A 144,179-nucleotide genomic window follows, 5' to 3' on the forward strand; every position below is an offset into this window, starting at 1 on the left:
GTAGTTGATTGTCAACTCTTACCTAATTATGTGATTGGAGGATGTATTTCTGATGCAGTGAGGAGTCGATAAATTCAGTTAAATCCAGGGTGTGTTGCCGAGAGCCCCTCCCTGCAGGGCTACATTCTGTCACGCACGCAACAAGTGATGCTGTAATCAATAGCGCTCCTCGTGGTTCGGAATGTTAAACAGCGATGCTACTGTTCCCAATCCTAGCCCACTTCAGTTCCTATACTACAGCAGTGGAAGTTCTCGAGAAGAGTCATAATTCTGATCCACGTTCATGCGAACAAACGGCAGTCGCCATCTGTTTATGAACTCTTTCTACTGGAACTACACATCTGAAATGTCTAACGTTGTTCAAATCACTTTACAAACAGGCGGATTTATTTGCTAAGCGAGCTGCTCGTGATGGAAAATCCCTACTTAAACTTGCAGTTCCTCTACCCGATTTTTACCCTGTTATTAAACATTCCGCTTATCGTCAGTAGCAAGAAGATTGGACTCGATCAGCTTCTTATAAAAGTCGCTATTATTACAATATTCAGCCTTGTATTCCTCCCTATCCTTGGTATTTGAAGTGTAACTATTCTCGCCGTCACATTACCAACATTATTCGTCTTCGCTTTAATCATGCCCTTACTCCTCTGTATAAACATCGTTTTAACCTCTCCCCCCACTCCTCCTGTCTATGTGGTACTCCGTATGCTGATGTAAATCATTTATTATTCCAATGCCCTGTGTATGATTCTTTTCGTCCGGCTTTTATTTCTCGTCTTATCAGTCTTCAGAAAGCTTTCCCCACCAATGTCTCCTGTTTGCTTACCGATATGTCTCCTGCTATAATACATGCTATCAATCAATATTTGGATGACTCTCATATTCATTTGTAAATTACTGTCTTTTTATTGTTTGCTCGGTTACATACTCCTGCTTCCACTGTTTTTTACTTCCATGCACTTCCTTTGTTACGTTACGCGCTATTTAAGATGTGTACATAGACATGATGCTCAACTTTGTTCTTGTGACCTTTTTAGTGAGACTCATTGCGTGTGATCTGAGTAGTGTGAATAATTGCGTGTGATTTCGCATATTAAGTGTAATATCACGATAATAAGTGTAGTGGCTGGGTGAAATAATAGAGCCCATAACCTCTCCAACAACAACAACAACACTTTACAAACTGTAACGCAATAAAATAAATTACTAAATAGTCACTGGGCTACCTCGCAAATAGCCTTAATTGCATTACAATTTCAGACCGGATACATACAGAAATCAAAGACCACACAAGTACATACACATTAAGAATAGATAGATAATTCATCTTATCTGTAATGCATCCCGTCCGGAGTCATTAATCAAAACAAATGTAAAAGATGCTGGGCTCCAGAGAGCGGATTGAATTTTCAACCGAAACGCGAAAGTTAAATTAACGAGGTACTGCGCTAATCTACTTGAATTAAACCAGATATTCAAAATTAATCAAAATATATTTATAATAATAATAATAATAATTTGAATACAATAAGTAGGTGGAACATTAAACAAGGTAGGTTAATAAGATAGGTTTTACAATCTTGAATTTGTAGGTTATTAAATAGTAATTAATGTAACAGTTAGTAAGAGTAGGAAAATACATTTACCGGAAGGAAATTAAAATTCGTCCAGCTTGATCCCTGAGTAATTTCACAGTAACATCAAGCAACATCAAAATCACTTCAGGGTAAGGTATACATACTGGAATTTGAAGAGCAAATATATGTTAAATAAATCAAGAAGAAGAATAAATAATTTACTGACAAACAAGACACAATTCACAACACTGCGAGGTGAGGAAAATATCTGCGATCAAGGTGAGAAATACGTAATTAACCCAACCATAACACTGCACGCATTACTACACCAAGGCATGCCCTTAATATAAATCAGCTGATGAGAAACATAAACAAACATGAGGTAATACGTAAGTAACCGAAAGTAGCTTTCAAATTACTCGTTGAACATTACGATTCAGTTTAGTATACAACCAGCAATAACATTCAATATTCCTAGAGTCAGTTAAACTGAAAATGCACTAGAGAACATAATTTACTTCGGGTTCGGGGATAAGCCATACTTCAAATCAATATAATATACATCACTTAAAGTAGAAAATAACTAGGCATATGTTATAAGGAAAAAGGGTACACTCATGCTCAATATAACACTAATCATGTAATTACAAGAATAAAGGTCAGCAGGAAGAATAAAAGACAAATAAATAATAAATTGGAACGACGTAAATAGTGTCAACACATCGTTAGGTGACATCATGTGGTGATCTTGCTCACTATACATATGGATTAAAATCCATTCAAACTCCCCTAAAGTAAAAGGTAATCGAGAATCACTAGGGCAACACAACTGAATCGTGGGACATAGTAAATCAATTAGAATAAACGTGAAGATGATTTGATTGCAGGCTTCGCCATTCCTCGCAACCCGGCATTACCGTTGTTCACCAAGTTTTAGGAGATCGGGCACATCACAAAATGTTTATCCTCAAGGAAATTTAAAGTGCTGTCGTTAATGATATGAAAGGAAATTATCACTTTCAGAGTATGTAGTAGGCCTCGAAAATATCCAGTGATTACTGTAGATAAACATGTATTACCTCCAGAATGCATTGCGGACTAGACGTAAAAAAATAAACACCAAAATAGTTAAGAAAATCTCAAATACAAGGATAATGCAAATGTCCTATTTTCCAGGGTCAAAAGTAATTGCCCATTTCATCTTTCCCTTCGTTAATAAAACTTTCCTTTCGATAAGATCACAAGCCATCTTGCCGCAAGAACAAGCTAGTATCAAGCGTTGCTTACGCTATTGTACGAGGCTGGGAAATACAAGGCCTCGCTGGTCGTGAAACTGGTTCCCGCTCAGACTTGCAAAACGCATCGTTTTGCCGCTAGGTGCGCGCTTCTTGGACATAAAATTGCGCGGACGAGGTTCTCATTCAAACATTCACGAGCGTGTCAAGACGTGGTTTTGTATTTTATGAGCTTTCTGTGCTAGTGCAGTTGATTATAACTGAGTTATTGAAATTATTGACCTTATTTACGTGATGTGAACATCGGATAAACTTAAAAAACATGGTGTACTGTAGTGTTCCTTATTGCAAATCAAAGACGAGGAACTTAAAAACTAAATGGTGTTTGTCAATTTCTTGTCAGAGAAATAGACTGTTATCTATGTGGAAACCTAGTGTACATTCCATTGTTTGCAGTAGGCATTTTAAGGACTTAGATTACAGTGTGAGCACAGCACTAAAAATCCTACTTCCGAACGTCATTCCATCCGTATTTCAAGACTTTCCCGGACACAAACAAACACAATTATATACGGGAAGACCACTTAAGAGGAAGGCTTTAGAATTGGGAAATGAAGCTAAACCCTACAAGAAAATTGAACTTCATGTGGAGCCAAGCACATCTACAGCCAGTGAAGAGAATGACCCTCCACCTGTACATATCAGTGAACCATTATATAAAACCACAGCCACACAGCGTTCTATTGAACATAAAAAATACTGCACTAAATCAGGCTTGAAACTAAAAATAATAGCCAGGAAATGTAGGAAACAAAGAGCACTAATAGCAAAGCAGAAACATATTATTAGAATTTTAAAAGAAAGAGTGCAACAACTTAAAAATGAAAAAATAAACATGGACTTCACAGTCAACTAAATAAAATTAGAGGATTACCTGAACAAGCTGATTTGAAAGCAAATTTCCTGATTGAGCAGATTCCGGCTTTTTGTAAACAAAAGTGTAAATTCAGAGAGAACACTATAAAGGTCTGCATTTTACTATCCAACAGGTCATCAACAGGCTACAAGATCCCTTAATATTTTGCACCTACCACACCAAAATGTTTTTAAAATTTACATTGGCCATTTCAGAGGAGAGACAGGAATTACTTCATTGGTACGAGCTCGTCTGGTTGCAGAAGAGAAATCGTTACAGCATGATAATGAAAAGGTAGGTTCTCTCATCGTAGATGAGATGGCAATAAAATCAAAGCTGGTCTACGACAGGAATTTGGATATGCTTCTTGGAATGACTGATGTAGAGAGAGATGCTGTCGGTATTGAAGATAAGCTTGCTAATAAATTGCTCTGCATTCTGTTCAAAGGTCCTTCCACACATTACAGGATTCCTGTATTATAATATTTTACACACAGCCTGACAGGACATCAACTAGCCAAATTAACACGCGAGGCCTTACAGGTTGTTGAAGACTGTGGATTCCAAGTCGTCCGAATTGTGACAGACAATTGTCAAGTGAATGATGCCATGTTTTATTTCTTGTGTGGAAAGGAGGCAGGTCTTGTACATCAAATTCAGCACCCATTAGATCCCAACAGGCCTATATTTTTGAGTTTTGACACTAGCCATATTTTAAAAAATTTAAGATCACAACACCTGAGCAGGAATTTTAAAGTGAATGGTAATATGATAACAGCAGAACATGTCAACAAGCTGTACCACCTTCAAGAACGATTGGTAGTGAAACCTGTGCGGAAATTAACTAGGAAAGTAGTATACCCTACAAATCTGGAAAAGATTAATGTTGCAAGGGCTAAAGTAATATTCTCGACAGACACTATTGCTGGCCAAAGGAGTTTGGAGAAAGTAAGCCCAGAAGAAACTGGTGACAGGAACAGCTTTAATGAAACCATAAATTTTCTTGAAATGTTTCAAACATGGCATGATATATATGAGATCTGCAACACTACTATTGCCGTTACTTCCAGAAATTCTAATACATTTATTCTTATTTTCAGTAGTCTTGATGATGACAGACTCTCCTGGTTGACCAATGACTTTATTTCATACGTTGAAGCAATTCAAGCAAATTCAGACAAATCCAACAGATTCACAAGCGAAACATTTCAAGCTTTAGTGCTCACAACTCTATCAACAGCTGCATGCATCAAGTATCTGTCATCCATAAACCTCCATTATGTCTTAACCAGAAACTTCACAAGTGATGGCACTGAACTGTTTTTTAGTCATTTAAGGCAAAAGGGAGGGTTCAATGACATGTTGGACACAAGATCATGTCTTTACGCAATGGAAGCAACCCTACAGACTGGCATCATTGCAGCTTCTAATCATAGCAATGTGGAACTTAGGAATGGTAGCAAATCTGATTTTCCTCCTTTAATAAACAAGGAAAAAGAGTTAGAATTGCAAGTGAATGGAGGTATTGAAATTCCAAACATTCCCCCTCATGTTCTGCAAATTCTGGAAATAAACAGTTCAAGGTAGGCCTACTGAACTTCTGTTTACATAAGCCAGTAGAATACGAAAATATAGGGTCATAAAATTTCATGTCATTAATTTAACAAACATTTTTAAAGGTGCTTACAAATGATTTTGTTACCGTGTTTTGGTGGTAGGTAGAGGTGTAAGAAGGTGCGGGCGTGAATGGGTCTCAAACTACGGAATCAAAGTTAATGTAAAAGTTAACAAGGTTATATTTCCTTTTCAATATTAAGTAATAACAAAGAACAGGTACTTAGTAGCCGAAACACAATTTGAAATGTACAATTACAGGGATTACAGAGTTTGGGCTTCGAGCCCTGAGTTCACAATTTTTGAGCAACTAGCCCAACTTTCCGATATACAAATTTTAACAAAGGGGCAGAAGACCCCAATCAAACCCTGGAGCCCTTGCTCCAAATTACACAGTAAAGCCTCCTCGAGGCATACAACACTCCGTTTCCAAAAGAGCTACGCGCTCCTTAATTTAAGCCTCTCCTAGGCCACACCAAACTCCACCTTCAAGTTGTCCTCAACGGACATAAACACAGGGGTAAAATACCCAATCTACTGAGGTCTATTAAATGAAAAGCAGGTTAATTAAATGACCTCTAAAACAATTTGAGAGGAGGCGAACTTGCACTCCTAATACACTTGGTTTTTTAAGACCTACTTTGGCTCTTAGGCCACTGATGCAAGGGCTAATCCCATACTACAGAGGTGACGTAATAGCAATTTATATTACATCACGGAAGAATTGGTTGAGAGAATAAGTTCACCTCAAGACGATGTGAGTGGGAGCTCGAGAGGGTTAAGCACTCTCTATCCCGATATGTCGTTTTAAAATAGAATAGATACCAGTTGTTTTTACATTTTAGGAAAAGGTTACATGGTTGAACGCTTAGAACCCGCCCCGAAAGTTAAACTGCTGAGCAAGAAAAGAAAGAATTTATTAATCGGCCATTACCTTATTGTTGACCGCCGCCGAGGAAAGAGGCGCTTCCCGCCTCCTGCTATGTACTTAATACACTGAAAGATGGAACAGAAGTTGCCCGGAGACCCTAAAATCAGCAGTTTATATACTCTCGCGGAAGTTTCTAGGCGTTAGGGGAATGAAAACACCCGCCCACAATGTTTTTATTGGATAGGACCCCGCAACAGATACAAGTTGGGGGAAGAAACACCAGATTGGTCAGAAATTACTAAAAGAAATTCGGGATTGGATAAATCTAAAACAAGGGGAAAAAGAGGGGTATACAGCCAACTTAAACAATAACAGAAAGAAATTTAACAAGAAACAAACTTTTGAAATAAAAATTTCTCCAACAAAATAGTTCTTTGACTCCGCACTAGGGTGCGCTATTGTTGATCTTCAGTAGTGTCCTCTAGAAGAGAAAGTTCACACTTCTTACTTCAAGCGAAAAAAAACACATCAAAAGTGACACAGTTCAAAAACTCAAAATTTTCCACGTGGTGACATCTTCTGAGAAAGTAGAGAATTAATAGAGTAGATAAAGTTCAGACTTCCTCCAGCAGAGGAGTTTCAACTGGCGCACATTTTAAATTAGCGGCGTGGAGGTGTACCGCCCGGTACAGACCTCCCCCCCCCCCAAAAGTTCCTCCAGGGATGACGCATGAAGTCAGTTTGAAACAAAGTCCAAGTAATGATGTTGATATGAAGATAGATAGCCGAAGCGTTTACAAGATTTCTTAATTCAGTTTCAAAATGTTGTTGTTGCAGGTGAATGAAAGTCTTTATGTTTGTAAAATTTGAATTTCTGAAAATAAACTTTTAATACTTAAAGGAGAAGAAAAATTTTGCAATGTCCACCAAAAATTGTTGTTGAATTCCCAAGTGTAGTTATTGCTTATGGTGACTGTCCATGTAGTTGATGTAGATTGAGTCGGATGGCCGGACCGGCCGTTGCAGCTTGCGTCCAAAAGGAGGCCGCTCGGACCCCTCAAGTACCCTGAGATACCGCTCGCCCGCACAATGAGGGGAGCAGAGGTGTTGAAGCACGCCGCGCCCGCGGTGAACATATACAGGCTGCGGGCAAGTAGCAGGTCGTGCGCCGCACGTCAGCCTTGGCCGGGAGGAGAGCTCCGGCTCGCCGTGCACATGTCGTCCTCGCTGGAGAGGAGGGGGCCCATCCCCCTCCCCAGTCGCTGCACGGCGCTGCGCGGCTGCGGGGGCGCTGAAACATTAAAGCTAGGCGGCAGAATTGTGTTGGACTATCATCTTCTTTGAGGGTACAGGCTTGTGGAGAGGTTGAGGGGCCAGCGGCGTGTAGATATCCATGGCATTTACTATTATGAAGCCACAGTGTAAGGTGGAGCAGGAGACGGGAGCGTGGTAATGGCCGTGGCAAGAACAGGATGGCAGTTTAACGGATCGGGGTGGGTTTTACAAAAGGCTTACATCTAAAACCAAAATATTATACAAAGGGCAGAATGCCTTAAAGGTGAAACTCAAAAAAAAATATAACCTTCATATCCTTTCAAAATAATATGAAGCAAGTTAACACAGAAATTACACCGGTTTCACCTGGGACAGGTGAACTCTAAATATCCTCTCGGTGGCTGGATTACTTAGCAATAAGGTAACCGGCGTAAGAAAATCGAGAATGATACAAGGCCCATGAAATCTGGGGGCAAGCTTGCCCGCGGGAACAAAATTTTTGACCATAACCTGGTCACCTACCTTCAAAGTGGTGGGTCTCCGTCCACGATCATACCTTTCCCTAACCTTTTCATGAGATACTTTAAGATTAGCTTTAGCCTTCTTCCAAAGATCTTTAATGTTGTCCGGATCTATTGTCTCGGGCAGAATGTCATTCAGAGACCAGAGGTTAGAGAGCGGCGTGTTGGGAACGAACTTAAACATCAAAGAAGCTGGAGTAAATTTGTGTGATTCATGAACCGCCGAATTCAAAGCAAAAGCTAACCAATGCAGGGACGTGTCCCACCTAGAATGATCTTCATGATGATAGGCAATAAGTGCGGACCTGAGATTACGGTTAACCCGTTCAGCCAGAGATGGTTGAGGGTAATAAGCGGAAGTAGTTACATGAGAGATGGACAAGTCAAAACAGAATTTACGAAATAAATTAGATGTAAAAGCCTTAGCATTATCAGATACAATGTATTGGCACGGACCAAAAGAAGCAAAAATAGAATTTAGGCAAGTAATAGTTGACTGAGCGGTAGCCAGCTTAGTCGGAAATAACCAGGAAAATCTTGTAAAACCATCTACACACACAAAGATGAACTTGTTGGCATTACCCTTTGACTGGGGGAAGGGTCCCACATAATCAATATACAGGCGTTCCATGGGGCGCGACGCTTGATGAGAAGACAAAAGGCCTACTTTAGTGGACATGGTGGGTTTACTGATCAAACAAGATTTACAAGCTTTTACAAGTTCCCGAATTTCACCGTCCATACCTTTCCATATGAACATTTCACGAATCTTTTCACGAGTTTTAAAGATTCCAAGATGCCCCCCCAATGGGGTCTCATGATAGTATTTGAAGATCATAGGTACAAGAACCGCTGGAACAACAACTTTCATCAACTTATCATGCCTCGAAGGGCAACATAGAACACCATTCCTCAGAACATAAGGGACAGCATGTTCCCCAGAAGAAAGGGTTTCCATTATCGGAGCCAGCGTCGGATCTTCACGTTGGTATTTCTCAATATCCCTAAAAAGCATGGGAGCATCAGTTAAGATGGCATTAACACCAGATAGTATGGACTCGGAAGGTGATGAACTGTCGACCGGTTCGTGGGTCTCTACGTCGTTATGAAACATACGGCTGAGTCCATCAGCAACAACATTTTCGGTACCTCTGATATGTCTAACATCAAACTGGAAGGCGGAAATACGAATAGCCCAGCGGGCTATACGACCAGTACGACGCGGCCTACCTAAGACCCAGCTTAAGGCTTGATTATCTGTCTCCAGGTCGAATTTAACGTGTTCCAGATAGAGACGGAACTTTTCTAAGGCAAATAAGACTGCCAAACCTTCGAGCTCATAGATGGAATACTTGGCTTCTTGAGCCGACAATGTCCTAGACGCATAGGCGATGGGTCGCCTCCCTAGTTCAGTCTCTTGAAGAAGGACTGCAGCTACTGCTGACGACGACGCGTCGGTTTGGACGATGAATTTCTTCGAGAAATCAGGCATAGCAAGTACAGGGGCATTACAAAGAGCTAATTTAAGGTCTTCAAAAGCGGCTTGTTGAGAAGGTCCCCACTCGAATTTGATGCCTTTCCTACGAAGAAGGTTTAAGGGCGCCGCTCTATTAGCAAAGTTAGGAATGAACTTTCTGAAGAAATTCACCATACCAATGAACCTGGCGATACCTTTAATGTCCTTGGGAGGTTTAAAATCACGGATGGCCTGTGTTCTAGAATGATCAACTGCTACACCATCGGGTGACACAATATGCCCTAGGAAAGACATAGACGGCTTAGCGAAGGCAACCTTGGACAACTTAACAGTTAACCCAGCCTTACGAAGGCGATCGAGAACTTCTCGCAGATGATCTAGGTGTTCTTCAAAAGTCTCTGAAAATACTACGACATCATCTAAGTAGTGATATAAGTACTCGAATTTGATGTCGGAGAAGACCCTATCTAGTAGCCTAGTGAGCACAGCTGCCCCCGTGGGGAGCCCGAAAGGCACGCGGTTGTATTCGTATAAATTCAAGTCCGTGGCAAACGCTGTAAGGTGTTTAGACTCTTCGGCAAGGGGAATTTGATTATAGGCCTGATTTAAGTCCAAGATGGTGAAGAACTTGGCCTTACGAAACCATGAAAAACAAGAATGAAGGTCGGGAAGGGGCACAGATTGTAACACCACCTTCCGATTGAGAGCCCTGTAATCAATGACAGGCCTGAAACCTCCTTGGGGTTTCGGTACTAGAAAAATAGGCGAAGAATACGCTGACTTAGAGGGCCTAATAATACCGTCCTTCAACATCTGATCGATGATTTCCTTCAGAGCCTTCATTTTAGGTGGAGATAGCCTATACGGTGGAAAACGGACAGGAATCGAATCCGTAACCTCAATTTTGTATTCAATAAGGTCAGTAACACCAAGGGTATCAGAGAATACCTCGGGAAACGACTGACACAGTTTGCGAATACTATCAGCCTGCTTCTCAGGTAGATGTCTAAGGTCTAACAACATCTCATCCTGGATAGGCGACATAGAAGAACATGACACAGAATTACACTTTAATAGTGGGATTTTACAACTAGAAGCAAATTTGAATGTGCACGACCTAGACTGCAGATCGAGCACAAGACCAGTGTGAGAAATAAAATCAGCTCCCAATATAATGGGGCAAGACAATTGCTTGGCCACAAACAATTTAACTTTCCATGTAAACTTAAAAACACGAATTTTGACCAGTAAGGAACCTAGAATTTCTAATGGAGATGAATTAGCCGAAACGTATTGAACAGGAGAAGAGACATAGTCAGGAAGTTTACAAACCGTTTTCAATTTAGAATACCATTCAGCCGCAATAACCGAACAAACACTACCTGAATCTAAGAGAGCTGTTATAGGCTCGTTATTTACCTCAATCTTAAGAAAAGGAACAGGTGCGGGGGTATCCGCCGCAATCCTAAGACATTCTTTAGGGCATTCAAAAGATGAACTTGAAGGCTGATCGTTCTCTGCATTTACAATCTGTTTACTAGGGGCTGAGTCTCGGGAAGATGGATTAGTCGACTCAGCCGAAGCCACTAGTCACTTTTTATTATTGGCATAGGTGGAATTTGCACCAGAAGTTGAGCAGGAGGGGGTGCTATTTGAGTTTGGGCAATTTTTGGCGATATGTGAGAAGGCCCCACACTTAAAACAGCCTTGTGATGAACCAGCTCCATTATTTGCCCTACTAGACTTGATCAGAGGACACTTATTGCGCAGATGGTCAGGCGACCCGCAAGCATAACATTTACGAGGGGTAACTGATCGGCGAGGTGGAGGCCGAGTATTACTAAAAGAAGGCGGGGGTTCTTTTGCTACACGCAAAGAATCGGCGTATCTAACTCCTTCCGCTGAGACGGCCAACGCTTCAAGTTCAGAGAAAGTTTGCGGGCACGCCGCAAAACACAAGTATGACCTATAAGATGGTGAAATGCCTTCCACAATAGCTTGTACAATTTGATCCTCAGGGAAGTGAAGAGCAAACACCCTAGTATAAAACTTAATATCTTGGATGAAGTCTGCCAGGTTTTCATCCAAGCGCTGTACCCGATAATAGTATTTCTGAATAAGAGATGACCTCGCGCGGGCAGGAATAAAATTTGCAAGCAGATGTGCATGGAAATCTTCGATAGATGACTGTTCAGCTATGGCTCTTACTATTTTATCTGAGAGAACACCAATAGCATAAGGATAGATTATTTGTAAAATTTGACAAGGGGAAAGCGAAAATACGAGGGCATGATCCTGAAATTCAACTAAAAACTTTAAGAAAGAAATAACTTCACTGGTGGTGTTGACCGAAAACTTAGAGATACCTCTTAGCAACATTGCCAATGGATGAGGCAAGCTGCTAAACCCGGGTGACATAGTAGGTAAAGGTTTCAATGGCAAGGAAGTCAATTCAGAACGGATGTTACTCAATGATGCACGACGTTCAGATTCGTTGTCCAATGGGGCAGGGATAGTTTGAGCAGCAACGGTTATCCTATTAACTTCTCCCTTGGGAGGCGCTTCCTCACTACCTGGATTCACTATGGTGGGTTGATCAGATTTGGGAGGAACTTCCCCAGTTAACAATTGAGTGACCTTATTAGATAATTCGGAAATATTTTCCAGGAGCGTACTAGCTTCCTTCCTCTGAACATCATTCAGTTTTAGAGACAACAGATCGTTAACCCTATTCGAAAAATGATATAGCCTGCCTTGCACACGCTTAATTTGATTAGTAGACGGATCATTTTCATCAAAAAAACTAACTACGGAAGCTAGCCCAGTAATATTCTCCGTGATCGTGGAAAGAGAGTCGTCAATTTCTTTCTCTCCCAAATTGGGGATGGAAATGGGCAAATCCAGGGACTCTCTAAGCTTGTTAGTGTCTATTGCAACCGTGCCTCCAGATTGAACGTTTCTGATAGTTAACTCATATATCAACTCCTCTTTGCGCAAATAGTTAAGGAGGAGAACATCGCGAGGGCCGGGCATGATAGCAGAACAATTTTGGAAAACTCAAAATGCCAGCAACTGAGAAAATGGTTAGAGTTCGGATCAAAACAATGTCTCGCCGTCAAAAGGGGCTAAATTGAGACCCATTCAACCACGCTCTGCTACCACTTGTTACCGTGTTTTGGTGGTAGGTAGAGGTGTAAGAAGGTGCGGGCGTGAATGGGTCTCAAACTACGGAATCAAAGTTAATGTAAAAGTTAACAAGGTTATATTTCCTTTTCAATATTAAGTAATAACAAAGAACAGGTACTTAGTAGCCGAAACACAATTTGAAATGTACAATTACAGGGATTACAGAGTTTGGGCTTCGAGCCCTGAGTTCACAATTTTTGAGCAACTAGCCCAACTTTCCGATATACAAATTTTAACAAAGGGGCAGAAGACCCCAATCAAACCCTGGAGCCCTTGCTCCAAATTACACAGTAAAGCCTCCTCGAGGCATACAACACTCCGTTTCCAAAAGAGCTACGCGCTCCTTAATTTAAGCCTCTCCTAGGCCACACCAAACTCCACCTTCAAGTTGTCCTCAACGGACATAAACACAGGGGTAAAATACCCAATCTACTGAGGTCTATTAAATGAAAAGCAGGTTAATTAAATGACCTCTAAAACAATTTGAGAGGAGGCGAACTTGCACTCCTAATACACTTGGTTTTTTAAGACCTACTTTGGCTCTTAGGCCACTGATGCAAGGGCTAATCCCATACTACAGAGGTGACGTAATAGCAATTTACATTACATCACGGAAGAATTGGTTGAGAGAATAAGTTCACCTCAAGACGATGTGAGTGGGAGCTCGAGAGGGTTAAGCACTCTCTATCCCGATATGTCGTTTTAAAATAGAATAGATACCAGTTGTTTTTACATTTTAGGAAAAGGTTACATGGTTGAACGCTTAGAACCCGCCCCGAAAGTTAAACTGCTGAGCAAGAAAAGAAAGAATTTATTAATCGGCCATTACCTTATTGTTGACCGCCGCCGAGGAAAGAGGCGCTTCCCGCCTCCTGCTATGTACTTAATACACTGAAAGATGGAACAGAAGTTGCCCGTAGACCCTAAAATCAGCAGTTTATATACTCTCGCGGAAGTTTCTAGGCGTTAGGGGAATGAAAACACCCGCCCACAATGTTTTTATTGGATAGGACCCCGCAACAGATACAAGTTGGGGGAAGAAACACCAGATTGGTCAGAAATTACTAAAAGAAATTCGGGATTGGATAAATCTAAAACAAGGGGAAAAAGAGGGGTATACAGCCAACTTAAACAATAACAGAAAGAAATTTAACAAGAAACAAACTTTTGAAATAAAAATTTCTCCAACAAAATAGTTCTTTGACTCCGCACTAGGGTGCGCTATTGTTGATCTTCAGTAGTGTCCTCTAGAAGAGAAAGTTCACACTTCTTACTTCAAGCGAAAAAAAAACACATCAAAAGTGACACAGTTCAAAAACTCAAAATTTTCCACGTGGTGACATCTTCTGAGAAAGTAGAGAATTAATAGAGTAGATAAAGTTCAGACTTCCTCCAGCAGAGGAGTTTCAACTGGCGCACATTTTAAATTAGCGGCGTGGAGGTGTACCGCCCGGTACAGATTTGATACTTAACTCAGCAGTGATAATTACTCTTTTCTGTTTTCATAATCTGTAGTTACTCTGTCATGAATTTCACTAGCAATGATAGCTGGATATTTGATACATGTAGGAAAAGAAGAAGCTAGCTGCAACTTATAATCCTGCAGTATGCTTAATCCGTTTTCAAGACAGGGGAGGGTTAAGGTACCCTAACGCTTTCTTCAGGGCTTTGATACTAATATGTTACGATTTTGTTATTGAAGCAGTACACTGTCTTTCAAGAAAACACTATCTACCGATCTGTACCCACTACCTGAAAGACGGGTTTTTAAGGGAACTCATGTGCCGGACGCGCAGTAACAAAACAGTGCCACTATTGTTGCTGCAGAAATTACTCAAGCCTTTGTTGGACAATATCGAAAGGAATATTTCATCAAAGTGCCAAAATACTCCAAATCTGGACTAATAATAATAATAATAATAATAATCGTATGGCCTCAGCTACCGTGTGCAGACATTTCAATTTGACGCCATCTGGCTGTCTGCTCGTCAATTTCGACGTTCCGTTTTACTCTAGGCCACCACTAGATGGCAGACCGAGTAAACCGAAACTCTCTTGGGCGTCTATGGCTGAGATTTTTAATGAATTTTGTCGGGTAAACACCAAATGTGTCACCAGAGATCTTTTACATGCCGACATCGTACGACATGGAGTGTCGAATGGACTTTTTTCCGCCCTTCAAAAATCCGACTACCTCTGCCGGGTTTGAACCCGCTATCTTGGGGTCCGGAGGCCGACACTCTACCGCTGATCCACAGAGGCAGCTAATCTGGACTGAAAACCTTTGAACAGAAAAGTTTTAAAGTTAAGTTAGGCTAGGCAGTGATGTACGATTCAAATGGTGACTCTGAACTGAAAAGACCCATTACAAATACTACATTTTAAGTTATAGCTTTTACGTGAGTAAAACTGACTATATATTTCCCAAACTCTTTAAAACACCTTTGTAAATATGTATAAATTCGTGTTGACTGTGGGTCCATACTACGACGACTCATAACCTCAAGATACGGATGTAAATAAGTTTCCAACAGGACACGTTAATATCATATTGACGGGATTATTTGCACTACAACAGAAATGGATCACGAGCAACATTCAAAACACTTGGTTTCTCCGTAAGTATCATAATTGCTATATATTAGCGAATTTCCACAAGCACATGTCACAAAATCCATGCTGAGCATAGGAAGACATTCAAAACTTGTGTTTAAGAACGGCGATCCTAGCGGGAGAACTGGAAACTAAATTCTGTGCCCCCACTTCTCATGGCTCATTTCCTAGCCTTGTATAATAGCGGAAGCAACGGTATCAAGTGACGGTTGACTAATTATTACATTCATCACAACAATGTGTCACGTGAATCTCAGCCAGCCACGATACTTCCATGACTGATGCCAGAGTGTGCCACAGTATAGAAAGAAATACACTTTCTCATGCAAGAGTGTGCAAGAGCGACCAGTGAGGGTTTGTAAGAACCATAGATTTAGTAAATGATACTTCAGAAACCACCTGGTAAGTCATCAGACACTTGAGCTATTCCATTTCTCACGTGTGTTATTTTCATAAATTGAAATTAAATCGCGTGTGGCTTTTAGTGCCGGGAGTGTCCGAGGACATGTTCGGCTCACCAGGAGTATGTCTTTTGATTTGACTCTCGTAAGCGACCTGTGCGTCGTTATGAGATTGAAATGATGATGAAGACGACACATAAACCCAGCCCCCGTGCCAGTCAAATTAACTCATGATAGATAAAATTCCCGACCCTGCCGGGAATCGAACCCGGAACCCCTGTGATCACAGGCCAGCACGCTAACCATTTAGCCATCGAGCCGGACATTTTCATAGGTTACTGTGCGGTGATGCGTAGGGCTGGTCAGAGTTTCAAGCCCATGTGAAATTGGCTGGTAGGAAATTCTATGTTCGAAAACTCTGTTGGTCGCATAATTTCCAATCAACCTCACCTTTCACGCTCGATCTCCAATATAGCATTTGATTTAGCTCGCACCAATCGAAATGCAATATTTTTTATATTCATGATTGTCTTGAAAATTGTAGGAATATTTATAGTGGTCCGGTTTTACTTCGGCACAGCTTCCTTCTTAGCAACCTTTTAGTTCTGAAGGCTGTCTGACTATTGGTATTCGAACGTTGATAGGACCCGTGTTTACACCACCTGGAGACGCGTCCTCTAGGATTTACAGGTTTTCCCTACGATGTTACTTGACTGTTGAAACTGCTATTATATCCACGAGCTCTCCAGTTTTACAGGGATACAAACTATATCTTCAGTTCTTTAGACGGAACAAGATCTTGTTAACTTTCATGGTCATCCAGTGACGATGTTGCTTGGATACCATGGGCCTTACCCTGATATTATCTCCCCAGATCTATTTTTTAAAAAAACAAGCAACTTTGCTCCTATGGACACTTAATGGCCCGAGATGAATCCATCTATCTTAAGACACGCAGGAATCAAGCAGATGAAGAAGGAATAGCGACTTGGATGTACTGTACTGAATCCGCCTTACGGAAAGGAGTGCCGAAAGATACGGTAGGGGAAAGAAAAGAAAATGGTCAGTACGGCTCGTGTAGGTTTTCCCTGCGTTCGCGAGATGATGAATTCGAACCTCGTCATCGGTTCCCCTGAAGATGGTTTTCAGCGGTTTTTCTTTTTCACACCGGGCAACCGAATATGGAAATCTTTATAGTGGCTTACTTTGCCTTCCGCAACAACTGTCTTTGCTGGCTTCTGAACTACTTTGACGTTAAAATACCAGCAATAAATAAATAAATAAATAAATAAATAAATAAATAAATAAATAAATAAATAAATAAATAAATAAATAAATAACGTACTTACAAAACAACTAAGTAACTAACTAACTAACTAACGAACTAAATTGTACCCGGTCTCAGGACTGAAGTGTCCGAGAAGACGCATAGTCAGGGCCACGAAAACTCTCACCCGTTACTTTTGGATTTCCAGATCTGGTAATGGTGATTACTGATTTAAGAGGAAGAAAAACTGGGCAATCATACTCTCTTCAGACTAATCAGACGGAAAATGGACACTTCGAAGAGTGAAGGAAAAGGAAAGGGCCACGAAAATGAAGGACTTTTTTTAACAATTAGCTTTACGTCGCACCAACACAGGTAAATCCTTTGGGGGATGATGGGGTAGGAAAGGGCTAGGCGTGGGAAGAAAGCGTCCGCGGCTTCAATTAAGGTACATCCCCAGCATTTGCTTGGTGTTAAAATGGAAAATCACGGACAACCAACTTCAGGGGACCCGACAGTGGGGTTCGAACCCACTCTCTCCCGAATGTAAGATCACAGCCGCTCGGCAACTTAAAAGACTCCCTAGGCCTCAAAAACCTAGTATCGCCAGGGTCAAAAAAGAACAAGAATTCACCAAGGGAGTCGGATAGGATATATGAAAGTGAGGAGCCTGACACATGTACGTAGAAGTAGTGCTAGCAGACTCAGCTATGGAACCTATGGTCACCAACCAACGCTCCCAATTTGAGAGCCATTGGAGCACGTTTTAGTCCTCTCTTACAACGGGCAGGGGATACCGTTGATTCTATAGTCTCCATCGTCACAAGGCATTCTAGACCGGGTCCGCTATCTCACAGTCAGACAGCTTCTCTATTACTCTCACATGGAGCTCGAACAAAATCCTGAGATTTCGATAAAGGAAATTCCCTGTCTTGGCTGGCAGTCGAAACTGGGGCATTAGGGGCAGGCTCGCTAAACGTAGATCGCGGGACTGACACATTAGGCATGGCGACCACCACAAATTTGGGAGTATCTAATTCAAGGGCGCAGATAGGGCCAGGGAAGGGGAATGTAAGAGGTTTAACTACTTAACCTGAGTATTTCCTGAAGGTTGCTTCTGTTGGCATTGCCCTGTGGGTAGGATTGGTAGCATAATATTCACGATAACACCTTCCTGCCGAAAAAGCCAAATAAAGGGGCCTCAGGGACTCTTAATTTTGTAGTGCGGGTTGGCAACCACGGGGCCCTTAGCTGAGTCTAGGCATTGATTCCCCTTTCTTTTGCCAGACTCCTTGCTTTCATCTATACTATCCGACCAACGTTGGTCAACTCGTGTTCTAGTATTGGAGCATTCGAGGCCTAGGGAGTCTCTCATAATTTCGTGCCCTCCGTGGCTTTTGTCTTCGATTGCCGATACCTTCATTTTTCTTCTGACCAGTGTTAATCGAGTAAGGTTGCCAACTTCTTGTTAAGAAGAATAATAATGCTGTTTTTTCATTCCACTAACTACTCTTGACGGTTTTCGAAGACGCCGTGGTGCCGGAATTTTGTCCCCCAAGAGTTCCTTTAAGTGCAAGTAAATCTACCAACATGTAGCTGGCGTATTTGAGCACCTTCAAATACCACCAGACTGAGCCAGAATCGAACCTGCGAGGTGGGGTAAGAAGGCCAGCGTCTCAACCGTCTAAGCCACTCAGCCCGGCTCTAAAGTTGGGAGGGTGGGTTGGTGACCATTGGGCCCTCAGCTGAGTCCTGTCATTGCTTCCACTTACTTGTGCCAGGCTCCTTACTTTCATCTATCCTATCCGCCCTCCCTTATTTAAATTGTTGTTCTTTTCCGACCCGGACGGTATTAGGTTGGGAGGCGATTAATGTTCACGCCGTTCGTGGCCCTTGAGTTTGTTTGGCCAACACCTCCATTTTTCGAATGGTCGACCCCTTCAATTCTTTCTCTCTGATTAGTGTTAACAATCACCACCATCACTCTCTGTTAGCACTTTGAGCTTCTAGGAAACTGTTTCCTCTACTGCTAATTCACTGTACTCTCTCGGTATATGATTGATCATCCTAGGTGGACACTCGTGAAGCATGCCATGTAAGTAGTTATAACTTACGAACAGTGGACCGTAATTTCCCCGGAGTCTCGACCTTGCCTTGGACGTGTGAACTCTGGGTTCAGAACTCTGTTAAGTCAATTATCTGAGCGTCGGCAGACTATATACATTATTCTGCACATCGCGGACTCTCGTTAACAGGGAAGAAAACAAGTTCATATCTTATAATTAATAATAATAAGGAGAAGAAGAAGAAGAAGAGGAATAATAATAATAATAAGAATTTCACAGGCATCTTTATTTTAAATACCTTCTGGATTAGACAGAAATGGCTTTTAGACTGAGGTCACTACAATAAACGAGTCATGTCACGTAATGCTAAGCTGAAACATCACAAAACAGTTCTCTATGCATCAGGAACCTTAAGTTCAGGAGGTCATTCTAAAATTGCAAATACTGGAAAACAAGAACGTAAAATTATTAGGAAACTTTTCGACCCCATGCAAGAAAATGTATTTGGATCAAAAGGCAAACTGCAGACCTCTATAATCACACAAGATAGTTTCATCAATACTGTACAGAGGAGATGTTTGCAATTTTTGTACACATTTTTACGATGGATAACAAGAGACTCACAAAAATAGTATTTAATGCAATATAATTCCCAAAAACAGGAGACAAAATTGGCTCAACGAAAAAGGAGGGACCTGAATGCATTGAACTAGAGGGAAGATATCATGATAAATCGCGAAGTCTTCAGGACCTCAGTAAATATACACACATTTGTGGAGAAAAGCAGCAGCAGGACTGGTACAAAGTGGTTAGAAGCACGAAAGAGGCAACACAGTGAATCCTTGAAGGGATTTTGAAAGAATAGGAAGGCGAAGTTCATCAAACCAATGAACAAGTTACGACGCGCTCTACGAATGGGAATAACGAAATACTACTAATACTACTACCATGACGAATACAAGAACAAGTGTGAGGACCACCGCCGTCTCAATCTCTATATGTAGGATTGAGAAGGCGGTGGTGAGGACTCCTCTAGTTGAAGCGCGCCCCGCAAGGCAGCACTAGAGTGGGCAAACTCCTCAGTACCAATCAGCTGGTCTTAGGAATGATGCCAGAGGAAACACATTACTTCGTAACTGATAAGTACATACACTGTCTTTTAAAAAACAACGAGATTACAATTAAAATACCACAGTAGGGTACAACGGAAAATTCCGCACATGGGAATAAGATCTACGGCCTTCATCACTTGTTGAGAAAAGCACAGATTACTGTAGTGTACATGTACAGATAAATAGCACATAACTCCAAGCATATTAAAACAAACACACATGAACTATTTACTTACCAACTCAATTTGTCGGTTACTGGACATTCGAAAGCTTGCGTGAAGATTGGGTGGATGTTCGAAATTGATGTACCTCATTCCGTTAGAAGATTTCACCTGGCATTTCTTAAGCATGGTGTCGATTATCATCTTTTCCTTCTTGCTAATGTGTTTGTTATCTCTATAATTAAATGCCTGTATATTTCTAACCTGCTTCTCCAGCAAATTAATTCTCCATTTAGCTGAGTTGAGACTGGATCAAGCGCGAATTATATTTCGATTAGCACTTTTAGGCGCCTTTTGAACGGCAATATTGTATTTTCGGCATCAGAAAGTACACTAGAATGACCCAAATCTTGATCAACATTAGACCGACCTTTTAATTCCCCATTCGCTGATGCACTCTCGTCTAAAAACTTCCTTCTTCTTTTCCTGACGGTGTCTAGGTACTTTTTCCTGTTTAGAGTTTTACGGGACTTAATCTCACTTGAAAGGTATTTCGCCAAATTAGGGAAACTGTGAGGCACTGCTCCTGGACGTAATTTCCATTTCACACGTGAGGTATTCACTTTTTCATCATTCACTTTTAACCGTACAATAGGGATACAGATTTCATTCAGCATTTATTATTATTATTATAATTATAATTATTTGACCCGATTCATTAGATTTTATATTCTGATATGCATCATTTAGACGGTAATATAATTAGGTATCACGCACATTATGTCATTTAATCATAGGATAAGGGAATTTTGTTTTTAATTATTCTGTACATAAATGAGATTTGTTGATTTCAAATGATCATGCTGTGACTTGTAACTGTGGGCAGGTGAGTTGGCATGATATTTTGCAACCAAGGCTATGTTCAAAACCGAGGCTGTATTAGGCAAGTACATTTTCCGCTAATACATCTATGTAGTCATAGGTTGTACGCGTGGGGAATCTAATAAGCCACACGACTACTTTTGTATAGTGCGTGGGCATGCGATTTTGATAGTGTGTCTGTATTCGCCAGGTACCGTGTGTCGATGTTGAAGGGATGGCCAGATAGTAGGGGGATGAGTGGTTATTTCGAGCTTATATAAGTCGGTGTAAGTTTAATTGTGCGTGCTAATAGGTGTTCGAAGAGTTCTAAGAATCGTCGAAGAATTGTAAGAGTGGTGGTCTGATCAGTGTAGAGACTTTTACTGGGCTGATAGTGAAGCAGCAGCATCTAATTGAGAGGTAGTACTTCACATTGTAAGTTTATTTTAGTAGATTCACCAGAGATTTAGCGCCATGGTCTGCAGAGGTATAGAATATATATATATATATTGTCCCCTTTTCCGGAGTCGCTCAGTCGGCGGAGCGAGAGTCCCATTGGATGGAACGTTTGCAGGGCTGTAGGTGATTGGATAGGCGACATAGCATAATGAAAATCATAACCAAAATAACAACAAACATTTATTAAAAGAACAGTCTGGACATAATAAAATAGTATGACAAATATGAGTGCACATGGACTCACTAAATATAAAGTTATTTACATAGTGTGCTTTGGTTTTACTTTAAATTTACAATCAAAATATTTCTTGAATTCCTTATCCACAAGTACTTCTTCCGGTCTCAACGTTGACTTAACGTGACTGTAACATCAAACAAATCAAAATAATATTAGTGAAAATATTAGTTATAATTGAACATCACTGTATTATCCATTTACATTTTAAACTGATCAAATTATTTGTTAATTCCTTTAAAATTAGGCTTGCCTTCTCTATTTCATTTTTACGAAGTAATAATTAACGATAATTCAAATATTTCCTTTTACAAATAAATTCCGTTCAAATTCTTTTACAACTTCTCAAATTCTTTTACAATTACTCATTCAAATTCATTCACAATTATTTGTTCAAATTCATTCACAATTATTTGTTCAAATTATTTTAAATTCTTTGACTGATTCCCTTCCTGCTCACATTCTATTTGATTGTATTCCTACATCTAATTACGAATAATCATTAATTTACTAAGTAAGTTATTAACTGAGAAACAGAACATAATCACAGGCAAATATTCAAAACCAAACGTATTAAAAATTCTCATAATAGGAGTATGTGATATATCCACCAAAAGAAATCCTAAAAATCGGAAATACACTGGTACAAACTATCAGGTAGTCATACCATCTCCTCAATCATTTACTCAAACAGATTTATCACCATATTATTATTATTATTATTATTACTATTATTATTATTATTATTATTATTATTATTATTTCTATGACTATTACTTCCAAATGCACTATCTCGAAGAAATGCCCAGTGACTGACAACTATGTAAGATCCATTAAAGGTCAGATTTATAGTTAAGATATCTCAATCTCTATCAATACCTTAGTTTGATCATTGCTTTAAGATCGAATGTTGAATTTTTATTTTTATCATCTTGATTTTAATAAGAAATTTCATTATCATTATTATTATTATTATTATTATTATTATTATTATTATTATTATTATTATTATTATGGCCTCCATATACCAGTAATCCATCTTCGAAGATCACTAACTCACATACCATCAATTAATTCATAAATCAACGAATCAATGAATCAATAAATCAAGAAATCAATGATCCAGAAACAAATATACCAGTGCTCTACTCTACCAGCACCAAAATTTTGAATTAACTACTCCTCTAACTAATATCAAAATTTATTTTACGCAGGAATACAATCCAACTAGTAATCTACAGAAAGAAAGGATAATGTTTAAAGAATACTCTTGGTTTCCATGTAGGTCCCTGCATCAGGAACATAGATGTAGCTGCAGGTTCTCTCTGAATTATGTAGTGCACACACACACACACACACACACTAATGTCTTCTTCACTCGCCAACATGCGAATGAAAAATATGACGTAACCTTCAGATTCTTATTGGCTAACAGCAGTACTTTACCATGATTCGTCCTTCCATATTAGGTGAAAGTGATTCTAGAATTCTAGAATTCTCTCCCCCTCTTCTCCTGCTCTTACTGCATTACGTGTTCTCCGCTGTGACGTAGTCTATGTCCTTGACCGCCTTCAGTTTCGCTCGCTCGCAACGGAACTGCCTGTCAACCGGCTGATGCCCGTCCGTGCGTATTCATGTATAATTATACGTGAAATAAATCAAACCTTTATTCATGCTTACAAAATACCATTTGGACGGGTACAATATATATATATCTATATATCTCGAATTTAACCGATATCTGCTGTTAACAGTCATCATGGATCTTCGAATTCTTTATTGAATTCTACTATACAACTCGCGAAATTTGTTCGAGAATTGAATCTAACGAAGATACATCTAACATCGCATAGAACTGTTGTATTTATTTCAACAGTCTCTATATTAGTAATCAGGACGTGCGAAACTAGACAGTATGCCTGAATGTTACAGGTTCTTTCAGAAAATTTTTCCAATTTATAACAATAAATATTGAGTGGACGTAACCGCATTAGAGCTTACTACTCGGACAGAGAATGTACAGTAGGTCAACTCCAGGTTACATAAGAGCAGACGGATTACGACTTTTACCCGACGTCTTTTCCAGGAATTTCAAGTTCAACAGTGATGTGTGCAGACATCAGGTAATTACAGCATCAGACATGTTATGCATAAATATCATGAAGAAGAATTTAATCAGCGGCGATCTCAAAATTAATTCATACTGAGTGCCGACAGATTTTTAAATTTAAATGAAGTTTTATGTAACAACAAATCTCACAGGGTATTTTAGTGTTAAATTAAAGTACGGCAATGTAAATTCATTGTGATGTAAATTATAGTTACGAATTCACTTTCCTTTCAATAATAATAAGTGATTATACTGTAGTTCCAAGTACAATTCTCAATTTTGGAAATGCGACCATAATTTACAATAATATTGTCCTGATCCATATTTCTGTATATTGCCAGATGTGTGAGTTTATCACCTCACGCATTGAGAATAATCGAGATAAGAGGCATGCTCTCCGAATTTTGTTGCTTATTACAGCAACTGGCGCTCTTTAAAGTATATTGTGTGAAGGAAATTAAGAGTAATAGTAGTGGTGGGAGTAGTCACACACTACATAATTATCTGATTTTACTACCAAATCATCAGCGAAATGAACATGACAAATTCTGTGTTTTAACTCAGTATTCTTACTGACTTACAGCTAGGCACAAAACAGTGCGGCATGCTGAATTATTAAATTAATGAAGCCACATAAGATACGTGCTTGAAGTACACAACACAAAATGAACTGAGTAGGAACTGAAAGCAAAGAAAATTAAACTTATTCACTGAAATATCTCTCACAGTAGTGACTCCCGCATTTTTCTATACCCGGCTTGCTGAAACTACTAGAGCACGTCTTGGATATAATCGCTAGCAGTGCTTGCAGTGGCGGGACCACAAACTACCATGCATTATGGCTGAGTACTCACACTCAGTCTTAAAGCAGCGTTTACACTAAGCGCAATTTCATCGCGAAATAATTTCGCGAGAGAATTGAGCCTAGTGTAGACGGTGCCCCGCCCCTGAGTAATTGCGGAGTGAGGGCCCTCGCTGCGAGCCGGAGTTCAGTCGGTTTTTGTCCGCTCATCAAACGGTTTCGCTCAGTGTAAACGTGGTCCCCATAGTTGCGCGAGGGATGAATCAAGAACATTGCTTGCAGCTCATCGAGCTCTACAAAAATCGAGATTTTTTGTGAAATCCGAAAAACAAAATCTATTTCAATCGCAATAAAAGAGAAGATGCTGGAAGGAAATTAGTTCTCAATTAAACTTTCCTATTTCTAGAGTGAAAGGAAAGATGAAAGCTCTACTGGGATCATATCGAAACGAAAGATCGAAAGAAAATAAGAGCAGAGTCACTGGATCAGATAAGCTATTACTATTGGTTTATAATTCAAAATTGTCATTTCATTACTTTTTGAGCCTACCGGTACCTATATTGAAGCATTCTTGGGTCATTGTGAGGAATTTACACTGACCGGCACGAAAAACGCAACACTTCCATTTCTTACAAAGACTGAAATTTATTTTAACTTTACGACACTTTTATGACACTAATCTACTACGGTATATGATGATGGAATATTATAGTACGGTCCCACGTAGATGTCGAACAATGAAACAACAATGAAAAAAGACGATTATAAACAAATTAACTCAAAGGTAATGCACAGCTGCAGCGGCTGGAGGGACAAAACAATTTTCCCTGTTGGCCGCAAAACCAGAACTAAAGCTTTCAGGCTTGTCGAAGGCGGCTCGCCCCACTCACGCTATTTTTCGCTCTGAATTGCGCTCTGTTTTGGGTAGTGCGAAATTTCACTCGAAGCGAGTAAGTTTCGCCCGAGTGACTTTCGCAAGGGAGTTTCGCTAGTGTAAACGCAGCTTAATTTAAGCCCCTTCATGCAAAGAACAAAACTTGGTAAGCCCTTCGGGCCCGAAAACCATGTTTTAAGGCCCTAAAACCAACCGTTATGGAGATATTGGCACCACACTACCCCTGCTCTAGGAATCGGACAAAGAAATGAACTGCCGTAACCATGGCATCGTCAGCTCCAGTATTCTTACAGCAACGAGATTATCTACAATATATCACCAAAACCTAACATGTTACAGACATGAAAATTAGTATTTGGAATCTCCTTTAAAAATAAAAGAACACACATTTTTGTTTTCAGGGGATACATATGAGGAAACATATATCAAAGAAAATGAAGATGTACAGACTTTAAAACTGGTACTTGGAATCTCTTTTAAAAATAAATGAACACACTTTTTTGGAAAATCCACTTAAGGGGGTGAAATTATAAAAAAGCGGGTGAATTTTTAAAATGAGTATCTTCTTCTACCTGTGGGGTCGCGGATGCGAACTGTGTAGCACATGTGGACTTTACCCTGTTTTACGGCTGGATGCCCTTTCTGACGCCAACCACGTATGTAGGGATGTAATTACTATTGCGTGTTCCTGTTGTGGTTGGTAATGTGGTGTCTTGAGTGAATATGAAGAGGAGAGTGTTGGGACAAACACACACAACCTGTCCCCGAGCCGGATGAATTAATCACACGCGATTAAAATCCCCGAACCAGCCCGGAATCGAACCCGGAACCCTGTGAATCGAAGGCCTCAACGCTGACCACTCAGCCAAGGAGTTGGTCAGTTTTTAAAATGAGTATATCTCATAAACGTAACAGGTATATGTAATCCCCTTTAAAAATAAAGAAACACGTACTTTTTGTTTTCGGAATATCAACTTAAGCTGGAGATCAAAAATGTGAAGAAGGAAATGAATTCTCTCTATGAGGATAATATTATATCTCAAAAACTAAGATGTTACAGACGTGAAAATCGGTATTTGGAATCTCCTTTAGAAATAACGAAATCCTTTTTTTTCTTCGACTTAAAAGAGGACTGTTCCTCACATGTAGAGTTCCATGTCACATGTTCCAGATTTAGCTCTGCCAGCTTGGTCATCTTATCCCCAAAAGGCAATGTCACAAACGTGGTTTACAAAGAGGTTCTGGGGTAAATGAAATGCAATTTTACGGTGAGTTTTTATACTTTAGGGAATTTCAGATAATGTCTTAGTGCAGTACCGAGGAACAATTAATTTTTATCAACTTAGCAGATCCTCGCGAGCGAAGCCGTAGGTAACAGCTAGTCTGTTATAAATAGGGCCCGGATTTTTATGCAGTAACCGCTTAGATTGCAAACTAATTTGGTTAGTAGGAAGTGTCGGCCACCCGCTCTTCCATAATGTAGCAAGAGTAACATAAATTATAGGGGTTTTGATGGGCCGTACCCCTACTGCTTATGCAAACCCCGTAGCGTAGTCGTTGTGAAGGTAGACTATACTTGTTACTCGTTTCAGGAAGTTTGCATTCTAACCTATTACTGCATAAACATCCGGGCCCTAGTTATAAAACAGGCTACACCGAATCTCGTCCATGTGATTAAACATCAGTGTTTAGAGTCAACAGAGATTTTGCACTCGTGTTCTTTAATGGAAAAAACCTATTATCCTTTAGTGTCTGAACGTGTCTTTACTAAAGTTACCTTCATTGTGTGAAGTGTTGCTACGCCATATGTCAGTATTATGTTAGCATTACCAGGGCCGTTCATTGGGTTAACATAGTCATTTCGGGTGTAGTTAGGCTGAGTGGCTCAGACGGTTAAGGCGTTGGCCTTCTATTCCCCAAGTTGGCAGGTCCGATCCTGTCTCAGTCCGGTGGTATTTTTAAGTTGCTCAAATACATCAGCCTCGCGTCGGTAGAGTTACTGGCACGTAAAAGAACTACTGTAGGACTAAATTCCGGCACTTTGGCATCTCCGAAAACCGTAAACAAGTAGTTAGTGGGACGTAAAGCCAATAACATTATTATTTCGCGTGTACTTCCCTTTCATTGGGTGCTGAATATAAGAAGTTGTCCACGACTTCGAAAATATGGCAACAAAGTATGTTTCATAGTTCTCATGAGAGCGAATAAATTGAGGAATCTCGCACCTTAATTTATTTCGAAACATTCAAAGTGATGTTATAAATATCATTTTAACAGTTGTATCATGTATTTCAACTATCCAGCGAAGTGAAATATAAGATGATTGTTGTTTAAAGGGGCCTAACATCTAGGTCACCGGCCCTAGACATATAAGAGAAAACGTTATTTGACAAAGTGAGATTTCTAAATAATCAGCGTGTTGTTCTCTTTTTTAGTAGAACAGATGTCATTTTAGTTCATTATATGTGGTGCGTACTTGTTGGTCAATCGTTTTCGTACGTGAATAAGTGATTCCCTTCGATGTTACATTTATAATGTTAAATTACCGCCATTGTACGTGATATTTTCGCGTTAGCCAATCCCAGCAATCCGGCTACTTCGGCCGTTATTTTTTTAAATATTACGGTCTGAGGATTAGAGTCGTTCTTGGACCAACTACAATACCTCAGACCTTAACCGACCTATCGAAAGTATCCATAATGGAGACAATTGGAGTCTGTTTGTTTTGATTAGTGGAATTCGTGTTGTTACCAAATATGTACGGAAAGTTCAATATTATTAATCAAAATTATACTTAATTATAACCTTATAAAGGCTATAGAACCTCTTAGAGTGCCGTAAGAAGCTGTTTGTTCTTAAAAGCGTATTTATTCGAACAATTCCGCTGGTGATAAGGTTATTGTCCTAATTTTCTTCTCAGAACCGTTTTCATTTATATTTTCAGTCATTTGTGCGTGTGTTTATATTTTAATCATATTGGTTGTAAGTGATGTGTACCCGGATGTAAGTCCAATTATAGGGGAAGAGCAAAAGCTTCAGTGTTCAGATTTCAAAAGTCGAAGTATGAAGGTAAATTGGTTAGGTGTATTCATAGAAAGAACATTGAACCAAGTGATACTAGTGTGGTGTGGATTAATGATTTTCATATCAAATTTATTGTTAGGGTAGATGTTATATGCATAGATGATGTTGATCGAGTTAGGGTGACACGCAAACTATCCCAGCATTTTCTCCAGTCAGCCAACGTATCTAATTACAAAATTAACTCACTCCCGGAAAGATCCGAAAAATCGTGACTCAAAGTTATGACCGAGATAAGAAGATAATATTAATAATAATGCAAAATAATTATTTGCAGTATTTTACAACAGAGGTGGGTACGTAAACAAAACCAAACACCATTCCTTGTGAGTTGAAATGAGGATTTTTTTTTTTAACATACAAGAGATTGGTTTGCCAACAATTCCCGTGAGCTTTAAGGTGACTAGTGCTTTAGATGTTCAAGAGTATTATATAAATGTCACTGTCAGGTAGAGTTTGGATAGTTGAAATTGTGTTCGAGAAATGAAGCCTATTTGTTTACATGATTTACATAATGGGCTGTGGTTAATGTCGATGTTGAATGGTATTTCATGTAAGGTTAATAACGATATTCGTTGACATCTATTTATCTTATTTGCTGTACGGAATTACTTATGTGAAATATTTTTATAGTGTACGTATGTGTCTGTTTCAACCTGGCGTTGATATAATAATTCTCTCTTCGTTACTTTTCCACTGAAATTACAGTAAAATTTACAGTAGAATTAGGCGATTACGTTGCGTTTGGAGCATAATTATTCATATTTTCAATTAATAAGTTGCATTTCATGACGTTCGACTTGTGATGTTTAGTTTAGGTGACTCGGAATAAGCACGTTTAATCTTTCCCTTAACCTGTCATGTCGCCCATCGATGTCCGCCATATTTTTTCTGGTTTACGGTCATGTAGTTGGTCTTGTAACATCCTTCCCCAAGACCTTGTCCAAGACCATCTTGAATGTATCAGACCTTAATGCAGCTATCGATATTAGCTAAAATGGCGCCGCGTTCGGTTTGTTCAAATGTAAACATGAGCATGTGCTAAGCATCAGTTTAGTTTCTTCTCTTGGTTTGGTTTGACTAGGAAACCTTAGTGTAGCGATGTTTTTATTGAAATTTGGTTTTAAAACTGATATAATATATATTAGGACCTTGTCGTTCGTGTTGTGTGCCTAGATGTAAATCATATTAAAGCAGATGCACTCACATCCAAATCAAATGTACTCATCGTGATGATTTCGTAGTTACAAGTAATTAATTAGGGTGCATTAAAACATTGCAGGGTAAATTTTTCATTAGAGAGGATATCTTCAGTGTACTGACGGTTCCGGTTATACTGCCAACTGGATGGAAATAAAATCTGAATTGAATCGATAATATGATCGATCGATGTGAATTTTTCTAAACATTTATTATCTTACGCCAACAACTCTGTCACACATACATGATTTAACATTATATAAAATTTCTCGATGCGAATCTTGTTCCTTGCATGAATTATATAGTTTGGCTTTGCTGTGTAAACAACAACAGTAATAGTTCGTAAAGTGTGCGTCAGATGTCGCACAGCGATGCATAGTTTGTGTTTCAAAGGTTGCCAATATAGATGTCGAAGATAACCGAGGTCTACCGATTCAGCACTAGAGAGCTCAGGGCTCAAGAAAAGGTTCGCGTATAGTACTAAATCTTTTGAGGTTATAAGAAGTGATAAAGCTATTTATTTTATTTGTGAATGAATATTATATTGTTTTTGTTAACTAAGAGGAAACGGTATTAACTGGTATATTATCCCTTATAGTAAGTATTTATTGACCAACGAGTTGGGTGTTAATGAGTTTTATACGAACATTCATGTGCCACCAGAGAAATTCAAATCGATTCTGCTCGTTAGAGACAAAGATTATCTGAAGTGTAACAGACGAAGTACAACAGTTAGGTGAATCGTTTTCAGAAACACTGTTATGACAGAATTGAAATTCGTGACTGGGTTACGTTTCTTATAAATGTCTTTACCGAGGTGGACTATTATATTTAAAAACGTATGGTGATTGAAAGATCATTCAAATAATTGTATTTATAAAACAGGCATTGATTTATAGGAATGAGAATTACGGACTGGAATGATTTACCAATGGTGCCTTTGAAATCATTTACGAAAAGACCAGCTAAACCACTGATAGGTTATGTGGTCACTGGACGGCAGCACTAAATGGAGATCATTGGTGATTGATTGAGAACTGCCGCTCTTTGAAACGCATCAGATATTTCTGAGGATTGTTATTTTAGAATGCAATACTATTTTACCCATTTCCCGGACTATACTAGTTCATAGAAAGTACTTGTGTTTTAAATTTTCCACATGTTGCTTATCTAAATATATGTCTACATAGCATTAGTTTAATTACCCCAAACATTCTTGACTGAAAACAGTAAACTGCTTTAGGAATGTCGTGTGATATGAAGTACAGATGAAGGAAAGTATTGCGTGTGGCAGAAAATAGAGTAAATGTCGGTTTTTATTTCTTCAATGTCTTATCCACAAAATAAGGATAGCATTGACCTTCCCTGCTAAGTTTCATTGGCTGAATGGTCAGCGTTGAGGCCTTCGGTTCAGAGGGTCCCGGCCGCGTCGGGGATTTTCATCGCCTCTGATTAATTCTTCTGGCCCGGGAACTGGGTGTTTGTGTTTGTCCCAACACTTTCTTCTTCATATTCAGACAACACACTACACTACCACCACCACCACAGGAACACACTATAGTTATTTACATCCCTCCGTATAGGGTTGGCGTCAGGAAGGGCACCGTAAAACTGGGCCAAATCCATATTTGCGACACAGTTCACAGCCACAACCCCACAAGTGTTGGAAAAGCGGTATGAAACGAGGAAGATTGACCTTCCCTGCTAAAATACAGTAGTTTCAACCTGATACGCCGTATATAACCTTATAATCGACGCTTCCCATGTAATGCGTGAACTTGAGAGAATTCCAGTGATACAATTAGTGTTCGATATCGTGCGCGTATCAATGACATTAATGCACAAATAATTATGTTTCTTACATATAAACTTCTGCATTACATGTGTCTAGTGTCGACATTCGGTTTAGAATGCTCTATATTTTCAGGTGGATCTCCTTATTTTGTTATTTTTACTTAACATGGCATATTGAAATGTGTATCTTATTATTGACAACTTAGTCATTCAATACGATAATCATAAGGTTATGTTTATGGATCACAAGCTTGTTTACATTCAACTCAACTGATGCGTCGGCCATGTTGATTTTGTATTAAGATCTGATACTATTGTAGATGGTCTTGCCTTGTCTGAACGATCCACGACGACATAGCTTTAACACGCGCAATATAATTTTGACGCCCCCTGGCATCGGAGAGCTGACAAAGAGATAAAGACTCTTTACTGGTATTAATATTAATATTAAATGACATCCTCAAGAGTACCTGCACCCGCATCTGCATTTTTCCAAAACAATGAAGTAATTACCTTCGTAATGGCCACAGAGAAATGCTACATAGAGAGGAGATTGACGTATATTGATTCCATCAGCGTCATCTACACACAGGAAACTGGCCACTATTGCATTCACGATACTTCGGCACTTGTTTTAATGTATGGAGTAAACCCACTCATATCCGTCATTTTCTAGATCCGAACAAGAAAGGTCGGATAAATCCGAGGAACGAAAATAAAAAGCATTATTGTACCATGAAAGGAATGTAGGCCTAATAGTTATTCACGCAACCGCCACGGAATGTACTAGTTTAGCTTACGAGTTCACCGGAATTTCAAAACGAGTGACTTTAGTGGCTCTTGAGTTCAATATTTTTAAACATATTATGGCGAATTTACTTATTTTAAATTAAATACTTTTAATACATACTTTTCACACGTCGGCAGGCAGAGCATGCATGATCGAGGCGGCCGTGGCCAGGGCAAGTGATACAACAGAAGACCCATGTGAACAAATGATAAAAATAGACCGAAGGTAAAGAAATCAACGCTCGAGAGGAAATTTGAACCAGTTATGGAGAAGCTATTAGTAAGCGATCATTAAACAATTCAGAGACGCTTTTTAATTAAGAGTGCAGGGAAGTGTCTATGGAAGGCTAATGTGTCATTAATTTTAGACTCTCACGTAATCGGCTTCTTTCGGAAAATGACACTTTACCGCACTAAAATTACCTTCAGGGAAACACACATCTCACGAGAGATCCTCAAGCCTACTGCGGGTGACACACGCACAGGCTTTTCTTCTCCAAATTGGACTATACTTACGTCCACGCATCCCTTCGTCCTTTTTTGCGGCCGGGTGGCCATCATCTATAGTTGCTACCCAGCCGACCCCCATAAACAAAGGTTGACGCCTCGTTGGCTGTCACCATGTACACCTGCGCCATCCTAGACATTGCTCCAGCCATCTCCGAATATGATATCTACACCGCCATCCGCTCCGCTGGCTTCCGCATACATGACGCCTACCGGCTATTGGACGGCACCAGTTCATTGCCATCTCCACTGATTCTTCTCTACATACCAACGTTGGACGACCAGCAGCGCCTCATCGACGCCGGCGTATCCGTGCATAACCGCTTCTACCCCGTGGAATCTATTCCTCCATCTATACTTGCCCAACTCATCGCCGACCCTACCACCCTTCCCGTTGTCCACATGCAGCAACCCACATAGACTTCCTCTTCCCTTTCCCCTACAACAACTATCACCAGCACGACTTCTGCCACGACGCATTTGTCCTCCTCTCATATAGCGGCTACATTTGTCACGACTAGCCACCCACCGCCCATTATGACCTCCTGCCTTCCACTTTCTACATTTTCTACAACGGTAAACCCCCTCCCTCCTCATAACAACACCTTGGCATCCTCCGACTCAACGCCGCCATCGCCTCCATCATCGCTTCAAGACAACGTCGCAGCAGCACCACCGTCATCAACGCCCACGCAGCAATCCACATCTCATCATAGTCTCCCCAGCTGTATGATCCATGGACTCGACCCTTCCATCTTCAGCCAGGATATCCTACAAGAACTTCACGCCGCCGGAATCCCCGCCTGTCGTGCGTTCCGCATTCAGACCAGTTCAGGACCAACATATATGGTACGTCTGCTCCTCCCGACTATCGCTGACGTCCAGCGCCTCACTGCCACCGGAGCCCCCATCTATGGTCATCGATATAGAGTGGAGCCTTCTCGTTCACCACCAGCACGCTCTCAAACCAGTCTTGATTGTACAGCCGGCCAAGCAAGTTGTCTGGCCGGCCCCCTGCTAACTTGACGAGGACGGTAGTGTGAGTGTTTGTTCATTTGAAGTTGCATTTATTGAACAAGTACAGTTAGGAAAAATGGTATCCAAAATTACACGGCAAAACACCCTGAAAGTTGTATTCGGCAAGGAGCAACAAAGACCAACAGCCCACGAAATTCATCAGTGGATAGAAGACGTTCTAAAGGTATGTGATGATGAACTACAAACAATTCAACTAGTAGGAAAACAGAATGCAGCCTATCTCAAATTTAATAATGACAGAAGCTACCAGAAGTACTTACATTCCTTTAGAGGTACAAATTCTCTTACATTAATGAATGGCGATTCAGTGACAATTACAATCATGCCCGGTGAAATAGAACTTATCACTGTACGCTTAATGAATATACCGCCGGAAGTACCGAACGAGCGGGTACAGTACGTATTGCAGAATTATGGCAAGGTACAACAGATAGAAAACGAGAAGTGGTCAAACAGATACCGCTATCAAGTCGATACAGGAATAAGGGTAGTTCAGATGTCAATTGACAAGCCTATTCCATCAACCCTCAATCTAGCCGGTTATGAGGCATATGTAACCTATCCCGGACAGGAGCAACATTGTTTTTCATGTGAAAGTTGTTCTCATATTCGGACTAATTGTCCCACTAGATTTACTAACAGCAAACCATCGACGGCATCTAGATCACGCTTCACATTGAGCGATCTATTCAAACCTCCCTCATTTGACAGCGCACGGTCAGATAGAGAACCCGCTCTCACGGATGTAAACAAAACCAACGTCCGTGCAGAGCAGGGTAGCTAACGATGCAGTGGAAAGTAGCAAAGATAGCAACATCAACCCTACAACACCTGGCTCAAGTCATGACAATAAGTTAGAACATATGGACATAGTAAACACGCTAGTGTTAACAGCCGATTCACAGGATATAGCTACGCACCTGCAGGGGACAAATTTCCATTAGCTTCAAATGACAGTACAGACTCAGATACCGTATCAGTAGAAGAAACATTAGATATCAGGGACATACACGTATCAGATCAAGGAACCATAGAAGAAAATAACGCGAACACAAACACACTGAGACAGGACGACCAACAACCTGATACAATGGCCATCACTCTTCAACCTTTGACAAGGTCTGAAGCTGAGAGCCAGCCCCTCCGGAAAGTACATTTTCTTCGTCTGATATGGATAGGTCTGTGATCACTGAACAGCATCCTCCTACACTCGGATCGTGGAACAGTCAGATGGACCTAGAGGAGGAAGTATTGCGGAGTGAGGACCCAATAGCAGAAATATCGCTTGACGTAACAAAATGTAACCCCAGTCAGCAGAAAGTAAGCAAGTTAGCTAGTAAACAACGAAACCATCCGTATAAGACAGGAACGAGTAAGCAAGGATTACCTCCCCCGACTACGAAGAAATAGTTTGACAGAATATAGATATGTGGACAGCATTCTATTTTTCTCTCTGTTGTAGTGTCATGACCCTCACACTAACAGTGGGGACAGTCAACTTCAACAAGAATTCATCACCAACTAAAATGCATGCTCTACTGAAATTTCTACAGTGTCATAATATAGATCTTGTAATGCTACAGGAGGTCTCCATCAATGATTTTTCTTCGGTATTAAACTATAATGCCCATGTAAACACTGGTAGTGATAACCTAGGTACTGCTATCCTTACTAAGTCAGGTATTGAACTGCAATCCATAGAGAAGCTTCCCTCTGGTCGTGGAATGAGTGGCAGATTTCAAGATTACCTGTTTTACAATGTTTATGCACCATCTGGGAGTAATAAACGCCAGGAAAGGAACGAATTCTTCCAATCGGACTTAACATATTTACTTCGCTCCTTGCCTACGCATTATGTGATGGGGGGTGATTTTAACTGTGTACTGCGTGCAGTAGATTGTACAGGTCCCTTTAAGCCGAGCAGCAGCTTACAGACTTTAGTTACAAATTTCCAAATGTGTGATCCTTGGGTGCTAAAACACAATACCCCAGGATTTACTTTCTTTTCTTCAAATTCAGCAGCAAGACTGGATCGATTTTATGTTCCTCAAAATTTAGCTAATGACATAAGTCGTGTAGAAGTCGTACCAGTCACATTTTCTGATCATGAAGCTATTATCCTACGTATAAGATTAAATATAAATTTTATACCTAGAGGACGCTCTTACTGGAAGATGAATGTAACCTGTCTTCAAAATGCTAGTATCCTTGAAGAGCTGAAATTGCTTTGGTCAGAATGGAGTAAAAGAAAGATTAGATATCAAGATTGTGCTGATTGGTGGGATCGGTATGTAAAGCCGCAAATAAGGTATTTCTTTAAGTGAAAATCTTACGAACTTTATCAAGACGAAGAACGTCTAATAAACCTTTATTTTAGGTGTATTTATGACTTAGAAGAAAACTACCAGCCATCACCAGAGAGAAGAAGTAAAATCAGCCGCTATAAAGCAAAAATACTTGCTATACAGAGTGTTAGGTGTATACGTGCAGATATTTCTTGTAGCAATAGAGAACGATGTGACGAACCACTATATATCAAACTTTTAGTAATCCGCGGAAGTTATTTCCGAGAGCAAAGTGATATGATGTTTTTAGAATAGGTAGTATGCCTCGTTCTGCGAATGAATAGCTTTCCGTTGATAACAGGCAAGTCACCCGCCATCCGTACCAAACTGGTTTATGTTTATGTTTCAGAGCAGATATACTACTGTAACAGCTGAACGCTACCTTTGCAATGCCACGAGATGTTACGTAATATACTTGCCAAACTGGTTTTATGTTTACGAGCAACTGAACTACGATAACAGCTGAAGGCTGCTACCGGTGTTCACCATGTTACGTTACATTCTCGCCAGACTGGTTTTGTTGTTAGTATTTAGTTTCCGTCAGACAACCCTAGTTATCGGTTTCGGACCCTGGAGCTGTATCGAATTGTCAGCGTTAATACTGGTTCATTTGCTGTTACGTCATTTAGGGGATTGGGATATCTGTGGTCGTCAGCCCCATGGTCTAGTGAGTATGGAAATGACCTGAAAACCTTAGTCTTTACGCCAAGGAAAGCAAGCATGGGATTGAATTGAATTAGGCAAGCACAGCCAACGTTTTACTTCAAACGAATAATGGACATGTTATACAAATAAATAAATTAAACGTACCTACATTTCGTGCCTCCTGCCGGGCTGTGTGGCTCAGAAGGTTGAGGTGCTGGTCCTTTGACTCCAACCTCGCAGGTTCGAACTTGGTCCAGTCCGGTAGTTTTTGAATGTGCTCAAATACGTCACACTCGTGCCGGTAGATTTAGTGGCACGTAAATAGAACCCCTGCGGGACTAAATTCCGGCACCTCATCCTCTCCGAAAACCGCAAACGTAACGCAAATACCATTATTATTATTATTATTATTATTATTATTATTATTATTATTGACTACTCGCCAATAATGTCTACCTAGAAAATACTTCTCATCGTTTATAACTATGGATCTAGACATTTGTATAATGTCCTAATTATGATGATTTTTAAAATTGGCTTTAAGTCGCACCTACACAGATATGTCTTATGGCGACGATGGGACAGAAAAGGTGTAGAAGTGAGAAGGAAGCGTTCGTGACCTAAATGAGGTTCAACTCCAGCATTTTCCTGATGTGAAAATGGGAAACCACGGAGAACCATCTTCAGGGCTGTCGACAGTGGAGTTCCTACCCAGTATCTCCCCACTGAAAGTTCACAATTTCGCGCCCCTAACCGCACGACCAACGTATTCCAAGCTCTAATGCCGGGTTGAGTACCTCGGACGATAGAGCGCTGGTATTCTGATCCCATCTTGGCAGGTTCGATGGAGGCTCAATTCGGGGGTATTTGAAGGTGCTGAAATACGCCAGTTTCGTGTCTGTAGATTTACTTGCATTAACACGTTGAGTGCCGAGCCAATTGTAGCACACTATTCCACTGGTGCCAGGCATGTTTTTGAATTGCATTCCGCTGGTGCCAAAGCAATTGTACGCGTTGTAGTCTGTTTATATAATCTTGGGATGTATTTATATGATGTACTAAGTTAATTTTATCTCACCGTACCATGGTCATGTGTGACGCCATATGGTGTCACATCAATTTTTAGGAAAGATAAAATATAGCGTGACGCCATATGGCGTCACAGAATTTTTGGTCATGGAATGTGCAATACGAATTTCAAATACGGGATATTTATTTGCTAATTCAAATTAACTCAATATTTATTAAAACCTAGTAAAATGCAAAACAAGTACTTATATTACATTACATATTGTTGTGAACAGTTTTCTGATAACTCTAAACAATGAAAATATGCGTCTCGGCACGCCCGAGTTCTTGTTACTCGTTGTAATTTTTCAAACCTTACTGGCATCGTTGTTCTAACATCGTCCATTGTACACTTGTTTCATGTGCTATTTTCATATTTACGTTTTGCACATCTGATCGGGAAGTTAAGGGGAACGCGCTAACTATACGCTACCTGGCTGCTAGCGCAGCTTGATGCAGCCCGGTTGGTTCATGTCCGCTGCTACGTTCCTCCCTACCTCTCCGCCATACCCCGATACTCCCGCGGCACTTCTAATTTTATGACTTTATTTGTTCAATTTTGTCGTTTAAACTTGCACTGGGTACATGCAGTTTTCACCTTAGCATTCTACTGCCTCCCACGAACATTCTTACCAAATTTCAACCGAATCCGAGTGTAACACATGTATGTGTTCCCTCGTAAGATTATTACCAATATCTTCCATTTTTTATATTTTTGCACAATCTATATAAAGTGAGTGATAATACGTACGTAAACGAGGAATAAACAATGCCTGGCGCGCTTTCACCTGTGACAATGACCACTGGCCAGTCAGTGGCTTCGGAAGAATACTGTGGCGCCACATGGTAGCATAGAGTAAAAATACATAGGTGGAATAGAACCTGAAGTTCGCCCTTTCACGTAGCACCAATTTTACGCGCATTGATGTCACAGGTGATTATCTATGGTGGATCGTCTGAAACTCAACTGTGCCGCCATATGGCGTCACGCCAACTCTGATTTCAAGAACGGTGTGCCGCCATATGGCGTCACGCCATCTCAAATTTGAAGACCACCGTGACGCCATATGGCGGCACGTGGCACCCAACGTGTTAAAAAAGTCCTGCGGTACAACATTCCAGCACCTCGGCGTCTCCAAAACCCGCCAAAGTAGTTATTGGGACGTAATAAATTACATTATTATTTCGTGCTTGCAAACGAAAAGCATATGTGTAATGGTAAAATAAAGCAAAATAAAAGTGGCCAGTCTGAGTTGCTCAGACGTTTAAAGCACTGATTTCTTGTTTCCAACTTAGCAGGCTCGATCTTGGGTCCGTCCGGTGGCATTCGAAGGTGCTCGTCAGCCTCGTGTCGGTAGATTTACTGGCATGTAAAAATAACTCCTGCGGGACTAAATTACAGCGCCTCCAGAAACAGTATGAGTAGTTAGTGGGACGTAAAGCAAATAACATTACCGGTATTATTATTATTATTGTTATTATTATTATTATTATTATTATTATTATTATTATTATTATTCACCTGTTCATACTTTCGTCTTATTCCTCTTTTTACTCTCCTTTTAAGTCGTATACTTGTTATTCATATTTGATGTTTTGTTATTAATATTATTGTTATTTTTATATAATTATTATTTTTATTATTTAGTTTATTTCGTTTATTTATAACATCTCTTTAGCGTCATGTGACACAATACTTTTTCCGTCTTTAATTCACCTTTTGTGTCGTGTCCCGGTGTACTTCTGTCCTGTGCTTCAAGACAGTGCTGCAAGATCTGTGTTTGTTTCCCCAGCCCGGGTGTGTTTCGTTTCTCATGTGACAGAGTTACATCTTACGTTCTGTTACATGTTTAAGTTTGGCCTTGTGGTACATCGCCTTTAATCTGCTCTGCAGCCTTTAAAAGTGTAGCATGGTCAATGACCTCAGAGCTTGTTTTGTTCACATATCTGGACTAAGAACTCGTCTCACTCGGCACAGCAAGTTCAAGGCCAACCACTTCTATCTGTTTGTTTGTTTATTTATTTACCCAGGTATGTATGTCAACATTGTACTATGTCAACATCGTACCATGAAAACGTACTCAATAAACGGGGTGTTTGGGGGGTCTCTGTCCTGGGTGGTGTGTTCTGCGGACCTCCTCTGGGGTCCGTGTTGTTGCTGCGGTTATCTCTCTGCGCATTCAGGTATTTACTAACATGTTCAATTCAATTTATTGTATGTACAAGACATACGTCCAACTTGAATTATTTCATCCTCACAACTCTACTTCCTTACTCCATGGCCCAAGAGCTACACGTATAGCTGACGGCCCACCCACCCCTCTACGAGTGTGGGAATGAAATAACTAATTTGATTGAATTGTTTTCATATTTCAGTAGTGATGAATATAAAACAAGCATTTTTTGAATTTTTATACGTGTTAATGATGATGATTGCTGTTTTAAGGTCATCGGCCCTTAGAAACGCAAAGTGTCTTCTGTTTTAACTCGTAGTGAATAAGAAACAAAATATAAATTTCTCGAACACACGTAAAGAATCAAAAAACCGAGCTCGATAGCTGCAGTCACTTAAGTGCGGCCAGTATCCAGTATTCGGGAGATAGTAGGTTCGAACCCCAATGACGGCAGCCCTGAATATGGTTTTCCGTGGATTCCCATTTTCACATCAGGCAAATGGTGGGGCTGTACCTTAATTAAGGCATGGCCGCTTCCTTCCCACACCTAGCCCTTTCCTGTCCCATCGTCGCCATAAGACGTATCTGTGTCGGTGCGACGTAAAGCAAGTAGCAAAAAAAAAACACATGCAGTGTAGTATTGAGCAACTGCCGAAATGCGTTTAAGGTCAATGTCTAGCGTTTTAACAAGCACGTCTTCCGCACTCACGCACTGAAACTCTCGATTTATAATTTTTGTTACCGGTACATCAATTTCCCTGCTCGGATTTATGAGAATATCGACCTATCGAGACTCAAAATACTAAGGCGATACTGTACTGTACTCCCAAGCCATTACGTTGCAGAAATGGCGTAACATCTGACATACCAAAGTAAACCTCGTAGCAATTGTTCAAAGTGATCACCCTGGGCTTCCCTGCAGGCTTCACTTCTCCGAATCCAGTTGCGACGCATTCGAGCCAAGACACCAGGGTTGTGTACGACTCGTTGGCTGAACGGTCAGCGTACTGGCCTTCCGTTCAGAGGGTCCCGGGTTCGATTCCCGGTCGGGTCGGGGATTTTAACCTTAACTGGTTAATTCCAATGGCACGGGGCTGAGTGTATGTGTTGTCTTCATCATCATTTCATCCTCATCACGACGCGCAGGTCGCCTACGAGAGTCAAATGGAAAGACCTGCACCTGGCGAGCCGAACTCGTCCTGGAATATCCCGGCACTAAAAGCCATACGACATTTCATTTCATTTCATTTCATTCCACCAGGGTTGTTCAGAATATCCTCTGCTGCTTGAACAATACGTTCACGGAAGTCGTCCGAAGTGGTTACTTCAGTTCGGTATACTTTGTGTTTCATGTTCCCCCAGACATTAAAGTCCATTGGAATAACGTCTGGAGATCTGGCTGGCCAATTGATAGTTCCACATCGTCCTGTCCACCGTTGAGGAAATGTCTGCACCATCGTGTAAAATCCACGTGGTTCTGCGTAGTCGAAGCGACACGTCCTCTGAAAGCTCAAGTAACGTACTGTATCTACAGGAGCAAGGTAACATTAATAAAAAGATGATTAGTCCACGTAACCGACTTCCTACTACACCCATCCAGGTATTAATTCATAACCGGTGCTGGAAATTGCCTTCTCCTACTGAATGGGGACGTTCCACAGCCCATGAGTGGGATATAGTGGGTTCGAACTCCTCTGTCGGCAACCCTAAAGACGGTTTTCCGTGGTTTGCCATGTTCATACCAGGCAAATGCTGGTGCTGTTCCTTAATTAAGGCCACGGTTGCTTCTTCACGATCCTAGCCCTTTCCTGTCCCGTCGTCGCCGTAATATCTATCTGTGTCGTGGCGACGTACATCAACTCGTAAGAAAATGGTAATCAGCTGTCAAAGACACTGCACCCGTTGAATATGGTCAGGATGCACTCGTTCTTCATGCAGTGCCCTACGTATGGTCCAAGTTGGTACACCAACGGCACGTGTTATACTACGCGTACGGCGCCCGGGATCATCGTTTACTATTGTTAGGATGCCCGGCTCCATGGCAAAACGGTTAGTGTGCTGGCCTTTGGTTACAGGGGTCCCGGGTTCGATTCCCGGCAGGGTCGGTATTTGAACCATCATGGTTATTTTCCCTGGCATGGGGCTGGGTGTATGTGTTGTCTTCATCCTCATTTGATTATCATCAAGATGTGCAGGTCACCTACGGGAGTCAAACCAAAAGACATGCACCTAGCGAGCCGAACCCGTCCTGGGATCTCCCGGCACTAATATCCATACGCCATTTCATTTCCATTGTCAGGATGTCTTCTTCCGCGTCTAGAATTACACGTGGCCGTTTAGGCCATCGCTTCTGAAAGCGTGATGTAAAACAACCTGCATCGCGAATACGCTGCAGTACAGCAAGTATCGTTGCTGGATTCGGCACCCGTCTGTTGGAAAGCCTTTTCCGATTTTCCGATAGATTCATTGAGGGCGACCCGTGTTCTGTTCTGCCACACGATACACTAGCAGCATATCATGGTATTCGTGGTATTCATACACTGGCATTATTCAAATACTACTACTACGAAGTAACTCGCGTACTAGTACGGACGATAATTCGCCTCTCTGACAGCTGTTATTCAGGTCAAGGTCAGACAGACAGCTCATACCTCTAGTCCGGTGGTTTCATGTAGGGGCGGGAACCCGTCCCACCACACCCCCGTCGCTAGAAACAGCAGACGACCGACCGGCCCGTGACAGGTCTAGTGAATTTGTCAAACTGCTTACGTGAAATATTCTCCCACAGTGTGATTTCAATACCATGGATTCTTGGGAGACCAACTCGCCGTATGCAGAAACACCCCGTGTTGACGTGTACGTAAATAAAGTTTCTTACGTCAACGAAAAATGCGTGGGATAGGATTTCCAAGTGAGTAGTATCAGAACTGAATTGTCAAAGCATATCGAACGTTTTGCTTCATATCAATAAGGGACATGTTATAAAAATAAATAAATTAAACGTGCTTCCAAACGAAAAGAACTTGTTTAATGGTAAATTAAAGCATTCTGCTTTTGCAGTGCCTATTAAACGTATCCAAATAAACGTTGCCAGGTTGAGTGGCTCAGACGGTTCAAGCTCTGGTTTCATGAACTTAGCAGGCTCGATCCTGGCTCAGTCCGCTGGTATTTGAAGGTGCTCAAATACGTCCGCTTCTGATCGGTACGTTAAAGAATACCCGTGGGCAAAATTCCGAAACCGCTCGTCTCCATTGGCACGTAAACATTTATTATTATTATTATTATTATTATTATTATTATTATTATTATTATTATTATTAATAATACTGAGCGAGTTGGCCGTGTGATTAGGAGCGCGCGACTGTCAGCTTGCATTCGTCGTAAAGCCACCTACCAATATTATAATAAAAACTGTGTTAGTCCATTATTACTAACTATTACGAAAATAAAAGTTAAACGCCCCACTCAAACTTCGTAGCTGGTAATCTGTCAGAAAACACTAAAGAAAATAGTGAACTTTTAACAAGTCCGAATTATTATTAATCTTATAATTGCGGACATGTCTCCGGAATTACCGAAACATGTACTTACAAATTGTTTTACGTCGCACCGACACAAGTAGGTCTTACGGCGACGATGGGAGAGAAAAGGGATACAAGTGGGTAGGAAGCGTTCGAGGCCTTAATAAAGGTACAGTCCCAGTATTTCCCTGATGTGAAAATGGGAAATTACGGAAAACCATCTTCCCGGCTGCCGACAGCGGAGTTCGAATCCACTATCACCAAAATGCAAGCTCACAGCTGCGCGCCCCTAACCACACGACCAACTTATTCCAACCTCTAATGCCGGACTGAGTAGCTTGGACGATAGAGCGCTGGTCTTCTGATCCCACCTTGGCAGGTTCGATGGCGGCTCAGTTCGGTGGTTTTTGAAGGTGCTCAAATAAGTCAGTCTCGTGTCTGTAGATTTACTTGCATTAAAAACACTGCGGTAAAAAATTCTGGCATTTCAGCGTCTCCGAAAACCGTGAAAATTAGTTAGTGGAACGTAAAGACATCATTATTATTAATAGTAGTAGTAGTAGTAATATTATTATGATTACGGAAGTTCTAATTAAGCGGGTCCATTACAGTCATCACATTACCTATCGGCACTTACTGTCCAGTAATAAGCCTCCTGTCCGCCTCCGTGGTATAGTGGTTAGTGTGATTAGCTGCCACCCCCCGAAGGCCCGGGTTCGATTTCGAGCTCTGACACGAAATTTGAAAAGGGGTACGAAAGTTGGAACGGGGCCCATTATGCCTCGGGAGGTCAAATTAGTAGAGGTGGTTCGATTCCCACCTCAGCCATCCTGAAAGTGGTTTCCCGTAGTTTTCCCCTTCTCCAGGCAAATGCTGCGATGGTACCTAGCTTAAGGCCACGGCCGCTTCCTTCCCTCTTCCTTTTCTATCCCTTCCCATCCCCCCGCAAGGCCCCTGTTCATCCTAGCAGGTGGGGCCGCTTGGGCGATGTACTGGTCATTCTCCCCAGTTGTATCCCAGACCCAATGTCTCACGCTCGAGGACACTGCCCTTGAGGCGGTAGAGGTGGGATCCCTTGCTGAGTCCCAGCGAAAACCAACCCTGGAGAGTAAAAATATTAGGAAAAGGAAGAATAAGCCTTATATTACAAATGCCCGGCGGCAATTCCACAGTACCGGTAGCTCTTTTTCCTTCGAGCAATGTTCACGATGGATGAAACTACGGTTTTTGAAATTTGTCTCATTAATAACAATTTCACTGAATACTTATAGCCTTTTCTTTCAGTGTCCACCGTCCTTTCATTGTCCTGAAAAGTTTATGAATAAGCATGGACAACTCGCATTGTCTATTGTCAGAAGTTCATCGTAGACTGTCGCAATAACAGCACAGAAATGTTGCGCCCATTTTTCATTACTTATTAACTATTTCCTTTAATTTTGTCAGCTTGGATCACTGAGTAATGCCAATGACGTCTTATAAATCACACACAACTACACAACACTTGATTCGCATGCATGTGCTGGTACGGATCTTCGACGTCACTGCAAGAATTCCGTGTACTTTTCAAACAGACTACCCTAGACCGGTTTTCGAGTACGGCAAGTGGCCAGGCACGTGAGTCAACCTCTCCTACTTGCCAAGCCTTTAGGGGAAGTGCACAACAACATGTGTTGGCCTGCGATAAGAAACAGGTTCAACAAGCACAATACTCTGCTACTGTACTTCCACTACGCGTGGACAGAATGACGTAACCGGCGCATCCTGCTACGGCCGTTCAAAACACATTAGGTCCTGAAATATTTGGCTCTGTTTTGGGCAAACTAATAGGTCAAGGTAAAAAGTACATGGCATATATTGTGAGATGTATTTTTCTTTGCCGACTAGCTTAATATCTGCACGTATACCCCTAACATCCTGTATATCACAAACGATTGCAGGGACTCAAAATACGCAGTCGGGTCAACGAACCAATCGAAAATGAACGGATCAATCTTTATCATTTAATGAAGGACTTCAAGCGCCGCAGATCATCTCTCATATTGAAAGTTCAAGACCCAGAAGGGCAAGAGTACACAACACAAACGACTATAAGTAAGCCTTTCGATTCCTTTTATCGACAACTGTATGATGCCGAGCCCACCCACGACAATGAAATTATTTTTTTTGCTGACTGTAAGCCTCCACCGGTCAGAGAAGAGGAAAACGCAAGCCTTGAAAGACCCACAATCAAAGAAGAGGTTTTAAAAGCGATACGACAAGGGAAGAGCTCAAGAACACCTGGGATTGATGGAATACCTCAGGAATTTTACTCTACCTGCTGGCCGATAATTGGAGAAGACCTCACCTGCGTCCTGAACACTGTGTTACAGAGAAACAACTCTGTGAATCACATCGTCGAGGGATTATTGTACTGATAAAGAAGTTCTCTACAGCTATCACTGTCAATGACTATCGCCCAATCACCCTCCTAACTTACGACTACAAAATATTAGCCAGAATTCTCGTCAACAGATTACGACCATTATTATCCTCTATCATTCACCCTACACAACACCGTGGAGTGCCTGGACGAACAATTTTTGATGTTACCTGTTCGCTGCGTGATTACGTGGCGTCCACGGAACGCACTCGTTCACAGAGCTTACTAGTGTCCTTAGACTACCAGCGTGCGTTTGACAATGTGAATCATCAGTATCTGCTTAACTGTTTAAAATGGCATGGTCTTAGTCCCACATTTATCTCTTACATTCAGTGTCTATACACAAACGTATCTACGATTTTGCAAATTAATGGCTTTCACACTAAAACCATTCCCATTAAGATGTCAGTAAAACAAGGATGTCCGGCTTCGATGGTGCTGTTTACCTTGGCCATAAATCCTCTCATTTGCAAGCTGCATAAAGAAATAGGAGGAATAACACAAGGAAGTGCAAAGCTAGCGGTAGCTGCTTACGCGGATGACGTCAGTGTAATATTATCATCGGATAACGATATACTCCACATGCGAAATGCTCTCGCACAGTTCAGTGCAGTATCTGGGTTGTCTATTAACTATCGTAAATAGAAAGTGATTCCTTTAGGAGACTGGGCATCATTACCTCAACTCCCACCACTACAAACGGTAGAATTACACAAGATACTTGGAATATATTACACTCGAAAGACCAGGGACATGAATCAACAAAACTGGGGACCTGTTGTCAACAAGATAAAAGTATATGCAAAAGAACTCTACTGCCGAGACCTCTCCCTAATCCAGAGGATCTGGACTGTCCACACATACCTTCTATCACAATGCTGGTATCTTGCACAAGTATTACCACTGCCTGCAACGTTTGCTAGACAGATAATATGTGCTAGTTCCTGGTACATATGGCGTGGCAATATCTTCCGAGTACCGATAACTACATTGTGTCTTCCACCAACAGCTGGTGGACTTGGGTTGGTAAATGTCATCATTAAATGTCAAGCCCTCTTCTTGAGTCGTGGAAGAAAAATAGAAATGAACCAACGGAGCTTCTCATCTGCTTGGCTGAAACACTGGTCTACTGTGACGGACTTGCGCAATCCACCTGATCTTCGGATTGTCCCATCTGCCCTGAAGTATCTCCGCATTTATTTGCAAGAATGGTGCTATTTGACGGAAGCCAAGTTCGTACCAGAAGTACAATTAACACGTCGGGTTTACGCTGATTTATTTCGTCTAACACCTACACCACTCATGCGTTTATTTCAACAAGTGCCTTCAAACACCGACTTTAAACAGCTTTGGGAAAACATTAGTGCCCCTCATCTCCCTGCTAAAGTGCGATCTACATGGTATATGGTAGTCCATGACAATGTACCAACAAAAGAACGACTATATCGAATACGAATGACTGATTCGGACTCCTGCTCATATTGTGCTCAACGTGACTCAATACTTCACAGACTGACCACTTATCTGAGGGTCAGACCGGTATATATGCAAGCTAAAGCGTTTCTTCACCAACTGAACTTCACAATCAATAGAGAGGACCAATTCATAAGACCAGATCACCTCCTTACCCCAAGGACAAAGCACAATTCTTCACTATGGATAATTGGACACACTATCCATTTTATAATGACTACTGATGGACAGCTGGACAAGGAACTTTACGGTGCATACCTGAAGAGATCAAGATGGAAGTTTGTTGCTCACCGAGTCAACGACGTGTGCGGACATTATCTAAGTGCTTTGTGATAAGTAGTACTTTGTTTTTCGTGTCTTTGTTTGGTTTTGTTACAGGTTTTACGAAAGTGCCACAGGAATTTCGGATACATTACAGACTCTAAAACCTCAACAGAGAGAAATTTGAACACAGTTCAGTAATGTCTTTGTCTAGAATACTCTGTGAAACTAGTTTGTATCACTTCTTAGGTGTGTCTAACATGTAACATGTAAACAGCATTAAAAAAAAAGACAATCCAGTCCGTACCGAAATTACAATATTTCTTTGAAGATGTAACATTAAAAAATCTGTAATTTAGTCCACCCCCTCCAACTAATTTCTTCTTTTCGCCACCACCGTCCCCCGCTGACCTTTTCCGACTTTTACTCACTTCTCTTGTAACCTTCTCATCGGTGTTTCATCTACTTGCTCTTCAACTCCCTCATCACCCCCTTGCTTAAAACTTCTCTTCCTTCAGTTCCGTCATGTCTCTCTTAAAACCGTCCACATGCAGCTCCCTATTCCACAATTCTACTTCCCATCTATCTAACTTTTCCTCTTCGAACACATACCCTATCATTTCTCACTTCGTTTACCCACCTTCCCTTTTCCACACATCTCCTTGACCCGCCCGCATCTCTTGGCCAGAGCGAGGGCGTAACCCTCTAGGTGGCCCGCCCCATCCCTTCAGGGTGGGGAATGAAAACGAGAGTAGTAGTAGAATTACCTTCGGTCGGTAGTTGCAGAGTGGCTCGGCCCACAAGTGGCCTCTGCTTGTCCGTGGTCCAACAACTCTGCAGTCTGACCGCCCAACCGAGCAGAGGAGGGGTGGCTATGGCTCTACCGTGACTCTACGCCTCTGCATTCGGGAGACGGGACAGGGCTGGACGTCACGGCTAACCCCAACCGCGGGCTGTCCTGAGAATGAAATTACGTGGTTTTCTATTCTCCTGCACTAAGGCAAATGCCGGGAGAGTTCCTGGTATAGGCCACGGCCACCAACCCCCTCGCTTACTCCGAGCATCTCCTTCACCGTAACAAATCTCCCGGCCTGAGAGACAGCGTTAATGTCTAAGAGGCCCGCCTCCCCCTTCAGGGGAGAAATGAAAATATCTTTAGTAGAATTACCTCCCGCACTGTTTTATTAGATATCGTCTCTGATTCGTTGAACTCCACTTCACAGTAAACATTGCCTTCGTAATTTACAGACCGTACTGTAGATCAACTGAGGCGAGCAAAGCGAATGTTACAAATTATAATTGTGAATGTAATTCATAAGGATTGGGGGCATTCTTTTGATAATCGTGACTGTTTAGAGACAGAACTTCATATATAAGTATAATGCATGTTTGTTCTTTAAATGTATTACATTACATAAACAGCTGTTATTAAGATAATGAGACCTAATAGTTTAGGTTTGCATCCGGGAGATAGTAGGTTCGAATCCCACTATCGGCAGCCCTGCGTGGTTTCCCATTTTGACACCAGGCAAATGCAGGGCTGTACCTTAATTAAGGCCACGGCCGCTTCCTTCCAACTCCTAAGCCTTTCCTATCCCATCGTCGCCATAAGACCTATCTGTGTCGGTGCGACGTAAAGCCCCTAGCAAAAAAAAAAAATAGGTTAGGTTAGGTATGGTATATCTTCACGTGGTGAGTGATATAAATTCAAGCGACGTAATACTTCTCGTGGATATTATTCATTTAATTGTTATCGTATAACACGTTTTTGTGGAATTATAATCTTTTGCGAATTTAAATACAGTGTGTGAAAGTTCACATTTACCACAACGCTAAGAACTTGTGGGTACGACGGCGAAAATACAACTGTACAAGTAAATTAATATTTTCATTTTCTTCGTAAGGGCAAATTACGTTTATGAAAAATGAAATTGCCAATCGGAAAAATGCATGTTACAAAGAATAAAGAAGAATGTTTCACTCATTTTCCAGAGCTGATGATGAATTCTGCTTTTGACTTTATTGTTACACAAATGTTTAGCAGGGCAGTGTTCTGGAGTGTGAGACATTGGGTCGGGGGATACAACTGGGGAGAATGACCAGTACCTCGCCCAGGCGGCCTCACTTGCTTATGCTGAACAGGGGCCTTGGTGGGGGATGGGAATATGGGAAAGGATAGGCAAGGAAGAGAGAAGGAAGCGGCCGTGGCCTTAAGTTAGGTACCATCCCGGCATTTACCTGGAGAAGAAGTGGGAAACCATGGAAAACCACTTCCAAGATGGCTGAGGTGGAAATCGAACCCACCTGTACTCAGTTGACCTCCCGAAACTGAGTGGACCCCGTTCCAGCCCTCGTACCACTTTTGAAATTTCGTGGCAGAGCCGGGAATCGAACCCGGGCCTCCGGGGGTGGCAGCAAATCACACTAACCACTACACCACAGAGGCGGACCCAATTGAATCTACATATGGTTATTAATTGGTTTAGTAATGTTGAGTGCGCGTTGTCTTTTCTCCCCCAAATGAATGCGAGTAAAAACAATTCCTCGGCAATTTCCGTGAATGTGGGAAGTAACTAACAGTCCTTGCTGTCTGGCCGCGCAGTGTAGGGGCAACGCGTCCGCGTGTCATTTGGCGGCCCCGGGTTCGATTCCCGGCTGGGTCAGAGTTTTTATTTGTAAATGATTAATATCCCTGGCCTGGGGACTGAGTGTTTGTGTCGTCCTTAACGTTCCTTTCCTCACATTCAACACTCTACACTTCCTCCATTCCGATTACGCGCAGGTTCATATCACATGGTGCAAGTAGGGGCAAAAGATCTCTATAGGTCGACGCCCCGAAAAAATACAATAAAAAAAGAAAAAAGACAGATCTTGCTGGCCAGTGCATTAATATTTGGGAAAACGCGGGCTATTCCTAAACAATAAAAGATACAAATGTTTGTGTGGGTGGAAGTGTCTCAAGAAAGTCTTCGCATGATAGTGTCAGAAGTATGAAGGAAAAGAACAAAAAATGAGCAGTACTGCATTTATGGCCATCTAGAGGCATGGAAGTAAATTCTATTAATGTACGTTTGTTGCCTCGATATTTGTATTAATCATCATCATCATCATCATCATCATCATCTGTTTACCCTCCATGTTCGGTTTTTCCCTCGGACTGAGCGAGGGATCCCACCTCTACCGCCTCAAGGGCAGTGTCCTGGAGCTTCAGACTCTTGGTCGGGGGATACAACTGGGGAGTATGACCAGTACCTCGCCCAGGCGGCCTCACCTGCTATGCTGAACAGGGGCCTTGTGGAGGGATGGGAAGATTGGAAGGGATAGGCAAGGAAGAGGGAAGGAAGCGGCCGTGGCCTTAAGTTAGGTACCATCCCGGCATTCGCCTGGAGGAGAAATGGGAAACCACGGAAAACCACTTCCAGGCTGGATGAGGTGGGAATCGAACCCACCTCTACTCAGTTGACCTGCCGAGGCTGAGTGGACCCCGTTATTTGTATTAATACATAATAATAATTTGTTGGGTACATTGACGCGTAAAACACTCAAATTTTGGCCGCGTAGTTCGCGCTTCAAACCTACTTCTCCTAAAATTACATAGACCTGACTTGCGAGTTATGATGCGATTACAGGTTTTAGTGATCTCATCTGCAATATTAATACAACATATGTGAATATTTCACAGTGCAACAGGCTTCGGCAGCCGGCACAGTTTCTATCCTCGCCGCTAGATGCGGGCTTCATTCATTCTATTCCTGACTAGGTCACTGATTGGAAGGTTTTTTGTGAATGTTTCATAATTACAAGGTACAGACGTACCATGTCGTTACATTGCACGGGTCGGACGTCATCGTCGTCGGAGCTACAGTACGGCCTGTACATCACGAAGGCAGTGCAGTAATGTAACATGGATAGTCAGAGAGATCATGAACCAAACATTGTTGAATTTTTCCTGTGGTTCCATTCACTTGTATATCAAGGAATGTCGCCGCTGCATTACGAACTCAAGTAATCTGCCGCCAATTTTTTTAGTTTTCTGGGGGGAGGGGCCCAAAGCTCGCTCCCCACGCGTGGCAATCGACACTAATCTACATTGCCTCCGACATGCTGTTAATTTCTAAGGAGAAAAATAATAGCAGGGAGGAGTGAGAAAGGTACTACAGGTGTACCTGCCTGTTTGCACGTCAGACGCGTTACCAGATAAGGTTTGTGTTGGTTAGGTGGTGTTGAAGCGTGGTATTAAGGGTCAGGGAAAAACCACATAGGCGGAAAGAGAAAGAACCTACATGTAAAACCTGAAAAATTTTGATAGCGTATGTAAGAATGTGGTTTCTGGATAGGTCCAGCTGGTAGTGGTAGTTGAGAATAGGTGTCATGCACAAGTCATCAGTCATATTCTCCTCAGTCACGTTATCAGGGGATCAGTCCGTCTGGGCACTGCCATGACTAGCGCGGGCCTTGCAGGTTGCGGAGGGATCAGTCCATCTGGGCACTGCCATGACTTGCGCGGGCCTTGCAGGTTGCGGTGGGATCAGTCCATCTGGGCACTGCCATGACTAGCGCGGGCCTTGCGGGTTGCGGAGGGATCAGTCCGTCTGGGCACTGCCATGACTAGCGCGGGCCTTGCAGGTTGCGGAGCGATCAGTCCATCTGGGCACTGCCATGACTAGCGCGGGCCTTGCAGGTTGCGGAGGGATCAGTCCGTCTGGGCACTGCTATGACTAGCGCGGGCCTTGCAGGTTGCGGAGCGATCAGTCCATCTGAGCACTGCCATGACTAGCGCGGGCCTTGCAGGTTGCGGAGGGATCAGTCCATCTGGGCACTGCCATGACTAGCGCGGGCCTTGCAGGTTGCGGAGGGATCAGTCCGTCTGGGCACTGCCATGACTAGCGCGGGCCTTGCAGGTTGCGGAGGGATCAGTCCATCTGGGCACTGCCATGACTAGCGCGGGCCTTGCAGGTTGCGGAGGGATCAGTCCATCTGGGCACCGCCATGACTAGCGCGGGCCTTGCAGGTTGCGGAGGGATCAGTCCGTCTGGGCACTGCCATGACTAGCGCGGGCCTTGCAGGTTGCGGAGGGATCAGTCCATCTGGGCACTGCCATAACTAGCGCGGGCCTTGCAGGTTGCGGAGGGATCAGTCTGTCTGGGCACTGCCATGACCAGCGCGGGCCTTGCAGGTTGCGGAGGTATCAGTCCATCTGGGCACTGCCATGACTAGCGCGGGCCTTGCAGGTTGCGGAGGGATCAGTCCATCTGGGCACTGCTATGACTAGCGCGGGCCTTGCAGGTGGCGGAGGGATCAGTCCATCTGGGCACTGCCATGACTAGCGCGGGCCTTGCAGGTTGCGGAGGGATCAGTCCGTCTGGGCACTGCCATGACTAGCGCGGGCCTTGCAGGTTGCGGAGGGATCAGTCCGTCTGGGCACTGCCATGACTAGCGCGGGCCTTGCAGGTTGCGGAGGGATCAGTCCATCTGGGCACTGCCATAACTAGCGCGGGCCTTGCAGGTTGCGGAGCCAGGCGTCAATAGCCACTAGCGCCTGCAGCACCCCTCCGCCAACTTGGGGTCCCTGGTACCCAGTCTGCCGCCATCACCATGTTGACTAATGTATAGGCTAATCTGAGTTAATCCATTTCCGACTGTTGTATGTATGTTCAACCATTGTCCCGCTTCTCTACGGGGTCGGGTATGGAGTGAGACGAATCTTCGTGGCGAGATTTTACGGCCGGATAGAGGAGTTAATGTGATGAAATGAATAACGTGATTGATGATAGCAGGAAGGGAGCGGGTGAAACCCGGTTCTGGCACATAGCCTACTCTTATTGAATAGCGCCAAGGCTTAACGCCGCCCCATCCGACGGACGAATCACCATCAACAGCGTCATATGCCCTCACTCCATATGAGCACTGCGGAGAGATTTGGTATTGAATCCAGATTTTTGGCATGCAACTCAATAATTAGAATGTCCGACTCGTTGGCTGAATAGTCACCGTACTGGCCTTCGGTTCGGAGGGTCCCGGGATCGATTCCAGGCTGGGCCGGGGATTTTAACCTTCATTGGTTAATTCCAATGGCACGGGGGCTGGGTGTTTGTGCTGTCCCCAACATCCCTGCAACTCACACACCACACATAACACTATCCTCCACCACAATAACACGCAGTTACTTACACACGGCAGATGCCGCCCACCCTCATCGGAGGGCTGCACTCGGCTAGAAATAACCACACGAAATTAAAAAATTAAAAAATAATTAGAATGTGTATACCACCCCCTCTCCCACCCTGCCGGCACACATTCATATGGTGAAAAAGATTTTGACCAACGGAGCTCGAACCGGCTAGAGCAGGGACAGATACAACGCAACCGTTTTATCGCAACGGTTTCGGGAGCACAACCATTGTTGAATGAATCCGTTGCAAGAAAGAAACCGTTGGCAGTTGCAGTGCCGCTATGATGTTACGTTCTTCACCAGCACAGTTTCGCAACCGGTACGTATACAAAACCGTCGTTTGCAATCGGTGCATTTCTCCGATGTAACTCACAGGTCAGGTAGGCCGTTCTGGAGAGATGCGCTGCTATTAATTTTGAGTCTGATGTCACCGAGAGCGAGAATACAGGGCTACGCCAAATTCAATGACTTCAGCGTTGTAAGGTACACTTAGCTGAGTATTTTTCGAGTTATTCTTCTTAGTTTTTCTTGATTACACTCCAACTAATCCGAAAACATGCGACTTCAGATACTTCTCTGTAATGACAAAAACACTCTCACAATGGTTCGGACGATGGAACGCTGGCCTCATGAGCCCAACTTGGCAGGTTGGACGCTGGCTCAGTTCGATGGTATTTGAAGATGCTCATATACGTCATCCTCGTGCCGGTATATTTATTGGCACGTGAAAGAGTTCCTGTGGGACAAAATTCCGGCACCTCTGCGTCTCTGAAAACACGTTATCTGATCAATTCCAAATTTTAACAAAATGTACAATGGAATGTTTTGTATACGGTATTGTTTATAAATTTCAGAATGTTATATTTCCAAGGAAAAAAGGGTGTTATAGATTTTGTAAGGCTGTTTTTCTTGGCTCAGGCTGGCTGGAAAATTGTGTTCTTGGTCGCGCTGTAATCTGCATGTGTCCAATAGTTATGCTGTATGACTGTGAAATACGTAAGTGTATTCACTTATTTTGTATAAGTTTGTATTGGACTGATCACCAGCTGGCAAGTACAGGGCAAGTCATGATACGTCGCCGCGGTTGATGCAATACATCATTTCTATCGATATCGGCAGGAGTACGTTGTTCATCAACCGTTTTATAAAACAGTTTCCTGTGCCACTGCCTTCGTGATGTACAGGCCGTACTGTAGCTCTGATGACGTCACGCTTTTGGTGGGACTTGAACGCGATACGCATCCTCTCCGCTTGAATAATACACTCGTTTAAATTACTAAGAAACTGTTAACACCTTATAAACCAAAAACTAGTCATAAACATTTGTTAATTCTGACATACAATGCATATCCTTCCCTCTATACCGTTCGTTTCCATAAGCACAGGCTAAAACGTTGAGACATATTCTTGTGATTTCTATCGATTTTCTATACAACTTGAACATTCACATCATACTCATCGATATAAAATATGCAACTACAAATGTAAATTATTTCTCTATCATCAATTTAGTTCCTACAAGAAAGATTACGAGTAAGCTAACTTCCAGCAATAACAAAACATAAAAAGGCTCTGTCACGAAATTAAGTTATTGTTTAAAAAGTAGATGTTTAACAGCAAAAAAGGCCTATACAATTATTTTCATATCCAGTTTTCATATAATAACCCTATACTATTGCCTATGATATGAAGTTTGATAGGAAACATCTCAGCAGTCCTATTCTACATTCTACATCTGACTTCAACTTTCACATACACCGGATTCAGATAAGCCGTAAGTCTGATTACATACAAGTATACCTAATGTTACCTATGTTTATGACATAAAAAGTAATTTTAACTCACCATCTGAAGGAGACACACTTTTCCCCCCTCACAAGTGTGTTGTGATTAAGTATTAAATTCTCCCTAGGAATAGCCTTCTTCCATAAACTAACTCTTTCTTCATTGGAAGAAAACAGAAATACTGGTGCGTTCCTCTCCTCGTTTTTAATTGACTTTGTAGCCAGGCATACAGCAACTCAAAGGTCTAATGATTTCTCTCACTGACAAACTTTAATTATATACACATCGTGGTTAATAATAAAACACTGCATTTTACACTATACGAATATAATATTACACAATTTTTTAAAACACTTCAGAGCGATATTCTTAACCTATAGGAAGCTATAGCTTCACATGAATATACGCGCACATTAAATTTTCTTCACTAACGGAGGACTTTTCACTTAATAATGCAGTCGATTACGACTTATCTGAATAAACACGCGGGACGCGGCCAACGATAAAAAGTTTCAATAAAACAGTGAAGAATTCATGTTTATGATGTTTAACTGTTCACTACTTCAAATAGTATCGATAATAATACTAAGAACTTCATGTACGCAACCCATATTTATTTCTTATCAACATAGAACAAAGCAAGGAAACGGATCCGCATGCGGCAAACATAGAAGATTTGAGTGAAGACGTGTCAAAAATATGCATAGTTCAAAATGAAAATCCTCAGCCTCTTTTCAGTAATTTGTTCGGGTCAGAAATGGAATGAATGGAGCCCCCATCTAGCGGCGAGGATAGGAACTGTGCCGGCTGCCGAAACCTGTTGCACTTTGAAATATTCACAAATGTTGTATTAATATTACAGATGAGATAACTAAAACCTGTAATCACATTATAACATTATTATTATTATTATTATTATTATTATTATTATTATTATTATTATTATTATTATTATTATTATTATTATTATTACCGAGTTTTAGTGGTAGGTAGAGGTGAAAGAAGGTGCGGGCGTGAACGGGTCTCAAACTACGGAATCAAAGTTAATGTAAAATTTAACAAGGTTATATTTTCTTTTTAAAATGACGAAATAACAAGCATTGCAGGTACAGAGTAGCAAGTCAACAAAATGTATGTACAATATTTACTAGATTTGGGCTCAGCGCCCTTGCTTCACAATTCGTGGGCAATCAGCCCAACCTTACTTCAAAATAAGTTTTACCAGAGGGGCAGAAAACCCCATTCATGTTCAGGAACATTTGCTCCAAATTACACTGAAAAGCCTCCACGAGGCATACAACACTCAATTTTCGAAAAAAAAAAAAAAAAAAAAAGAGCCACTCGCTCTCAACTCTAAGCCTCTCAAAGGCCACACCAAACTCCACCTTCAAGTTGTCCTCACTGGACATAGACACAGGGGTAAAATACCCAACCTACTGAGGTCTATTAAATGAAAAGGGGTAATTACATGACCTCCAAAATAACAATTTGAGAGGAGGCGATCTGCACTCCTAATACACTTTGTTTCAAAACCTAATTTGGCTCTAGGCCACTGATGCAAGGGCTAATCCCATACTACGGAGGTGACTTTAGAAAAGAAACAAATTTACATAATGTTAAGGAAGAATAGGTTGAGAAAATAAGTTCACCTCAAAACAATATGAGTGGGAGCTCGAAAGGGTTAAGCACTCTCTATCCCAATACGTAGTTTAAAAGATAGAATAGATACCAGTTTCTTTACATTTTTTAAGGAAGGTTACATAATGGAAAAACTTCGGACCCGCCCCGAGAGTTAAACTGCTGAGCAAGCAAGAAAAGAAGTAATTAATCGGCCATTACCTGGTTGTTGACTGTCGCCGAAGAAAGAGGCGCTTCCCGCCCCCTGCTATGTACTTTACACACTGAAAGATGGAACAGAAGTGGCCCGGAGACCCTAAAATCAGCAGTTTATATCCTCTCGCGGAAGGTTCGAGGCGTTAGGGGAATGAAAGCACCCTTCCACAAACTCTTTATTGGGTAGGATACAGCAACATATTCAAGTTGGGGGAAGATACCTCGGATTGGTCAGAAATTAATAAAAGAAATTCGGGATTGGTTAAGTACAAAACAAGGGGAAGGAGAGGGGTATACAGCCAACTTAAACAGTAACAGAAAGAAATTTAACAAGAAACAAACTTTTGAAATAAAAATTTCTCCAAAAAAAACAGTTCTTTCACTCCGCACTAGGGTGCACTATAGTTGATCTTCAGTAGTGTCCTCTAGAAGAGAAAGTTCACACTTCTTACTACAAGCAAAACAAAATACGTCGAAAATGACACAGTTCAAAAACTCTAAAATTTCCAGGTAGTGACATCTTCTGAGAAACTTGAAAATTAATACCGTCAATAAAGTTCAGACTTCCTCCAGCAGAGGAGTTTCAACTGGCGCAACTTTTAAATTAGCGGCGTGGAGGTGTACCGCCCGGTACAGACCTCCCCCCCCCCCAAAAGTTCCTCCAGGGGTGACACATGAAATTTGTTAGAAAACAAGGTCCAAGTTTTGATGTAGATATGGAGATTAATTGCCGAAAAATTTATAAGATTCTCTTAATGTGGTTTGATTCAGTTTCAAAATTTTGTTGTTGCAGGTGAAGTAAAGTCTTTATGGTTGTAGAAGTGGAATTCAGAAGATAAACATTTAATACTTGAAAGTGAAGAAAAATTTTGCAAGGTCCACCAAATATTGCTGTTGAATTCCCAAGTGTAGTCATTGCTTATAGTAACTGTTCATGTAGTTGATGTTGATTAAGTTGGATGGCCAGACCGGCCGTTGCAGCTTGCGTCCAAAGGAGGCCGCTCGGACCTCTCAAGTACCCTGAGATACCGCTCGTCCGCACTATGAGGGGAGCAGTGGTGTAGAAGCACGCCGCGCCCGCGGTGAACATATACAGGCTGCGGGCAAGTAGCAGGTCGTGCGCCGCACATCAGCCTTGGCCGGGAGGAGAGCTCCGGCTCGCCGTGCACATGTCGTCCTCGCTGGGGTCGAGGGGGCCCTTCCTCTAGCCCAGTCGCGGCACGGCGCCACGCGGCTGCGGGGGCACTGAAACATTAAAACTAGGCGGCAGAATTGTTGGACCATCATCGTTTTTTTGAGGGCACAGGCTTGGTGGAGAGGTTGAGGGGCCAGCGGCGTGCAGATATCCATGGCATTTAATATAAGCAAGCCACAGTGTGTATAGCAGGAGACGGGAGCGTGGTAATGGCCGTGGTAAGGACAGAATGGCAGCTTAACGGTGCGGGAAGGGTTTACAAAAATACTTACATATGAAACTAAATTTTATATAAGGGGAAGAAAGCCTTAAAAGTGAAACTCAAAAAAATATAACCTTCATATTCCTTTCAAATTATATGAAGCAAGTTGACACAAAATTTACACTGGTTTCACCTGTGACAGGTGAACCCTAAATATCCTCTCGGTGGCTGGATTACTTAATAACAACGTAACCGGCGTAAGAAAATCGAGAATTACACAAGGCCCATGAAATCTGGGGGCAAGCTTGCCCGCGGGAACAAAGTTCTTGACCATAACTTGGTCACCTACCTTCAAAGGGGTGGGTCTCCGTCCACGATCATACCTTTCCCTAACCTTTTCATGAGACACCTTAAGATTGGCTTTAGCCTTCTTCCAAAGATCTTTAATGTGGTCCGGATCTATTGTCTCGGGTAGAATGTCACTCAGAGACCAGAGGTTAGAGAGCGGCGTGTTGGGAACAAACTTGAACATCAAAGAGGCTGGAGTAAATTTATGTGATTCATGAACCGCCGAATTCAAAGCAAAAGCTAACCAATGCAGGGACGTATCCCACCTGGAATGATCTTCATGATGATAGGCAATAAGAGCGGACCTGAGATTACGGTTAACCCGTTCAGCCAGAGATGGTTGAGGGTAATAAGCAGAAGTAGTTACATGGGAGATGGACAAGTCGAAACAGAATTTACGAAAAAGATTAGATGTGAACGCCTTAGCATTATCAGACACAATATATTGGCACGGACCAAAAGAGGCAAAAATAGAATTTAAGCAAGTAATGGTAGACTGAGCGGTAGCCAGCTTAGTCGGAAATAACCAGGAAAATCTAGTAAAGCCATCTACGCATACAAAGATAAACTTGTTAGCACTTCCCTTAGACTGGGGGAAGGGTCCTACATAATCAATATACAGGCGTTCCATGGGGCGCGACGCTTGATGAGAAGACAAAAGGCCTACCTTGGTGGACATGGTTGGTTTACTAAGCAAACAGGGTTTGCAAGCCTTCACTAGTTCACGGATTTCACCGTCCATACCTTTCCAGATGAACATTTCACGAATCTTCTCACGAGTTTTAAAGATTCCAAGATGCCCTCCTAATGGGGTCTCATGATAATACTTGAAGATCATAGGTACAAGAACAGCTGGAACGACAACTTTCATCATCTTATCATGCCTCGAGGGGCAACATAGAACACCATTCCTCAGAACATAAGGGACGACATGTTCCCCAGAAGAAAGGGTTTCCATTATCGGAGCCAGCGTCGGATCTTCACGTTGGTATTTCTCGATATCCCTAAAGAGCATGGGAACATCTGTTAAGATGGCATTAACATCAGATAGTATGGACTAGGAAGGTGATGAACTATCTACCGGTTCATGGGTCTCGACGTCGTTGGAAAACATACGGCTGAGTCCATCAGCAACAACATTTTCGGTACCTCTGATATGCCGGACATCGAATTGGAAGGCAGAAATACGGATGGCCCAACGGGCTATACGACCAGTACGACGCGGCCTACCTAAGACCCAGCTTAAGGCTTGATTATCTGTCTCCAGGTCGAATTTGACATGTTCCAGATAGAGACGGAACTTTTCTAAGGCGAATAAGACTGCCAAACCTTCGAGCTCATAGATGGAATACTTGGCTTCTTGAGCCGATAGAGTCCTAGATGCATAGGCGATGGGTCGCCTCCCTAGTTCAGTCTCTTGAAGAAGGACTGCCGCTACTGCTGACGACGACGCGTCGGTTTGGACGATGAATTTCTTCGAGAAATCAGGCATAGCAAGTACAGGGGCATTACAGAGAGCTAATTTAAGATCTTCAAAAGCGGCTTGTTGAGAAGGTCCCCACTCGAATTTGATGCCTTTCCTACGAAGAAGGTTTAAAGGTGCCGCTCTATTAGCGAAGTTAGGAATAAACTTCCTGAAGAAATTCACCATACCTATGAACCTGGCGATACCTTTAATGTCCTTGGGAGGTTTAAAATCACGGATGGCCTGTGTTCTAGAATGATCGACAGCTACACCATCAGGTGACACAATATGCCCTAGGAATGACATAGAGGGCTTAGCAAAGGCAAGCTTGGACAACTTGACAGTTAACCCAGCCTTACGAAGGCGATCGAGAACTTCTCGCAGATGATCTAGATGTTCTTCAAAAGTCTCTGAAAATACGACGACATCATCCAAGTAGTGATATAAGTACTCAAATTTGATGTCGGAGAAGACCCTATCTAGTAGCCTAGTGAGTACAGCTGCTCCCGTGGGGAGCCCGAAAGGCACGCGGTTGTATTCGTATAAGTTCCAGTCCGTGGCAAACGCTGTGAGGTGTTTAGACTCTTCGGCAAGGGGAATTTGATTATAGGCCTGATTCAGGTCCAAGATAGTAAAGAACTTGGCCTTACGGAACCATGAAAAACAAGAATGAAGGTCGGGAAGGGGCACAGATTGTAACACCACCTTCCGATTGAGAGCCCTATAATCAATGACAGGCCTGAAGCCTCCTTGGGGTTTCGGGACTAGAAAAATAGGCGAAGAATACGCCGACTTAGAGGGCCTAATAATACCATCCTTCAACATTTGATCGATGATTTCTTTCAATGCCTTCATTTTAGGTGGAGATAGCCTATATGGTGGAAAACGGACAGGAATCGAATCCGTGACCTCAATTTTGTATTCAATAAGGTCAGTAACACCAAGAGTATCAGAGAACACCTCTGGAAATGACTGACATAATTTACGAATACTATCAGCCTGCTCCTCAGGTAGATGTCTAAGGTCTAACAACATCTCATCCTGGGTAGGCGAAATAGATGAACATGATACAGAATTACACTTTAACAAGGGAATTTTACAATAGGACGCAAACTTGAATGTGCACGACCTACTCTGGAGATCGAGCACAAGACCAGTGTGAGAAATGAAGTCCGCTCCCAGTATGATGGGGCAAGACAAGTGCTTAGCCACAAACAGTTTGATTTTCCATGTAAATTTAAAAATACGAATTTTGGCATTTACAGAACCTAGAATTTCTAATGGGGATGAATTAGCCGAAACATATTGAACAGGAGATGAATCATAGTCAGGTAATTTACAAACAGACTTAAATTTTGAATACCATAGGTCCGAAATAATTGAACAAACACTACCTGTATCTAATAGAGCTGTTATAGGCTCGTTATTTAACTCAATCTTAAGAAAAGGAACAGGTGCGGGGGTATCCGCCGCAATCCTAAGACATTCTTTAGGGCATTCAAAAGATGAATTTGAAGACTGATCGTTCCCTGAATTCACGACCTTTTTGTCAGGGGCTGAGCCTTGGGAAGCAGAATTAGTCGACTCAGCCGAAGCCGCTAGTCACATTTTATTATTGGCATTGGTGGAATTTGCACCAGAAGTTGAGCAGGAGGGGGTGCTATTTGAGTTTGGGCAATTCTTGGCGATATGTGAGAAAGCCCCACATTTAAAACAGCCTTGTGATGAACCAGCCCCATTCCTTGTCCCACTCGACTTGATCAGTGGACACTTATTGCGAAGATGGTCAGGCGACCCGCAAGCATAACATTTACGGGAATTGACTGGTCGGCGAGGTGGTGGCCGAGGATTACTAAAAGAAGGAAGGGGGTTCTTTCGCGACACGCAAAGAATCGGCGTATCTAACTCCTTCCGCTGAGACGGCCAATGCTTCAAGTTCAGAGAAAGTTTGCGGGCACGCCGCGAAACACAAATATGACCTATAGGGTGGTGAGATACCTTCCACAATGGCTTGTACAATCTGATCCTCAGGGAAGTGAAGAGCAAACACCCTAGTATAAAACTTAATGTCCTGTATGAAATCAGCCAAGTTTTCATCCAAGCGTTGTACACGGTAATAGTACTTCTGAATCAGAGATGACCTCGCGCGGGCGGGAATAAAATTTGCCAGCAAGTGTGCATGAAAATCTTCAATAGATAACTGTTCAGCTATGGCTCTTACTATTTTGTCAGAGAGAATACCAATTGCATAAGGATAGATAATTTGCAAAATTTGACATGGAGAAAGAGAAAACACAAGGGCATGATCCTGAAATTCAACTAGAAATCTTAAAAATGAAATTACGTCACTGGTGGTATTAACGGAAAACTTAGAGATACCTCTGAGCAACATTGCCAATGGATGAGGCAAGCTGCTAAACCCTGGTGACATAGTAGGTAAAGGTTTCAATGGCAAGGAAGTTAATTCAGAACGTACATTATTTAATGAGTTACGGCGTTCAGACTCGTCCAATGGGGCAGAGGTTGTTTGAGCAGCAATGGTTTTCCTATTTGCTTCTCCCTTAGGAGGCTCTTCCTCACTACCTACATTCACGGTGGTGGGTAGATCGCTTTTGGGAGGAACCTCCCCCGTTAACAATTGAGTGACCTTGCTAGACAATTCCGAAATATTTTCAAGCAGCGTACTAGCTTCCTTCTTCTGAACGTCATTCAGCTTTAGAGACAACAGATCGTTAACTCTATTTGAGAAATGATATAGCCTGGCTTGCACACGCTTAATTTGATTAGGAGAAGGATCATTTTCATCAAAAAAACTAACTACAGAGGCTAGCCCAGTAATATTCTCGACGATCGTGGAAAGAGAGTCGTCAATTTCTTTCTCTCCCAAGGTGGGGATGGAAATAGGCAACTCAAGGGATTCTCTAAGCTTGTTTGTGTCTATCGCAACCGTGCCTCCAGATTGCACATTTCTAATAGTCAATTCATAGATTAACTCCTCCTTGCGCAAATAGTTAAGATGGAGAACATCGCGAGGGCCGGGCATGATGACAGAACAATTTTGAAAAAAAATCAAAAAATTCCAGCAACTGAGAAAATTGTTAGAGTTCGGAACAAAACAATGTTTAGCCGTCAAAAGGGGCTAAATTGAGACCCATTCAACCACGCTCTGCTACCACTTGTTACCGAGTTTTAGTGGTAGGTAGAGGTGAAAGAAGGTGCGGGCGTGAACGGGTCTCAAACTACGGAATCAAAGTTAATGTAAAATTTAACAAGGTTATATTTTTTTTTTAAATGACGAAATAACAAGCATTGCAGGTACAGAGTAGCAGGTCAACAAAATGTATGTACAATATTTACTAGATTTGGGCTCAGCGCCCTTGCTTCACAATTCGTGGGCAATCAGCCCAACCTTACTTCAAAATAAGTTTTACCAGAGGGGCAGAAAACCCCATTCATGTTCAGGAACATTTGCTCCAAATTACACTGAAAAGCCTCCACGAGGCATACAACACTCAATTTTCGAAAAAAAAAAAAAAGAGCCACTCGCTCTCAACTCTAAGCCTCTCAAAGGCCACACCAAACTCCACCTTCAAGTTGTCCTCACTGGACATAGACACAGGGGTAAAATACCCAACCTACTGAGGTCTATTAAATGAAAAGGGGTAATTACATGACCTCCAAAATAACAATTTGAGAGGAGGCGATCTGCACTCCTAATACACTTTGTTTCAAAACCTAATTTGGCTCTAGGCCACTGATGCAAGGGCTAATCCCATACTACGGAGGTGACTTTAGAAAAGAAACAAATTTACATAATGTTAAGGAAGAATAGGTTGAGAAATAAGTTCACCTCAAAACAATATGAGTGGGAGCTCGAGAGGGTTAAGCACTCTCTATCCCAATACGTAGTTTAAAAGATAGAATAGATACCAGTTTCTTTACATTTTTTAAGGAAGGTTACATAATGGAAAAACTTCGGACCCGCCCCGAGAGTTAAACTGCTGAGCAAGCAAGAAAAGAAGTAATTAATCGGCCATTACCTGGTTGTTGACTGTCGCCGAAGAAAGAGGCGCTTCCCGCCCCCTGCTATGTACTTTACACACTGAAAGATGGAACAGAAGTGGCCCGGAGACCCTAAAATCAGCAGTTTATATCCTCTCGCGGAAGGTTCGAGGCGTTAGGGGAATGAAAGCACCCTCCCACAAACTCTTTATTGGGTAGGATACAGCAACATATTCAAGTTGGGGGAAGATACCTCGGATTGGTCAGAAATTAATAAAAGAAATTCGGGATTGGTTAAGTACAAAACAAGGGGAAGGAGAGGGGTATACAGCCAACTTAAACAGTAACAGAAAGAAATTTAACAAGAAACAAACTTTTGAAATAAAAATTTCTCCAAAAAAAAAAAACAGTTCTTTCACTCCGCACTAGGGTGCACTATAGTTGATCTTCAGTAGTGTCCTCTAGAAGAGAAAGTTCACACTTCTTACTACAAGCAAAACAAAATACGTCGAAAATGACACAGTTCAAAAACTCTAAAATTTCCAGGTAGTGACATCTTCTGAGAAACTTGAAAATTAATACCGTCAATAAAGTTCAGACTTCCTCCAGCAGAGGAGTTTCAACTGGCGCAACTTTTAAATTAGCGGCGTAGAGGTGTACCGCCCGGTACAATTATTATTATTATTATTATTATTATTATTATTATTATTATTATTATTATTATTATTATTATTATAATGACTGAGAGATGAAATAAAATTACATAAGAGAGTGTTGATGGAATGAACGATGACAAGGAAAACCGGGGTACGCGGAGGGAAACCTCTTTCGCCTCCGCTTTGCCCAGCACAAATCTCATCTGGAGTGACTGGGATTTGAAGTACGGAACCCAGCCCTGAGAGGCCAGCGTGCTGCCACGTGAGCCACGGAGGCACCATTTATAATTAAATTCATTTAATTAAGAATAAGTAAATTTACCACAGTATGATATAAAATATTGCACACTGGAGCCACTAAAGGGATAAATTTACGTCACACATTTCGAAGTTCCGTAAACATCTCACTAGTAACGTAAAAGATGACTTTTGTGGGAGTTGCGTAAATAACTATTTCCGTACAGTTTTGAGTGCGGAAAGTAGTCACATTCCTCATAGTATGAAATTAAGTACTTTTACAATGACTAAAAATCAAATTTCACATAATGCTGACAACAGTAGTGGTACATACATAGGCCTAAAGAAATCTTCCGTATGTTTAACGAAATGAACACGTAAAAGTGTTCAGTTCCGTATCACTTTTAATAAAATACTATAGACTAACGCAGGGCCTCTCAAACACCCAAAATCTCACGCGTGCAAACAGCGGCGCATAGTTCCTGTGCACAGTGCATCGGTTCCACTCGGCTCGGCTCGGACCAACGCTTCGTCTCTTGGCTACTCGGCTAAGCTCGGCTCAACTCAGCTCGGATTTGGAGTGCTACGGAGCAAGTGAGGAAGAGGGAGGTAGGGGAAGAGAGCGAGGCAGGCGTGGGGAAAGGGAGAGACAGCTCTATTGCTCCAAATCGAGGAGTGGGGGTCTGCACTCTGGTCAACCAAGCGAAGTCGTATTTTGCACCCTGCACAGTGCATGCACCAGGCGCATGCACCCTGAGAGACCCTGGGCTAACGTACAGCGTATGTCCAACCCCTTACACCTGTTCCCTCATAGGGGTCGGGAATGAGGTGAGATTAATTTATATGGCATTATTTACGGCTGGGTGCCCTTCCTGGCTCCATATTCAGTTGAGGAGCTAATGAAGACGGTGAACGAAATTGGGAAGGAGGTGGAAGATACAAGCCTATGGCAATAACAACTGTCACGAAATTTGCCAGAAGTAAAAATGGGAAACGACAGAAAACTATTCTGAGGACAGCCGACGGTGGGGTTCGAACCCACACTTCTTTCGAAAGCAGAGCTTGGATCCATAGCCGTAGTGCGTACACTCCACTCGTTTATAGGAAAACGTATAATGCGGTATAAAAATTACTTCACAGAAATAAATTCAATTGAAACAGTCCATAATGTCGTTTATCTTTGAATTTGATAAAGCATCTCTCTATTTCTTTACGTAGGTGTTGATGCCACATAATGTTATAATGCATTTCAATAGACGGGCGGTCAGGTATGAGATTATTTACTGTACTCATACATTCATCGACATAGAGATTCCCATACTAAGAAGAAACATTGGATTTTAATAAAGTTTCATTCCACTGATTGTACGAACAAAGTGATTACAATATCATTGCAAGAGAACAACGCTTCGCCCACCTACGGCAAAAAATAAGATCACATTTAGCAACTCGCTGGACTGCATTGATACTATCGGCACGCAATCAAGCAGACACCGTCAAATTTGTCCACATTTATTAAAAATAAAGGCTGGAACATTTGAGAGATTGTCCCGGGGGGGTTTTCGTGACAAAGTCACATGACGTATGGCTGTCTTTAAGTGAAATGAAGGACATGTTAAATAAATTGTCGATAATAAATATAGTGAGAGATGTTGGCGTGATGTTCCTTGCGAACGTAAAGTCCCAACTACACTGGTGGCCATGATTCTGAAAAATTTTGCCATTTTCTTTCATTAATCAATCCATTTTTAACCAATTTGAGTTTCTGGATTTTTAAATATAACTGCGAAATTCTTCAGTCTTACGAAAATAATTCAGTATAACATAAATTTAAGAAATACCTGAAAAAGAAAACATTTTTTAATCCTAGACGGAGCGCGCGGTTGACTTTGTCAACCAGTTCCATTTTCAATGGTTTACAGGCTTACAATCGCATAAACATGTCAGTTGAAGCTGTTTTCTCTATTTTTTTATGTCATTAGTGATTAACATGGATGAACTTGAAATGGGTAAGCATCGGCTAATTATCTACCTTATGCTATGAAATTAGGAGATATACTTGCAAGAAAGACTGGTGAAAAATGAACTTAGTGGCCATGTCCAAGAAACCTTTCACATTTTATCCCATCATGGTGAGTCCTCATTGGAAAGGTTAATGCCTTCTGTATGACATCTAATACATTTTGTAGTATTCCTTGAATGTTTTTACGTACAAATTTATTACAAAAACGCACTTAATTTTTGTAACATGGTTACCCTGCCGACCATGTAGAATTCACTGTCCCCTTTTGAGACCCGTTACAGTAATTCTTATTACGAATTTTCTCCAGGAATAAGTGGACGTCAATTAGCAATTAGGAGATGCCTTGTCGTGATCCTAAGGACTTGGACAGGCTGAGGACTTGGGTTCTAATCTATGATAAGTTAATTAAATCAGATTGACCTGACACCATTGAATTCTCAGTCCTTTACTAAAATCGCAATAAAATGTGTACAACATTATCAGATTTTCCCTGTAGTTTCAACACTAGAATTAGAAGATATATTTTGTAACACAAAATGTTTATATAGTCTCTCAATCTCACCTTTCTAGAACTACAAAATGTAAGGAATCTATAAAAGTACATGTATACTTAGTTCGGAGAGAGGCTTCTTTCTTGTCTCTTCTCTATTTAACCCTGGAACTCCTCATCGCCCTCCCAGAGAGAAATGCAGTTCCACAGATTCGAACTGAGATGTTCTTCTATTAAAGTTCGTCTTTAGGGAAGTCACTCCCTCCCCACCCCCCCTCCCAATTCGCGGAGTTCTCTACTTGAGGACTCTAAATTCGGTTGCTACTTGGGAACTAGCCTTTAACACCGTCTCTAAGACCCAGTTTTTATGAGTAAAATATACTCTTGCGAATTGACTACACTTATGGACTCCCCGCCCACCGGACGTTTGGCAAAATTACTGAAGACTTTTCGTTTCTATTCTTAGTTAAAGCACTGTTAAATGTTATGGAGAGTACTCTCTCGCGGTTCTCGATATTAACTCTCACTATTACTACAGACAACTCTCTCGTTTCAAGTCTGACAATTATTACAGAGACTTTCTGGTCTCAAACCCGACAATTATTATGTAGAACTCTCACCATGAACTCCCGATCTCAACTCTGATCGGTATTATCTAGAACTTTCTCTGCACGCCCAAAAGTTGGGTTTTATATCATTGTTCTGCCCTTCTGAAAGCTATTCTTTCCCCCAAGAAAACAACTATCCCACTCTTATGTGTGAAAACCTGATTGGATTTCGTGATTCTGCCACTATCTAAGGGTGTGGTTCCACGCAATTTGTTCTGGAAGCTTTGGAAATAATTCTTACATTTTTTTACATCGTCGTAATAATGCGTTTTCACAAGGATGTCTACGTGGGTTTTTGCTTGTTATTCTAAATAACTTCCGCTAAGGGCCACATCTGCGTTCTAAACTTTCCTATTGACGCTTGTCTGACTGGAAATTTATTTCGCCACGTTATACACAACACTAGACTACTTGGTTATGCTAAAACTTTGTTTTATACTGATGTTATGCATTCAACAACGTTCTATTACACTCAAATAAAGTTGGCAAACGCTTGAACACTACACCAGCAATTTGTTTCACTATTTCTTGATGTTGAATGACAATTTTCTTAAATCAAGTTACATTCCCCACGATCTTTTCCTTTGAGGTCGGGGATTCAATACTCACTCAAGCCCGTTCGCTCCACAATAATGGTTTGGAGGGCGCTTTACGACCTGTGGTTGTGGCAGTCTACCACCCAGCGAAGCATTCGAATGCCCATTGCATGCAGTTGGCGTTCACTAATTTGGTCAGGTGGCCGGCATTCTACTCTGTATTGTGCACTGCTGTTCGATGTATCTTTCATTAAAAGTGATCTACTAATATTCCGTCAGGTCCCAGTGCCTTCGTACTCCCTCTTCGAGTAAGCTATTACATTACCAGGTTGACAAGGGGTATATTCAGTCATTAGCTGAAAGACGCTGTATATATTTCTTCCAGATGTAATTCTCCGTTCCTTTTCTAAAATCATATCACCAGTCTCTTTCCCGAAATATCTAGGAGTCACTCTGGACAGAACTCTGAACTACAAAGAACATCTCACCAAACTGTCTCACATAATCGCTACAAGGAATAATATCCTGCACAAGCTTTGTGGCAGTTCCTGGGGAGCCTCGGCTGACTGCTTACGATTAACGAGTATCGGTCTTGTCTACTCTGCAGCGGAATACTGTGCCCCGGTATGGCTGGAAAGTACACATGTGCATATAGTGGATACTAAGAATGATACCATGCGCTGCATAACTGGTACTGTAAAGTCAACACCTCGCCACTGGTTACCCGTACTTAGTCATATCCCACCACCCAACCTGAGGAGAAAAGAAGCCCTGCTGAGAGAAGCAAAGAAGATCTGGTCATCTCCCTCATTACCAGTTCACCAGAAATTTTGTTACCCATAGCCACGACGACTTCGATCTACGAGACCAGCAAGTATACTCGCCGGGATAATTTTAATAATTTTAATCTAAACGAGAGCTGGCGGGATGAGTGGTCAATTTCAACATGTGGAACAAATGCTCATGACCTAAATCCAACCCAGAAAATGAAGGGATTCGACTTCCCAAGAAAACTATGGTGTCGCCTCAACAGACTGAGAAATGGGCATGGGCGCTGCAATTTCTTACCTCATAAGTGGGGTTGGATGGATTCTCCAATATGTGAATGCGGTGAGGGGGAGCAGACCATGGACCATGTCATCCTGCGGTCCCCTCTTCATGCCTACTCCGGAAGCCCCAGCGACCTGTATCATCTTTCAGAAAATGCTGTAGAATGGCTGAAACACTTGGATCTGGACTTAAAAATTTGTAGTTATAATCACCATACGATTAAATAAATAACCAGTCTCTTCTATCAGTCGAATCATTGTCGAAGGTCGATAGACTCCAGCATTGTCTGTTAATTTGTTTATGAAGATTAAATCCGCATATTTGTTCTCGAGATTCTCTATTTTCTAATTCTATTTTTTAAGTTTATTTTAACCATTCATCCGTGTTTCTCTGATTTCTCGTCTTATTTCTCTGTCAATGACTTCGTAATGAATCAGATTAAAACCTTTAAATTCACGTCTGTTTTCTCTTATCTGTAGAATTTCTTCTCTGCTTCATTTCCTCTTCTATGTTTGAAATGTCTTTTAACGTGTTCGCAATGTTTCATGTTATCCCTCTCATCACATATGTGTCACTGTAAACATTGATGTACCTCACAGAATTACATCAGATATTCCCTAGAGTCATTCCTGGTACTCAATCCGTGAGTACCTACTGGATTTCCAGATTTCTCATGACCAGCTAACACACGATCATTATCATAGTACCGTTATTGACATTTGTTACTAGTTTTTCATAATCTGAATAAAAGTACTTCGGATATGCGACATCAATTGCAGCTGTAGTTGCATGTGCCTGTATCAAAATTAGACTGACGGGTACTACTTCAGTATACCATTAATCGGGACAAAATTTGGTAGGCCCTACCCTTCTGACAATTCTGTAGCTAAGAAAAATATGCATTCCAGTCTTATGTCTGCTTAATATGTGTACTTGTGACCCCGCCTCGTGGCTATATCCTTTAAGACGTTGAAGTCTAAACGGTCGGACACCGTGGTTAGCCGGTTCGAGTCCCGTTCGTCGAAAAAATGTTGACCATCAGAATGTTGCCCGACAGGGTGCCAGCCCTGTGGTAGTCCCTTTCGGAACGTCCTGGAAGAGGCTAGTGAGTCAGACGACCTGAGATCAGATCTCCCAGCAGCTCTTTCCTTGTATTGTTCTCGTTGGCTGGTTTACCTGTGAGTGTCTGGGAGATGCAATGAGAATGCTCCGTCTCTAGCCACATCGCGAATATTCTGGTTCACATCACCCGAGGCATAAAAAGGAGGCTAGCCACGGACAATCAGTCAGTGTTGGACTCGGAGCCAGTGTTACAGTCACTGTGTGACTCAGTGGTGGAGTCGGTGTTAGACTCAGTGTGTTAGGGTTCGGTGGCTGGGCTGAGGGCGTCGGAGTGTCGAGTGAGTAGCTGGACTGAAGACGTCGTACGGAATGGAGGACTGTGTTCTACTCTCTCTCTCTCTCTCTCTCTCTCTCTGTGTGTGTGTGTGTGTGCGTGTGTGTGTGTGTGTGTATGGACTGAGGATCTTCGTAGAGTCATCTATCGTGAGTGTAATCGGAACATTGCTAATGGTCGTCGTTGTGAGGCGTGCTGTCCTGCTGTTTAACACTGTTGAGCTGTTTCTGTTTAGCTGCTCACTGTGTTTTATTGTGTGAATTAGTGGACTGTCTCTGGAGTCGAAACAAGGAACAGACAGCTTGGAGATCTCTCCGTGGGTGGGTGACATAAAATACTGCACCAACCCGCGTCCAGGTGGGATACACGAGTTTCCAGACTAGCTCTTAAATAATAATTACATCTGCCAAATATTCCTGGGTTGTGAGTTCCGCGTGAGAAAGAACACCAATGGCCTACGGTAAATTCCAACCTACGTAGATGAACGTCTTCAACACGCTATTAGTCGGTTACCGTATATGTATGATTCCGCATTTTATCGTAAAAATCAGATTATCATGGCTTGTCAAGGATTCCGTACATGTCATCATCATCATAATCGCAATCAGAATTAGTCATTATAAGCTTATATCTAGTACTTATTCTAAGTAGACATTGAAAGAATTTAATGTTTTCACTACTCAGCTTTTATTAATAAATTGGTCTAAGTATGAGTTGAAATAAACGTAGATTATCTTGAAAAAATCATTTATACATTATGGCTGGTTTCCTACGCAATCAGCATCTAAATAATGTAATGATGTTGCCTTGAAGAAAATGGGTTTAGAAAAACCTCTAATAAATAAATGAAATTAGGCCTCATTCATCAGTATCCTAGTCCTGGCCTGTCAAAGAATTGTATTATAATTAAGTAGTATCCAAGGGATTCAAATGAAAAGAAAAAATAAATAAATTATACAATCAAGTAAAATTATTCAACATAATTGTGAAAGTTGGATAATTGTAATAATTATAATAATTATAATGATTGTAATGATTGGATGCATCCAAAAGATTTAAGTAAAATAAGCTATATCCCTACTATATACAATGTTCAAATTGGGTTTCAATTGAAAATGTGAAAAACGCAAAGAAAATGGTCAATAATTAATCAATCAATTAATTAATTAATTAATTAAGATCTGGAATCTTTCAATATTAAGCTAAGTTGCTTCTCAAAATTACCAAAATTCAATCGTCTGAACTTAAATTCACATGCAATTACAGAAATGCATATCACTCGGTTGAAACACTTCACATCAATGTCCACGCACAGTAGAAAAATCGTGTGATAAGATTAATGTCTGACCATTAGGGATTTTCTCTATTTGAGGTTCCAAATTATTTAACGTTTCATATTTCATGCTAGTTGGCCTCCATATAAGCAAATCTAAGTCCACTTTAAGTCGTAAGCATTCTCAAATTAATTCCATCGTAAGGCTTATATGGCTAAATCATTCAATTATTATTTTAATTCATGGTCAAAATTTAGTTAAAGTGCGTATATGACTTAACATAACATTACCAAGTGTATTTCAATTAATATTCCAACGAATAATACCATGGGTGGAAAAATTGACACATAGGAAGACTCTATTTTCATCTAAAATCCACATATGAAAGACTAAGTTACCAGTGATGTCTTATACTGCTCCCATAAAATCATAAGTTGAATTGCCGTAAGTGAGAATACATGAAAACAATCGTTGATATGTCAGTGAAGGCCTAAATATTGACGTAAGTGACCTCTCGGCTCTTCTGAAGATCCTACTTACTCAATTAATTCTATAGTGATGGCATTAAGATCGTATCCTAATCTGTATCATATATATATATTAGGGAATAAAATAGCAATCGGAAACAGTACGTTTCAATACCTATACCTTAGCATGTGCAACCTACACATACTACCATCTCTCGAAGAAATACTATGACCAACTTCCTAAATAACAATAACTATCACCATCAAAATATACTAGCAACTCATATGCTAACTACATTCACCATTTAACACTTCCATTATCGCGTAGCATTTATAATCGAAGCACTCGTTTCATCAAAATACGCAACATATGTGCCATAACCTACACATATATAAATCATTATCATTACTGTCATAGTATCAAAGAACAGCACATCGTAACCTTAAAATTATGCCACTATATTTTATTGTAATATTCCCTAAATACGATCTTTACGCATGTTACTTATTAAAGCCATCACGCATATAAATATTAGCTTCCTCTTAATACTCTAACACTTCACTGACAACGAATTATGAAAAATATCAATCACTTCTCCACTATCATATTGACAAACTTACGAACGGCATTCACTGGTATTTTAACGCCTATGTCTGGAATTTACGGTAACTTTGGATGAATACCTATTTCCTTGTAAGCACACTCGTATATTAACTACGCACACACAATGTCATAATGCACATTATATATTAACCAAAAGAATAAGGTTTTCTACTTACGACACGACTCAAATGGGGACTTATCTTTGCTTATTGGATTTTGACTTCCATCTCGCTGTTGATCGTCATAGGATGGTAGGCCTCGCTCCATGGTTCGGCTTAAGTAATAGGGTCCATCTCGTCATCACAGCTGATTACTGTCCTCCTGGATCATCCATCTCGTCAAGCGTCACCATAGCCAGAGTAGTCTTTGCCTCAGCTTCTTAGAACATCATGGTGGTCTTCATTGCATCAAGGACAGAATAACACAAGGCATTAATTGATTTATACATGGTAATCTGCTTAGTAGTGCTAATGCGAAAAATATATTTGTTTTCTGGTCCGTCTAATTTGCCTATAAGACTCTAAATATCGTCTTATTTCAACTGCCTTGCTCGCCGAAACAGTGTGAATTTTACGTGCTTTTAGAATTGCACTCTATTTTCCCTTTAATTCAGCTCTCTTAACGTTATGCAGTATCGGGCAAATAAAATGTTCCGAGCCCAACCGTGACGTAGTACAGATCCAACTTGACGTTTCTTAACAGCTGGTCTTTAATCTCACGTATATGTCAATCACAGCTGATGTTTAACGGGTTATCGTAGATTTGATCTTATCTCCAATAGTTGATTAAAGAATCCGATAAATAGTTGGTTTCTTTACGCGATTCCGTCTTTCTTCGATGCAGTGCTCAATTGAGATTTGTTCTAATGGAAGACTTTTTTTTTCAATAATCGATTTAAATAATCCGCTCTCGTCATTCTTTCGCACCGCCTTCTAAAAGAAGTTCTTTCCGTGATTGCCGGTTGAATTTATTGTCTCTTCAGTTCGTACCGCTGTTAATTGCTTTTATTCTGATCCGTTAATAGCCGGAGCGCCATTTTTGTTCCAAATACTGCAACTATAGAACAGTGAAATGGCACAATACACTCATTGTATCCCCTGGCTGTGTGAGAGCCGACTAAAAGTTGAGGTCAGGCAATTTCAACTTGGGATCGTGGGTTGGTGACCGTGGTTCCTCTAGCTGAGTCTGCCATTACTTCCCCTTTCTTCTGCCAGTCCCCTCAATGTCAACTTTCGTATTCTGCGGGCCTTTCTTAACTCTTGCTTTCCACTCCCGGCGGGGTCAAGTTTGCGAAACCTAGCAAGTCTTTCATTTTCACGCACTCCGTGGCCCTTTCCTTTCCTAAGCCGATAATTTCATATTTCGGAGGATTGGACCTCTTCCTTCCTCCTTCTGCTTAGTGCAAGTAGATGATAATTTTCCACTTGTACTTCGTCTTCAGACAGCAATCACCACCACCCCTCGAAGATCGATTCGGGGGTTTATTCCGGAATTCAGTCTCAGTTTCACTACGGACAACTTAAATAAATTACTGTTATTACAAATAAAACAGCGTCTGTTTTACCACTCTATTTTATTTCAGGATAACCCAATAAATACACACACACACACACACACACACAATTCTACTGAACCATGATTGGCCATACTTACTAAGTTAATTGCTGTCTATTTACAAGTCCCCGATCTTTACAGAGCTGGAAGTCCTGGCTAGTAGGAATTACTTGAGAGGTCTAAAATCCTGTCCACTAGCTCGCCTTACTTTCACTTCTCCAAGTTCTGTCACACCACACAGCAGCTGCATGCAGACAACTAGATTTGAACAGAGTGCTACTCACGACGCAACACAGGTGGTCTTGTTCCTTGTAATTAACACAGTCAAGAACAGTGAACAACTAAACAGAAACAGCTCAACAGTGTTAAACAGCAGGACAGTACTCCTGACAATGACGACCATTAGCAAAGTTTCAATTACACTCATGATAGATGCTCTACACGCTGACTCTACGAAGATCCTCAGTCCACACACACACACACACACACACACACACACACACACACACACACACACACACACACACACACACACACACACCACACACACACACACAGAGAGAGAGAGTACCCTCAAGTGGCACACAGTACTCCATTCCGTACGTCGTCTTCAGTCCACCTACTCACTAGACACTCCGACGCCCTCAGCCCAGCCACCGAACCCCAACACACTGAGTATCACACTGATTCCACCACTGAGTCACACAGTGACTTTAAAACTGGCTCCGAGTCCAACACTGACTGATTGTCCGTGGCTAGCCTCCTTTTTATGCCTCGGGTGATGTGAACCAGAATATTCGCGATGTGGCTAGAGACGGAACATTCTCGTTGCATCTCCCAGAGACTCACAGGTAAACCAGCCGATGAGAACAATACACGGAAAGAGGGGCTGGAAGATCCCAGGTCGTCTGACTCACTAGCCCCTTCCAGGAAGTTCCGAAAGGGACTACGACAGGGCTGGCACGTAATTCTATAATTGATACGATGGTTCTTAATGTAAAGGATTTCTACCTCTTGAGTTCTAATGTCGTTGACTATATATTAGGTTCTTCCGCCTTTGGAGGCACTTTCTTACCTTAACAGCAATAGAGTGCCCTATCTTCTACCGCTCCTCCAAACTCACCTGAAGTTGAGAATAAAGTGTTGGCAACACTGTCGTCAATTTGTTTAGGAATTTTTGAGGGCGCTGCTGTTGACAGGACATGTTGAGGGGGAGGCAGAGCTACGCAACGCACCTAGTCACATGAGTGCAGCTTCTTCAGACGAACAAGTGTGAAAGCAGACCTTCCTAAAGTAAAGTTTGCGAAGGTGGAACATCGACCGTGGATAAAGGTCGAGTTTGCTCGTACAATTTTTCCGGAAATCATTTTCGTCCTGCACTGCGCAGGAAATGACTCATTTACAAACGCATCCACTCCTTGTCTTGTATTACAATGTCCCTGTCGCAATACTGCTCCTCTGAGGGAATTGTTGGCACTGTGGAGGTTGGAGTTCCTGGAGCATCCACCATATTCACCAGACATGGGACCCTATGACTTCGATCTGTTCGTCAAACTAAGGGAAACACGGGAAGCCACACTGCAAGTGGTGGGCGCTTTATCGCGGACATCATAAAAGGTATCACTGTTATTGGTATCCTGCACACCTGGCAATGGGTGCTACATGTTACAGGAAATTAATATCTGCGTCTCGAGATGAAACGTGGCAGCTTATAGGCACGGCACGAGTAATAGATACTAAATTCTTAGCTACAAACATCAGTTATCACAGACAATGCGAGCTCTCTGAATCAATGCATATTCCTTATCAAACTGCTCGTTATGCATCCATACGGTAAATATGTAACTAAGGCAGCATTGCACTGCCATTTTGAAACCTCATGGCAGCACCTCAGTTCGCAAGAGCCATCGTGGACGGAACAGATGTTTATTGTCAAGCCTTGAGACTTGAGATACGCGCATGCATGGCAGCCATGTTTATTCCTCGCACCTCTTCTACCATAGCTCCAAACTCAACAGAAGCTGGAAAGAAAGTGTTTGCAACACTGTTGCCCCTTTTTGTGGGAACAATTGAGAGAGCTGTTGTTCACAGCCCATGTAGAGGAATGTGGAGCTACGCAATGCAACTAGTCTCTCCCTTTCAACTCTAATCTTTTCAGACCCCGACGCTATTAGGTCTCCGAGGGCTAGGAAGTCTTTCATTTTCACGCCCTTCTTAGCCCTTCACTTTCTTTGGCCGATACCATCATTTTTCGAAGTATCGGATCCCTTCCATTTTTTCCTTCTGATTAATGTTAATAGAGGATGGTTGCCTAGTTGTACTTTCTCTTAAAACGATAGTCACCACAGCCATCGCACCTCTTACCCCGAATCCACGATCATTGTACATTGAATGCCTGTAGAGTTATGACGGTGCTAAAATATATGCATGTGTTGCCACTAATCTTTTTTTCCGGGCCTCGTAGAAGAGTGTTCACAAATCCTTGCATTTGTTAGTCATCTGTTTGCTATAAACGACGATAGTTCACACAAACGTTGCATCCCCTCTACTGCCGGCAGATGAATGCCAGGATTTTCCTTTCTTCGAGTCTAAGACCGTAAGACATTTCCTGGATTCTCTAGTACTGTTGGAGTGGTTACAAGTCTCCATTCTAAGATTTACCGTAGTCGTCAGAGTGAAAGAAAACCACGCCTTTCTGAGTAAACTGGGCATGAATACCACTTCAGTTTGGCAGCCCTTGGGTTCGTAGTGAATGGAACTTAATATTACTATTATTAAGTTTTAAATGTTAGTGTGTTCTTCTTTCTTTCTTTCTTAATCTGCTTACCCTTCAGGGTTGGCTTTTCCCTCGGGCTCAGCAAGGGATCCCACCTCTACCGCCTCAAGGGCAGTGTCCTAGAGCTTCAGACTCTGGGTCGGGGGATACAACTGGGGAGGATGACCAGTACCTCGCCCAGGCGGCCTCACCTGCTATGCTGAACAGGGGCCTTGTGGGGGGATGGCAAGATTGGAAGGGATAGACAAGGAAGAGGGAAGGAAGCGGCCGTGGCCTTAAGTTAGGTACCATCCCGGCATTTGCCTGGAGGATAAGTGGGAAACCACGGAAAACCTCTTCCAGGATGGCTGAGGTGGGAATCGAACCCACCTCTACTCAGTTGACCTCCCGGGGCTGAGTGGACCCCGTTCCAGTCCTCGTACCACTTTTCAAGTTTCGTGGCAGAGCCGGGAATCGAACCCAGACCTCCGGGGGTGGCAGCTAATCACACTAACCACTACACCACAGAGGCGGACTGTTAGTGTGTTATCGTTTATATTGAGGCGTATCCAAATCTCTTCACTCTACAGATATAGGAAATAAACCCTAATTTGATTTAATTTGCTTTAAATTGATTTTATTCCTGTTTACTGCAGATTTTGTGTTATGCATATTCATATGATGATTAAATTCTGATCTGTGTATTAATTACCAATGCGAAGTTGTCGTTTTTCAATATTCATGCACGACCTCCTCAATAGGACGGGTATTCAAATTATGTTCACAAACTCTCAGCAAAACATTTTAATAATGACATTACAATCATAGCTGAGTGCTAGTTTAATTTATTTGGAACTCCGCATTTCGCCGCCTCTGTGGTGTAGTGGTTAGCGTGATTAGCTGCCACCCCCGGAGGTCCGGGTTCGATTCCCGGCTCTGCCACGAAATTTGAAAAGTGGTACGAGGGCTGGAACGGGGTCCACTCAGCCTTGGGAGGTCAACTGAGTAGAGGTGGGTTCGATTCCCACCTCAGCCATCCTCGAAGTGGTTTTCCGTGGTTTCCCACTTCACCTCCAGGTGAATGCTGGGATGGTACCTAACTTAAGGCCACGGCCGCTTCCTTCCCTCATCCTTGCCTATCCCTTCCAATCTTCCCATCCCCCTACAAGGCCCCTGTTCACCATAGCAGGTGAGGCCGCCTGGGCGAGGTGCTGGTCATACTCCCCAGTTGTATCCCCCGACCAAGAGTCTGAAGCTCCATGACACTGCCCTTGAGGCGGTAGAGGTGGGATCCCTCGCTGAGTCCGAGGGAAAAGCCGAACCTGGAGGGTAAACAGATGATGATGATGATGATGACTCCGCATTTCTTTTATGTGTCCACAGTTTATCAAATGAACAGGCCAGTTCTTAACCAGTCGTGTATGCCGAGTCGGCTATCTAAAGGCTCCTTGTATTCCAAACAGCTGATAGATATAAGGTGAAGAATAAAATAATTACAAGAAAATACCACAGTTTTTAGGGAGGTGGAGTGTATTTGGACTAACCATAAAGAGATTACTGGTTCCACTGCAACCGAGCTCGATAGCTGCAGTCGCTTAAGTGCGGCCAGTATCCAGTATTCGGGAGATAGTGGTTTCGAATCCCACTGTTGGCAGCCCTGAAGATGGTTTTCCGTGGTTTCCCATTGCCAAACAGGCAAATGCTGGGGCTGTACCTTAATTAAGGCCATGGCCTATTCCTTCCCAGTCCTAGCCCTTTCCTGTCCCATTGTCTCCATAAGACCTATCTGTGTCGGTGTGACGTAAAGCCAATAGCAAAAAAAGAAAGGACCCACTGAAGGGGCATACGCCAGGATTACTTGATTCGACAACTGGAAAAGTTACAAAGGAAAGCAGCGCGATTTATACTGGGTAATTTCCGACAAGAGAGTAATTACGAAAATGCTGCAGTCCTTTGGGCTGGGAAGATATGGAAGTGAGGAGACGAAATTGTCGACTAAGTGGTATGATTTGAGCTGTCAGTAGACAGATGCCGTACAATGACATTAATAGTCGAATAAGCTTAAGCAGGAAGTCTCCGTGGCCCAGGCGGCAGCACGCCGGCCTCTCACCGCTGGGTTCCGTGGTTCAAATCCCGCTCACTCCATGTAAAGATTTGTGCTGGGTAAAGCGGAGGCAAGACAGTTTTTTCTCCGGGTACTCTGGTATTCACTGCCATATTTTATTCAACCCACACACTCCACTATCATTTCATTTCATCTGTCCGTCATTAATCATTGCCCCAGAGGAGTCCGGTCAATGACTGGAAAACAGGTTGTAGGTTTTTCAAACTTGAGAAGAGGTTTTAAAGGTAGAATACATCATAATATGAAAACAAGTTAAAAATCCAGAGGACACATTGGGACAATTATTCAGTTATAGAAGGGGGCAGTAGCGGCGAATACGGCAGAGGGGGGAAGGGGGGAAGAAAACATATATTTTGTTGTATTTTATCCGCCTGAAAGTGAGAATTATTAAAAAACGGTTTATAAAATACCCTGTTCTCTTTACTTGTCCTTTCCTTTAATTTATTTAATTATTAATAAAAAATACTTATCGGAAATAAGCACAAAATTTCGTTCGTCGCGGGTGAACGAATTGTAGAGCGCCACAAGTAGTGGAGACCCTCGGACCAATGTGTACCATGTTCTGCGACGAAGGGTAGCAAGAGTATATTTCTGCCATGGTCACCCGCTTGCCAGGCGCATTCGTCAGTCTGCAGTCTCAGTCAATGTGTCAGCTCAGTTCTAGCTAGTGTGTGTTACCTTGTTAATGTGTAGTCTAATACTAAATTACCTCTAATTGTATAATCACTCCGTACTTCTGTTTAATTGTTGTGCAGTACTATTATCACCTGACTTGACTTGGTAGACTGTCAACCCTCTATCGAAATTCACTCAGAGAGCATAAAAATCTTACCATTTTATAGCATTTTTTTCAATTTTGAAGTTTATCACCGCCCCCCACTCCCTCCCTTGGATCCGGGAATGGAATAATGTATCAAGGTAAATGTTCGATAAATTTCTAAGTTTTTGAAATCATTGAAAAGTCTATGTTAATGATTGATTGACTTGGGCGGCAGCCCTAAATGCAGATCACTGATGACTTATTTGATTTATAAATCTATGTATTTATTTAATGATGATTAATTAATTAATTGATTGATTGATCGATCGATCGATTGATTGATTGATTGATTGATTGATTGATTGATTGATTGATTGATTGATTGATTGATTGATTGATTGATTGATTGATTGATTGATTGATTGATTGATTGATTGATTGATTGATTGATTGATTTCCCCTTCAACAAAATATTGCTTTTTGACTTGCCATGCCCCATGCGATAGAGAACTAATGATTTCTGCGCCTGTAATGTTAAGGGCAGTCTATCCGTGCTCATACTTCGGTCCGTGAACAGTTTAAATCGTGGCAGATTCCACTCCCGAAAGGAGTTTTGTGGGATATTCATTCGCTGCGTTTGCTCCGCAGAACCTTAATTGGCTCGGCTGATTCAGACTGCTACACCATTTTACGGAAGGGTAGAGCGAATAATATGAACGCGACGCACGAAGAAGAGAGGACTATATTGAGTACTTCAAGATAAGAGGCCCTTTTACTGTCGTAAATTCGGCAAGAAGTTGAGTTTGCAACTCAGAGAAAATAATTTTCATCGGCGTACCATTCTTGTCACTCATAGAAAGGTTTGGTCGGATGAGATTAAAAAATCCACAGTTCTAGCCCTTCAGACAAGGAACTCAAGGTTGAAAACATCCTAGGGATATGAGCTACGAATTTTAAGTGAATAAAATATTATAAAACATGAGAATACATTCTTTACAATCCATTCCTTCATCATTGTTATCCGATCGAATGAATGAATGAATACTGATCTGCATTTAGGGCAGTCGCCCAGGTGGTAGATTTCCTATCTGTTGCTTTCCTAGCCTTTTCCTAAATGATTTCAAAGAAATTGGAAATTTATTGAACGTCTCCCTTGGTAAGTTATTCCAATCCCTAACTCCCCTTCCTATAAATGAATATTTGCCCCAGTTTGTCCTCTGGAATTCCAACTTGATCTTCATATTGTGATCTTTCCTACTTTTATAAACGCCACTCAAACTTATTCGTCTACTAATGTCATTCCACGCCATCTCTCCGCTGACAGCTCGGAACATAACACTTAGTCGAGCAGCTCTTCTTCTTTCTCTCAATTCTTGCCAACCCAAACTTTGCAACATTTTTGTAACGCTACTCTTTTGTCGGAAATCACCCAGAACAAATCGAGCTGCTTTTCTTTGGATTTTTTCCAGTTCTTGAATCAGGTAATCCTGGTAAGGGTCCCATACACTGGAAACATACTCTAGTTGGAATCTTAACAAGAAACTTATATGCCCTCTCCTTTACATCCTTACTACAGCCCCTAAACACCCTCATAACCATGTGCAGAGATCTGTACCCTTTATGTACAATCCCATTTATGTGATTACCCCAATGAAGATCTTTCCGTATATTAACACCTAGATACTGTCAATGATCCCCAAAAGGAACTTTCACCCCATCAACGCAGTAATTAAAACTGAGAGGACTTTTCCTATTTGTGAAACTCACAACCTGACTTCTAACCCCGTTTATCAACATACCATTGCCTGCTATCCATCTCACAACATTTTCGAGGTCACGTTGCAGTTGCTCACATTCTTGTAACTTATTTATCACTCTATACAGAATAACATCATCCGATTACACTCCTTTACATATTGTGACCGTGAGGCCACAGATGACCGGACAGGTGTTGGTCTGGCTTGTGTTCGCTTGTCGGCGAGATGGAGTGTGCGCGACCTTGGGCGAGGACGAGAACAAGTTTTTTTACGTGAAGCCGGTTGGCTAACAGAATAAAAAAAATGAAGGTTGGCGAGAGAAAGAAGGAGGCCAGCGTGTGTCACTTGTAATTGCGAGGAACAATATGAATGAAATACTTATAATATCTTTGGTGGCGACGTGCATAATTACGGAAGGCTCAAGGATTAAATTAAAATAAACTGGATAAATAATAGCACATTTAGAGGACATAAATTAAAAACTAAAATTTTTGAAATAATTTACACGACCTTGTGGCTAAAATGGTGACGAAGTTGTGTGTTCATATGGTAGAAGAATTTAGTACCTAAATTGACTTTACTTCCGTGCATGTGCACCAGACACGATATTTAAGTCACGTGATACGAGTACTCACTCTCACACACACTGACGTGTTCCTGGACTATCATCGTCAGTCGCTCCGAGCCCGTGACAGCAAGATTTTCAACGTGGAACGTCGTGGATACTGTCGTCAAGAACAGTGTCTTCACTCCTGTGCTCTACACCTCTGATAATTGTATTCAACTTAGAACAGTGCTGTGATCAGACGTCGAATGTGCAGATATTAATCCCTTAAGTACGTGTCATTTCCAAAATACAGTTACGTGTGTGTTTGGAGTTTGTTCTAAAGCACTTTGTGTAAGTTTCAGCTTTCTCACGAGTGGACGCGGAAGACGTGGACGTGATCATTTCCAGAAGAGGACGGAACTTCGCATTATGGATTACCAGTGCTTCACCATGAAGTTCTAAACCTTCGACCACCGTCGGCGGCGTCGGGATGCAGATTCTTTCATCCTAGCATGGCTGATTGAGAACCCAGACTTCCAGACGTGAAGATTTCTCCTTAAGTTAAGTCGATTACGTCTCATTTATATCTGTTCTATGTAGTTTTGTTCTATTCTTTCTTTCTTCTTAGCAAGCTATTTTGACACATTTTATGGTTGTATATTTGCTCGAATATGTCGTAAAACTGACACATGCGATTACTTAATGACCATGTGGCCATGAATTTGACAGTGAGGGTTCTGATAGAGTTATCCATGTGTTATCGGCACCATCTTTGCTTATTGAGTGAATTTCGTCACGAATATGAATTAATTTATGTCCGATGGATTTAATGGTAGGATATTTTGTCCATATTTTCAATATTTTCCTTGTAACGGAACTTCTACTTGTACCTCGTGTTTGAGATAACGTGTCATCGGGATACTGAGTCTGAATTCTATGTACGAATTTAATGGGAATATGTGCATTGGGGCATGTGATAATTAATTGGAGTAATTAATCATCGAGACACATTTAAGTGGATATTATGTATTTGTAGGACGATGGTAGGTCCTGATATTTCACGGCTACACATATTTGAGATTAGGGTGCGACAAGTTAGAGTCGTCATTGTGGTACACTGTACGTGTAGAGTATATGGAATAATTGCGCATGACATGAATCTTCGTGAAACTGAGCTTTTCACATGTTAATGGATTATTCGAGATGAATGCAGTGTAGTCTAATATTAGTGTTTTCAGATGAAGAAAATGAAAGTCCATGTTAATCGATGTACTTCTTAATTCGTGGGAATATCCCAACTTTTCTCAAGTGATTCAATAATTTCAAGTAGAAGGTACAGGTGAATGTTCGTGAAGAAGAGGTCTTCGACGAAATATCTAAATAATATTTGATTCGTGACTATGCCAGCTCATTCGTCGATACAATTTTTCGCTCTCATGAGGTAACTCAATCTTGCTGGAACTCAATAAATCTGTTAACAGGAGAGTAATACGGTTGATCGACACTCGTCGACATGTACATAATGTAGATATTTTCTTCTTAGTAATCACAGTCTTCTTGATAATTTCCGTAGTTAGCTGTAGAAGTAGTAATTTGTTAGTAGTTAGAGAATTATTTTCTATGTGTTCTGTTCTAAATACGTGACACTTTGATATTATCGATTGATAGTGGACGGGATTTCCACATGGATGATATTCTCCCCATTTACTTACGTTCGCAAGCCCAGAAGGCGTTTTATTTTGTTTAATGATTGATCAGATGCTTAACGTTCAGTATTAATTCTCACGAAAAGAGATGTGAGACGACGTGAACAGGTATATCCGACGTCTCGGATTAACTTAGAGAAAACCAAGGCAAATTCAACTTTTCATTTTATAATTACAAAATTGTTAAGATAACGACTGTAAATTTTATTTTTGTTATAATGGTTAACTTTTGAATCTTGGATATTTCTTTATTATATTCATTCTTACAATTACTGCATGTTTTCCAGATTGTCGATGAAGGCTTGGCCCAGACCTCATTTTTCGGAATGACGATTTTTAATTCAACGTTAAATAAATAATTCAACAACTTTAAAGACGATAAAAAAATTTAACTATGTAAAACACTCTGTTAGAATATTAGGGAAACAACTGCCGTGTACCATCCCATTTGTTTGCGCCTAGGTTTGTTACATCAAGAGCCATATTAAATTCCATAACGTAGTGATCATAGTCATAATCACAGACTTCAGGATGGCCAATATTTTATTTAATTAAATAAAAGTGTCATATTTGTTCTATACCTGGAACGTGCTTATTCGATGAACCCTATGATAATCCTGCCACAGTCATTTATTTTATAAGCCTACAGCCACCGAACTGAGCACCCCTGGGGTGTCTCGTGTTCGCAGACTGACTATGTCGGGTACAATATATCATTTATATATATAAGAAAACATAAAAGTCCGATAATACTGCCTTGAGGAATTCCCCTCTTAATTATTACAGGGCCAGATAAAGCTTCACCTACTCTAATTCTCTGAGATCTATTTTCTAGAAATATAGCAACCCATTCTGTCACTCTTTTGTCTAGTCCAATTGCACTCATTTTTGCCAGTAGATTAGCAGTTTGCCTTTTTCTACTACTACGACCGCTAATGTGAGTCACTGCATTCTTTCGCTTAAGCACCACTACGAGCGATAATGCGGGTCAATGAAGAGTTTCACTTAAGCCCTTATAACTACATTCCGTGTGGACATTTTTTCAAAACTCAAAAATCGCCTGTGGATATAGAGCCAAGGAACATATTACAGGAAGAATTATGTAAATAAGTTAATTTGCATAGAATTTGAATAAAAAGGAAATCAAGTAAGGAAACAAGCGATTTTAGGCCGTTTTTCCGGATCTGCATTTAGGCCGGAAGTGATTTTTTGAAATTTACTTTCTTAGTTTTATAGAACTATTCAGGACTCACAATTTGATACCATCCCATGTCTTTTGCCAACGGCCGTAGCCGTGTTGAAACACGGATGCTGTGAGATCTCTGAAGTTAAGCAACATTGGGCGTGGTCAGGAGTTGGATGGGTTGCCACGCGCTGTTGGTGGGGGGTAAGGGTATGGAGGAGCGTAAAGTATCCGGCCACCCTACCGCACGCAAACTCCGGCTCAGGAACACCTCTGCGGAGGTTCGGACCTGCCTTCGGGTAGAATAGACCCTTACGTTACCTTCCCTGGTCTTTTAACCCTTCAACTTCCGGCAGAATTGAGGAAATTACTTAATTTTATGTCTTTCGTAGTAATGGGGACTCCTACTTCGTCTGATAAGAAATGTTTTCAACATTAAATGAATTGTGCTTGATTCAGGGTGGTGTTGGTGGTGATTATTTATTATTATAATTTTTTTTGATAGTTGTTTTACGTCGCGCCGACACAGGTAGGTCTTATGGCGACGATGGGACAGGGAAGGGCTGGGAGTGGGAAGGAAGCGGCCGTGGCCTTAATTAAGGTACAGCCCCAGCATTTGCCTGGTGTGGAAATGGGAAACCACGGAAAACCATTTTCAGGGCTGCCGACAGTAGGGTTCGAACCTACTATCTCCCGAATACTGGATACTGGCCGCACTTAAGCGACTGCAGCTATCGAGCTCGGTTGATTATTGTTTTAATAGGAAGTACAACCTGATAACCATCCTCTATTAACACTAATCAGAGAGAAATAATGGAAGGGATCCGACACTTCGGAAAATGAAGATATCGGCCAAAGAAAAACAAAGACCACGAAGGGCGAGAAAATTAAGGACTGCCTAGCCCTCGGTATCTAATAGCGTCGGAGTCGTAAAGACAAGAGTTGACCAACGGAGGTCAGACAGGATAGGTTAAAGTGAGGAGCCTGGCACAAGTAAGTGGAAGCAATGCCACGACTCAGCTAAAGGCCCCATGGTCGCTAACCTACGCTTCAAAGTTCAGAGCCCCTGGGACCATCTGCTAAGACCTAGGTGCAATTGTCTATCAGAAAGTCAGTCAAAACCAGACTTCCATTCCTCAAAAGGGACATTGCGCTGTTGGTCACCGATTCAACGACAGAAGTAATAATAATAAAAATAATAATAATAATAATAATAATAATAATAACAATAATAATAATACTTCGAACAGGGATGGGTCATAGCTTTGCCATATAATATGTACCCGTGCTAAGTATTGTGGAAATAAAAGATTTAGCCAGTACGGGGTTGACATTTTATTGTTGATATTTTATTTCTTAACTCTAAAGTTCTAAACAAATGTTGAAAACAGAGTGGATGTTCATTGGTTCTGTGATATGAGTAGTGACGTGCACACAGAAAGAGACTGATTATATAAAGCACGTTTGCGAAATTACTAACTGGTTTGAAAGAAGGACGTTCGCATCTAGAAGATGTTATTCCAGTGAGGCTTAACTTGTAAGATTCCAGAAAAATGCAGAAGATATTTTAAGTTCAGGAGGACAAGTGAACTGTATCTCTATTGAACTGTCCAAGGCTTTTGATAGGGTCGATCATGGGAGATAGCAGACGAGAATGGGGGCTATTGGACCAGACAAGGAGTGGTTGAATGGGTAGTTAAAGTTCTAGAAAATATATCTCAGAGAATTAGAATAGGTTCAGTGTTATCTGTCCCTCTAATTATTAAGAGGGGTATCGCAGGATAATATTATTATTGGATCTATGTGCTTACTTATACAGGGTAGTCGGAAAGAACATGAACCGAGTATATGAGCGTTACAGCGTTGACACTCCCCCCCCCCCCTCAACCCCCAATGGCGCAACAGCTCCGAAGGACCATGGCCTACCAAGCGACAGCTGTTCAGCCCGAGGGCTTACAGATTACGAGATGGCATGTGGTCAACACGACGGATCCTCTCGGCCGTCATTTTTGGCTTTCTGGACCGGGATTACAGCGTAGACCATACTCTAATTGAGGTCTTGCTAAAGACTTATATGCCCTCTCCTTACATCCTTACTACAATTCCTAAATACTCTCATAACCATGTGCAGAGATCTGTAACCTGTCTCAACAAAAGCGTTAATATGATTCTAGTGTAGGTATAGGATCCACACCAGGATTACGAGAACTGGAAGAGATCCAAAGGAAATCAGCACGATTTGTTTGGGTGATTTCCAGCAAATGAAATGGCGTATGGCTCTTAGTGCAGCGAGTGTCCGAGGACAAGTTCGGCTCACCAGGTGCAGGTCTATTTTAATTTGACCCCCGTAGGCGACCTGCGCGTTGTGATGAGGATGAAATGATGATGTTGACGAAGACGACGATACATACACGCACGCCCGTGCCAGGGAAATTAACCAATTACAGCCTAAATTCCCGAAACTGCCGGGAATGGAACCCAGAACCCCTGTGACCAAAGGCCAGCACGCTAACCATTCTGCCATGGAACCGCACTTCTGAATTGATAAAAGTACATTAACGACTGTCATATGATGACATGAGAGGAGTAATGAGAGTAGCCTACAAATTTTAGTGAATAATCGAAGTGTATGTATAGGTACTTTAAGATGGAAACAGGTTCCGAGAAGGACATTCCAGGAATAATTTATGAACAAGGGGAGTGTGTATGTGAGGATTTTCAAATGGCAGAAGTATTTAGTGAGCAGTATGTAACGAGTGTTGGTTACAAGGATAATGCCCACATAGATGAGGTCACTAACACATTTACAATAAGATACAAAAGTTGAAAACTACTAAAGCGTCTGGAATTGATAAGATTTCGGGGAATATACTAAAGCCAATGGGTTGGGATATAGTACCACATCTGAAGTACTTATTTGATTATTGTTTGCATGAAGGAGCTACACCAAATGAATGGACAGTTGCTATAGTAGCTCCTGTGTATAAAGGAAATGGTGATAGACATAAAGCTGAAAACTACAGACCAGTCAGTTTGACATGCATTGTATATAATCTTTGGGAGAGCATTATTTCTGAATATATTAGACATGTTTGCGAAATTAATGACTGGTTTGATGGAACGCAGTTCGGGTTTAGGAAAGGATATTCCACTGACGCTCTGGTCTTTCATAGATCGTGCTACTACAATATCATTACTAGCTAGTATTATTGTTATTATCATTACTATTATAGTATAGTCTCAGTATGGTGGAATTTTATTTAAGTTATATTTTGATTGTGTTTAAATAGTGTCTTATCTAGTATTAATGACGGCAGTATTAATTATGATTAATTATGAGTTTAATGTCCCCTAATTGGTTTAGTGTAAGAGAAGGCGCAATGTCTTAACTACGCCAATAAAGACATTTATCTATCTATCTATCTTGTAGGATTCCAACAAGACACAGCAGATATCTTGGATTCAGGAGGTCAAACAGTTGATGCTGAGGAGTTAAGACAGAAATGTGTGAGACTCATAAGGTTCGCTTTTGTACCCGGGCCCAATTTAACAAGAGGCGAGGGGAGAGCTCTGAATTAACTTAGAGATGATTCTGAACTGTCCATTATCTCAGCTGATAAGGGTAATGCGACAGTGGTTATGGACCCTGACGAGTATAAGGATAAGATCTCGGCTATATTTTCAGAGCGTGTTTACAGACTGAGCTCACGTGACCCTACCACTCGTGTATCCAACACCACCGTGAAGCTCTTAAGGCATTCGTCAATTCCAAAAGAGGAGACTAAACATCTGTCCCCGGGGGATGCTGTGTCACCCAGATTATATGGACCTCCTAAGATCCATACAAATGATGTTCCCCTCAGACCTATTGTTAGTGCGATAGGTTCTCCTACGTATGCTCTGGCTAAATACCTAAGCAAATTGCTTCAGCCACACATAGGATGTTCTGAATCATACGTCAGGGACTCTCGGTATTTCGTCAACAAGCTGTCAACCATAACCTTTCAACCTAATGCACTTTGGTGAGTTTCGATGTGGAGTCCTTGTTCACTAAAGTGCCGATTGACTAGGTCATATATCTCATGGAACACCTGTTTCCTGAGGACATTACTAAGCTATTTTACCACCGTATGACTTCCAGCTATTTCTTGTGGGGTGGGGATTTTTACGAACAGATGGACGAAGTGGCTATAAGAAGTCCACTTTAGCCCGTAGTGGCTAATTTCTTTGTGGAGCATTTTGAGAAGCGGACTATTGCTTCTTCGCCCGTCAAACCTATGATATCGTAGAGGTATGTTGATGATACATTTGTGGTCTGGACAGAAGGTCTATTTCTAAACCACTTAAATCAGCAACATTCTTCAATTAAATTCACTATGGAGGTGGAGTCGGACGGATGCCTTACTTTCATGGATGTTCTAGTAAGAAAGAAACTTGACGGCTCCCTGTGACATACCGTCTATCGTAAGCCTACCCACATAGATCGCCATCTTCATGCAGATTCTCACCATAATCCAACACAAAAACAAGGCATTCTCACGACACTCACCAAGAGGGCGAGACGAATTTGTGAGCCATCAAACATCCAGGTGGAGAGGGACACACTCAAAGTCACGTTCACGGGTAATGCTTACAGCGATTTGCAGATTCATAGAGACATGCATCCCAGAGAAACGATCAAGCAAAGCTCACAGTAGGAAGAACTGAAGGGAACTGCCTACCTGCCTTACATTCACAACACCACAGATGGAATTGCCAAGGTCCTCCGCAAACACAATTTTAAAATAGTGTTTGCACCGTCACTAGAATTGCTCACAGTCTGGGTAAAACCAAGGACAAATTGTCTGGATTATGTCCCCCAAAACTGGTTTTGTAGGTAGAAAATCTATAGAGATAGCTGCAAATGATGTCTTAACATTTAATGGTAGTATGAAGGCTAGGTTAAAGGTGCTGGATAAATTGGAACTTGTTATTGGAGATTACTGCACATGAAGAGGAAAATACACAAGTGCTTTCTGCAAATAAAATGGCATTAGAATATACAAAACAGGCCGGAAATGCAGGAAACGGCTTACGTTAGAGGAGGAAGGAAGACAATATCAACAGGAGGGGGTTGTGTATGCAGCAGGAGGGTTCTGATGTCCTTTCCTCCCATTGGTAACTTTAACTCTCATTCTCCAAAAAATTTATTTTACTTTTGTTTTCCTTCATAACTCAAACCTTTGTTGAAATATTTTGATGAGATTGTGTATGCATTTGTATCTTGTGTGTCTTAACAATGCAAACTAGAACCACTGCCGTAACATTACATTTTTATACTTTTTGAGAGAACATACCTGACAAAAAATGTCTAATAAGTCTACTCCAATAAAAAATGAAAAATAAAATCTCATTTCAAAAGTACAGGATTTTAATTTAAATCATTCACACGGGCTTTCTGAGCATTCAGAAACAATAATCTTTGAAAAATTTGAAGATTTGTGCCATTTATCAAGGAAAAGCATGATGAATGCATAACTTAATTCAAAATATTGAAAATGAATTTTTATTAACTGGGGATAGTTAATTCGCGAAAGTTCAAACACAACGCTAATGAAAAAGGACAGTACTATAAGTGTGCGAAGTTTTATTTTAGCAGAACTAACGGATACTGTACCGGAAATGACGCTACGTGAAAGGAGTTCGAAGTATGTGTGTTGAACTTCGCGCGAGGTGAGGCAGCCCGCCGAACTCGCTGACGTGCACAGTCGTGACGTAGCCGCTTCGAGTGTACTCCACACAGCCAAGCGTGACCATATTCGGTAATGTCCCGACCCATGTGTAAAAGTCTATTTAGCGTTAAAATTTTGTTGTTTTGACATCACCAACGTGGAAGCCATCATCATAGATGCAACCTGTCAAATTCTTAGGAAAATCCACCGTGTACTTTAGGAGTTATAGGGGTGGATAATACCCACGTTCTAGATGCTTCGTCACAACCTGGTATAAAAGGAGGGCGATCCGGACTACAGATTCAGTATGTGTTACTCCACCGTCTCTGCGACACGGGTGACGGGTGGAGCTCTACAAGTGTGGACCGAACCTATGGTCAGACGATTCCTTGTATTTCGAGTGTTCGGTTCCAGCGGAGTTGGAACTTTAATGTTCTTCAAGTACCATGTTAGGACTTGTGTTTCAGTGACTAACTGAAGGAACATAGAATTTCTCTCGTGAGTGTCGTAACTTTTACAAGTGCTACATTTGAACTTGTATTTCGTAAACAGACTTTGAGAACATAGAAATTTTCCGACTGTCTCATTTGGACTTATGTTTTGCGACAAGCTCTGGAAACATAAAACTTTTCTTGTGAATGTTACAATTTTCCAAGTACCACATTGAACTTGTGTTTCGTGACGAACTGTGGAAACTTAGAGTATTTCAGAGTATTACGTGCGAACTTATGTTTCATAACAAATTGTGGGAACATGAAATATTGTTCGAGTGCCGCATCTGGACTTGTGTTTAAACTTGTGTCACCGTGACTGACTGTGGAAACATAGAGTACTCATGCCATATCTGAGTTCGTGTTTTACTCTCGTGAAGTTCCGAGAGAACATAGAACTTTTTCAGTGTCATAATTGAACTTATAATTTATACTTCGTAATCATCTTTCATGGACAGTGTTAGACTCTTTCCAAGTGCAGTTTAACTTTAATGATCGTTTAATGACATTACTTAACAGTCTTCAGGTACACGTAATTTTGTTTATAGACGGAATAAGACATTTCGGAGTACCATTTAATTTACTTAATTTATTACAAGCGTGCCTATGTGTCCTTAACTTGCATAAACTGTGCATCTTGTGTAACTGACGAGATCAGTGAGTTAGGAACTGTGATGACGATGATTAGTGATCCAATAGAACATTCTAGTCTGCCATGCCAAAGTTAGCAAACTCATGTCATGAACCTGACATTATAAATTGTCTATTATTCTCCCAAGTATTAATTCAACTGACATCTAACACATGGTCAGATATTCAGTTCAATCGTATTATTTTCAAATGATAATTTATAAACATTTGTGATTTAGCGAGGTGTTTGAATCAAGATTCTAGTGTGAATTTCATTAACATTTGACATATTCCATTTACAATGAGTGAACGCAATAATTTAAAGGTCAATTTATTTAACAGTGCTACAAGTAAGTTGAATGCCATACGGGGGACTTGTGTACGAATCACGCCTCACCTTTCATCAACATTGTCGTGTGAGATCGAACCCCGCAACGTGTGCGCCTAGAGAATCGGGAACTCCCAGATCCTCGAGAACTTCGAGAAATTCCAGAACGTCGAGAACTTCACATCTAGGACGGGCGTGGCTCCTGTTCAGGCCGTGCCCAGCAACCATCCCGGAGTCCGGAGATTCCAGCCTGCTGCAATGCTTCAACTTAACTTGTATGAAAGGTGATATGAATTTGTTTTCAATGAACAATAAAATCAGATTCTCAAAAGAAATCCAAGTTCAATGAACTAATACCCCTCTCTGTACTGTGCCCTACTGGACTCTGAAGTTCCGGCCAGGCGATAGCCGGTCTCGAACCCAGAGTACGGTAGTGAAAGAACTCTCACAAACGTGAGCTGGTGCACATAGTCTTACCTGAACACACTCCTCTTCACTCAGCCACATAAGCAATCTTCTCAGGGATAACATGGGTATAACGGGGCAACAAAAGATAAACAAGAGGATATGTGCCTACTCAGGTAAGAATTCGCTAGATCTAACAGAAAACATCGCTGCATTCAAAGTTTAACAAATAGGGATTTATTACACAAAATTGAATTATTTACAAAGGATAGAGCTTTTCATAATGACAGGGTAAAATAACGCTGAGCCGATGACAACCAGTTCACTGCCTTCACGAAAACAGTTGAGCTGCAACAAGCATGTTACAATAGTGTAAGTAACGAAGTTTAGAAAGATGGATATCCGCTTAACTACTCATAAACAGTAATTCCCATAAAAATTTTACAATGCCTCGCGCCGTCGAACCCCGGTGCAAACAAAAATCACCACAGAATGTACAATGACCTGACTCGGTCACGAACCCTAGTCCCATGACGAGTAAGGCGTCAAAGATACCAATGCAACCAAAATAACAAGGACACAATCAACATATACACGTGTGTAAGTATCAAACGGGCCAGTGTTACAATCTTACGTAAACAAATAGGACATAAAACAAATCTCTCCCTGCTTTCAAAACCTGAAGGTCGTTTCTTCCCCCCTGGCACACTTGACAAACTGCAGACGACAATAACCAATTCTCAAGACTGTGACGTCTGGCGCAGCACCCTCACCCCTGTAACCACTTCACCAGCGACAGTCCACATAATTGATGGGCTCAGCTGACTGCCAGAAAAACATCTCGCCTCTCAAAATACCTCACGTAACCTGGCTGCTAAAAAGTACTTTTTTACATACACCTGGGCGATCTGCCCTCATCTCAATATCCCCAGCGATATAACTCATCTTATTTCCGCCTCCCATGGGCTCAACCTTGATACGACAAAGACACAAATCAATATGCGATAAACACATGGCCATACTAGGCCTCTCCAATACATACTCTCATCTGCGCTGGGCTCTCTCATATCAATCGCAAATCTTATTTCTGCCTCTCATGGGCTCATATCTCTCAAATATTCGGACTCGCTCGCTCTATTAGTGAATCTGGGTGAATTACTGGTTACGTCTTGGTCACAACTATACACCTCTACGTCTGCAGAAACAAATGCCTAAATGCGATATAAAAAAAACCTATCTGTAAGACTAACCTCCTATGACCACAGGAGTTCGATCAGACCCATAAAATCACACATACATTAAAATAACACAAGCAAAGTGAAATATGAACACGCTAACAAGGACTCTACAAATAACATCTACCTTAATGTACGGGGTTCGAGCTTGAGGCCTAGCTCTAAATTACAAGGAAAATTGTCCTACCATAACTAATCTGACTGACGGCCCCCATATTCCTATCTAAATTTAAATGACATGCTTGAAACAGAATTGGAAAGCTCTGACCTTATGTTATCGATGACATTACGGAGCGGCCTTCCCTGTGGACCACTGAATCTACCACCTCATGATAGACTGCGGGGCTGGCATCAGATACTGTTGACCACTTGGAGACATTCTTTCTTGTGTTGCGTCTTCGTACAGCTCCCTCTGTAGTTGGAAGGTGTCCCCTTCGACGTTGTGCTGATCAGGTGCTCCCAACGTTCCTGGATCGATGCCCTTTGTCGTGTTGGCTTCAGCTCCTGGTTGTGGCTTCCTTGCAATGGTGATGTCAAACACTCGTTCTGACTTGATGCTGGGTAATTCCTCGCAGAAATAGCATTACGGGTAGTAGGTGTAGATCGAAGACAAAGCGTTGTTCTCAGTACCAACACGCAGTATGATGATTCGTTCCAGCAGCCTTCTGGTCCAAGAATGACCCTGATATGCCCGGCGGCCTTATTTTATAATCCCGGATAGCGTCATCAAGCCGCTTGGTTGCGTGCAATCTTAGCGCGCCCGGGAAGTTTTCCCGCATTAATTATATCATGAGCTCTAATTAGCGAATGTATTAATGAATGCAGCCCTATTGCATATCAACATAAAGCAGAAATTATACAGGTTGCAATTCTTGTCTCAAATACAATGCAACTCTTCCGTAACCAAAGATATTAATTTAATTCTTTCTTCCCTCTCAATATAAGTTTTGCCGTGATCTGGGAAGCGTCCCCAATCTTCATCAAGAGGCTTGGCTTGGGACATAACTCCTTTTAATGAGTTCTGGAGATTTCTCATAATGACGCTCGCGCTCACTTCACACAAGCACGCTTCTTCTGGACTCCTTTATGACATATACTGTAAGACACTGGCTTCGTGGGTGGCCTCGTGTGATTCCAATATCCAATACTAAAATTAATCCAATTGTCCCAATGAACAGGATGGTTCATAGCCCCCCGTGAACGACAAAATAAAGTTTTGTCAAGAATTTTATTTTCCTAAATGCCGAGATCATCTTCTCATTGCAATCATATATGCTGTCAATATTCAAAACTTCATGGCACGGGACTATCTTCAGCTACAGACATGATAGCCTCCCTATCCTTCCTAACTTGGTAATATGCATCAAGCAGAGCTAGAAATCTCCGGTGGTTACTCTCGCAGTCTTGACACTCCGTGTCTTTGCGCTGCTCAGATAGCTGTTTCTGGTTCCCTGGAGAAATCATATTTACTTCTTCTTCGTCTTCACCATTGGGTACCTCTGGTTGTTCTTCTTCACCGTCATGTTCATCTTCTTCCGGAATGACAACCTCCTCTCTGGCAATATCTTCGGTGTCTTCCACCCCAAGTTCTTCTTCCTCTTCTTCACCTCCTTCTTCTTCTTCTTCCTGATTGTCTAATTGATATTGGCCTGGTTGGAAAAAGGGCTTAAGATTTGATGAGTTAAAGACCTTAGTCACTGTAGCGTCCAAGCTTTGTACCTTGTATGAGTTATTTTCATAACTATGAATTATTCTATACGGTCCAGTGTATAGCTCAGCGAACTTATGGTAGTATCTCTCCGTAGGGTTAGAGACAGTGGGTGTCTTAACTAACACCAACTCGAGCTCGTTGAGGATCCCTGCTAATTTCATCTTAAATACTCTTCATTCGTCATGATGTTCAATTAATATAATTCACAAAATCCATTTATATCTACTGGTTATCATAAGTTTTCTATTTACAATACTACTGATATACAGTGGTGTTCATCTATATGGCTCTCCTACTAGTCAAGCTTACAGAAGTTCCCTGTATCACGGCCGTTCCGCACCTTTCTTTACACCCTGTCTCATTCATGCTGCCTTCTAGCCTGCGGAGGTTCACGGCACTACGTGTTTGTTTACTTCTGTAGTTAGAGAGGTTCCCTCTCTCTGTTCCGCTCTTTATTTTGTGGATTAAGAGATATTCCTTTCTCTCGGTTTTCCAGTCAATTTTCTTCCGCCTTATTTCACGACACGCGGAAAGCCACCTCTTCGCAACAGCACGTTTTCTCCTCAACTGTTCCACGTAGCTTCTCGGTCTACGCATTCGTCCCTCTTTCATATCTTCTTTTCGCCGCTTCTTCTTTTTTCTGCCGATTCTCGTCTTCCACCTACGGCGTATTCTTACTTGTCTTGCGAACCACCCAAACTGGTATCGGTATTTTTGGTTCTTCTTGCGTCTCTTGTATGACCTAGTTCTCTTTACTTTTTTTTTTGCTTCGAATGCTGGTTATACCATTGATCGTCTCCTTCATTTCCGGCTGCTATTTCTTGAAGATACTTTCCAACCGTTTCCCTTTGATTATTTTGTGCGTCCCCGGTCGGGTCTCCAATTTCTCGTCGTACAGAAATCCCGGTCACTTCGTTTGCGATTTCCCTTCCTATATCATTTGCCTCGACCTTGGATGCTGTCACACATTCCAGACTCTTTTCTTCTACCGCAGAATTTACGAGGTCTTCGCCCTCAGACGTCGTCGCGTAGCACTTGAGCTCGTCCCCTCCTGACAGGACTATGTTGCCAGATCTCTGCACCCTGAGATTCTTTAGCTGTTTTTCTTCTCCTTCCTGTAGCCAAACCAAAGTGGCCATTTCCCCCGCTTCCTTGCTTTGGTCTGTCTCCACTTCCGTGCTTGCCGTGTCATTCACTCCTTCTTCTGAGGCTACGGTAATATTCTCGTTTCCTGGTGTATCTTCCCTTTCTGCTTCTGCCTCCTGAACCATTGGACTGTTTGTATCTGATTGCTCCATTCGCGCCACATCGATATCTGGCGGTTCAACCGGTAAATCCGACTGCTGAACTTCTTTGATAATTTCATCCTCGGACACCTTATCGCCGATTTTACCTTCCTTATTCTCTTCCGTGGTTTGCTCTTTCCTCCCAACTCCTTCTCGAGTCCTCGCCTCCATACTGTCTTCTACTTTCTGCTCTACTTCTTCTAGCCTCTCTTGGGTATAATCTATGCGATCTATTGCTGCTACCAGGTCTTCTTTACCGGTTCTCAGTTCGGACTGGGTCTCCTTATCTTTTTCTTCCATGCGCTGTTCTATTCCTCCGATACTGCCCTTTACCTTACAAATCTGTTCATCTACTGTCCTTTGTGACTCTTCCACCTGTCTATTCAATTCCTCTGTAGGGGTAACACATTGTCTACTATCGGTCTCTATCTTCGTTTCTAACTTGGCTATGGTTTGACTAGTTGCTTCCTTTCTAGAGGTCAATTGCTTCAAACGCATGCTAGGATGTTCCTTAAACTCAGTTATTTGGCTCGTTATCCGTGCCTCTGTGAGTCTTAATCGTTCGGTCATGTATTCTTGGAACCCCGCGAATGGTTCTGTGAGTTGCTCGGTCGAGCGTTCCTTCAGTCCTTTCACTTGTCCCGAGTTCTTAACTTCCGGTTCTCTAAATTTTGTACTAATTTGGTCGTTCAAACGCTCACCAAGCGCCACAAACTGTACCTCGCTTTTGGTACACGGTCTAGTGAATGGCTCACTATTCCTAGTCTTTTGTCCTGTAATAGCTCGTATATCCTCTCTCAACGCCACAAACTGTGCTTCTCTTTTGGCCCAATGTTCATTGAATAGCTCCTTGAGCTGATCGCACAGGTGCCTCAGCCCCTCATCTATGTCTACCGACATTCAACTCACTTGTCATAAGGTCCGGCGGAAAAAACCGCTCCGTATGTCATCGATTAAATTTCAAATACTATCAATTTCCTACACTTTCTAACTTATCAAAATGTTCCTACTGCTAAACTCTCGAACTTCCAAAGCCTCAATTGGCTACCTCAATCTAACATCATGTCATTCAAACATAGGGTAACCGTCAGTACAGCACTTTGATACAAAATATATACGACACAACCACATAAATACTCCAACAAAATGTCATAAAAACAGCAAAAACTACAACATGCAAAAATCAAAGCTATACGATTATACACCTGTAAAACACAACACCCTGCAGGTCAAATCCCCGCACGAATATCATCCATCACTCCACGGAAACCACAAAATCAGCACATCCTCGCTAAACACCATCAACAGCAATATCCATATTCTAATGGTAAGACCAAAGACATAACATCACAAAATACCTCTCTGAACTGGCAGTCATTCAACCCCACACGTTTTAACAACATACTCCTAATATATCACCAAGCTAACAGTACAGATCAGAGACCAAACTTGGTATACCTGCACAACACATAATTGAATGGAGCTGTCATAACATATGCCTGAAATCAAGCCTTGCACGACCTTTATTTACCGAAATATCAGGTCCTGCTTTTATCGACACAAGCTATGACCTATAGCCCTATTCTATGGGGAAAATCCGTAAAATACCCCTCGGTTGTGTGAGCTCGTTTACACAACTATCAAGCATCACCTGACGGCGTAATAAAATAAGCTGTATGACCCTCAGTCCTGCAATATCGGGTCCTCAGTTAGCCACACCAAGTTCACAATGTAGACAATGGCGCTATGGTCCCTTTTACTGAAATATCGGGCCATTCGTTACTTGGCGACAAAATACCCTGTCGCTCTGGTTAGCCCTTTACGAAAATTCGGCCAACACGATGGCTAGCGTCACTAATACTATGGCGCAATGACATAATGAGCCCCTTTTTACAAAGTTATCGAGCTCCACGAGGATTGGGCGCCATAAATACTATGTGCCCTACTGGACTCTGAAGTTCCGGCCAGGCGAAAGCCGGTCTCGAACCCAGAGTACGGTAGTGAAAGAACTCTCACAAACGTGAGCTGGTGCACATAGTCTTACCTGAACACACTCCTCTTCACTCAGCCACATAAGCAATCTTCTCAGGGATAACATGGGTATAACGGGGCAACAAAAGATAAACAAGAGGATATGTGCCTACTCAGGTAAGAATTCGCTAGATCTAACAGAAAACATCGCTGCATTCAAAGTTTAACAAATAGGGATTTATTACACAAAATTGAATTATTTACAAAGGATAGAGCTTTTCATAATGACAGGGTAAAATAACGCTGAGCCGATGACAACCAGTTCACTGCCTTCACGAAAACAGTTGAGCTGCAACAAGCATGTTACAATAGTGTAAGTAACGAAGTTTAGAAAGATGGATATCCGCTTAACTACTCATAAACAGTAATTCCCATAAAAATTTTACAATGCCTCGCGCCGTCGAACCCCGGTGCAAACAAAAATCACCACAAAATGTACAATGACCTGACTCGGTCACGAACCCTAGTCCCATGACGAGTAAGGCGTCAAAGATACCAATGCAACCAAAATAACAAGGACACAATCAACATATACACGTGTGTAAGTATCAAACGGGCCAGTGTTACAATCTTACGTAAACAAATAGGACATAAAACAAATCTCTCCCTGCTTTCAAAACCTGAAGGTCGTTTCTTCCCCCCTGGCACACTTGACAAACTGCAGACGACAATAACCAATTCTCAAGACTGTGACGTCTGGCGCAGCACCCTCACCCCTGTAACCACTTCACCAGCGACAGTCCACATAATTGATGGGCTCAGCTGACTGCCAGAAAAACATCTCGCCTCTCAAAATACCTCACGTAACCTGGCTGCTAAAAAGTACTTTTTTACATACACCTGGGCGATCTGCCCTCATCTCAATATCCCCAGCGATATAACTCATCTTATTTCCGCCTCCCATGGGCTCAACCTTGATACGACAAAGACACAAATCAATATGCGATAAACACATGGCCATACTAGGCCTCTCCAATACATACTCTCATCTGCGCTGGGCTCTCTCATATCAATCGCAAATCTTATTTCTGCCTCTCATGGGCTCATATCTCTCAAATATTCGGACTCGCTCGCTCTATTAGTGAATCTGGGTGAATTACTGGTTACGTCTTGGTCACAACTATACACCTCTACGTCTGCAGAAACAAATGCCTAAATGCGATATAAAAAAAACCTATCTGTAAGACTAACCTCCTATGACCACAGGAGTTCGATCAGACCCATAAAATCACACATACATTAAAATAACACAAGCAAAGTGAAATATGAACACGCTAACAAGGACTCTACAAATAACATCTACCTTAATGTACGGGGTTCGAGCTTGAGGCCTAGCTCTAAATTACAAGGAAAATTGTCCTACCATAACTAATCTGACTGACGGCCCCCATATTCCTATCTAAATTTAAATGACATGCTTGAAACAGAATTGGAAAGCTCTGACCTTATGTTATCGATGACATTACGGAGCGGCCTTCCCTGTGGACCACTGAATCTACCACCTCATGATAGACTGCGGGGCTGGCATCAGATACTGTTGACCACTTGGAGACATTCTTTCTTGTGTTGCGTCTTCGTACAGCTCCCTCTGTAGTTGGAAGGTGTCCCCTTCGACGTTGTGCTGATCAGGTGCTCCCAACGTTCCTGGATCGATGCCCGTTGTCGTGTTGGCTTCAGCTCCTGGTTGTGGCTTCCTTGCAATGGTGATGTCAAACACTCGTTCTGACTTGATGCTGGGTAATTCCTCGCAGAAATAGCAGTACGGGTAGTAGGTGTAGCTCGAAGACAAAGCGTTGTTCTCAGTACCAACACGCAGTATGATGATTCGTTCCAGCAGCCTTCTGGTCCAAGAATGACCCTGATATGCCCGGCGGCCTTATTTTATAATCCCGGATAGCGTCATCAAGCCGCTTGGTTGCGTGCAATCTTAGCGCGCCCGGGAAGTTTTCCCGCATTAATTATATCATGAGCTCTAATTAGCTAATGCATTAATGAATGCAGCCCTATTGCATATCAAAATAAAGCAGAAATTATACAGGTTGCAATTCTTGTCTCAAATCCAATGCAACTCTTCCGTAACCAAAGATATTAATTTAATTCTTTCTTCCCTCTTAATATAAGTTTTGCCGGGATCTGGGAAGCGTCCCCAATCTTCATCAAGAGGCTTCGCTTGGGACATAACTCCTTTTAATAAGTTCTGGAGATTTCTCATAATGACGCTCGCGCTCACTTCACACAAGCACGCTTCTTCTGGACTCCTTTATGACATATACTGTAAGACACTGGCTTCGTGGGTGGCCTCGTGTGATTCCAATATCCAATACTAAAATTAATCCAATTGTCCCAATGAACAGGATGGTTGAGTACCAACTCCAATGTTTTCATGCCACACTCTTAGAAATAGTCCATGCTCTTCAAGCTAGTGTCAGCGCCCGAAAGACAGACATTTCTTCCCGGTACAATACCGAGGTAGAAATATTTAAATACCTGCATATTTTTACACTCATTACAGTGTACCTCCCCACTTGAGTTATTTTCTACCAGTTTATTGTTAATTTATTTGTGATCGGTTTTAATTCTTATATTACACTGCTCGTGTGTCAAGTTTAATTTTCAAATCTTTGATTTTTGTGTGATTTTTTAACGCGTTCCCTTTTTATTCTTCTTTTGTTATTCTGGAGTACATGCTGTCTCAATATAGACATTATTTCTTGTGATATTTGATTTTTGTGGACTTGTTTGTTATACTACTGTTTTATTGTTGTTATTGTTGTTGTCAAGTAATCTATATACTAAACAGCTTTGTTCAGTTCAGTTTGACCGATTATCTTCATTATTGTGTTATGCTATCCGGAATTACCTGCTGGTTCAGTCAGCTTAGAGTAATCATAAAATCAAATCACTAAATGACCGCTCCAAAAATTGCAGGCGAAGGCTTATCCTAGCCCGCAATACAACCTGTACTTAGCGGGTTGCATATCGTTAAGAAGCAATTTGTTTTACGTCAACTATACGCAAACCAGTAATTTTAACATGGTACATATGTGAGTTAATACCACAGTATGTGCAGAGAAGTAGTGTGGGAGTAAGACACTTCTAACGCCCTTAGGACCAGGCGAGTTGGCCGTGCTGTTAGGGGCGCGCGGCTGTGAGCTTGCATTCGGGAGATAGTTGGTTCGAATCCTACTGTCAGCAGCCCTGAAAATGGTTTTCAGTGTTTTCCCATTTCCACACCAGGTTATACCTTAACCCGCGAGTGGTCGCTCTATGAGATTTTCTCTCACATTATTCTTTATTGTGATATTACTTCACAGTGATGAATGGGAGGTGACTGTTCCCTCTTCTAGCTGAGTTTATAACTATCGTGAGTAAAGCGATTCACATTTGAAGGGTAAGCACCCCTCCCCTAATCAGAACAATGGTTCCTATGAGTCCGTGCGTGCTGCGTGAGAGTTTCTCTCATCGCGCGACCAATGACGTTGGTGTTATTTTGAAGTGGAGTGGGAAACTTACTCCTGTTGTACGCGTTAGTATTTGTATTATGAGCACTTTTTTTTTGGAAATGTTATTGTGTTCAGAAATCTTGCTTTGCATGTAAATATTATTAGATATAATGCAAGTTTTGAGATTTTATTTTTTACAACTTCAGGACGGAAGTTATTTTTATGTACATTGCATATGTTATTTTAAGTAGTAATTTGTGTCTTTAATAAACAGTTAATCATGTTCGGCTCCATGGCTAAATGGTTACCGTGTTGGCCTTTGGTCACAGAAGTCCCGGGTTCGATTCCCGGCGGGATCGTTAATTGTAACCTTAATTGATCAATTTCGCTGACACGGGGGCTGGGTGTATGTGTCGTCTTCATCATCATTGCATCCTCATCTTGACGCGCAAGTCGCCTACGGGTCAAATCAAAAGACCTGCATCTGGCAAGCCGAACTTGTCCTCGGACACTCCCAGCGCTAAAAGCCATACGCCATCTCTCTCTCACACACAGTTAATCATTTCATTTTTATATAAAATATATAAGGTAGAACTTTCGTTATATTTCAGCAGTAAATTTCAGCCTTACGCCCCACGAAACTGTGAAAAATATCCTATTTATTTTAATGTGAGAGAAAGTCTCACGCGCGACCACTCACGTTACGTTTCGGCTAGCGACCACTCGCGGGTTAATTAAGGCCACGGCCGCATCCTTGCAACTGCTAGCCCTTTCCTATCCCATCGTCGCCATAAGACCTGTCTGTGTCGGTGCGGCGTAAAATCCAATATCAAGAAAAAGTACTCTAAGGGCTGGAGGGGGAAGGGGATGTCATGTAAAAATAATACTGGGAAACGAGCAATATTACTGTCGCCGTCGCTGAGATGAAAAGTGAGACCCCATCGGCATGCGGGTCCGAAGGGGAGAGAAAGAAAATCTTCAAAATGACCGCGATTGTAGATGTGTGTGTGTGTGTGTTCCATCATAGCTCAACCAAACTTGGTACGCGTATGACTTACTGTCTGGAGAAAAATACTGTGGAGGTAAGGCACCCCTAGTAACCTTATTGTTGGGAGTTGGGAGGGTGTGACATTTAAAAAATCGCCGAAAACGGCCAATGCTTGTTTCGAATCCACACTTTTCTGGATTGCTGAGTTTACTAGTGATACTCCGGATGGCGTTTAAGACTCCATCGATCGGCGTGGGGGGTAAAAAGGGTTAGAAATGATAATGTCCAAAATAACCGAGAAAATGAGCATATGTGTGTATGTTCCAGCGTAGCTTTTGACCAAACTTCGTACACATATTACTTACTCTCTGGAGAAAAGTGCTGTGGAGGTAAAACACCCCTACGGTTGGGGGTTTGGAGGGAGTGACATGTAATACTAATCGAAAACGACCAATATCAGTGTCATATCCATACTTTTCGGGGTCGCTGGGATGAATTGTGATGCTCTGGATGCCATTTAACTCAAAGTTCAGCCTCCATCGGCACGGAATAGGGAAGGGGCGTGAAAAAGATAATGTCACAAAAGATCGAGGGTGTTACTGCACATATCGCATTAACAATTATATCTAAGAAATTATGTCATTTATTTGTGTTTTTAAATCTCCAATATTTTAGTATTTCATTTATAAAATGTACTTATTAATGAAGTTGTGAATAGAGGGCAGCACCTCGCTTCCGGGACTGTTTTCTGGCGCGAGTAACTGGCTAGGGACGCAAGGAGAAGGGCGTCAGACATGACACGACTAATATGTGGAGACAACAGTCTCATGAAATCATGTAATTGCACAACAGTGCTAACATTTTAAGTGCAGCCAAACCATTGGCACGATAACAATTTCGTCCTTTCAAGTGTAAAGAATTTCTAGTGTTTTTTAAGTGTCTGTGCATACCTTATGTGTAAATATATAATTGTATATGTACAAGCAGTACTTACAGTACTGGTGTGTTTTTAGTTCACGTATAACAGAATAAATCAGAGACTTGTGTGCTCTTTATGTTTTACAAATGTGTTTTCTTAATAACATTTAAGTGGTCCTCCGAAAGTGAACTTTATTCTGTGGTTATTATATGCGACCACCAGAGGTAAGGTTAGATCGTGAACAAAACAACAGTTTCATCTCGGTCAAACACAGGGTAGTGATGAATACTCAGTTTTCGGGGTCTCTAGGCTGATAAATGACAGTTGGAACCATGTAGATCAGTTTAGGGCAACGCGTAAAAACATACTGTTAGCTTATTTTTAGTATTTATTTGGGGGGATCGACTACTTACCAGACAATAGGGTACAAAAAGGACAAAGTTGTACGCAAAACAAAATAATATAAAAGTAAAACTTTTTATTAAACACACAACAACAACTCTAAAACTAACAAAATAGCTCATAAAATACCAATCAACATCACAATAAAGAAATATACAAATAATTTCACTTCACACATAATTAAGAGGTAATACAAAACAAGACATTCAGAAAGTACCGGGACAGTGCACTGAGCAATTCCATATGTCAAGCCAGAGAGTTTACATTTCCTCTGCTAGATACTCTTTGGTTCTCTGACCTATTTCAGCTTCCTAATATATTCAACAGATGGCAGGACGTTCCTAATAACTTACATGCTGCTAAAAGAAAAAAAAAACTCTACGTAAAACACCATCATGACATACGCCTTAGAGATTCTCTGGGAATACCTGTCGACGGATAATCTAGCTACACTAGAAGGAATGAAGGCCATGTATGTTCTCTCATTGGCAAGAAACGCTCCTTCGAGACTAACAGCTCACAAGAGAACCGTTCTGTAGAGAAGAACTGCGATAAAAAATGTCATTGCCTTCTACGACACAATACCAAGCTTTGATGATGATGATGCTTGTTGTTTAAAGGGGCCTAACATCCAGGTCATCGGCCCCTAATGGTACGAAATGAAATAACAAAAATTCAAATTCATCCACTGACCAAAATAAAATAAAAAATGTCATGAAGAATGAATGGATGGACATGAATCCTACAAAAAAACAAAAAACAAACAAACAAAAACAGTGGATCAGACACAAAAATGATCGTGAATAATAGTATTACTGACCAAGGGACCACTTATAAAGCACAATGATGCTTGATGTCTATAGGGGTGCAAAATCCACGACTAAGACCCCACAGAATGGTACATGTCGCGAGTAAAGTAGAACCATGGTATTTGTCATGTTGGGGTACTAATCCAAAGGAGCGAAGACTCACGGTGTTCCACAAAATATGCTACTACTCACAACCATTGCACTTCGTGCAGGTAACGCAGACCTGTGGTGGGTCGCACACAATGGCACCACTCATAGCCAACGCAAACGGATGAGGTTCCTCACCTAGTTGTACTAGTCACGGGTGCCTGTATTCCCGTGGTGTTCCTCACATAGTGGGTACTAATCACAGGCAACGCAGACTCACGGTGTCGCTCACATTGGTACGACCCACGGGTACTGGAAAACCACCAGGCCAGGCTCTATACCGCTACTAATCACAAACCTATTTCGTACCAAATATAGTGGTACTACTCGTAAGTAAAGGCGACCCATGGTGTTCCCCGCGTGATGGTACTAATCAATAGTAGTTTCATGGTTCTAATACCAGCATCCCTTGGTCGCCCCTTTTAGTCGCCTCTTACGACAGGCAGGGGATACCGCGGGTGTATTCTACATGTGCGTCCCCCACCCGCAGGGGGTATAACAACCTTTTTTTTTTTTGCTAGTTGCTTTACGTCGCACCGACACAGACAGGTCTTATGGCGACGGTGGGACAGGAAAGGGCAAGGAGTGGGAAGGAAGCGGCCATGGCCTTAATTAAGGTACAGCCTCAGCATTCTCCTGGTGTGAAAATGGGAAACCACGGAAAACCATCTTCAGGGCTGCCGATAGTGGGGTTCGAACCTACTATCTCCCGAATACCAAGCTTTACATCAAGAACTGCAGGATTAAAAAAGCTAATATATGGATACATTTTTAGCAAACAGACGGCACGAGGACGTCGGAATGGATTAATTCAGTCTACGAGCTGCGGCATACGATAACGTGCTTCTTATAAAATGTTCATAAAATCATTGACAAGGACACGCAAAACAATATGACTGCGAGATATAGCCAGACGAGAACTATTTATAACAAATGCCGTGGACTCTAATAATAATAATAATAATAATAATAATAATAATAATAATAATAATAATTGGTTTTATGTCCCACTGACCACTTTTACGGTTTTCGAAGATGCCCAGGTGCCGGAATTTTTTAGAAGTACCGACCCGACGCTGGAGTATTTGAGCACCTTGATATACCATCAGATCTGAGCCAGGATTAAACCTGCTGACATGGAATCAGAAGGCCAGTGCTGTACCGTCTGAGCTACTCAGAAGAAGAACCTACGTCAAATACAGGGCCTCGCCCTGTCAAGATGAGTGGTTCCCAGACAAGATACCGGAGTGCCCTGTGACCATACACTCAGGCTTAGTGACTCAGTTCACGTCAGACATCTCCTCACGGTGACTGGGATAGTGGGTTCTAACCGTCTGTCGGCAGCACTGAGTATGGAATATCTCCCATTTGCAATGTATTTCCTAATAATTTTCACACCAAGCAAATGCTGGGGCTGTACCGTAATTAAGGCCATGGCCGCTTTCTTCCCACCCCTAGCGCTTTTCTACCACATCGTTACCTTAAGACCTATCTTGTCGGTACAACGTAAAAAAAATGTTAGAAAAAGAAAAAAGCGAATCTCGTTCCAGCCCTCTCTCTAGAATTAAATACCCTTGAAGTGGCCAGGAATCCAACACTGAGCCTCCGAGTAAGGAGCAAGTTTGCTAGCCGTACATTAATACATTTCTCCTCCACATATGTGCGATTTTGTATTATACATCTTATAATTTAAAATCTCTCATTTCCTATCTCAGCATTATAGCTGTGCACCTCCGTGGCGTAGTGGTTAGTGTGATTACCGGCCACCCATCGGACGCCGCCGTTCGAATCCCGACTCTGCCACGAAATTTGAACTGGAACGGGGTCCACTCAACCTTGGAACGTCAAATGAGTAAAGGGCGGTTCGACTCGCACCTCAGCCATCCTCAAAGTGGTTTTCCGTGGATTCCTCATTTCTTCTCCAGGCAAATGCCGAGATGGTACCTAACGTAAGGCCACGGCTGATTCCTTCCCTCTCCCTTGTCTATCCCTTCCTATCTTCCCATGCCCCACAAGGCCCCTGTTCAGCATAGCAGGGGAGGCCGCCTGGCTGAGCTACTGGTCCTCCTTCCCACTTGTATCCCCGACCCAAAGTCTCACATTTTAGAACACTGCCCTTGAGGCGATAGAGGTGGGATCCCTCTCCGAGTCCGAGGGGAAAACAAACCCTTTGAGTTAAATAGATAATTGCTTTACGCTCCAGTAACTACTTTTACGGTCTTCAGAGACGCCGAGGTGTCGGAACTTAGTCCCGCAGGAGTTCTTTTACGTCCCAGTAAATCTACAGACGCGAGGCTGACGTATTTGAGCACCTTAATATATCACCTGCCAAGATGAGGGTCAGAAAGCCATCGCCCCAACCGTCTGAGCCACTCAGCCCAACTGATGAAATTAAAATAGTATGTGACTATTATAAACAATTTTCTTAATTAATTTTAAGCCTCGGTTGTTTCATTCATTTGAAAATTGTCAAGAACCTGATAACCGAGTACCATGGTCCCCTCTTCAAACCAAGTGCTTGCAGTTGCAATCCCGACCAGTAAAGGTGGAAATTTTGTAATGAAAGTCTAGTCCCAGTGAATCGGTTTCCATGAAGAATTAGGAGAGCTCTCAACCATTTTTTTTTAAATGTGTTGAATTCAATTTTGAAAAAAGGTGTGTCCATTGGCTATTCAGGTGAAAAAAGAATTCAGGATTGTCAACCTACTTTGTAAATGAAACTTACCGCAACTTTCTGTCTTTGGCGTTCCAAATTCTCCATTTTTAATTTACCAGAAGCTCGGTCTACGAAATCGTGAGTTGAATAGTAAGATATTGCTAATGTAAACACGAAAAGAGGTCAAAGCTGGCTAGTAATACTTTTTCTTTTCTTATTTCTTTCTTTCTTTCTTTCTTTCTTTCTTTCTTTCTTTCTTTCTTTCTTTCTTTCTTTCGTCGTTAATCAGTTTACGCTCCAGGGTTGGTTTTTCCCTCAGACTCAACGAGGGATCCCATCTCTATCGCCTATAGGGCAGAGTCCTGGAGCAGGAGACTTTGGATCGGAGGGATACAGATGGGGAGGAGGACCAGTACATCACCCAGGCGACCTCACCTGCTATGCAGAAGAGGGGCCGGGTGTGGGGGATGGGAAGATCGGAAGGGATGGTCAAGGAACGGGGAAGTAATCGGCCGTGGCCTTAATTCAGGTACCATCCCGGCATTTGCCTGGAGGAGAAGTGGGAAACTATGGAAAAGCACTTCAAGGATAGCTGAGGTGGGAGTCGAAACCCCGTCTACTCAGTTGACCTCTCCAGGCTGAGTAGACCCCGCTCCAGTCCTCAAATTTCAAATTTTGTGGCAGATCCGAACCTGGGCCTCCGGGACGGGTGGGGGTGAGGGGTGGCAGTTAATCACACTAACTACCACACCGCAGAGGCGGGTAATGTACTTGTTAATAATCATTTTCATTTTCACACCAGGCAAATTCTGGGACTATACCTTTATTAAGACCACGGCCGCTTCCTTCCCACTCTTAGCCCTTTCCTATCCCTCCGTCATCATAACACCTATCTGTGTTGCTGCGACGTAAAACGACGTATCGCCTTCCAGCCCTCACTCCAGAATTAAATATCCTTGAACTGCTCAGGAATCCAACCCAGAGGATCCGAGTTAACGGCAAGTTTTCTAACAGTTCAGCACGAATATTTACTATTTTGTATTATTAATCTATCTGTCTTATCACTTAATACCTGTTTGTTTCTTATCTCAGTATTATAAACAATTTTCGAAAATTTTAAATCTTAGTAGTTTCATTCATTTGAAAAATTTCGAAAACCTGACAATCGAGTAGCATGGTCCCTGACTTCAAACCAAGTTGTCTGCGGTTCGAATCCCAATCAATACAGATGGAATTTCTGAAACGAAAGTCAAGTCTAGTGAATCGGATTCCACCGAAGACTTGGGGAGGGGGGGGGGGGGCGTGCCTATGATATACAGTAAGCCAGCAGCTGTCAATTTTTAAAAAAATATAAATGTGTTCAACTAAATTCTTAAAATGGAGGGATAGGAACACAGGATTGTCTATCTGTGGAACTATTAGCCTATTTTGTAAATGAAATTTACTGTACCTCTCTTTCCCTTTCTCAATTTAGCAGAAACTGTGTACAAAATCATAAACTGGGTAGTGAGATATTTACAGCGTCATAACGGCCTAATATCCTGAATGAAATGATCACAGTTTGTCAATAATACTCAACGTGTTAAAAGTGTTAAAATCCCCGATCCTTCCGTGAATCGAATCGGGGACTCTTAGAAACACGACTACGCGTTATCTTGCTTGCTTGCTTGCTTGTTTGATACTGTATGAGTACCCTGCAGTGAGTTCAAACCGAGGTCCTACGGACAGATCACGTGGGCAGCCCGCTCGCACATACAATACAGGAATTGTTGAGCTCTTGTGAGGCTAATAGCCATTCAATAGAAAGATGATGTAGTCGTGTAACCGCTGCTCATGCGCCAGTTCCCCGCCCCCCGTCGCTGACCCGCCTGCAGCCTAGTTCTCGCGCTCTCTACAGTTCTGCTACGGTGCTTCGTAGCGCGCGGGAAAAGAGCCGGGCCGTAGAAAAACAGAAACCTGTTTTGTTTTTTAATAAAAGTTCAACTGAGTTGAAAAGAAAAGCAATTCTGAAAAGGTAGTGAGTTGTGAATAACAAGACTGTGCGTGAATAAGCTTCAAGTGTACGTTGTTTGCTCTACGTTTCTCATCGGGAGTGCGTAACTAGCTTTTGTAAATTTTTGAACAAGTGCTAGTCGTTGTGCGTGTGGTGTGCTGTTCTGTCGTGGCAGTGAACTATTTTACTCAGTGTGTTTTTAAGTGTTTCATGTGCTATGCTTTTAAAGTGCGGATTTGACTGTCGTGCCCCATTTGTCAGCATGGGAATATACCTTCTTCTTCTACTCGGCCCCTTTGCTGCAGGTAAGGTGTCTCCAATGCTTAAATATAGAGAAAAAAGGGAGCTATTTCGCTTTGTAAGTTGCTTCTTTGGCGTGTTTCTCCCCCGCCAAATTTGATCGTAAAATTGACGATCTCACTTAAAATAATCGTAATTTGTTGTCGAAATTTCGCTCGACGTTCTATTCAGTATTAGGCCTGTTGATTCATAAAAAAGAAAATATATTAAAAATGATAATTATATGCAAGTATCTATCAAGGCCTATAAAATGCCTAGTAATCATTACGAGAAGAATAGGCCTATAACTGGTCAGATTCAATCAGTGCACTGGAAGTTTCCGGTGTGTACCCTATATGAAGTTCTTCAGGATGATCGAAATAATTCCTTGTATAATTAATTTACTTATTTCGTATAGAGACTATGTTCTTTTCAACAACCCCCTTTTTCTTCATTTTATCCCTTATTTTGACTTCCATTCTTCTTTCTTAATTCGTTTACCCTCCAGGGTTGGTTTTTCCCTCGGACTCAGCCAGAGATGATCCCACTTCTACCGCCTCAAGGGCAGTGTCCTGGAGCGTGAGACTTTGGGTCGGGGGATACGACTGAGAATGAGGACCAGTACTTCACCCAGGCGGCCTCCCTTGCTATGCTGAACAGGAAACTTGTTGTGGTTGGAAAGATCAGAAGGATAGGGAAGGAAGCGGCCGTAGCTTTAATTTAAGTACCATCCCGGCATTTGCCTGGAGAAGAAGTGGGAAACCACAGAAAACCAATTCGAGGATGGCTGAGGGGTGAATCGAACTCCTCTCTACTCAGTTGACCTCTCGAGGCTGAGTAATTGTTTTCAAATTTTATGGCAGAGTCGGGAATCGAGCCCTGGCCTCCAAGGGTGAAAGCTAATCACACTAACCACTACACCACAGAGGCGGACTCCCTTATTTCTCTCATGCTATATCGATGCTCTTCTATCCTTTCGACAGTCCAAACGTCACCGCACAATTTTGTGTTTTGATTTTTCTGGAAAATTGGAGTTTTCTGACTTATTACGAGTGTTGAACATCATTTCATTTGTTACTGTATATACTGAATCATCTAAGTCTCTTGCCGTTTCATTAATCAAAGTATTGGTCATTACATTTCTCCAAAGTAGTTCAAAAACATGTATTTTTTTATTCAGTCGGAAGGAATTCCTGGCTTCGATGCCAGGTCAGAAAGTTGTAGGAATTAGGAACGAGACTCCCATACCTCACCGTACCCCAAAAATGAGTACCATGTTAATTCCTGGTGACAAAGTGGGTTAGGCTTAGAGGTAACCACTCTATAACATTTAATGCTGGGGTTACGAATAGTACAAGTATCCTTTGACTCCCTCAGGGGACCATAATGGGACCTATATTATTATTAATATTATGTGAATGAATTCAACTACTTTTAGTCTTGAAGAATAGAAGTTATACACTTTTCAGTCTGTCATAACACAGTGTATAACACTTTGAACATTACGACATACATGTAAATATGGATCCCAATGGCTGGTCAGATAAGTATTATCCGCACACTTTATGTTCGTGCATTTACACCCTAGTGCTGAATCGGTCGACCTCGGCGATCTTCGAGATTCGTACTGGCAACCTTTGAAACACAAACTATGAATCGCTTAAGCATCGTTGTGCGACATCTGGCGTACACTTTACGTACTAGTACTGTTGTTGTTTACACAACAAAGCCAAAGTATAGAATTCATGCTAGGAACAAGATTCGCATCGAGAAATGTTTTATAATGTTATATAATGTGTATGTGACATAGTTGTTGGCTTAAGATGATAACGGTTTAGAAACTTCGTATCGATCGATCATATTCTCGATTCAATTCAGATTTCATTTTCCTTCGGTTGGTAGCACTATCGATACCGGGTCACCTCCCTCCTTACTCCTCACCCCCGTACACAAATGCACCAACATAAAGTGTGCGGACTATACAGGAAACTTTCTCAAAATTTCAAGTCATTACTCCTACCCTTTCCTATCCTAGCGTCGCCATAAGTCCTACCTGTGTCGGCACTGAAGATATGGCTTGCATCATAAAAATAAAAATAAAAATCAGAAAGCCGAAATTTTGTGCTGAAGGAGGGTTTATTTAGTGTTTGAAAAAGTGACTCGTATTTCTCGTTTTTAAGTTGCAATGAATGTTAGCCGGATCTCGACCCCGTCCCCATCAGCATTGTAGTTTAGTGGTGTGATAACGTGAGCCACATTGAGTGTTTCGGAGGGTAGAAGCAGTGCTCTTTGAGCCTGAGTTTGCGAGTTCGAAGCTTTGCGAGTTTGAAGCTGGCTCAGTGTGGTGCTGTTTCAAGCTGCTCAAACATGCTAGTCTCGCGTTCGTAGATCTGTCTGTCTATTATGTCTTGAGCTTAGAGATTGGTTGTATCTTGAAAGTAGTGCCACCAGAGGTGATGCGGACATAAGAAACGACAACAACCAATGGCGGCGTTATAACGGGGCGTGTTAGCTACGATGTGGAGTGACGAGGTTTGCATTGCTTTCCTCACTTGGCGAGAGAGTGCTAGTGTTGCTCGATAGGGCATATAAGTCTGGTAAGACCACAAGTAGAGTATGGTTCTAGTATATGGGACCCTCACCTGGATTAGATGACTGGAGAAGTGGAAAAAATCCAAAGGAAAGCAGTACAATTTGTTCTGGGTGATTTCTGACAAAAGAGCAGTGTTGTGAAAATGTTATGAACTTTGGTCTGGGAAGATGTAGGAGTTTTTAGGAGTAAATCGAGAGAGTTCACCGTGCGGTTAGGGTCACGCAGCTGTAAGCTTTCATTCGGGTGATCATGGGTTCGAACCCCACTGTCTGCATCCCTGATGATGGTTTTCCTTGGTTTCCCATTTTCACGCCAGGCAAATTTTAGGGCTGTACGTTAATTAACGCCATGGGCAATCCCGTCTAACTTCTGCTTGTCTGAACGGCTCAGACGGTTGAAGCGCTGGTTTTCTGACCCCAACTTGACAGGTTCGATCCTGGTTCGGTTCGGTGATATTTGAATGTGCTCAAATACGTCAGCCTCGTGTCGGTAGATTTACTGGCACGTAAAAGAACTCCTGTGGGACTAATTCCGACACCTCATCGTCTCCGAAAATCGTAAAAGAACTTAGTGCAACGTAAACGCTATAACATTATTCTTCTGGTCTCACTCTCTTTGGGGCACGTTGAATCAATCATTTCTCTGGTTGTTGTTCTTTTCTTAGTGCCCAGTCTTTCTTCATTCTCTCTGATCTTCATTTCCTCTCATCTACCGATATAATGGGTTTGGCTTTTAATGCATATTTATCTTGGAACCTTATATCTTCATCTTTAGTTATTACTTTAGCTTTTCCATCGAATACTGAATTTTCTGTAATTTTTAATTGAGGTCTTTCTCATCATCATCATCATCATCATCATCTGTTTGCCTTCCAGGTTCGGCTTTCTCCCTCGGACTCAGCGAGGGATCCCACCTCTACCGCCTCAAGGGTAGTGTCCTGGAGCTTCAGACTCTTGGTCGGGGATACAACTGGGGAGAATGACCAGTACCTCGCCAAGGCGGCCTCACCTGCTATGCTGAACAGGGGCCTTGTGGAGGGATGGGAAGATTGGAAGGGATAGGTAAGGAAGAGGGAAGGAAGCGGCCGTGGCCTTAAGTTAGGTACCATCCCGGCATTCGCCTGGAGGAGAAGTGGGAAACCACGGAAAACCACTTCCAGGATGGCTGAGGTGGGAATCGAACCCACCTCTACTCAGTGGACCTCCCGAGGCTGAGTGGACCCAGTTACAGCCCTCGTACCACTTTTCAAATTTCGTGGCAGAGCCGGGAATCGAACCCGGACCTCCGGGGGTGGCAGCTAATCACACTAACCACTACACCACAGAGGCGGACTGAGGTCTTTCTCAATTTCTTTAAACCTGTTCTGTTTTCTTTTTCGGTTACGGAAGAAGTCATGGATTTGTTTGGTTAATCTATTAGAATCATTCTGAGAAGATGATCGTAAAAGTGCACCCTTCTTTGTCGCATACTATCTCCAAATTTTTCAATTATTTGTAGAGTCCTTCAATCTTGATGTACATTATTTTATTGTTCTAAAATGTTGGTCTCATGATATTTGTTCTTCTTCTTGTTATTACTTCCCATTCGTAGCCCATTCCTATCCTATCGTCGCCGTAAGACATATCTGTGTCGGTGCGACACAAAGCAAATTGAAAAAAACGAAAGATAGAAAATAACAACTTAGGAGTGAGGGGACGAGCTGTCGATGGAGTGATGGCGTTGTTGATTAGGAGCTGAATAAGCTTAGGCGGACCTTTCAAAAATAGCAAAGATAACAATATGAGGATACAGTTCCAATTCAAGAGGACAAATTGCGGAAAATGTTTCTCTAAAAGAGGAGTTATGGATTGTAATTTTACCAAGGGAGATGTTCAATAACTTTCAAACAACTTTGAATTAAGGAAACACATGGGTGACTGGCCTAAATCCATTAATTGATTGATCTGCCCCATAAATTACACCCAGATGCATTATTGATGCGCGAAATGTCATTTCTCAGACCCACCCACATCTCAGCAGGTTCTAGACTGTCACAGCCATAAATGAGGCCGAGACTTCCGTGGAAGCTACATTTTACTCTGGTATGTGAAAAGGGACAAATGAGAAAATACTGCATCTATCAACTTAAAGCGGCTGGCATCAATGGTAGATTTACCGGTGCGTAAAAGAACTCCAAGTCCGCCTCTGTGGTGTAGTGGTTAGCGTGATTATTGCCACCCGCGGAGGCCCGGGTTCGATTCCCGGCTCTGCCACGAAATTTGAAAAGTGGTACGAGGGCTCGAACGGGCTCCACTCAGCCTCGGGAGGTAAACTGAGTAGAGGGGTGGTCGATTACCACCTCAGCCTTCCTGAAAGTAGTTTTCTGTGGTTCTCACTTCTCCTCTAGACAAATCCCGGGATGGTAGTTAACTTAAGTCTACGACCACTTCGTCCCCTCTTCCTTGGCTATCCCTTCCAATCTTCCCATCCGCCCTAAGGCCCCTTTTCAGCGTAGCAGTGAGGCCTGCCTGGGCGAGGTACTGGTGAACGTCCCCAATTGTATCCCCCGACGCAATGTCTCACGCTCCAGGACACTGCTCTTGAGGCGGTAGAGGTGGGATCCCTCGCAGAGTCCGAGGGAAAATCCAGCCCTGGAGAGCAAGGAGATTAAGAAAGAAAGAAATTATTATTATTATTATTATTATTATTATTATTATTATTATTATTATTATTATTATTATTATTATTATTATTATTAAAGCCCTACTCTCATTCGTAGGTTTTTAAAAATTTATTTGTAGTACTTTCCCTTCTTAGGCTGGTCTATGATAATCTTAATCGTATGGCCTCAGTCTCCATGTGCAGACATTTTAATGTGACGTCATCTGGCTGTCTGCTGATCAATTTCGACGTTTCGATTCACACTAAACTAAATAGCAGAGTATCTCCAAATCTCTCTTGGGCGTCTATGGCTGAGTTTTCATGAATTCTGTCGGGTGAGCACCAAATCTGTCACCGGAGATCTTTTACATGCCAAGCTCGTACTACATGGAGTGTCGAGTGGACTTTCTTCCGACTACCTCTGCCGGGTTTGAACCAGCTACCTTGGGTTCCGGAGGCCCACAATCTACCAACGATGCACAGAGGGAGCTTGGACTATCGGTTTTTTTACCATTGGTGGTCTCTGAAGCTGTGTTAACAAGGAGAATTCGTAGCAGCTCTAGTGGCCTCATGTCCTCGTTTGTAGCAGTCAGTCAGTCAGTAGTGTTCTGTATAGCAATACGAGTCAGCGAGCAGGTTCTTTAGGAACTGTGTGAATTATTAAGGAACAATTATTACAGAGTTGATTGAAGAAGTTATGAGTGATGTGGAAGATGTTGGCAATGAAATAGACATAGAAGGCGAAGAGGACGGAGTAAGTGAAGCTTAGTCGCAACGGACTGAAAACTAACCTTCTAAATATCTTTACGGACAGAACAAATAAAATTTTGCTCATCTTCAGGACCATCACAGGTTGTCCGTCCGCGTCGTCACAATCTCGTGACTGGAGTGCGCAAGGAAATTTGTTATGAATGTGTCGAAGCAGAGCGGTGGTGAAGAAGTAGGGAAGAAGTAACAAGTTCTATGTTTGCAGGTCTCACTTATGAAAAGATCACTCTTAAGTTAGTTTCTTTAATTTTGTGTGAAGTGTTTAGTGAACTATCTTAATACTCAGTTAGGGCAGCTAATTTCATTTATTGATGTGATATTTAATGAATTTTATGAAATTGTGCATATCTTCGCTGAAAAAGCAAAACCCTCGTATGCCACTATTCCCTACCTAAGTAATATTTCCTTCGAACCCCACTGTCGGCAGCCCTGAAAATGGTTTTCCGTGGTTTCCCGTTTTCACACCAGGCAAATGCTGGGGCTGTACCTTAATTAAGGCCACGGCCGCTTCCTTCCCACTCCTAGCCCTTCCCTGTCCCATCGTCGCCATAAGACCTATCTGTGTCTTGAGGAAAAGCATTGGGAGATACGAGCTTTCTTTTCTTCACCGACAATATGTTGAATTTCAGAAACTGTACTCTGAAAGTATCTATTATCAAGTTGATGAAAAAAGTACGTCATTAGTGAAAGGAAAAGTTGTTCTTCTGAGTCGCGTAATCGTGATCTCATGCTTACTTTACTATTCAGCGCAGTCCTCTAGCAGGTGGTGGTGGTGGTGGTGGTGGTGGTGGTGGTTATTGTTTTAAGAGGAAGTACAACTAGGCAACCATCCTCTTTATAACACTAATCAGGGAGAAAAAAATGGAAGGGATCCGACACAGCGTAAAATGAAGGTATCCGCCAAAGAAAACAAGGGCCAGGAAGGGCGTGATAATGAAAGGCTCTCTAGGCCTCGAGTGCTTTAATACCGTCGGGGTCAGAAAAGAACAAGAATTGAGCAAGGAAGGTCGGATAGTATAGATGAAAGTGAGGAGGCTGGTAAAAGTAAGTGGAAGCAATGCCTGGACTCAGCTGAATGCCCCGTGGTCGTCAAGTTGTGAGCCCCTGGGGCCCCTCTTAGTCTCCTCTTACGACAGGCAGGGGATACTGTTTATGTCATTCTACCGCCCTCACCCACTGGCGGGGAGGAGTCTTCTAGCAGTTACCATTGTCTGTGGTCTTTTTTTCTTTCTGGATTGTCACTCGAAGAGATTTGTGAGTTTGGTCTGTCCATCTTCTGAGAGCTCTTACACGCGGCTTGATTACATTTACTTTTCGTTCAAGACTATTTTCTCTCCTTACGCCCATAAAACACCAGGGTTCTCCGGCTAGCAAGAGTGGAACGTCGATTCGGTATACCGAACCCTTCGATTATGGAGGAGTTAGATATCTTCTCCGTCCAAGGTAATCGTAGTATCCACTGCCAACACCACTTTTCAAATGCATCGATGCCCTTTGGGCATGAATATGCCTTATGGCTGGTTGCCATCCGAAATTAGCAGCCGTTGATGGATGGCCATGACATGTTCATGATCATTTGATTTTCGCAAAGGGAAAAGTGGCTTCTTTCAGTCCTTGGCCTTTACTGTCCATGATTTATGGCCATAAGATAAGGTTATTATAATAAAATTTAGCACTTACTTCTCTCACTATTATTTAGCTTTCACAATCACTTTAATTCTCAGCAGTCTTTCCATGTAATTATCATTGAAAACCTACGCCCATGGTTCAGGTTTGTTCTTCTTCTTCCTGCCCCTATTCTAGTATCCACACACAGAAAGGACATTTACTGATGCAAATATTATTGAACTTACGGATGACTAAATACTTTGTACGGTTTTCTAGGGAGCCTAGTTGTCGGAATTTTGTCCCAAGGGAGTTGTTTTACTTGCTGGTAAATATAGTGACAAAAGTCTGGGAGATGGATCTGAGTAACCCGTTCTGTGCTATGTTTTATAAGCACCCCGTGTTCGATTTTCCTGAGAGTAGTTTGTTAGGAATAAAATAAACTAATCTCGAAATTTTAAGGAACAGCAGAATTTAGCAGCTGTGAACTACTGTGAATAAACAAGCAGCAAATGAATGAGTTTGTAATTTTCTTGAAATCATACCACTCACCTTTAAAATTTCTTACAAGCACAATACAATATCACAAGAATTTCCCTGTTTCTATTTAATATCCTCTTCGGTTGAGGATAAACCATACACTTAATCAGCTTTTCCCAGTTACTGCTTGCGGCATTTGTCCATTGAGACAACTGCTACTACTACTATTACTACTACTATTACTATTACCCGGCGAGTTAGCCGTGTGGTTAGGATCGCACAGCTATAAGCTCGAATCCGGGAGATAGTGCATTCGAACCCCACTGTCGGCAGCCCTGAAGATGATTTTCCGTGGTTTCCCATTTTCACACCAGGCAAATGCTGGGGCTGTACCTCAATTAAGGCCACGGCCGCTTCCTTCCCATTTCTAGGCATTTCCTGTCCCATCGTCGCCATAAGACCTATCTGTATCGGTGTGACGTAAAGCAACTAGCAAAAAAAAACTACTACTACTATCCAGTATTCGGGAGATAGTGGGTTCGAACCCCACTCTCGGCAGCTCTGAAAATGGCTTTCCGTGGTTTCCCATTTTCACACTAGGTGAATGCTGGCACTGTACCGTAATTAAGACCACGGCCGCTTCCTTCCAACTACTTGCTTTTTCCTGTCCCATCGTCGCCATAACACCTGTCTGTGTCGGTGCGACGTAAAGCAACTCTTAAATAAAACTACTACTACTACTTGAAGAGATCAAAGCAACAAAGAAGCAGCTCAAGTTAAACGAAATGTTGGCAAACTAGTAAAACTCCTTAATCTGTTTTTTAAGCTTCCAGTTAACACTTCCCTCCAAGTATTCACTAATATTAATAATAATGTTATTTTCTTTACGTTCCACTAACTACTTGAACGGTTTCCGGAGAAGCCGAGATGCCGGAATTTAGTCCCGCAAGAGTTATTTTACGTGCCAGTAAATCTACCGATGCGAGGGTGGCGTAATTGATCACCTTCAAATACCACGGGACCGAGCCGGAATCGAACCTGCCAACTTGGTGTCAGAAGGCCGTCTGAACCACTCAGCCCGGCTCACTAATTTGTTTTAATACAGCAGAAGTAGCCCCTTTTATGCACCAAATTATTAGAATAATTTAGTTTGATAGGTAGCCCTACATAGAGTTACAAAAACAAACCAACCAAATTCGAGCGTACAAAGCTTATTAATATAAAATATTGAGATAGACACGAATTTCAATGTAATACGTCTGAAAATATAGAATAGAACACGCGGGGTACAACAGCACAAAATTGTTGGGCCTATGCTGACGACATGGTCTTAATGGCAGATTGAAATATCTTCAATGAGTATGGTATGAAACTTAGTCTTTCCAAGACTAAATTGATCTCAGGAGGAAAGAAATCCAAGGGAGGTGAATGCCAGAGGGGTGATACAAACCTGGAACAGGTAGATAATTTCAAGTATTTAGCACGTGTGTTATCCCAGGATGGTAGTATAGTGAGATTGAATTAAGGTGCAGTAAAGCTAATGCAGTGCTATCAACAATATTCTGTAAGAAAGAAGTCAGCTCCCGAGCGAAACTATATTTACACCGGCGTGTTCCAGATCAACTTTGCTTTACAGGGGTGAAACATAGGTGGACTCACGATATGTTATTCATAAGTTAGAAGTAACACACACAAAAATAGCGGGAATGACCGCTGATAAAAACAGGTGGAAACAATGGTAATAGGACACTGGGAATGAGGACATAAAGGTTCCGTTAGGAATTAACTTGATGGATGAAGCTGTCCGCATAAAACGGCGTCGGTGGTAGGGTCATGTGAGGCGAATGGAGGAGGATAGGTTACCTAGGAGTATAATGGACTCTATCGCGGGAGGTAAGAGATGTAGAGGGAGAACAAGACGACGCTGGTTAGACTCGGGTTCTAACGATTAAAACAGGTATAGAACTAAATAAGGCCACAGAAGTGGTTGCAAAAAGAAGGTTGTGGTGGGGGTTTGTAAATTGACAGGGGCTTGCAGACTGAACGCTGAAAGGCAGAACAATTTATAAAGAAGATGGGTGGAGATGGATTATTTTTTAACTACTATTTTTTACAGCTTTGCTTTACGTCGCAGCGACACAGATAGATTTTACGGCGTCGATGATATTATGTAGGGCTAAGAGTGGGAAAGAAGATATCACGGCCTTAAATAAGGTACAGGTGCCTGGTGTGAAAATGGGAAACCACGGAAAACCATCTTCAGGGCTGCCGACAGTAGGGTTCGAACCCACTACCTCCCGAATACAACCTGACAGCTACGTGACAATCTTTCTGCAACTTTGGTTTGGGAAAGAAAGAGTTTCAGCTCCATGTGTTCAGAAACAGAAAATCTAATATTCGGTTTGGGGTACAAACGAGACAGGATCTTCTCTGGAGTCGCAGGAGAAGTAACGCTCTGAACTGCCACCTCTCGTTAGCAAATGAAAGAGAACATATTTCTAAACACGATGGGAACTGTTAAACTCTAAGAGTTCACAAAATAGTGCTGCATTGTTTTTGGTAAATACCCTTCAGTTATTATTATTATTATTATTATTATTATTATTATTATTATTATTATTATTATTATTATTATTATTATGTCCGACTCGTTGGCTGAATGGTCAGCGTACTGGCCTTCGGTTCAGAGCGTCCCGGCTTCGATTCCCGGCCGGGTCGGGTATTTTAACCGTCATTGGTTAATTCCAGTGGCCCGGGGGCTGGGTGTTTGTGCCGTCCCCAACATCCCTGAAACTCACACACCACACATAACACTATCCTCCACCACAATAACACGCAGTTACCTAAACATGGCAGATGCCGCCCACCCTCATCGGAGGGTCTGCCTTACAAGGGCTGCACTCGGCTAGAAATAGCCACACGAAATTAACATTATTATTATTATTATTATTATTATTATTATTATTATTATTATTATTATTATTATTATTATTATTATTGCGTGACTCCATGGCTGAGTGGTCAGCTTCCCATCCCTTAGTCCTCCGGGCCGTGGATTCGTTTGCTGGCTGTGTCGAGAGATTTTAATGTTTAACTGTTTATTTTCCCGACTAAGGGACTGGATGTTTGTGTTTGTTCAAACACTTTCCTCCTCATATTCTGTCAACTCACCATACTATTAACCACGACAGAAACAGGCAGTGATGATTACATCCCTTCATATAGGGTTGCGTCAGGAAAGGCATCCGGTAGTAAAACAGGACCAAATCCATGTGTGCGCTTCAGTTTCCACCCGCGCCCTCACGGGTGTTGGAAGAGTGGAACAAGAAGAGTAAGGGAAGAAAGGATTTAGTTTCTTAGATTTTCGCTAAGTAAAAAACAATAAACTCTCTAATTCCAGTTTCTCCGTAATAAAATCTGGAGCACAAGTTACACAGCATGTAACAAAACTGAACGGAAAAAAATCAGGAACGAATTCCTCACGTGGAGAGAATGAGAATAGAAAATAGAAATGATAACAAGGGTTCGAGAAAACCTAATTGTTGATTTATCCCACCTTTCAGTTGGTTCATAATCAACAGCAGTCCAGACTCTACATAACCCCAAGGTACAAGTTCAGGGGGTTCAACTCAGGGGAGCGTGGTGGCCAAACAATTAGTCCACCTCTGCAGATCCATTGCTCAGGATAATACGCATTAATGTGACTGCGGGTAAACGACTCAATGAGCAGGAGGGGTATCATGGAAGAAGCACAGCAGTCGACGGCATGCTAGCGGTATGCCTTCTTAATTCCCAGGCAAAGTAGTTCTATCGCATGTCCCTGTCATTGCAACGTAAAACAAATAACAAAATTAGAAATTTCCCTTTCGGAAAACCAAATGCTCATAAATATTCCTTTCAGTGAAATGCGCGACGTGATGTTACCTAGCAACCGCGCAGGCTGTACTAAATGAAGTACTGATGGATGGCCATGACATCCAGATCCACAGCCTGTGCAGCTCTCAAGGTACTGTTGCTAGGTAACGGCACGTCTTACAGTTTGTTACATGACGCTATTTCGTTACGCAAATTTTCGAATGGCCGTCATCTATAAGATACATTTGTGTATATATTTAACTGTTTCGATTCCATTATTTACACAATAACATACTTGTACAATAGTGTGTATTAATGTTGACAACATTTCTTAGCAGACAAAGTAGGGGACCCTATACTACGAAAAACGTAAAATTAAGCAATTTCCTCAATTCCGCCGAAAGTCGAAGGATTAAAGAGCCCAGAAAGGTTTCAAATTGTGAGTCTTGGATGGCTCTATCAAAGAAAAGCAAAAAGCAAATTTCGAAAATCACTTCGTTCTGATTCAAATCATATGAAAATTAACTTCTAGACATAATTCTTTTTGTAATATGTTCCTTGGTTTAGACATTTTTTTATTTCTTTGAAACGTGTCCGCACCGAATGTAGTTATAAGGGCTTAAGTGAAACTCTGCATTCACTCACATTAGCGCTCGTAGTCGTAGAAAAAGGCAAACTGCTAATCTAATCGACCGGACAACGATGATTAAGAAAAGGATTGTAATTTTTTGGAAGAAATAAAGAATATATTCTCATATTTTATTTATATAAAATCCGTAGCTTATATCCCTAGGATGTTTTCAACGACGAGTTGCTTGCCTGTAGGGATAGAATTCTAGATTTTTAATTGAAATTAAATGGCGTATGGCTTTTAGTGCCGGGAGTGTCCTAGGACAGATTTTTAATTAAAGATATTTTATAGTGTCATAATGAATGTTTTGACAGAGTGAAAAGCTTTAATGTTACATTAGATCAACGGGTTTTCTAAAATCATATCTTGGAAACTATAGGCTTCTAGGGTCTAGAGTCTAGGGTCTACGGTCTAGAGGTAAATTCTTTACTATCAGCGCTTTATTAGGTTGTGCCTTGAAAAATACCAGATCGTCATAACAATACACCTAAAAGCTGTAACTCATAGATGGCACAAAATTTGTATTGATTAAAACGTGAAAAACCCTTGAGTTACGCTTCACAAAAGCCTCTCGTGGGCACAGCGTATACCTGTTCCAGAGTGTATTGATCACTCCATTCGTTGTGATGAGCCAGGAAATTCCTACCTCCAGCAACGAAAATAACATAATAAACAATCTCATAACGTTCTATTCGGCTATTGTGATGTTGTGTAACTCAGAGTTAGCCAGTGGGCTGCATGAAGCCCACAATTTCTCCGTTCATTTCATTATCAGTGTGATTCATCACTCCATACGTCAACCAACTGCCAACACTACACCTCCATCTTTTTCTCCAATGTCGACTAATAATAATAATAATAATAATAATAATAATAATAATAATAATATGGCCTCACCGTATTCAGACATTTGACGCCATCTGGATGTGTGCTAGTCAATTTCAAGCTAGTATTCCTAACATAACGTAAGGAATTTGAAGCATGTCTCTAGTTGCTACTATGTGAGCTATTTCAGAAGATTCTGTGTGCAAAACACGACTAGATCCTCCCACACACGGTTTAACTCACTGTAGGCGGATTGATCGCACAGTGTAGGTTTCAGGGTTTACTTATGCTGCAAAATTCAACACCCTGTGACGTGCTGAAACCGGCCATACGCCTTCGAGAACTTCACCTCATGTCAAAACACTGCAAGAAGTTGGTGGACCTAATTGAAGTAGTAACAGTATTAGACGTGCTGGTTCATTGGTCGTGTGATAAGTTCTATTGAAGTTGGCGACTATTTTAGCTACTGTATGACGGAGCGACTGGCTCCGTGGTGTGAGTCATGTACCTGTCAGCTTGCATTCGGGAGATGGTGAGTTCGAACCCCACTGTCTGCAACCCTGAATATGGTTTTCCATTTTCACAGCAAGGAAATGCTGGGGCTGTATCTTAATTAAAGTTGTTACGGGGTACCCTTGGAGCAGATAGAGGTTGAAGAAGGTGCCGGGGTGAATGGGTCTATCTACAACATCAAAATCAACTGAAGATTATATTTTTCAGAAAACCACAATTTAACAATTTCCACTTGGTGAACATAAAACATATCAGGTACAAAGCACTCTTGAAACAAGACTAGGAAAGTCCGAGATTAGTCCCAGCTCAAATTTACAATTCAAAAATCAGAACAAATTTAGTCAAGGGCAGAAATCCCCTAATTCACAGAGCATTCTCTCTAGCCTTCCAGAGGCACCTGTTAATTTTACAAAACTTTGAAAAAGAGCAACCAGGCTCTCGGTTCCTTACTGCCTACTCAAGGCGACATTACATCAATCTCTGGTCTCTCAAACCACCATTTACAAATAGAACTTATTTTTACAGGAGTATTTAATACCCAACCTACTGGGCCTTCATGAAAAAAGAACAGGTTAGATAACTGGCCCGAACACAAGGTGAATAGAGGCACACTGCGCTCCAAGATAATGAACATTTAAAAACCTAAAGGGCTCTAGGCCGATGAAACGGGGGCTATTCCCAAACTACTGAGGTGACTCGTATAGAAATTACTTTAACACCTTACAGAAGAAGAAAAAAAGGTTACAAAACGTAGTCACCTCAAACCAAGATGAAGGGGAGCTCGAGAGGGTAATTCACTCTCTATCCCCGATTTAAGGTTAAAGCTTTATAAAGGTTTTACATTAGCCGGAAGAAGATTTACAGTTTCGAAAAGTTTGTTACATAACTAAAGATTCAGACCTTTCCCTCGGATTAAACTGCGGAGGTAGCAAGAATGAATGAAGTTATGTGGCCATTACCTTATAGATGTTCTGGTTGCCGACGAAAGAGGCCGCCCGCCTCCTGCTTAAACACACACACTCAGATAGAGACGATCAATTGGTCAAGAAACGTGAAAAGCCACAGTTTATAAACCATCAGGGAAGGTTCGAGATCATTCAAGACTAAACTATCCACACCCTCTCAATTTTATTGGTTGAGTTCAAAAGTAACACTCAAAATCGAACAAGAAGCCTATGATAGGTTGAAAATTAATTACAGAAATTTTTCATTGGCCAGATTCAAAACTGGCGGAAAAAAAGGAAGTATTGTCAACCCAAACATAAATGAACATCAATCAGTTACAAAAACCTAGAAATACAAAACTTCTTTAAATTATAAGTTCGTACACCTTGCACCAAGGTGCATGATCATAGTTTTTGAAGTATCATCTGTGGAAAAATGTCCAAACTTCTTGATGTATATTAAAACAAAACAAAGAGAAATTCAGTCAGTTTAGGAAACTGCACAATAACAAAATTACTTAGTATTTCAGTGGAGACATCTTCTGATTAATGTTCCAACTTGTTGTGTTATTAGTTTCACTTTTGATTGATACAGGAGTTCCTTTAGGCGCTAATTTTGAATGCGCGGCGTTGAGGTGTACCTCCCGGTACAAAAGTCACGATGGTTTCCTTTCCTTCCCTATCCCATCATCACCGTAAGACCTATCTGTGTGGGTGTGACGTAAGACAAATTGTAGGAAAAAAAAAGAAAAACTCGCGTTACCCTTTCACTATTGTAACGAGCTCAGGATTTTGAGGGTTTTGTACAATTACTTATTAGAAACGTCAATCTTTTATTCCTTTAGTTTTAGTTCAGTTGTTATGAATATCGACTTACATTTGAGCGCTAACTTTTGGCGGTGGATAAGTGAAATAATAAACAGCCAACCATAGGCAACCGATCGGTCCGATAGAGTGCGTTACACTCTACTTCCGGTTACCAGAGTTGTCGATCTGTTGTTTACTGTAACCACGTTCTATCAGCTGGTGTGTTGTGTTGTTGAGTTCTTTTCGCGTCTTTGTCAGTTCACTCGGTCATTCTTGACAAAGCACCAACAATGGCGGCAAGAAATAATGAGTTGACTGAATTGTTGAAGGAGCACAATATTTCGGTTCGCGCTGACATGAGCAATGGGGGACCTCATGCATATTGTAAAACAAAACAACCCCTAGTACGAAGTTCACGCGGTGGGTGAAACAGCCAGGAAGCATGAGCATAAAGTTCTTCGCCTTCAACCATACGATTGCTATTTTAACGCCGTAGAACTGACTTGGGCTTAGGTGGAGGAATATGTAGTTTTCGGAAGTTGAAAGACTTCTTTGGGAAGCCGTAGGCCGCGTAAGTGCGAAAAACTGAAACAATGTTGTGAGACACAATCCGAGATAACTGAACGATGATAATGTCGATAGTGACTCAGAAATGAGTGGTGTATTCCCTTTGTAGGATTTTTCCCTTGCTTAGGAGAAACTGAATCTATAAAAACGCCAGCTATTCTGGATGGCAAGTAGACATTTCATTTCATTACCCCGCGTTTACCTGTTCGAGCATTGATCTATTTGTGTCTTATAGTCTTATCCTAAATACGTTACGTTGTAGAGTTAATGTTATTTGAGAATAAATAATAATTGATTCTGGACTTATATTCGTGTTGTGAGTCGTAAATCAGCTGTTTTTACTCGTAACAATTTCACACCAATGTCTGACTTCCGGTTAACTGTCAAGTCGAAACTCATAGAAACATAAGCATAAATTTGTTATTCTGTACAAATGACCACAATGTATTCACAATGACAAATAACCTCCAACTAAGCGCGCGAGTGAACACAGCGCCATTTTATAAAAGAGTATGCGTGTGACGTCACATTACTTAGTATACATGTTGCCTTATTTTGAAATGCTAGTTCATGGAAACATAATCGTAAGTTAAATACTCTCCAGGATGTGCGCGTACTACCCAAACGTTGAAAGTGCCTTAAATGTTTTCTTCCAATGTACCCATTGTCGAGGAACGTGAGTATACAAAAGAAAAGAAGAAGTCGCTGAAGTGCCGAAATATTGCCCTGATGAGTGGTTACTTTAAAGTGAAAAAAATTCAAAATCCACAGCCTGTTTCCAGTGAATGACCCGGTCAGGAATACAATGAATGTAGCCCACGTCTAGCGGCGAGGATAGGAATTGTGCCGGCTGCCGAAGCCTGCCGCACTCCTCTGGGGCAATGATTAATGACTGGCAGATGAAAATAAATGATATTGGAGACTGTTGCTGGAATGAAAGATGACAGGGAAAACCGGAGTATCCTCCTCCACTTTGTTCAGCAGAAATCCCACATGGAGTGACCGGGATTTGAACCACGGAACCCAGCGGTGAGAGGCCGACGCGCTACCACCTGAGCCACGGAGGCTACTTAAAGTGCCATATATATATTCAAAAGTCATCATTTCACAAACCGTGAATGATCAAAAGGATCCTGATTTTTATAATTTAGACCATAACTGAAAATATAAAAAAATATTGTAAGGAAAGAAGACTCTGAATAGTATAAGTGATGATTAAAATAGTCACTGAATCTTTTAATCTCCTGTCACAGATTTCTCGCGCTTAGACAGAGGAGCTGATTGACTGTGCTGGGTTTCGATCTGGTAACCCGGGCCATACGAGGCAAGCGAATTAATCAGCCGGGCTATACAGACGGCCGAAGGGTAATCTGTAATCTGTGGTGGCGGAGGTGGTGATTAATACTTGAAGGGGAAGTACCACCCGCTGTTGAACTCTAATCACCGAACTAGTGAGAAATGTGGTACGAGTCGTGTACAGTCACTTAGAAGAAGAATGAGGGTATGTTAGTGTATGTTACTTCTATTTAACATTTAATTGGACTAAATCTCTAATATAAAATAAGAGTTGTCTGTATATTGCTTAGTATTTAAAAAGAATGATATTTCTTTATCGGTCGTTTCCACAGTAAAAAGGAAGTGCAGTTTGTAATTTTTGGCCATCTCTTGTCTCTCTGTTTGTATGTACGGGCATCACGAGAAAGTGGCTGAAGATAATTTAATGAAAATCACGTACGTGAAGTTCGGAATGATGCACTACAATCTAGGCTATAAATTATTTTATTCTCGCTGAGTGAAATGGTGGTTTCAATTTAATTCACAAGTACCTATGTACTTGTATTGGTGGTCCTAGCGATAAATACTACTTAACTAAAGTATATAGAGTTACATTTTCGATCGTTTATTCCTTAAAGTCGTAAAGTGGGTGAACAGAATTTGATGAAAATCGGTATGTAAGGTCATGGAATAAGGCACTACAGTTTAGGCTATAAATAATCTTTTCACGCTGAATGTAATAGTAGTTTAGGGAAAGGCGCCTAAAATTAAATTTTTAAATAGCGGTACCTATTTTATTGATCCTATGGAAAAGTACTACATAACAAAATTTATAAAGAATAGAATTTCCAATCATTTATGTCATAGTTTTAAGATACAGACTGTGATAATAGAATTCATGAATTTAGACTCTTGTTGCTTAGTGCATATCAACGACGAACATTGTTAACATGGAAACATTGTCTAATCCTGTTAACTGGCGATGGTTTTTGTAACGAAGGTCTTAAGGTGTAAAACCGCGTGGCCATCGGTCCGTATCGACAAGGAAAGTTGTGAAGATTATTGTAAAAAATGAGAAAAAAGTCGTAAAGGAACGATCCCTTGAAGAATAAGACAAGAGGGTGTCATGAAGGAAGGAAGGAAGGACTGTCTTTACATTAGTGCTCTAATATGACAGAGTTGGAAGAAAACTAAATGTGAAGGTTTACAATATTTAAAGCTCAAGAAAACTGATCAACAATAACATTGCAATGACCGTTGTTGTGAAGTAATTTTTTCTTCTGCTGCAACTCATCTCCGATAGGTGGGATTACTGAAATGTCGTATGGCTTTTAGTACCGGGATATCCCAGGACGGGTTCGGCTCGCCAGGTGCAGTTCTTTCTATTTGACACCCGTGGGTGAACTGCGCGTCGTGATGAGGATGAAATGATGATGAAGACAGCACATACACCCAGCCCCCGAGCCATTGGAATTAACCAATTAAGGTTAAAATCCCCGACCCGGCCGGGAATCGAACCCGGGACCCTCTGAACCGAAGGGCAGTACGCTGAACGTTCAGCCAACGAGTCGGACGGCGGGATTACTGCTGCGTCGCGATAAAATAGCCTGCCTGAATATTGACAGAAAGTAGCTGGGGAGATAACTCTGCACGTACTATATGATTGTCCCGCCAACGAAGCCTACTACAGTTAGCTACAGCAAGGAAAATTGTAAAAATGGCTATCGAAATGAGAAAAAGTCGTATTCAAAAGGAGAAGGACTACCTTTACAATGGATACCCTAATATCACGGTGAAAATAAAACTACGTGTGGAGATCTACAATATCGGCACCTGATATTTGATTTCTCATATCGGAAGAAATGAAATCAAGATCGGCAATAATACACAACAATATTAAACTGCAAAGTGCCACAGACAGCAAGGAATCGAGTACGTCACAACAAGCCACAGAACCTGGTGAACAATATGAGTGGCCATGCACATGCTAAGTGATTATCCCGTCAACAACGCGTACTTAAGCTAGTTATAAAATATTATTCATCTTTCACGTAGTCCGACTCGTTGGCTGAATGGTCCGCGTACTGGCCTTCGGTTCAGACGCTACCGGGTTCGATTCCAGACCGGGTCGTGGATTTTAACCTTCATTGCTTAATTCCAATGGCTCCGGGGCTGGCTGTTTATGCTGACTCCAACATCCCTGCAACTCGCACACCACCCACAACACTATCCTCCGCCACAATAACACGCAGTTGCCTACACATGGCAGATGTCGCCCACCTTCATCGGGGGTCTACCTTACAAGGGATGCACCCGGCTAGAAATAGCCACACAAAATTATTATTATTATTATTATTATACCTCCAACGTACATAAAAATGTGGAAACCCGAAACAAACATTATACAGTACGTAGAGAATCAGTACCATATGCTCATATATTTGGGTGACTGCATCTGTAAGCTTGTGTTCGAAAGTTGGCGGGTTAAGTTCTCACCGTTGGCACTTCTGAAGATGGTTTTCTGTGGTTTCTTATTTCGTATCTTACCCCTTATCTAACACGACATCACCGAAAGCCTCTCCGTGGTGAGCAAGACATTCAACGATTAGCAAATGCAAAATATATATCCCAGACAGAAAAATGGTTGACAACGACAATAAAAGAAGGTTCTGGTTTTCAGAAATTCCGAAGTGCCGAATTTTCCTCGCAAGAATTCTTCTACGTGCGAGTAATACTACCGACTCAAAGGTGGCGTATTTGAGGAGCATTAAATACTTCCGAACTGAAGTGGGATCGAGACGCCACCTTCAGCTGAGAAGGCTAGCGGATAGTGTTTTTTAATGAGTTCTGCCGCATCCACTACCACATGCTCCTCCACACGGCTTCCACTGTGGATAACCTGCTTCTGACCGCCTCCACTGTAGAGGGCCTCGGCTACGTGAGCAGGCTTAACCTCACGTTGAGCCCGCGTTAACCTAACCTAACCTAACCTAACCTAACCTAACCTAACCTAACGGCTGCGTGTCGGAATTCTGTTGTTAAAGGCGCCTTAAGGGGCAGTCAGGCTTAAACCTAACTAGCCTAGTTGGCCGTTATACATTGGTTATAAGCGACACTTTAAGGAGCTCTCCGTCACGCTGACTACGTGTGGAGGCTTAACATCACAAGAGCGTTAACCTCACATGACGTCACGCTGGGTAGGCGTGCAGGCTTAGGCCCGGGTTTGCCTCCAGGCTTAGGGTCATTAACCTAACAGACATAACCTAGAATGCAAGCTTAAGCTTACAGGCTTAACCTAATTGGACAAAATGGCCGCTTTAATTTTTCTGGGCGAACTTAGAGCTTCGGAGCTGAGCTTGAAATTCTGAACAACGTGACACGGTTTTTAATGCAATTGGGACGTGGCGTAAGGGCTAAAGAGCTGAAGGTACAAAGGTGGAAGAGAAGGCGGATGTGGAGCCAAGGGAGGAGGAGGTGGTTAGTAGCAGGGCCTCTACTCTGGAGGGCGTGTGGAAGCGGATGCGGCAGAACCCGTGAAAAACCACTACTCGTGCTCTCTACCATATGAGCTAGTCAGCTTAGCGAAATTTTCTACATTAAGGTGTCAATACCTTTGCCAAAAGTAAGTACAAACATCACAGCACTCCATATACGAGTCATTCAGCACAGGATTAAGGAAGACTGAACATTTAGAAGACCTCCCTGACATGAGTACGGCGGACTTTCGTTGAGGATAAGCTTCACAGTTACTAGTTAATTATGGAACAAATACAGAATACGGGGGTGAACATTAGGCCACCTTGTCGGCGATATAGTCCTAATTAAATACTCTACATTCTAAAGTGGCCGAACTGTTTGTTAAATTTCACCCGATTTCCTTCTCAGAACCAAACAGTAATATCATTAAGTTCCAGCATAAGAATTTTTTAAATACTTTGGGCGTTCAAAAGTGATTGGCACTAGAATTGTTTCCTGTTCACAGCAACCACTTACTAAACAAACGAATACAGATTATATTACAGGTATTCCCCGCCAATGTCTTTGCACTTTTGCCATCGTTCTGGCAGCTTCCGTATTTGCGTAGCAAACCATTCTTTAAGGGTATCCCAGTGCCGCTGGTGCACAAATGTATGAAGTACTTCATTGGCGGTAAACTTCTCACTCCACATTGCGTCGAAAAGGGAATAGTTGCTAGGAGCCAGATCCGGTGAATATGGAGGATGTGACAGCACAGTAAACCCTAGTCCACCGAGTTCGATAGCTGCAGTCGCATAAGTGCGGCCAGTATGCAGTATTCGGGAGAGAGTGGGTTCGAACCCCACTGTCGGCAGCCCTGAAGATGGCTTTCCGTGGTTTCCTATTTTCACACCAGGCAAATGCTGCGGCTATACCTTAATTAAGATCACGGCCGCTTCCCTCCCACTCCTAGCCCTTCCCTGTCCCATCGTCGACATAAGACCTATCTGTGTCAGTGCGACGTAAAGCACCTTGCAAAAAAAAAAAAAAACTAGTCCACGCACAGTGGCAATGGTCTGGCGACTGCCACGTGCGTGAACCAACTGTTGGCATATCTCCACACGCTTCTGTTTCTACGCAGTGGTGAGGAAATGGGACACCAATTTTGTACTTTCATCATCGCCATCATCATCTTCATCATCATCTTCTTCTTCTTCTTCTTCAAATCCTCATGCATGCTGGTGTGGAGGGTTCTCCGTGGTAGACATGTTGCTTCCTCTAGTTCATCAAACGTGTTCGCCTGTGCCCCATTATTAAGTAAGTGACATGTTGGGCATTGTTCGGCTTGCGTGCAATTGCTGAACGCCCAGTGCTTTTGCGTTTTTCAGCACAGCCCCTGGCGTCACAGAACTCTGATAACCAAGGAAACACGGATTTGTGGCCTGGTGCTGTTTCCCCACATACCTACTAACCTCTTGTGGATGTCTGAAACAATCACTCCTTCCCTCCAGAAAAATCACGCTGTTTACTGTTGCCCATGCATGTCTGCTTTCATCTTGTCATATCGATGTCCACCAGCGTTCTCGCAAGCCGGAACAAGTGCTGCTGCAATGCGCCATCTGTGGGAAGCAGCAACATCATCTGGTGGCGGTAGACAGTACTATAGACTGTCTTCACGCACACATCGCCACACATTTCAAACTGCTGCTTTGCAGGAGTTATTGGCGTCCGAAACGGGGGAGGAGCTTACGGTCAGCTGTTTCCAATATGGCGGCGAGATAGTGACGGGAAATAAACACGACAGTGATCGGGTGTGCGTCTGTAGGATTTATTAAGTGTTCAAAATGTCTTTGGTGTCGTATGCGCAACTGTTGAGAGTTGTCGGAGATTTCACGCGTCCGTTAGTGGAAGGGAAAGAAATATTCAAGCGTAATTACTTGATATGTGTAAGTAAAAATTTTGAAACAGAAGATGAAAGTGGTGTTGTAGCATTGTGTTTACAATCATCCCACATCGATTCAAAACCCCACAAAGTTAATGTTGTCTTGAACAAAGGGAGTGAAAATGTGAAGTGCAACTGTACATTTAAAGCGGGTTTGTCAGAGAAATGTTACCGTTGACACGCTAATTCACCTTAACAGTTAAGCTACTGTAATTTTCCACTATTAGAGGTTATGGAGTAATTTCTTGTTGATTTGGTCCATACCAAAGCCTTAGCCAGGTGACGGGGGAGTTACCTGTCTTGTAAACTCTAATCTTGGGGAAGAAATAAAATAATAATTCTACTAAGTAAATGTTGTAAAGCAAATACATCCTAGGCTTTATACAGGCTTAATATTCTTCCATTTTTACCATCAGCACAGTCCGACTCGTTGGCTGAATGGTCAGCGTACTGACCTTCGGTTCAGAGGGTCCCGGGTTCGATTCCCGGCCGGGTCTGGGATTTTAACCTTCATTGGTTAATTCCAATGGCCCGGGGGCTGGGTGTTTGTGTTGTCCCCAACATCCCTGCAACTCACACACCACACCTAACACTATCCTCTACCACAATAACACGCAGTTACCTACACATGGCCCACCCTCATCGGAGGGTCTGCCTTACAAGGGCTGCACTCGGCTAGAAATAGCCACACGAAATTAAATTAAAATTAAACCATCAGCACAAAAGTTAGAACTTAGAACCGACAATAATAAATATAAAAAATATAACTAGCTTCAGAATATGCAGAGCAAAGTTTGAAAATTATAATTTAAGAGTACTATAATCTCTACAGTCACAGCTGTTTGGGGTTGAAGAATACTTGGTTTGTCCAATTCTACCAAATAATTAGGTTATGGCTTCTAATTTATGATGACCGGGCGAGTTGGTCGTGCGGTTAAGAGCGTGCAGCTGTGAGCTCGCATCCGGGAGATAGTGGGTTCGAATCCCACTGTCGGCAGCCCTGAAGATGGTTTTCCGTGGTTTCGCAAATGCTTTCCTTTCCCATCGTCGCCATAAGACCTATCTGTGTCGGTGTGACGTAAAACAAATAGCAAAAAAGCTAATTTATGATGGCAAAATACTACGTATTTTCTTTCATTGATAGAAGTATTTTATAGGCAATTTAAATGCAGTGCTTAATTACTACCAGTTAAAGATATTACTCACATGTAGATAGTTAATTTACTGTCTGCTGTTACACATATGAAGAAGTTTACAAAGAGCGGATTACATTCTATGTGCGGCACAGAAGTATTAGGCTACAACTTTATCAGTATTTTTGATGTAGCTAAATCTTTGTGAATACAAATTAGAGACAATAACTATCAATGAGTACAATAAACAGTACCGGTACCTACGCTGTGGAAAGAAGTCGTTTTCATGAGAATGCAGACTGCACACTGTCATGTATCGCGTAACGCGTTTTCCAATTGACAGCGAGGAAGCCCATCTTTCTCTCTGAACTTTTTGTACAGGAAAGCAGTGAAGAGATTTCGCATCCGTTTTATACGATTTGCAACCGTATACAGAGCAGTACCTCCTCAAATTTGACAAGTTTCTCTCTGTTTCCATCACGATGTCAATGCTTCGCCATGTAAATAAACCTCACCAGTCACTATGTTACAGCTTCAACATTCTACCGCGTGGCTGCGCCATCCAACTTTTCTGACGTCCATAGGAGTGCCAGTCAGTAATGAATGCACTAAATAAATATCGAAGAAATAAAAGCCTGTCAAGATTTGCGCTCGACAATGACATTGATCTGGTCACAACACGGGAGATACACTCAGTTGGTGAGGAACATCTGAGTGCTTGGCTTTAGCGGTTTGGCTGTGTATGTACGAGGTATCCAGTGCCTTTCCGCTGAAGTATACAGTGTTTTTCTTTTCCGTATGGCTTTTAATGTCAGGAATCCTCCGCTTGTTATTTCTGTAGCTGCTTTCGCGGTACACCCCACAGCGGTGAGCTACATGAAGTGACGGTGTTGGTGAAATAGTACGGGCTAAGTGAAGATGATACTTGTTGTTTAAAGAAACGTCACACCTATGTCATCGGCCCCTAATGGTACGAGACGAGACAACATGTAATGACAATTAAAATTACAAAAATCATCCAGTGACCAGAATTCAAAACATGATGACGAAGAATGAACGAATGAATCTAATTTTAAAATAATCAGCGAATCTAACTCACAATACTGAAAGTTAAAATTGTGACCGCTTTTTCCGGGACAAGGACAATTACGGTTACCATAATAATAATAATAATAATAATAATAATAATAATAATAATAATAATAAACATGGTAAATAACACAGTGGCGCAGTATTGACATCAAAACATAGAAGCGTGAAGAGTATCTTTTAAATACGCAAAATTAAGGGAAATACAGGGAACACTTACAGGCCTAAAATGACAACTAAGACGGGATGTGGAACGTGCGGGAAGCCCTTATCGAGGTACATGGAACGTATGGCGTTATGGGGGAGAAAAGACTTACATGAAACACCCTCTAGCTCAATTATATTAAAAATAACAGATAACCAAAATTACACGAGACTAACTTACATAACAGAGTAGCAGATACTTTACACATTTAACTAACGGAGTGATTACGAAACCAAAACACAAATGAATGGATAGTTGATTAAAAGACAGGAGGAAAACTTTAAATTACGAGATCGAGAATCTAGGGCAAACTCAGACACGTTGAATATTAAACTTTGAAAATTACATTAAGCAAGAAAATACCGAAACGCAACGGAATTAAATTAAATCAAACGAAATCAGAAACATTGATAATAACAAGAAAATAGCACTGAAATAACACTTACTTCGGAAAGGCAGGAGTTCCCGAGGGTAGCCCTCGAGCGCGAACGTTCGCTAGGGCGGTCAGATGGAAAATGACGCCGAGCATACGCATCATTTTTCCAAAGCCGGCAAGAAGACCCGAAATGGTTCGATTGCAATCAACCAATAAGAAACAATTTCCACTAGATTCTCGTTTACCAATACATTCGCATGACCATATATGGTGATTTCCGGGCAACAGACGCTAGATAAATTACATCACTTATTTCAACATCCCTAACCGCGCGTGCGGTATAGGCTGTTCCAAATTAAACCACCTTTACATTTTTTAAATGTCACCAAATTACATCATGGTATACAAATCACTTTATCACTCTTGCAATGTTAACAATCCAATCTTGAGGTTTTCTTAATTTACATTTTACTAGTTAAATCATTTCAGAATCAAAATACTTCTTCCATCTCGCAATGTTTTGAAAAATTATTACACACATATTTCAGCTACATAAACAAATATTCCAGCAAGGTCCAGTGTTCTTATTTCTTCATTTCTCAAAATTTTACAAACAAAATAAAATCCTTCAGATATGTTAAATTTAAATAAAATTTTATATTTCCAAACTCTAACTCTTGCAACACACAACATCCAATTCCAGTTCTCTGTCCCACCACAGCTTACAAAAATGATTCCAAAATTCGTCCACTGACTAGAATTCCAGAAGACGACAATGAACAATGATTATGAACTTAAAACTCAACAAGGGAAAGCAAAATCCTAAATCGATGATGCTTGTTGTCTAAAGCTGTCCGAAATCCAGGTTCCCGGACCCTCCTAATGGCTCGTAAAGTAGAACCATGGTGTTCGTCACATAGCGGTACTAATCACAGGCAACTCCCAGACCCGTGGTGTTCCTAATACAATCGCACTAATGACAGGTAATCGCATATAGTGGTACTAACCACGGGTACTGTCCGACTCGATGGCTGAACGGTCAGCGTACTGGCCTTCGGTTCAGAGGGTCCCAGGTTCGATTCCCGGCCGGGTCGGGGATTTTAACCTTAATTGGTTAATTCCAATGGCACGGGGGCTGGGTGTATGTGTTGTCTTCATCATCATTTCATCATCATTACGAAAACTGAAAGACCTGCACCTGGCGAGCCGAACCCATCCTGGGATATCCCGGCACTAAAAGCCATACGACATTTCATTTTTCATCACGGGTACTGTAAACCCGTAGTGATCCACTTCGTAAGATACTAATCACAGACTAACGGTGTTCCTCACATAGTGGTACTAATCATAGGTAATGTCATGGTTCAAAATTTGTTATACCTTGGTCAACCCTTTCGGTCACCTCTTACGACAGGCATTCTTCGTCTGCGTCCTCTACCCTCAAGATTTTGCCGATTAGGATATGGGAATGAAGCGGCCCTCTTCTTGAGAAAGGTACCGTCACGCCATTTGGCTGAAGTTGAAATCGGAAACGACGGGAAACCAATTCGAGGATGGCCGACGGGAAATTCGAACCCAGCTATCTCCCGAGCACAGAGCTAGCCACCATAACTGGCTGTACTGCAAGCCACTGAGCTAACACGTTCGGTAGAGACAATTACTGTTGACATAGGACGCAGTGTACAGTGCAACACCAAGGAAACTACAGCTTCAATAGAAACCGTCACAATTACTAAATACAACTGGCAGTTAACCACCATCTGCCATGATTTAGCAACAATCACTGAGCACTATTGTATGTGATGCCGGACTTCTCTTGTGGAGTATACAACTCAAACGTTTTTCATTGCCTGCATTGACTTTGTTATTCCCCCTTCTTCGCTTGTGGTGGTGATCTTGAGAGAAGCCCTTCAGTTCTTGAGCACCGTATGAACTCGCCGCCCACTTCACAAACAGCTCTGGTGCTGAAGCCGTACAAGCGCAGGAGACTTCAAACAATAAATAGGACATGAGCTGGCTTTCGAGATATCGCCCGTAAGTTGTGCTTGGAGTCTGCTAGGCAGTCAGGGTGCTCTACGGGGTGTTAGATCTAAACCATCGTCATATCTTGCTTATCCTTTGAAATACTGTGCCGTAACTACCTGCTGGCGCAGAAGTGTTTCGACCATCCCGTTGGAGTGAGCTTAGAATACATCCACTGTCATAAGAAACGACTAAAACGGGCGAAATAAGAGTTTAAAAACGTGCTTCTCAGGACCCCTATCCGAGTCTGGCATTGTGTTCACTTGCTTGTGTCTCGCTGCTCACGTAAACTCCATGGTCCACGGTACGCACATGACTTTGCTTTGTTTATTTTTGACGTAAATATCTTGGAGCTGGGATCATCCGAAAATTTATGTGACGAAATAATGTCATGTAACGAAATGTGTGATGCGATGTTACCTAGCAACAGTACCTTGAGAGATGCATAGGCCGTGTCATGGTCATCCATTGATACTTCACATCACAGCATGCACGGTTGCTAGGAAACAATACCTTGAGAGCTGCATAGGCCGGGTATCTGTATGTCATGGCCATCCATCGATACTTCACATCACAGCATGCACGGTTGCTAGGAAACAATACCTTGAGAGATGCATAGGCCGTGTCATGGTCATCCATTGATACTTCACAACACAGCATGCACGGTTGCTAGGTAACAATACCTTGAGAGCTGCATAGGCCGGGTATCTGTATGTCATGGCCATCCATCGATACTTCACATCACAGCATGCACGGTTGCTAGGAAACAATACCTTGAGAGATGCATAGGCCGTGTCATGGTCATCCATTGATACTTCACATCACAGCATGCAAGGTTGCTGGGAAACAATACCTTGAGAGCTGCATAGGCCGGGTATCTGTATGTCATGGCCATCCATCGATACTTCACATCACATCATGCACGGTTGCTAGGAAACAATACCTTGAGAGATGCATAGGCCGTGTCATGGTCATCCATTGATACTTCACAACACAGCATGCACGGTTGCTAGGTAACAGTACCTCGAGAGCTGCATAGGTCGTGTATCTGCATGTTATGGTCATTCATCGATACTTCACATAACAGACTGCACGGTTGCTAGGAAACATCGCGTCAGGCATTTTACTGAAAGATGTTTTTATGATAATTTCATTTTCCCAAAGGGAAATTTTGTAACATTTTATTTATTTTTAATTTTTCTGAATACATTGAAATAAAGACGTTAACAGTATTTTTGCTTCAAATAATTGTTATCCAGTCTTTTACCTGTTGTCTAATGAGAAAATATTATGACATAATTTGATACATGTATTATTTTAATGTATTTTATTCCACTTCACGTAGGGTTAGCGGTGCCTTGTTTCATATAACTTCTTATTCAGCCTGGACTTCCCGAATTCGGGTTCAAACCCACCCTCTCTCAATAATTTGCTATTTTTAATTGAGGTGTCTTCTGCCTCTTCTGCTGCCCCTCAGATCCACTAGATGGTTTTTCTGCTACATCATATCCTTCACTGGGTAGGGTCGGTAGAATACATCCAGAGTAACCCATGCCTGTCGTACGAGGTGACTAAAAGGGGCCCCAGGGGCTCTTAACTTGGGTCCCTGGGTTGGCGACCATGGGGCCCTTAGCTGAGTCCTGGTATTGCTTCCACTTATTGTGCCAAGTTACTCACTTTCATCTACCCTATCTGACATCCCTTGGTCAACTCTTGTTCTTTTCCGACCCCGACGCTATTAGCTTCCGAGGCCTAGAGAGTCTTTCATTTACACGCCCTTCCTGGCCTTTGCTTTTTTTCGAATTATGGAAAAATCTTTCCCTCTGATTAGTGATGATAGACGATGTTTGCCCAGTTGTACTACCAATAGGTTTAATAGAAATGCGAGTTAAGAAACGAGACTCTGACAACGCTGTAACGGCGTGCAGCGTGGCCAAGCATAGGTCACATGACCTCGGTGCTGCCAGAGCTGCCTCATTAGCTCAGTGAGACGAGGTAATTCCATAAATGCCGGTTGTGCGGACGCGCCGATATTCGAGTCGCGTTCGCGCCAATTTTTGTCAGTTAATGTGTCAAATTGTATCCATGTATACCTCCACTATGCAATACACTATGTTCGGTCTTACCGTTACAGTTACCTTTATTTAAACATTCAAACATAACATGAAATTCTTACAGATGTAAACGACCACTTTGTTTCATCCATGCCACAAATAAAGCCAATACGTAGAACATAATAGTGATATAGTAACACCGTCTCTATCCAATGTGGTACAAGGAAACACAATACAGCCGTCTTGTAACTGCGTTTGTAAGCATGACATTCTGTTGTCACATGACAATAGGCTACACATGACAGTGTGATCCATTCAACTAGGGACCTGACGTCAAACACACAAAATACAAAAAATAAAAACCTGACATAGATTCGAGCCGTAGCTCCATGGTGCATGTGCGTTTGATAACTCAGCAGTCTACACAGTGAGTTACGACGGCGGGTACGGTACAGCGGGATGATGCACGTCTCTTTATTACATTCCGATGCGCTGCAGGATGCGACAGTGTTGCCATCTTCTCGTTTTCGACTTGTTTTCCAACAGCACCAGATCCGATTTGGCTATATAAACTTTTGTCTTGCAAAAGGTTGAGGAATCGCATGCCGACCTCCAAGTTCGCCTTTTTTCGTTCACCCTGCATTTACTTCTTGGGCCCCATGGCTAAGTGATTAACATGCTGGTCTTTTGCGCAAAGGTTTCCATTCCCAGCACTGTCCAGAATTGTAACTTTCATTGGTTAATTCCTCTCGCTCGGGGACTGGGTATGTGTGGTGTCTTCAACATCATAATTCATAACAGACGCTGGTCACCCTTACGCGCCAGTTCAAAAGACTATACCAGGTCTCACCACAGGCTACAGGCCATTATTATATTCTTATTTCGTTTCGGCCAGCTATGGAGCACGCTGTTTCAACTATTTCTGTCTTGAGCTTTAACACTCGCCCAGTGCTCCCGCATCCCTCTTCGGTGAGTCTCCTTCCCTTCCACAGTCCATGTCTTGCCTATCTTCATTTTGGGTTTTGTTCGAAAACTCTGCCGACTTTCAAGTTTCTTCTTTAAAAGGTCAAGTTCCAAGATGTTATCACGGAAGATCCGCAATTCTTGTAAATCCTTTTCTACCTCGGTGAACTAGACCGCTTTAGATTCCTTATAGTGAAAGTAGACAAAGATTCGAGCGGACAATATTTCTGTTTTCACTCGTGTTAAGTGGCTATAATAAGAAATCCTTCTTTTCCTAACAGTGTCTGTCCATATGCAGGTACAGCTCACGATTGTGCCTTTTGCTGTATTTTCCATTTTCCTTCATTGGGCGCAAGATCTTACTTATAATCTTCCGTTCTTTGGCTTCTAGTTGTTCTGCCAGACGTTTCCTATTCATGGAGGGACATTCTGCTGCATATATAGCTTCATGCCGAATTACTGTACAGTTATGTGTAAGCTTGAATTTGGAAGATATTGACCGAATGTTATAGATATCTTTTTTTTTTAATTGCTAGTTGCTTTACGTCGCACCGACACAGATAGGTTTTATGGCGACGATGGGACAGGAAAGGGCTAGGAGTGGGAAGGAAGTGGCCGTGGCCTTAAGGTACAGCCCCAGTATTTGCCTGGTGTGAAAATGGAAAACCACGGAAAACCATCTTCAGGGCTGCCGATAGTGGGGTTCGAACCTACTATCTCCCGAATACTGGATATTGGCTGCACTTAATATAGATATCTTTGGAGAGCTGGTAGGCCATTGTCATCTTCTTGATTCTTGATCTCAATGCCTCTTTTTCAGAAATGTTAGGTTATATCCACTCGCCTAGGTATTTAAATTTCTCTGCCCGTTTTATTTTGCCCTCATTGACCTGTAGATTTCTGGGAGTTGTATTGATGTTTATTATGAAGTGTGTTTTATCAAGTGAAATATGGAGGCCTGCCTTAGCCCCTTACATCTGAAATGTGTTTATTTGTTGTTGTTTTTTTGCCAGGGGCTTTACGTCGCACCGACACAGATAGGTCTTATGGCGACGATGGGATAGGAAAGGCCTAGGAGTTGGAAGGAAGCGGCCGTGGCCTTAAGGTACAGCCCCAGTATTTGCCTGGTGTGAAAATGGAAAACCACGGAAAACCATCTTCAGGGCTGCCGATAGTGGGATTCGAACCTACTATCTCCCGGATGCAAGCTCACAGCCGCGCGCCTCTACGCGCACGGCCAACTCGTCCGGTTTTATTTGGTTTTTGGCTGTGT

This window comes from Anabrus simplex, chromosome 9 (genome assembly GCF_040414725.1).
Source record: "Anabrus simplex isolate iqAnaSimp1 chromosome 9, ASM4041472v1, whole genome shotgun sequence".
Lineage (NCBI taxonomy): Eukaryota > Metazoa > Arthropoda > Insecta > Orthoptera > Tettigoniidae > Anabrus > Anabrus simplex.